The 127577-nt window shown below is 42.8% G+C and overlaps 1 protein-coding gene and 1 long non-coding RNA gene across 6 annotated transcripts; one reads left to right on the top strand and one right to left on the bottom strand.

Annotated features, from left to right (window-relative positions):
* Window positions 1–11523: 11523 nt before the first annotated feature.
* On the bottom strand, window positions 11524–26149 carry LOC129148622 (uncharacterized). 4 transcript variants are annotated; one of them, XR_008555619.1, is made up of 5 exons: window positions 25908–26149; window positions 17413–17565; window positions 14197–14254; window positions 13586–13801; window positions 11524–12541 (listed from the first exon to the last, which is right to left on the bottom strand). It is a non-coding gene; the product is annotated as an uncharacterized LOC129148622 (long non-coding RNA). The 4 variants fall into 4 exon arrangements; XR_008555620.1 differs by lacking the exon at window positions 14197–14254; XR_008555621.1 differs by lacking the exon at window positions 17413–17565.
* A 9-nt stretch (window positions 26150–26158) lies between these two features.
* Window positions 26159–72597, top strand: DIPK2A (divergent protein kinase domain 2A). 2 transcript variants are annotated; one of them, XM_054714123.1, is made up of 3 exons: window positions 26159–27118; window positions 66115–66418; window positions 69761–72597. In XM_054714123.1, the coding sequence occupies exons 1-3, from the start codon at window positions 26462–26464 to the stop codon at window positions 70090–70092; spliced, it is 1293 nt and encodes a 430-aa protein (XP_054570098.1). In that variant the 5' UTR covers window positions 26159–26461; the 3' UTR covers window positions 70093–72597. The 2 variants fall into 2 exon arrangements, with proteins under 2 accessions (XP_054570098.1, XP_054570099.1); XM_054714124.1 differs by lacking the exon at window positions 26159–27118 and adding an exon at window positions 65418–65468.
* The last annotated feature ends 54980 nt before the right edge of the window (window positions 72598–127577 follow it).

The following is a 127577-nucleotide window of genomic DNA, read 5'->3' as shown; positions in this document are numbered from 1 at the left end:
CGGGTTACAGTCCCCAATCGTGCAATTAGCAGTGGGGGCCCCTGGCCTTACTACCCGGGTGAGCCGGAGTGTCGGGTCAACTGTCTTCCACAGGGCTAATGTCTCACATCCCCACGAGGCACAAAAATAGTCCTCTTCACTTCCACACGGGGGTCCTTCTCGAGGACATATATAATGTTGGGTTCTCCAAAGTCCTCTCTCAAGGTCTAGCATCCCGCACCCGAAGGATTTTGCAGCAACATACCCGGTATTTCCTCTAGATAACCCCGTACCCCTTACTGTAGGAGGGCGATTCCATCCTTCTCCAAATATTTTACATAGGTCAGCCCCAATTGTGGGGGCTCCAGAGGTGGTCACCCTACTGATGGTTTTTCCATCTAGGGTACGGGTAACTTCCCACATATAAACCGGAGCTTCATGGGGGTTTCCAATTGCTTGGTATTCTCTGCACAGGTAAGGAGACATAAAAGAAGGGCACTTATGTGGGGTCCTGCGTTAGTCTGACCTTGAGGGGGTTCTCCGTGCGCCTTGCTGTCCATCTTTCAGCAGTCTCTTCAGCTTTCTTGACCTGAGTCCGAGGGATCCAACGCTTCTTTCCCCCAACCTTAACGGCAGTTGGGGTGCTCAGGATGACCTGGAATGGCCCTTCCCACCGTGGCTCAAGAGTACCTGGGTCGTGCCTCTTCACCCAGACTAGGTCGCCAGGAGCACACACAGGTGGCCTGTCCGGGTCCGGTGGGTGGGCTTCCTGATGTGCTGCCCTGACGATCCGCCTTGCAGCCGCTGTACTGCTCTGGAGTGCCTGCAAAGACTTGGGGAGATTTCTTTTAGATAGCACAGCTAGCTCTTTCTCCCTTAGCCGCAGGAGAAGAGGTGGCGGACGGCCAAACATGATTTCAAAAGGAGTCAGCCCTTTTACATATGGGGTGCAGAGAGCCCTGAGTAGAGCAAAGGGGAGACTTACCCAGTTTTCGCCAGTCTCTAATTTTAGTTTAGTTAGGGTTTCCTTAAGTGTCCGATTCATTCTCTCTACCTGCCCAGAACTCTGAGGTCTCTAAACACAATGTAGTTTCCATGTGACCTTAAGGGCCTTAACTAAAGATTGGGTTACCTTAGCGATGAACGCTGGGACATTGTTGGACCCCATGAATAAAAGTAGGCCAAACCGGGGAAGAATTTCAGAGAGGAGTTTCTTAACTACTACCTGTGCTGTTTCAGCCCTGGTCGGGTATGCCTCTGGCCAGCCGGAGAAAGTGTCCACAAATACTAGGAGATATCAGTATCCTCCCAATCCACTGGGAAATTCAGTAAAGTCGACTTCCCAGTGTTCACCAGGGCTTGAACCTCGAAACTGGGTTCCTGGCGGGGTGGTTATCGGAGGTCCTGGGTTCACTTGTGCGCAGATCTGGCATCTCCTGGCTATATCCCGGGCCATTTTATGCAACCCAGGGATATAGCGTTCTCTTCCTAAAAGCTCAGCTAACTTAGTTCCTCCTAGATGTGTGCTCCTGCGTGTTTGGGAGGTGATAGTTCGTCCAAGGGCTTCTGGGACTAATGATCTCCCATCTGGTAACTGTAGCCACCCGTTGGTGGTTTCCTTCGCCTGTAACCTCCTGGATGTATCCTCTTCCTCGGGGTTGTACCTGGGGTTGTTTTGTCAGCAAATTGGTTGCCTTTTGTCACAGGGGAATTGTCCTTTTGATGCCCTTTGCAGTGGATGACTGCAACTTCTTTAGGGCCCCAAATGGCTGAAAGAAGGTTTAGTATCTCTGGAGCATTTTTAATATCCTTCCCCCCTGAGGTAAGGAGGCCCCTCTCCTGATATAAGGCTCCATGTATATGCACTGTGGCAAAGACATATCTACTGTCCATGTAGATATTGATTCTTTTGTCCTTTCCCCACCGTAAGGCCTGGGTGAGGGCTATGAGTTCTGCCTTCTGTGCTGAAGTCCCATGTCCTAGGGATTGTGCCCATATGACTCTTTCTTGTGTAACTACAGCTGCCCCGGCATACCTGACACCGTCCTCCACAAAGCTGCTCCCGTCGGTGAACAAGGTCTCCTCAGGGTTGGAGATGAGCTGGTCTGTTAGGTCGGCCCTCAAGGAGGTTAGGGTAATCAGGGTCTCTTCACAGTCGTGGAGGGGAGTTTCAGCTCCCTCATCGGGGAGGAGAGTGGCGGGGTTTAAGGCTGTAGTCTTCAAGAAGCTTACCCTCGAAAGGTCTAGCAGGAGCACCTGGTACTGGGTAATATGAGCATTTGACAACCAGCGCTCAGGTGGGCTGTGCAGTAGGGTTTCTACTGCATGGGGCGCAACCACTTGTAAGTCTTGGCCAAAAGTCAGTTTAGAGGCTTCCTTAACCAGTATGGCTGTGGCTGCTATAGCCTTCAGACAGCCTGGCCATCCTGCAGCCACTGGGTCCAACCTCTTGGGCAAGTAGGCAACTGGCCTCTTCCAGGGCCCCAGAGTTTGTGTTAGTACCCCTTTGGCAACCCCCTGAGATTCTGCCACATAAAGCTGGCAGGGCTTGGTGAGGTCAGGCAGTGCCAGAGCTGGAGCACTCGCGAGGGCCTGCTTTAACCTTTGGAATGCCTTTTCCTCTACGTCCGTCCAGGAGAGGCCTGGGTTCTTACCCCCTGTAGCTGAATATAGGGGCTTGGCTATTTCAGCAAAACCCAGGATCCAAAGTCTGCAGTACCCTACAGCTCCCAGGAATTCCCGTACCTGCTGCTTCGTCTTTGGGGTGAGTATTGAGAGGATGGCCTGAACTCTACTATTTGAGAGGGTCCGCTTACCCTCTTCAATGTTGTATCCTAGGTACATTACCTTGGTTGAGCAGAGCTGGGCCTTCTTGGCCAATACACAGTACCCAAGTCGATCCAGCAGGTCCCGGGTTGCCTGTTGACACTTCTCCTGGTCCCCAGTAGCAAGTAGGAGGTCATCGACATACTGGAGTAGGGTGACACCTGCATGACTATGACGATACTCCTTTAAGTCCTGGTTCAGAGCCTCATCAAACAAGGTAGGGAAGTTCTTGAATCCCTGGGGAAGCCTTGTCCAGGTTAACTGTCCTGACTCCCCCTCTTCTGGATCTGTCCATTCAAAAGCAAAGATTGGCTGGCTCTGCGGCGCCAATGGGAGGGAGAAAAAGGCATCCTTTAAGTCTAAGACCGTATAATATCGGTGCTCAGGCCGGAGCAGGCTCAGGAGGGTGTACGGGTTGGGCACCGTTGGGTGGATAGTCTCTACTCTTTTATTAACTTCTCGTAAGTCCTGGACTGGCCTAAAGTCCTCTGTCCCAGGCTTCTGGACGGGGAGTAAAGGGGTGTTCCATGCAGACTGGCAGGGAATCAGGATCCCAGCCTCCCTTAATCTTAGGATGTGCTTTGTTATCCTTATTTTCACCTTCTGGCTCATAGGGTACCCTAATTGGGGTGGCTGTACTGGTTAGTTGGATCACTATAGGGGGTCTGTGAGCTGCTAATCTGGGTGGGTTTCCTTCCGCCCAGACCCCCGGTATTTCCTCTCGGAGCCTCCCGAGGTAAGGATCCTGCAGAGGGGCCTCCGAGGGTCCTTCATGCAGCCTGTATTCCTCCTCTAGGGAACAAGTGAGGAGGAGGATAGTTTTTTCCTGGTCTGTGGGTTCCTGAAGAAGCACCTGAGGCTCCCCTCCTTCAAAGGAAATTGTGGCCTAGAGTTTGCTGAGCAGATCCCTCCCTATGAGGCAATAGGGACATTCAGGCATAACGAGGAAGGAATGGGTAACAGTCTTTTTCCCAAGGCTAGCAATCTGGGCTTGTGTCCAGGGGTAAGACTTTACTCATCCTGTGGCCCCCTGAATGGGAGTTCTGTCCTTAGAAACTGGCCCGGCCTGGTGGCTCTGGTGTCTATTAGAAAATCTACTGGCTTGCCCCCCACATTTAGCATTACCCGGAGCTCCTGGGGGCCCACAGAGCCCTGACGCCTTCAGTCCACTTCTTCCACTAACACTGGGGCTGCCTCATTCCCTGGCCGCTCAGGACACTCCCGTTTCCAGTGCCTTTCTTTCTTACAGTAGGCATACTGGTTTTTCCCCACTGGGTCTTTTGGTTTTGTCCTTTCTTCTCCCATTCTTTTCTTCCCATCCCTCTTTGCTGTCCCTTCGCTTCATTCATGGCTAGAAGGACCTTTGCCATTCTGGTGTTTAGGTTAGCAATCTGATATTCTCTGTTGTTAAAGACCTTCAGGGCTACCTCGACCAGTTCTGAAAGTGACTTCCCCTCAAAGCCTTCTAACTTCTGTATTTTTTTTCTAATATCTGAGGCTGACTGGGACACAAACGCTACATTGATAGCTCGCCAATTCTCTGGGGCATCAGGGTCTATTGGAGTGTACACCCGATATGCCTCACAGAGCCTCTCGAGGAAGGCGGTGGGGCTCTCGTTTGGTCCCTGGACTGTTTCTGTTACCTTGGAAAGGTTGGTGGGCTTCCTAGCTGCCACTCGGATGCCCCTCAGGAGAGTCTGGCAATACCTGTCGAGAGCCTCCCTTCCCCGGTCAGTGTTGTGATCCCATTGCAGCCTTCCAGATGGAAAAATAGCCTCGATCCTCCCTGGGTCTGTGGTGGTTGGCCATCTGGCCAAAGGAATAACTTCCTCCCTTCCCCTCTTTCTCTTCTGAGGTGAAAAGGGTCTGAAGTAGCTGCTGGCTGTCGTCCCAGGTTGGCTGGTGGATGAAAAAGACCGACTCCAGGAGCGAAATCAGACCTTGGGGATTCTGGGAGAATGATGGGTTTTGGTTCTTCCAGTTGTATAGGTCACTGGTTGAAAATGGGACATAGATCATAAAAGGCTGACCATCAGGTCCTAAATCAGGGGGACTCGCCTGGCGTAGAGGGAACATGGGAGCAGGGCCACCGAGACCCGTCTCTCTCTCCCCTCTGCTGGTCAGGTCCGGTGGGCCATAAGGGGTCCCGGTCCGGGTGTGGGGCGGACTGAAAGGGTTGTTCGAGGACAGATTCTGAGTGGGAGACCAATTGTCTGGGCCCCCCAGGGGCCATGGACTTGGGTCCAGATTTTCTCTCACTCCAGGCCTCCCTGGAACCCGGGACAGAGACTGGAGTGTCCTCACCTGGGGCTTCCACCGGCAACGTGGCCGGAGTGTATCTCGCTGGGGCCTCCAAATGTTATGGGGCAACCCGCAAGAGACGACCACCAGAGACAGAGATCAAAATTTATGAGCCTTTATTAAGCTGGCCAGCGACTACAGTTGCAGCACTTCACCATGGTAAAGTCCGAACTGCAGTGCAGACCACAGGTGTTACAGCAAATTTATACTCAGAATCCACAAGAGGGAGTTAGGACAGTTACAATGACAACCCAAAGGTTACAAAAGTTATTTCAGCTGTTTCCAAGAAACTCAGGGCACAGGTGCAACACCTGGGCATGCTTGGCCAGAGCTTGAACCTCCACCTCCCTCTAAACTCCAACCAACCCATTGTTCAGTGACCTACTCTACCTCCCTCCTTCCCAAGGCATCCTGCCTCCAGGCAATGGAGAAGCTGTGCAATGTTTGCATCCCAGAACAGTATCTCAAACACAGGGAATCCCTATCATGAACCCATAGTTCTGGTCAGATACCCTAATTAGATTACATTGGATAATAAGACATTTATATAGCTAGTTCCTGTGATGTGGTCCTAATATATAAAAACCCTGGGTCCATCATGACCAGAGGCTCGACCAACTGGAAGTCAGTCCTGCAGTCAGCTCTGGGTTGCCATGGCGACTCAGCACCGACTGCTGCAGCTGCAGGCGCAGTGACCCAGCACTGACTGCTGAGGGGGCTGCGAATCAGGCCCGGAGAGAGACCTGAAGAGAGAAGCAGGGTCTGATCGGTAGCCTGTGTGGCAGCTGTTGAACAGTACTTGCCTCTCTCTTTCTCTCCGGGCTGGGCCAGCAACCACACCTCCATTTCTCTCCATGCCTCCACTGGAGATGCTGATCAGCCCCACCTTTCTGATCAGGCCCTGTTTATAGGCCCAGAGATGCTGACTGGCATAGAAACTGACCAATCAGAACCAAACCTGGGTGAAGCATGAGGAGCCAATTGCTGCCTAGGAGGTGGAGCTTTAGGCGCTGACTGGCATAGAAACCGACCAATCAGAACTAAATCTGGGTGAACTGTGAGTAGACAATAGCTGCTTAGAAGGCAGAGCTTTTGATGCTGACTGGCATAGAAACTGACCAATCAGAACCAAATATGGGTGAACTGTAAGGAGCCAATGACTGCCTAGGAGGTGGAGCTTTTGATGCTGACATAGAAACCGACCAATCAGAACCAAATTGGCCAGCAGAGGAGAGCAGTTGGGGGTGAGATCAGGCCTGCAGGGGAGGGCAGTTGGGGGCGAGATCAGGCAAGCAGGTTAGGGCAGTTAGGGGTGATCAGGCAGGAAGAGGCAGTTAGGGGCGATCAGGCTGGCAGGGAAGGGATGTTGGGGATGAGGTCAGGCCGGCAGGGGAGGGCAGTTGGTGGTGATCAGGCCAGCAGGGGAGAGCAATTGGGGGCAAAATCAGGCCAGCAGGGGAGAGCAGTTGGGGGAAAGATCAGGACAGGCAGGGAAGGGATGTTGGGGATGAGGTCAGGCCGGCAGGGGAGGGCAGTTGGGGGTGATCAGGCCAGCAGGGGAGAGGTGTTGGGGGCGAGATCAGGATAGCAGGGGAGAGCAGTTGGGGGTGAGATCAGGCCAGCAAGGGAGGGCAGTTAGGGGCAATCAGGCCAGCAGGCAGAGGTAGTTAGGGGAAATCAGGCAGGCAGGCAGAGAGAATAGGGGCAATCAGGCAGGCAGGCAGAGGGGTTAGGGGCAATCAGGCAGGCAGAGACAGTTAGGGGTGATCAGGCAGGCAGGCAGGTGAGCAGTTAGGAGCCATCAGTCCCAGATTGAGAGATCGGGCCTAAACCGGCAGTCGGATCCCCCAAGAGGTCCCCGATTGGAGAGAGTACAGGTTGGACTGAGGAAACCCCTCCCCATGCACAAATTTCATGCACTGGGCCACTAGTTTATAATAAGAAAACTTGGTCTTCATCCAAAAGTTCCTGGCTCTCAGCTCCCAGAACCTTTACAATTTTATGACCAATAAAAGCAATGGGAGCATCTTTAATATTTTGGTCTCTTGTTCTCAGTTCCTGAAATGGCTTCAGGGCCATAAAGGTGAAGTGGGTGTCCAGTCATATAACATGCCCCTTTCACCAAAACTGGGTTTATGTTAACAAGGAGACTTTTGGAAAGCACTTAAGGATGGGGGCATGTTGCCAGGGGAACCAAACTTGAATCAAGGGTCTAAACTTTCAGCCCTACTCCTTGATGAAGGGAGAGCAGAGGAGAATTGAGATGGGATGGAGGTATAATCAATCACCAATGCCCAATAATTTAATCGATCGTGCCTATGTAATGAAGCTTTTATAAAAAAACCCAAACAAAACAAAACAAAACAAAACAAAAAAAAAAACAAACAGATGGGGGTCAGAGGCTTCTGGGTTGTTGGAGAGAGGGGGAGAGCAGCATGCTCAGGGGCATCAGGAAAGCTCTAAACCCTTTTCTCATAGCTTGCCCTAAGCATCTCTTCTATCTGCCTGATCCTGAGTCATATCCTTTACAATTAGTGATCAAAGTAATCTAGTAAGTGAAATGTTTCTCTGAGATCTGTGAGCTGCTGTAGCAAATTAACCAAACCCAAGGAGGGTTCTGTGAGACAAAAAGATGATAATCTGGGATTCTGAATGGCTTCTGAAGGTGGTGGGGGTGCAGTCTTATAAGACCCACTCCTTAACCTGCTTGAGGAGGGGGTCATGGGAACCTGATATATAGTTGGTTGGCCAGAAGTACAGGACCCAGGGCTTGTGATTGTCCTCTGAAATAAAAGGCTTTGTTGTGGGACTGAGCCCTTAACATGTGCAATCTGATGCTATCTTTGGGTAGTGTCAGAATTGAGTTAAATTATAGAATACAAAGCTGGTGTCAGAGAATTCCTTGTGGGTGTAGGTTACCCTCTCCTGCACATGCACACCCCCCACATGTTGGAATCTTTAGTTTCCCCAAATGGTAATTATTGCTTATTTACCTACAGGGTTTACGAGCCCCTTTTTAAAGAAAAAACAAATCACTATAACTCAACCATACAGTTGTATACACTAAATATATATTATTATTTATTATAGTATATATTTTATATGTTATACCACACATATTATATACTAAGTACAAAACATGGGATGACCTTCCTGAGTTGTGGCTAATCTTTATAACTGGCACAGCCATTAGGCTGAAGAAAATGGCCACTCTTTCTACATAATAAAGAGATAATATGTAAATTGACCATCACTCCCAACACAGAAGATGGCCACCCCCATGTGGTCAAAGATGGCTGTCCCCATGTGGACACAAGATGGCCACCACAAGATGGCTGGCAGGGGAGGGCAGTTGGGGGTGACCAGGCCTGCAGGGGAGGGCAATTGGGGGTGACCAGGCCTGCAGGGGAGGGCAGTTATGGGTGACCAGGCCTGCAGGGGAGGGCAGTTGGGGGTGACTAGGCCTGCAGGGGAGGGCAGTTGGGGGTGACCAGGCTGGCAAGGGAGGGCAGTTAGGGGTGACCAAGCCAACAGGGGAGGGCAGTTGGGGGCGACCAGGCTGGCAAGGGAGGGCAGTTAGGGGTGACCAAGCCAACAGGGGAGGGCAGTTGGGGGAGACCAGGCCTGCAGGGGAGGGCAGTTGGGGCAACCAGGCTGACAAGGGAGGGCAGTTAGGGGTGACCAGGCCATCAGGGGAGGGTAGTTGGGGTCAACCAGGCCTGCAGGGGAGGACAGTTAGGGGCAACCAGGCCGGCAGGGGAGGGCAATTAGGGGCAACCAGGCTGGCAAGGAAGGGAAGTTAGGGGCGACCAGGCCGGCAGGGGAGGGCAATTAGGGTAACCAGGCTGGCAGGGGAGGGCAGGTAGGAACAATTGTGCCCACAGGGGAGCAATTAGGCATTGATCAGGCTGGCAGGGGAGTGGTTAGGGAATGATGAGGCTGGCAGGCAGAAGCGGTTAGGGGCAATCAGGCAGGCAAGCAGTTGGGAGCCAGTAGTCCTGGATTGTGAGAGGGATCCCAGATTGGAGGGGGTGCAAGATGGGCTGAGGGACACACACACCCCCATTCATGAATTCCGTGCTCCGGGCCTCTAAATTATATATATGTGTGGTGTCCATGAAAGGATTCTGTTAAAGATACCTTACTGAGAAAAAAGTGTGAGCTTTAATTACCCAGAAGAATGCTTTTCTTCCAAAAGTGGCAGCTGCAGTTCTCTGAGAACAGAGTAGCAGTGTGCTGCAGCTGCCATTATCCAGCAGAGATGGCAGGAACACCATGTGCACAAAACAGTAGATTTGTAGAGGTAGGAGACATAGGAATGTGAAGCTTAAGAAGAAAATAGGCTGTCAAAGGAGAAACAAAATTTGTCCTAGTGCACACAATTTATTCTCCTGAGAGAAGTGCTTTCAATGCAAAGATAATGTCGGAAGAAACAGGAATTTCTTCCTTGTTTATTTTCCTTTAATATTTGCTTATATCTCAATATTTATCACAAAATGTAATAAAGTTGATATGTACATATCTGTTTCTGCCCCTGGACTCTGAACCCACACCCTCAAATTTTATACTTGGGTAGAACTGAATAAGAGGCACTGTCAGTATGCATGCCAACCCATAAAGTAGCTAATAATGTTAATATACACAGGTGTAGAGATTTTTATTAACTTTTCATATTCTCTCATTGAAATGGTGTTAATTTTTTGTCTTGGTGTATATTATTTTGTCTGATGAAACAAATTGGAAAAACCCCAAAAGTTTTAAAAATTTACTAAGAGAAAAATGTGTCTCCTTGGATTAACATAGCCAAGGTGAAAAACTCTATATAACATTGCAATGTTACCTGAATTAATATAAATCATGGATTATAATGATGTAGTTACATTTAATTTGCATTAATCTGACCCCCATCTTAGTAAACAGTATTTCTTCAAATAATTTAAGACAAAAACCATGCTGTGACAGATGATGCGTCCCCTTCTTTACATCCGAATTTTGAGTAAATTCAGTTAGGTATGTCTTCAGAATATAGCCAGAATGCACCATTTCTCACCAGCTTCCCTGCTATCACCTGTCATTTCTAGCTTGATTATTATAATAATACTAGAGGCCCGTTGCATGATATTCGTGCAAGAATAGGTCTTCCTTCCCCTGGGTTCACTCCTGGCTGCCTGGGAGCCGCCAAGTGCCCCTCCTGGGCCCCCCTGGGAGCAGCCAAGTCCCCCTTCCCGGGCCGCCTGGGAGCTGCCAAGTCCTGTAGCTCCCTCTGCTCCCCCTCGCCCTCATAGCAGGTGCCCTGCCTCACCCGGCCACTCTGTGCCTGCATATGCAAATTAACCCACCTACTTTGTAGGGTTAATTTACATACTCCTGATGGGCTGTGGTTTTAGCGGAGGTACAGTCAATTACATGTTTGTCTATTATTAGGTAAGACTAGAGACCCGGTGCATGAAATTTGTGCACTAAAGGGGGGGGGGTGGTCTTTCATCCCATTCTGTGCTCTCTCGAAGTCTGGGAGCCCTAGGGGGATGTTGGGCCTAAGCCAGCAGTGGGACATCCTTAGTGCTGCTGCGGAGGCAGGAAAGGCTCCCACCACCATTGCTGCACTCACCAGCCCTGAGCCCGGCTTCTGGCTGAGCAGTGCTCCCCTCTGTGGGAGCGCACTGACCACCGGGGGCAGCTCCTGTGTTGAGTGTCTGCCCCCTGGTGGTCAGTGTGCATCATAGTGACTGGTCGTTCTGCTGTTTGGTCGATTTGCATATTAGCCTTTTATTATATAGGATTTAATTCTAAAGTGTCCATTCTTTTAACTGTTCATCCATTCACCCATCCAACAAGTACTAATAAATAACCACTGTCTTAAATCAAACACTCTTTTGAGTACTTACAAATACTGAGATTTGCCCTTCTGGCCTTTATTAAAAGTCTATCTCTTACCTATCCTGAATATTAACCTTTTGTATTCGGATGTTGAGTGTGACTCGACACGGTTAGCCTCGGTAGCAGCTCTTTTTATACTCTTTGACTGTATCAATAATTTGAAATATAATAAAAATCCAAATAAATAAGTTTGTGTGAAAATAAACTCGTTTTTTATTCTACTGCCACACTTTGTAAAATCTGGGGTATTTAAAAAATTAAATCCCGAGTAGAATAAAGGAATCAAGAAAAAAGCAAGCGAGTGCAAAGGGTTAATATGGTGCATCATTCTAGAACATAACTGCAAATGTACTAAACAGTCTATACTGAGAAAATTAATGACTAGGTAAGAAATTATTTTTCAAGTTGGGATTTTAATATTGTGCCTCTAAACCAAACTAAACTGGAGAACTTAATGTCATTAGGAATATTCTGATAGATCACTGTCAGTAAATGTTTTATAGCATATTACTCAGAAGGAATAAAAATAACTGAACCATATTGCTATATTAACATTTTTATTATTTCCAAATTAAGTGAACAAAATATTTTGCCCTTTACATTGCCGGGGTTCTTGTCCCAGCATTACGAAGGGTTCAGCAATCTGGAGAAAGGAGCTGCGCATAGATTCAATAAGGAGTCCAAAGACGAAAGGTAGTGTTGAAAGGCAATGGGAGTCAGAGGAGCTTCAGCTAAAGAAGCTCAAGACTACCCCTTGACTCAGAACCCAGTGCTTCTTATTAACACAATTTGTCCTAAGGCAAGGTGGAGATAATACACTTCAAAGGGTAGGGTTTCAAAGGGTAGGGTACAGAAGCATTGTCAGATTGGGGAATAACCTACAGCTGTTCAGGTGTTTGGCCAACAGGAGGCAATAACATGTAGACTGAGATGCCCTGAGCTGTCTGGCAGTTAACAATCCTATTCAGGTTTGGGGGAAGTGCCTTTGCAGCCGTTCCAACAGGTAAACTACATATGTGGCTCACCCTTGTTGAGCCCCACTAGCTTCAACCTTTTTACAAAACTCTTGCAATTATGACATGCTGAAACTGGCTTCCGGCATCTCACCCTTTTTGATTTTTTAAATTAAACAAGAATGTATGTTTTAAAATTTTTAAATTCAATGGAAAGGACAGAGTTCTATCAAGTCCCTTTAAATTGCTGTCAGGCATTAAAGGAATTAGCCTGTAGTCAGTTTCTTTCTGGGCCAACAGTTCTTTGAGTCCCAATTTCAATGTCCAACAGTTCCTCATGTGTACATGTCAGCAATGATATTTCAGTTCTGGATGGTAGACAAATGGTGGCAAAGCAGGTCTGACCCTCTCTGGTTTGGTCCTGGGCAACCTGCAGCGATGCACAGCTGCTGACTGCTAGCATGACAAGGCATCTTCATTATTTTCACTTCTGTACTGTTTCTCCTTTGTTCTTCGGGGCCACTGCTATTTCTGTGGCTGCAGCAGTCCTGTCAATTCCTCTCTGGTATCCATTGTTGCAGGAATCCACAGGGGCTTGGAGTTTTCTGGAAATATACAAAATATTCTTGACCAAAGGTTAATAAAGGAATCTTTTCTATAAATTAGACACGGAGCCTGTGGAGGGCAGGGCCTGGCGTATTCCCATTGGTCGCCACGGCGATCGGGAAGACGCCAGGCCCTGCGCACATGGAGCCCATGGAGGGCAGGGCCTGGAGTCTTCCCGTTGGTCGCTGATGCGAGAAGACTCCAGTGCCAGCAGAGCAGGGCATGGCGGCTTCCTGATCTCGGCAGCCGGGAAGCCGCCAGGCACTGCAAAGCCAGGCATGGCAGCTTCCTTAGTGCGGCAGTGGCAGGGAAGTCCCCAGACATGGCAGACAGAGCCCAGACAGCAGGGCTTGGGGGCTTCCTTAGTGGGCAGTGGTGGTGGGAACACCCCCAGGCCCTGAAGACAGAACCTGGACAACAGGGCATGGGAGCTTCCTTAGTGTGTCCGTGTCTGGGAAGCCCCCAGGCCCGGCAGACAGAGCACACTGCAGGACATTGGGGCTTCCTTCACATGGCACATGGCGGCAGCGGGCAGAGAGCGACAGCAGGACATGGGGGCTTCATCTCCATGGCTGCAGGGAAACCTCCAGGCTCCGCAGAGAGCAGAGAACCATGGGGAGTGGGCCTAAGCCATCAGTAGGATATCCTCTGAGAGCTCCTGGATTGTAGAGGTTGCAGGTTGGGCTGAGGGACCCCCGTGCATGAATTTCGTGCACCGGGCCTCTAGTTTTTAAATAAAGCTTTAAGTAGTCTTGTTTCGGGAGAGCTGATAGCTCTGCCCTCTCCAGCCACCTTTGAAACTCTCCGCACCAGAGGCAGTTTTGGCAGCGGGGTTTCATTTTTCTTATTACAGATTTTAGATTTTCAAAACAAATTAGGATTTTAATTTGAACAAGAAACTACATTAAAGATGACCACAACATTCTTTTTGTAGCCTGATTTTAAAAAGTACCTTTTGATATTCCAATTTCTTTATAATTTTGCCTTTGACCAAATTTTTCCCCATAATAATCTGACTTAAACACAAAGTATAACTCACGCACTTGCGGATCCACGGGGTTCTGAAGCTGACATGGGCTCTACACATAGTTAATCTTAACCACCATCACTGGTGTTGTTTCCGCTCAGACGAATCCTTCTTTCTCCAGAAGCACGCCATTAATGTTGGTGTTTCCAGGGTTCAAGCCCCAGTTCGGGCGGCCATTAATGTTGGTGTTCTTGTCCCAGCATTACGAAGGGTTCAGCAATCTGGAGAAAGGCTGATGCGCAGATTCAATAAGGAGTCCAAAGACGATAGTTTTGAAAGGCATTGGGGGTCAGAGGAGCTTCAGCTAAAGGAGCTAAAGACTACCCCTTGACTCAGAACCCAGTGCTTTTCATTAACACAATTTGTCCTAAGGCAAGGTGGAGATAATATACTTCAAAGGGTAGAGTTTCAAAGGGTAGGGTACAGAAGCATTGTCAGATTGGGGAATAACCTACAGCTATTCAGGTGTTTTGCCAACAGGAGGCAATAACGTGTAGAATGAGATGCCCTGAGCTGTCTGGCAGTTAACAATCCTATTCAGGTTTGGGGGAAGTGCCTTTGCAGCCGTTCCAACAGGTAAACTACATATGTAGCTCACCCTTGTTGAGCCCCCCAAACTTCACCAACCTTTTGACAAAACTCTTGCAATTATGACATGCTGAAATTGGCTTCTGACATTACATGTCTAAAAAAAAAAAGAGAAAAAGAATTGATGTTTGCCTCAACCGCTTGCAGCGATGATTCAGGATCTGGAGAAGGGGCCACACTCAAATGGATCTATTAAACAGAAATATAAATTTAGAAGGCATGGGAGAACCAGGAGGAGATCTACTCTCTAGTGGAGTGGATACCTGAATGTCCAGACCTATAGCATTTTATTTACTAGAATACACATTTGGCCTTTAGCAAAGCAGAGAGACATCATTGGTAAGGTTTGGTAAACAATAAAGGATTATCAGATTAGGGGATTGCCTTCAGACAGCAGTAGGATAATACAATGCTGATTCTCAGCCCTTGCTGAATATCAAAGTCCATCAGCCTTCTGACGGACTTCTCGCATTTATATGTTAACTACTTGTTGATCTTTGCTTCCAGCAAAATTAAATTCTGTCAAATTCTAGCAATAAAAATATCCATCCATGCCAACTAAAGAAAAGTGATGAAAAGCCCAATCTCATTAAGAAATACATTTAATAAAATATTACTTTTTATAATAACTGAAAATTGTGATATTTATATTTTGATCTGCTGAATTGGCTTAACTTTTAGAATATTATGACCACAAGATATGCAATAAACTTAAATACACACACTGCTGTATGAAAGAATGATAACCAATAAGGCTTTCATTCCTAAAACCATCTATACTAGTAATAGAGGAATATGTAAATTATCCGGGATGCCGTCACAGTAACAGTAATGACTGAATAGGAGACTGCGTGGAGCAACAAGGCTGGCAGGGGTGTTAGTGAGGAATGACCAAACGAATGAACAGCAGGCTGCGTGAGACGACAAGGTTGGCAGGGCGGTTAGTGAGGGACAACCAAACAACTGAACAGCAGGCTGCGTGGGGTGACCAGGCCGGCAGGGGGGCAGTTGGGGTGACCAGGCCAGCAGTGGGTGCAGTAAGAGGTGACCAGGCCAGTGGCGGGGGGCGGGGGGAGTGAGGGGCGATCAGGCCAGCAGGCAGAGGCGGTTATGGGTGATCAGGCTGAAAGGGGGCAGTTAGGGGTGATCAGGCAGGCAGGCAGGTGACCAGTTAGGAGCCAGCGGTCCCAGATTGTAAGAGGGATGTACGACTGCCAGTTTAGACCCGATCCCCAGGATAGGGCCTAAACTGGCAGTCGGACATCCCCGAGGGGTCCCGGATTGGAGAGGGTGCAGGCTGGGCTGAGTGGACACCCCCCCATGCACAGGGCCTCTAGTACTACATAAGAGTAGAATTCTGTAGGTCAGCGTTTCTCAATAGTGCAGCAATGTTGACATTTTCGGCTGGTTAATTATTGTTGTTTTGCAATATCCCTGGACTCTTAACAATACATGCCAGTAGTCCCCACCCCACACCCTTGTTAAGACCAAAATTACTCCACATATTGCCAAATATCAATCCAGAGGCAACAGTCCCTAACTGGGAACCACTGCTACAGGTGATAGAATAGCAATACAATGTGAAACTTTGACTATCAAAAAGCTAGTTCACTTTTTAAAAAATAGATGATGGGTATCTAAATACTATAATATTTAATTACATTCAACATTTAAGAGTGATAGATATTGTAAAATGACATTTTACGATGCACTGGAAACTACATTATTTGCCTTTATTTAAACTTATTGGGAAATAAATTTGGATGTTAGCTTATAATCTACTAGTCAATAGTCAAAAGTATTCTGTAGTTTATAGGATAGGTGGGTAATATATATTAACATTAACTTACTGACCTTTTTTGAAACCCTAATAAAGTACTTTAGAATAATCTTGCCAGAGGCTAAAACCAACAGTAATTAGCATATTATGCAAAGAGACCCAATGGAAGGCCAATGGACTTTGATATTCAGCAGGGCTGAAAATCAGCATGATATTGCCCTGCTGTGGGCTCAATGGCTGAAGGCAATTCCCTAACCTCATAATCCTTCTACCGTTTACCAAACTTTACCTTTCATATGCCTGTATGCATTCCTAAAGGGCAAATGTGTATTCAAGTGAATAAAAGCTGACAGGTCCAGGGTTTCAGTGAGTTTCTCCACTAGAGAGAGGTTTCTGCCTGGGCTCCCATGCCTTCTAAATTCATATTTCTTGTCTAGTTTTTCATTTGTGCATGGCCCCTTCTTCAGATCCTGAACCCTAGTCGTAAATGGATGCAGCATCTGGTGCCCGAATAGGCATCTGGGGAAAAAGATTCGCCTGAGTGAAAAAAACAAAAAAGGTGTAGTGAGGAAGTTCACCGGAAAGGTGGGAATGTTCACCGGAAAGGTGGGGGAGTTCACTGTGCACAAAGCCCGTACCAGCTTCGGAGGAGTGGACAAGGAACATCTTTTATTTCAGCCAGGTTATAATGGGGAAGAATTCGAGTAAAAGGCAAAAACATCATTGTAAATTTTTAGCTTGTATGCTCAAGGATAAAGGAGTTAAGGTGTCAAAATGTACTCTGTTAAATCAGGCTCAAGGAAAACGAGTGCCCTGGTCATCTTTAACTAGGTGGGCTCTTGTTCAAACTGCATTAATGCCCACTTCGTATTGAGGGTCAAAAGTCTGTAATACCTAAGGCCCCAGATCCTCCGCCTCTAGTGTGGAAAGGCTCAACAGCTAGAGAAAATGGGGCTAACCGTCCTTTTACAAAAGGACTCTTTAATGCTTTGTCTGAAAATTACCCTATTACACCAGACAGGCAGATTTTAGCTAAAACAACTATAGACGCCAGTCAATGCTATGAAGAGCAGAATAGGATAAGATCTGTGAACAACAGGCTGAACTCTAGGCCGCATTCTGGCTGTAAGTCCCAGGCAATGTAAAACATCTGAAAGATCCATGAGAAGAACTCTGATTTATTAAATCTTGTGTATGTGTTATGGGCGCTTGTCTGTTGATAGCTGTTTTATCTGTCTTTATTGTTTGGTTTAATTTGTTTATTGTTAGTCTATTAAGCATGCCTTTAATTTAATTTAATTTAATAGAAAAGAAACAGTAGATAGCCAGGCCATTACTAAATTTCCCCAGAGCAAACAAAATGTGGGGATGGAGAGAAAGAATATAAAATGATAGACGTGGCCGATAAAACAGGTTCTAGGAAAATTCCCTAGACAAAGGGAAGTAACTAAAAAAGGCCCCAGCCCAATACTTACTAGGTCTTTTGGTGATCCTATAAAATGGACGCTCATGCTCTTGGGAATGTTATTAAAAGTCTCATTTTTGCCATGATTTTTATTTCCAAGTCCAGTCATTTGAAATTTGAATATATGAGACATTTCTCACAATTTAGGGATGCGTCTGGATTTCTATACCCAAGAAGAGAAAAAGGTTAGCTTAAGAGAAGGCACACGCCGCCCAATTTTGGGTGGCCTCTTGGCCTAAGCCCCATCTCTTCACAGATGCTATAGAATAAAACCAAATGAAAGAGAATTACAGGCCAATATCCCTCAGAAACATAGATGCCAAAATCCTCAACAAAATTCTAGCAAATCGGCTCCAGCAGTACATCAGAAAGATCATACACCATGACCAAACAGGATGTATCCTAGGGATGCAAGGATGGTACAATATCTGCAAATCAATAAATGTGATACATCACATAAACAAATTGAGAGACAAATATCACATAGTCATATCAATTGATGCAGAAAAAGCATTTGACAAAATCCAACACCCTTTTTCGATAAAAACTCTCAACAAGGTGGGAATAGAAGGCTCATACCTCAACATCATAAAGGCGATATATGATAAACCCACAGCAAACATCATACTCAATGGACAAAAACTAAAACCATTTCCCCTAAGAACAGGAACAAGACAGGCATGCCCACTCTCACCACTCCTGTTTGACATAGTACTGGAAGTATTAGCTATTGCAATTAGACAAGAAGAAGAAATAAGAGGCATCCAAATTGGAAAAGAAGAAGTAAAGCTGTCCTTATTTGCAGATGACATGATATTGTACATAAAAAACCCGAAAGACTCTGTCAAAAAAACTAAGACTTAATAAATAAATTCACGCCAAAACCGGTTTGGCTCAGTAGATAGAGCGTCGGCCTGCGGACTGAAAGCTCCCAGGTTCGATTCTGGTCAAGGGCATGTACCTTGGTTGAGGGCACAACCCCAGTAGGGGCTGTGCAGGAGGCAGCTGATCGATGTTTCTCTCTCATCGATGTTTCTAACTCTCTATTTCTCTCCCTTCCTCTCTGTAAAAAATCAATAAAATATATTTTAAAAAAATTAATTCAGAAATGTAGCAGGATACAAAATTAACGCCAAGAAATCTATGGCATTTCTATACACCAATAGTGAACTTACAGAAAGAGAGACTAAAAAAGCAATCCCATTTACCATCACACCAAAAAAACTAAGATACCTAGGAATAAATTTCACTAAGGAGGTAAAAGACCTATATGGTAAAAACTACAGGATACTGAAAAAAGAGATAGAGGAAGACATAAACAGATGGAAGAACATACCATGTTCATGTATTGGTAGAGTCAACATCATCAAAATGTCCATACTACCCAAAGCAATCTATAGATTCAATGCAATCCCCATTAAAATACCAACGGCATATTTCACAGACCTAGAACGAACTCTCCAAAATTTCATCTGGAATAAAAAAAAAGACACCGAATAGCCACAGCAATCCTGAGAAAGAAGAACAAAGTAGGTGGGATCTCAATACCAGATTTCAAGCTGTATTACAAAGCCACTGTTCTCAAAACAGCCTGGTACTGGCACAAGAACAGACATATAGATCAATGGAATAGAATAGACAACCCAGAAATCGACCTAAACCACTATGCCCAATTAATATTTGACAAAGGAGGCGTGAACATACAATGGAATCAAGACAGTCTCTTCAATAAATGGTGTTGGGAAAATTGGACAGATACATGCAAAATAAATGAAACTAGACCACCAACTTACACCATACACAAAAATAAACTCAAAATGGATACAGGACTTAAATATAAGATGGGAAACCATAAAAATATTAGAGGAATCTACAGGCAGCAAAATCTCAGACATATGCCGAAGGAACTTCTTCACTGATACTGCTCCTAGGGCAATGAGAAAATAAACAAATGGGACTACATCAAAATAAAAACTTCTGCACAGCAAAAGAAACCATCAACAAAACAACAAGAAAGACCACTACGTGGGAGAACATATTTGCAAATGTTATCACTGATAAGGGTTTAATCTCCAACATCTACAGGGAACTCATACAACTCAACAAAAGGAAGATAAACAATCCAATCAAGATATGGGCAAGGGACCTAAATAGAAACTTTTTGAAAGAAGACAGAAGGAAGGCCAACAGACTGCACTCTCTGTTAGAGGAAAGGGCCAGTCTCCCTTCTCCCTGTAAAAGTAGAGGTGCCACAGCAGTAATCTTAGATGTTATCTTAAAAGAAGAATGTGACAGTTTTAAATTCAAGAGGCCCACTCCCTCTTCCCCCTGCCTTTTCACCAGTCTCATATTCCTATAAATAATATTCCAAAGTCTTTGGTAACTTAAAACTTTGGAATTTGCTGAATTAAATAATAAATATCTAGGTATTTTAAAATTACAAAATACTGAAATAGTAATCTGAGTTTGCCTCATATGAAATATTTAGAGGATAGAATTGAATCTATTAATTAAATATGTCTTCTATTTTACTTGAAATATATAGCTAAAAATGTAAAAATATTACTAATCTGAGAAATACTAAGTACTTAACTTGCCACCTAAATTTTTAGGCTTCTAAGAGTTTAAATTTCAAATTAAGGTGGAAGAAATTATATAGTTGTGATAACAAAATGTATAAAGTATAAAAATTCATTTTTGAGAAAAATAATTCTTGTATATTCTCTAGAAAAATTAGTAGTTCAAAATACATTGTAGTCCTTATGTGTAATATGTGTGGTAAAATTTCAACCTAGGATATAATATTTTATTGGCCCGATTATAAAGAAGGATTAATTCTATAGTCTGAACCAAATTTTTAATATAAAAACTGGTTTAAATTTAATTGATGTCTTTTAGAATAATTACAAAAGGTGTGTTGATAAATGTCCATCTAAGAAATTCTGGCTGTTTACTTTTAATTATCTTTGGAAAATTAAGGTTTAAATATTGTATAGTTTTAATAATAGAACCAGGATATACATTTTAAAGGAAAAAGAGGAAAAAGGTCTATACAAGTTCCTAAAGGTATATATAGAAAGAATAAATATTCAAGTAGAAATACTTAATAGAAGGTCTAAGGTATGGTTATGCATTTTTAAAGGACATAGAAAAAAGGTTTGAAGACTAATTTGAAAGTATGACATTTGTGAAGGTTATATATGTGATGAGATGGAAAAAAGTTTTGACAGAGAGAAATGAGTGCTAAAGTTAACTATTTGCAAGAGTTGTGAAAGGGTCATAAAGTCTCAGGAAAGTTTAAAAAAGGCTGGACCACTACCCTCATCTCCCCTGCCAAGGACAGAGTAAATGGTTAATGAGGAAAGGGAGGGCAGGACAAAGTTACTGAATACTTCTTAAGCAGAACCAGATTATCCAGCAGCAGAATTTTAAGACAGGAGCCCTCAGATAGCCTACTCTTCAGTTAGGCTGGGGGATGGGGTGGCATCTGTACTTCATAGGTCAAATGTATAAGTTTACTTACTTTACTTTGTCAATAGAGATGCATACTTTAATTACTTAATAAGTTAGCTTTTCACAACATAATCAAGGTCTCATATAAACTTATTTATATGAGAATCCAATATTTTATGAGCAATTGGTTCTAGTAAAATTTGCATACATATGCAAATTAGCACTAGCCAAAAAGAATGCTGTTTAGAAGTAAATTTAAGCTAACAAAAAGAGAAATTTTAATATCTCTTTCATTACTATTTACAAAGTAAACCAAAAGTTATTATTCAAGCATTAAATCTCACCATTAATGAGACACCATAAGTAAAAAGAGAGTTACTTTTACTTGAAATGTATGCAGTATTGTCCAGCATACCACTCTCCTACTGGTTTTTCTGAAAGGCAACCAAGTTGGTTGCTATTTAAAAGAAAGTAAAAGTTTTTAAGAGAAACTCTCTAAATATGGCTTAGAAATTGCTGTGGGAGGAAATGCAGAGGGAAACACCCTTCAAATATTTAGGAACTGTAATTAAAAGTCAATGTATTAGGCCTTAAAAAGTAGAAATATGAAAGGAAAGTACATTAATTAGTTAAGACTTTATCTAAAAATCTCTAAGAGAAAAATGGAAAATTTATTCAATATACTTAGAAATCCTAAGAAAGCTTTTATTAAGTGTATCCAAAGATCTACAGAATCATTTTCTAATTTTATGGCTTGCCTCACTTGAGCAGTGAGATGGAAAATACAGCATGAAATAGTAGTTTGCAACCATTTAAAAAATATAAATGCCAAGTGGTTTGGGACCATCTCGTAAATCCTATCTTCCCTAAACCAAGGACACTTAAAAGTAAGTAATTTGCATTTTGCCTCCCAAACAAAGCTTATGTCAATATACTCAAAGACTGATAGCAGAAATTCAGTTAGTGTCATTTACTATCCATACCCAAGGACAAATGAAGTTAGAAAATAAACCTTATTTCAGACTGATTTAAATTGGCAAATTGGACTAAGTGGATATTCAGAGAAACTTAGTTGTTATCTATGAAAAACACACACACACACACACAAATTACTACAGGTTTTATATTACACCCCTACTATTATACCAAAAAATACTAGGCAGGAACCTATTCCTGGAGCATTAACTGTTTCATCTAATGGTAAAGCTGCTTATCATGCAATGAATTCAGACCAAGTCATCCAGACCAGTCATACTTCTGTGCAAAGAATTAAATTAGAAACTATTAAGGCTGTATTGCAGGATTTCCAAGAGCCTCTTAATATTATTTCTGATTCTGCCTATGATCTGGCCTAGTAAATAGAATTGAGACTGCTCAATTAAAATGGCTCAGTGACCAAAGTCTATTTATACTATTTAAACAGCAAACTGTACAGCAAAGACAATTCCCCTTTTATATTACTCATATCAGGGCTCATACCACCCTGCCTGGTCCTTTAACAAAAGGAAATGCATACGCCAATCAATTAGTTACTTTATTAAAACAGGCCACAGAATCTCATCAGCATTTACATCAGCCTGCCAAAACATTATGCAGCAGGCAAAACAGATTATCAAGGAATGTCCCCCTTGCATGTTACATCTGCCTCAAAGACCTCTAAAATCCCAACTTGAAAAGCAAAAAGGGGGAATAGTGGAGAAATCTCCTGTAAGTAACTACATCAAGCCTTAATTACTTTAAATTGTTTCCCTTATAATGCTGATGGCAAGACACCTATGGAATCACACTGGTGTTAGAATAAGCCAAAGGAAAATGGTTTGTTTAAATGGAAAGATCCCGAGTCTGGTTTATGGAAGGGCCCAGACCCCTTGTTAACCTTTGGTCGACTTTTGGTATTTCCAGAAAACTCCAAGCCCGTGTGGATTTGTGCAAGGAACATTCAACTTTGATCCTAGAGAGGAACTGACCAGACTACTCGAGCCACAGATAGCAGTAGCCCCAAGCAACATGCTGAAGATAAGAAATGAAGAGGAGAAACAGTCCAGAGAGTACCTGGGGGATGGTGAAGAAACCTTGCCATGCTAGCAGTCACCAGGTGTGCAATGGTGCAGGTTGCCCTGGACAAAGCCAAAGAAGGTCGGACCTGCACTGTAATTGCCCACCATTTGTCCACCATCCAGAACTCGAATATCATTGCTGGGGACAGTGATTGGGAAGGGGACCCATAAAGAACTGATGGCCCAGAAAGGAGCCTACTACAAACTAGTTCCTTAAATGCCTGGCAGCATTTTAAAATGGACATAAAAGAACAAAATCCTTTTCATTGAATCTCCCTACATTTGCTTTTTAGCATAATCATTATTGTCTGTTTCATTCTTGTTCTTAAATGTTTAATTCTAGTCTGCAGATGCAGAATGAAAAGTCTTAAAAGGACTCAAGCCCTGCAGATGGCATACACCTTTCTACATTTATTAAGAAAACAAAAAGGGAGAAATGCAGGAGGCTACAACCAACAGTAATTAGCATATTATTCAAAAAGTCCCATTAGAAGGCCAATGGACTTTGATATTCAGCAGGGCTGAAAACAGCATAATATTGCCCTGCTGTGGGCTCAATGGCTGAAGGCAAGTCCCTATCCTGGTAATCCTTTTACTGTTTACCAAACTTTACCTGTGTGCATTTCTAAAGAGCAAATGTGTATTCAAGTGAATAAAAGCTGACAGGTCCAGGTTTTCAGTGAGCTTCTCCATTAGAGAGAGGTTTCCGCCTGCCCCCTTCCCCTGCCTTGGGAATGCATTAAGCTCCTGAAGATTATCTTTCTTGATAAGTTTAGAAAACCTAACTGAAAAGAATATCAGGGCTTTTACATAAATGTAAAATATTTAGATAAAAAAAGCAAATATTTTTCAAAACTCAGTATGTATAGGCTAGTAACCTTTTTTACTTCCATTTTTCAAATGATGCCTATACAATTGCAAGGATTTGGAAGTTGAGAATAGTTTAAGAACTCCAACGACTTTTTCCATACATAGAAACAGTGCCACCCTTAATCCTGGTACTAATCATCTAAATAGCCTCTCACTATGTCCCAATTATCTCAGCTTAATCAGTTTACTGGCAAGTACCGTATGCTAATGGACCAATCATTCTAACTATAAATATAAAAATGTATGTAGTGCTTTTATTGTTTTAAAGCATTTCTACATAAATTATCTCATATTAATTTAACACATCTATAGTACAGGTACAAAAGATGCTAAAGATAAGAAGTCTGCCGTTTAGTAATAAACTTGCCAACCTTTCAGCAGCAGCAGCCCTGACATTTCCAGACCAATCATATTAAACTGTATTCTTATAAAATTTCTCATTTGAGATTCTGCTCAGAACTTTACATTGTATGGAGTTTTGGGATGCTTGAAGGCAAGTTAAACCAAATTACTGCCAAATGTGGAAGTAAAATTTCTTCAGGTAGCAGCAAAATTTAAGTCATTTTGTAGGAGTCTTGAAGACTAAATCTCCCAATTTGTCTGTATTTAATGCAATAGCATTTATTGATTTTTTTTTTATTTTTTTTTTTTACAGAGAGGAAGGGAGAGGGATAGAGAGCTAGAAACATCCATGAGAGAGAAACATCAATCAGCTGCCTCCTGCACACCCCCTACTGGGGATGTGCCCGCAACCAAGGTACATGCCCTTGACCAGAATCGAACCTGGGACCTTTCAGTCCGCAGACCTATCCACTGAGCCAAACCGGTTTCGGCATCTGTATTTAATGCAATAGCATTTAAAAATCACTTCTATATTGAATATATTTAATTGTCCAAAGCTTTTTTTTCTAAGTTTGAGTTCTTATATCATGAAGGACAAAATATTAACTTCAACAGAACGTCTCATGACGATGGCTCATTTACAACAGCTGTAAAGTGAATTTGACAGTGCTTCTCATTAGACTCCTGTAGAGTAGGTCTATACGTGCCAATTACTAGGGTCTCCTAAAAATCACTGTTCAATCTCTAAAATTAACTCAGTTAAGACCTAGGCATTTAATACTGTATCAGGAACCACCTATCCTTCAGACTAACAACTCCTCATTCTAACGCTAAAATTGAGAGTCATTGTTATTCGCAGCCACTGCTAGAGTCCTAGTCCTCTAAAATTTATACCAAAACAAGGCGCTGTAGCTCATTCCCGAGTTATTTTTGCAGTGCTGGCGAGAACCAGAGCCAACCCGCCTGCGCAGAGCGCCAGGCTGCCCGGCCCCCGTTCCCATGGTTACCGCCACAGCAAGTCCCTGCCTGCGGGGACCACGTGGGGCGCTCTCCCGCCCGCTCCTCCGGGACCCGCGGGGCGGCTCCGGGCGGTCTCTGCGCCCGGTAGGAGCCTGCAGGAAAAGGCGTCAGGGCCAGCCTGGGAAAGCAGGTGGGGAGCCAGGCAAACCTGCCACCAGCTCACCCCGCTCCTCCAGGGCGTTTAGGGTGGGACTCAGGTGGACACCAGGCCAGGAGGTTCCCTGTTCCTCCCTGTCCCTTTAACACGGTGTCTTAAGGCTTTCAATTCCCGTGTTCACTCAGGAAAACTCCGGATGCCTTTGCCGAAAAAACACGCCGAAGACGCAATCCCCAACAAGTCCCCACAGCCCAGGCCTTCCCCGTCTTCTCCAGAGGCCAGTCCCCCCGCCAGAGGCGAACAGGCCCGGGAGGAAGAGAGCTCCCGCGAGGCGCGCCCCGCCCCGGCTCCAGGCCGCCCCCAACCATATAAGGGCGGGGCGGGGCACGACGCCCCACCCACCCGCCCCGCCCGCCCCGCGCCCCCAGAGACGGGAGGTGCAGTAGCTTTTCGCAGGTCAGGTCTCCGGTGCCCCGCACCCCTCCCCGTCGGAGGGCCGTCTCCATGGCGGTGGGAAGTGTCAGGCTCCGGTAATCCTCCCCAATCCGGAAAGGCGAACTATCACTAAAAGTCACCTCACCACCAAGCTCCCCAGCTCATCCCCCTCCCGGCTCGGGCTCGGGCTCCGCCCACGGAGACGCCGCTGCCACCCAGAGCCGTGCTTACGCCTTCCGGGCGGCGCGCGACGCGCTCGTGCACCCGTGCCCCGCCCCCGGCTCCCCGCGTCTCCGGAGAGCCAGCCGGGACCCCGGGCGAGCGGCGGGGCCTCCTTCACCCCGTCTTCCTACACGGTTGCTGCCTGCGGAGTGAGACACCAGCTTTTCTTCCCCTTCCGTGAGTCCCTCCTTCGGTCCCCCCCGGACCCGGCCGCGCTGCAGCTCACGCCCGGGGAGTGCTGTGCGCGTGCGCGTGCGTGCGTGCGGGCGCGTGGCACTGGGGCCCGCGCGTCCCCCCCGCCCCCCTTCCCGCCCCTCCAGAACTTGGCTGGCCGCAGAGAGGCGCCCGGAGTGGGGCGGGAGCTCGGCGTCAGGAGCGAGAGTCGTGGAGACGAGGGGCCGGGAGTCGCAGCCGCTGGAGCCGGCCCTTCCCCGCTCCCGCTCACACACCTCCTCGGCTCCCACCCCAGCCCGCCCCCCCTCCTCCTCCCGTTCGGGGTTTCGGCGCGGCGGGGGCGCCCCGGGGGTGCCCTCGCCCTCCGGTGCGGACGGGCGGCGGGCGGGATGTGGCGCCTGGTGCCCCCGAAGCTAGGTCGCCTGTCCCGCTCGCTGAAGCTGGCGGCTCTGGGCAGCTTGCTGGTGCTGATGGTGCTGCACTCGCCGTCGCTGCTCGCCTCCTGGCAGCGCAACGAACTGACCGACCGGCGCTTCCTGCAGCTCAATAAGTGCCCGGCGTGCTTCGGCACGAGCTGGTGCCGCCGCTTCCTCAACGGGCAGGTGGTGTTCGAGGCGTGGGGCCGCCTGCGCCTGCTGGACTTCCTCAACGTGAAGAACGTCTACTTCGCGCAGTATGGCGAGCCCCGCGAGGGCGGCCGCCGCCGCGTGGTGCTCAAGCGCCTGGGCTCGCAGCGCGAGCTGGCGCAGCTCGACCAGAGCATCTGCAAGCGGGCCACCGGCCGGCCCCGCTGCGACCTGCTGCAGGCCATGCCGCGCACCGAGTTCGCGCGCCTGAACGGCGACGTGCGGCTGCTGACGCCCGAGGCCGTGGAGGGTTGGTCCGACCTGGTGCACTGCCCCTCCCAGCGCCTGCTCGACCGCCTGGTGCGCCGCTATGCCGAGACCAAGGACTCGGGCAGCTTCCTGCTCCGCAACCTCAAGGACTCGGAGCGCATGCAGTTGCTGCTGACCCTGGCCTTCAACCCCGAGCCGCTGGTGCTACAGGTAGGCGCGGAGCCCGGGCCGGGCGGCGTGCGGGAGGGGGCTCCGCGGGAGCCGGAGAGCTGGCCCGCCCGGCCCTCCTTACCCAGTGTGCACCCCACCCTTGGGCCCGGCGTGGGAAGGGGGCGACGCGGGGGAACTTCGACTCTGCGGGATTGCGGAGGGCGCCCGGGGCGGGTGCGGAGTCCGCCCTCGTCTTCTGGACGCGGCGCTTCTCGGATGTGACTGCGGATCCTTCCACACCAGAGGGGGCGCTTCTGCTCTGCTCCAGAATGTCTCTCCTGCTAGTTTTCTTGGGCTCTCCTTTGCCTTTCTGATTTTATCCGCCGGCCTGGACTTCCGTGGCACAGTCCGTCCACGAGTCCTTGGACCTTTCTTAGTTCTTCTCAAGTGTTTTCTTTACCGCATCTGCTCTCCCCTTTGGTACCCTGCAAGGCTGACCGACCTGCGGCTCCAGAGTCTGTCCTTCTTTTATTCCTTCGCTCATTTACCTGGCAAATCCTTGGAAAAGCTGATTTGAGGACAAGTTGGGGAAGATAGGGACTGAAATGGGGACTGTGGTCAGGGGTGGGGTTAATCAAGAAGAGGAAAACATTAAGGCTTCCTTGGATATGGGGGCTGGGAGGGTTATGGCCAGGACGGTTGCATCCTGCTCCTGTGACCTTCCCTATTCTGGCATTTTGCTGCAGGAAAGGTGAAATGTTAGGCCCGGGCAAGTAAAAGGGGAAAGAGATTCTCACCTCTCTAATGGAGTTATTGGCTCTCCCTTGACCTTGGTAAAACAAATGTACCTTTTAGGGGAGTATGTTGAGTTCTTTGTACCGTGACAGCAAAAAAGAAAACAAAAAAAGAAAAGAAAAAACAAGGTTGTGTTTACCTTTGGAGCAGTCACTGAGCTGCTGCGCGTTCCCACCCAGGCGGAGAGCTGTACCCTTGGATAGTGGTTACACCTGTGCGGGTGTGGTCCCTCTGATAACCCAAGGAAAAACTACTTGCTCATTTTCCACACCAGTTTTGCTGTAGTATTTGAAATACAAGGGGAAAAAGAAACCATGATTTAAAAGTAATCACAAATAATTGTGATATAATTTATGTCCTGTTTGCACTGTTAGGAATGTCACTGATTGCTGGGGGTTTTCTATGGGGTTGCATAAATTAGGAATGTATCATATTCATTTATGTTGCTTTCTTTTCTCAAGATCCACTGCCCAGATTAGCTAAGAGAAACTAGTTTCCTTTGATTGGTTCAACCAGATAATTGTAACACAAAATAAATATTTTGCCTCAAACAAAACTTTAGTATGAGTCTTGGTAAATTTTAAGTTGTGATAGGATATAGTATGTAATGAATCAAATTCAAAGTATGGATTGTATGTTAAATACTGCTCTCTTTAACAGTGAAATGGCTAAACGTCCATTGAAGAGGTTGTTTTAAAACTAGTCATCCGTTAAAGTTTAAGTCTGTATTTGTGATATATACATTTGATTTGACACTTTTTGAAAATTTGAACTGCCTTTCTCTTTGAGAAATAGATGATTATGTTAGCAAGGTGATCCCTGAAAAAAGATTTAGCATTTGTAGTTTGCTGAGTATATTAGTCTCTTAATTCTCTGGGATTCCAAAATTTAGTAAGGAGCTACAGTAGTAGAATACACATTTTCTGCACTTAACAATAATGGCTGCCTATTAAAAGACTTGAGGCCCGGTGCCTGAAATTCATGCCCTGGGGGGGGGGTTGTCCCTGAGCCTGGCCTGCGCCCTCTTCGCAGTCGGGAGCCCTGCAATCAATTGCCCCCACAGAGGGAGGCCCCACCCACCTGCTGCTGCCAGATAGCCTGGGCCTCCCTCTTTGGGGCAATTGGGGAGCCCCCTCATTGATCCCCCCTCAGGCTTGTGGCCTGAGCCTCCCTCTGTGGGGCGATCATGGGGCCATGGCGAGGCCCCGACCAATCGCATCGCACCCGCCTTGGCTAGCCTGGTGCCAGTGGGTGTCATAGCGTGGTCATTCCGCTGTTCGGCCTCTCAGTCAATTTGCATATTATGCTTTTACTAGAGGCCTGGTGCACAAAAATCATGCACGGGGGGGGGGGGGGACCTGTCCCTCAGCCCAGCCTGCACCCTCTCCAATCTGGGACCCCTCAAGTGATGTCCCTCTCACAATCCAGGACCACTGGCTCCCAACCGCTTGCCTGCCTGCCTGATTGCCCCTAACTGCTTCTGCCTGCCAGCCTAATCACTCCCTAACAACTCCTCTGCCAGCCTGATCAATGCCTAACTGCTCCCCTGCCTGCCTGGTCACCCCTAACTGCCCTCCCCTGCTGGTCCGGTCACCCCTAACTGCCCTCCCCTCTGGCCTGGTCAACCCTAACTGCCCTCCCCTGCCAGCTTGGTCCCCCCCAACTGCCCTCCCTTGCAGGCCTGGTCCCCCCCAACTGCCCTCCCCTGCAGGCCCGGTTACCCCTAACTTCCCTCCCTTGCCAGCCTGGTCGCTCCTAACTGCCCTCTCCTGCAGGCCCAATTGCCCCTAACAGCCTTCCCCTGCCGGCCTGGTCACCCCTAACTGCCCTCTCCTGCCAGCCATCTTGTGTCCACATGAGGGCGGCCATCTTGTGTGTTGGAGTGATGGTCAATTTGCATATTACCTCTTTATTATATAGATTTATATAGGATCATTATAGAATTTTATCAGGTAATGATAACTATTGACATGTTAGAAACAGCTAATGTTAAAACTAATATTTTAAAAACATGTATCAGTTCTTTATAAACATGACATTTGAATATGAGAAACTTCAGCATTTGATAAGCAAGTAGAAAAAGAAGGCTTATTTTTAAATAAGTGATCTTCATAGAGCTGCTACTTTCTTTATAGAACCACTTTATCTTTGGTAAAAACTTGTGAGTTTAGAAGTGTGGACAATATTACTTGAGGTCTGATGATGGTATAAAACCACTAAAATGAAAGGAATCTTAAAATTCTGTGATCAACTACAAAGATAGTTACATACTAAGTCAAATCGTGATGTTCATTACTTTTTGTTATCTAGACAAATGTATACAATTTTAGTATTTATACCAGTTTATATAAACTTTTGTTAGTTTTGGAATACTAGTTGATAATAGTAGAAAAACTCACTAAAATTTGGTTCTTTATTTATATATGTTTTTTGGTTCATGTATTTTTTTTCTTTACCCGGAGGATTTTTTTTTTTTTTTTTAGAGAGAGAGTAGAAGGAGGGGGAGAGAGAGAGAAACATTGATGTGAGAGGGACATATGGATTGGTTGCCTCCCACACGCACCCCAATGGGGGCCAGGGACCCAGCCTGCATCTGAGGTATGTGCCCTTGACCAGAATCTAACCAGGGATCTTCAGTCCGCACGCTGACACTATCCATTGAGGGAGATTGATGTATTTTTAAAAATGTTTTTGTAAGGGTACAAGCATGTGTTTTACAGTTTAAGGAGGAACTCACTACTCCCCCCCAACCCCACCCCCAAGGAGAGAACTACTTACTGAATTTTTGGACATTTTGTGACGAACTAGATTTTTTCTATCTTATAATGCCTAAAAATTAATTTGGAGAAAAAGTCTTTTGAACTGGCATCATCTAAGTTATCTTAACAAAAGTTCCAGTGTGGTAAGCATGTTTCCAAAATAAACATTTAAAAACTTCCTTTATAAGGTACTAATGAAATAATTGGGGAAAAAATTATAAACATCAAGCAACTTTGTTTTCTACTCTGATACATTCTTTTCATCCTCACCCTTTTTAACTTCACCAAGAAATATATTTCAATTACAAGTATGCCATAATCCTATGAAAAAATTTGGGGAGAAGGACTTTGTTCGTGCAATAGCATTCTTGGAATATTCAAAAGTTGAGGTGTTGAAATATTTGGCAGAATGGCAACATGTTTTCTATTACTGTATTGGTAAATTTTCTATCAGTATTTGTTCTATTCTTGAAGTTATAGAAGTTGTGTATGAGAAAAAAATGTTGCCTGGATTTCCTGAAGTTCAGACTATATCTCTGACTTTTTCATCTGGAGATACTAAAGATGGTTCCTTAGAAATAAAGGAAGCTCTTGGTTGTTCAGGGAGGTGAAGGTGGAAATTTGTTTTACTGTTATATTTTGTAGAACTTTATTTGCCTTAAGTTTTCTGAATCATGATTTTAATAGGACTTCTTTGATTTTTACAGTATGTAACTATCATTTAAGCTTTGCATTTTAAGCTTTTATTTATTTTTTAAAATATATTTTTTATTGATTTCAGAGAGAGGAAGGGAGAGGGAGAGAGAGAGAAACATCAATGATGAGAGAGAATCACTGATTGGCGGCCTCCTGCATGTCCCCCACCAGGGATCGAGCCCACAACCCTGGCATGTGCCTTTGACCGGAATCCACTGAGCCAAACCAGTGAGGGCTAAGCTTTTTTTTAAATTCCTGTAAATGGCATGATACATTCAAAACACCTTATATAGTAGTGCCTGATTCATAGTAAGCACTCAATGTTAGACATTAAATAAGGTAAAGGTAACTCTATCTAGTGTAGTTGATCAGCTGTTTTGAAGCTTGTTTAGTATGGATCACCTTAAAAACAGTTATTATTCCTGCTATCAACCATGTTTTTATTTACTTTGATTTAGTACATTCCTACATTATAGGATGGATTTTAAAGACAACTTTGAGTGATTGTTGTTTTTACACTTAAAAATCATTTCTACAGGTGAAGAATATGTTTTTAAGGTCTAATGCCTAAACTAGTTTTTGAAGTAAACAAAATATTATGGCCGTTTAGCTAATTACAGGTTGATAAACTTTTTTTATGGGATTTATCTATAAAGTGAGACTGTTGGTTTAGATCTTTCTCCTTTTCAACCCCAACAACCTGGGACTTGACTAGAGAAAGTATTTTTTTTTACATCTTTTTTGAGCTTGACTTTAATTTGTGGGTTTAAGCTCTTCTAAAAGGGGGTTGGGAGGTTTGGGACTTGGCCAGAATGCATAAACAACCCTATTTCACATTTGTCTTTCTATCCCAAAATGTTTACACACATGAAATCATATTAAAACAAAACAAAACCAAAGACTGCCTTTACAGGAAAAAATATGGAGGTAAAGGTATCCAAGGTCTCGTGGGTCTGTATTGCATTTAGAAAGGATGTTCTAAACTTTGTCTCAGGAGTTTCTATTCAAGCAACAGCGTGGGGAGCCATCTAACACTCCAACTGGCTGCCGCTGCAGTAACTGCATTCCCAGATTTAGGCTTCAGAGATGGTTCTGACTAGATAGTTCTGAGTAGAGCACTTTTTATTTAATAAATTCATAAGCTTAAGTCTAGAGGGTTTTGGTTGTTTTTCATCGGAGGCTTTATTGACATTTTTGACACTTGAATGCCCTTCATGAAAGATCAAACAAAAATAATTCGGTATACCTCAGATCCAAGAAGAGGGAGACTTGTATTTTGGAAAGACCATAGAAATAGACAGTAACCCTTAGGAAAGCATCACTTCCAGGTAAGTGGACTAAAATAATTTGACATCCTGACACATTTTCTGGATTATTCCATATCTTTTTACAGTTATTAATTCTGAGTTTTTTTTTTTTCTGACTTTTTCTAGTCTTTGAACTCTTTTTATTTTTATGTGTCCACTGCATGGGTCAGCACATGTTCCTCAAGTGTGTTGGTGGGAAATAGAAAGCTTAATTTGGAGGGGATCTGCTTTCTGGACATAGGTTTTCAGTTTCTCAGGGTATGTTCAGACTGGTTTTTAATCTCTGTTGTATTGGCTTATGGTCTCTGGCCTACATCCTATATTGCTATCATTGCTGCTGACTCTTTTTTTTTTTAATCCTCACCCTAGGATATTTTCCCACTTATTTTTAGAGAGAGTGGAAGAGAAAGGAAAAGAGAGAGAGAAATATCAGTGTAAGAGAAACACATCGATTGGTTGCCTCCTGCATGAGCCCTGACCAGGGACCAGGCTGGGGAGAAGCCTACAACCGAGGTACATGCCCTTGACTGGAATCGAACCCTGGTCTGCAGGTGGATGCTCTATCTACTGAGCCAAACTGGCTAGGGCTGCTGCAAACTCTTTAGAATGCTGGCATTTTTTTCTCTTTTCACTCATTATTTGTATATTAAGCCAGGAGGGCCTTAAAATATAATCCCTGCATTTTTCCTACATATACAGTGAACTTTAGTATATGATTGTAAAATGTCTAAAGACTTTAATTACTAGTGTAAGATGAAGATAGTTACTCATCCTGGTCATAGACCCTGAATGGCTTTAAATTATATAATCAATTTGTATTTTATCCAATTTGTCATTTTAAAAAATAGATTCTTGATGGGAAGCTATCTGTGAAATAACTGGAAGCTCTTTGGAATTAGAGTCAGAAGAAATTAATTTTGTTCATTTGATAAATATTGTGTAAGGCATTTGGACTGAAAGGATCTTTCAAGGCAGCAAGAAGCTTACTGTGTAGGAGGTAACTATATAAATAATTACTGTCAATATAGCATAGTAACTCCTACAAAAAAATCATGCACTCCATTAGATAATTATTTAGGAGAGGCTATCTGGGTATATCTTCATACACATGGATGCTAGGGAAAATTTCATACAGGAATTGAGTTCTGAAGGATAAATGGAATTCTGCCCATAGATTGGGGGAGGAGGAGACAGAAGCAGTAATGGGGACAGTATTGAGATAGCATCACTAACCTTAAAGTTAGTGAGTGGCATTGAACAAGTTATTTAATGTTTAAGAGCCTGACTTTGTGTGTGTGTGTGAGAGGTTTTTTTTGTGTTTTGTTTTGTTTTTTTTGGGGGGGTGGGTCTTATTTATTTATTTTTAAATTTTTATTTTATTTTATTTTTTTAATTTCTTTATTGATTAAGGTATCACATATTTGTCCTCATCCCCCCATTCCCATCCTCATACACCCCTCCCCGTGCATGCGCCCTCCCCCCCGCCCCCTCCCTCCCGTTGTCCTTAACCACTGGTTAGGCTCATATGCATGCACACAAGTCTTTTGGTTGATCTCTTCCCTATATCCCCACCCTCCCCTACCCTCCCTCTGAGGCCCAACAGTCCGATCCATGCCTCCTTGTTTCTGGGTCTGTTCTTGTTCATCAGTCTATGTTGTTCATCATTTCCCCTAGATGAGTGAGATCATGTGCTATTAGAAATACACTTATAAGAACCGAAAATGAGACAAGCAATAATGGTTATGCTGAAAGGCAAATTAATCAGTCTGTAGTTCTGGGCCAACAGTTCTTTTGAGACCCAATTTCAATGTCAAACAGTTCCTTATGTGTACATGTCAGCACTGACATTTCAGTTCTGGATGGTGGACAAATGGTGGTAATGCAGGTCCAACCCTCTCTAGTTTGATCCTGGGCAACCTCCAGTAATGCACAGCTGCTGACTACTAGTATGGTAAGGCGATGTCAGCGTCTTCCATCTCTGGACTGCTTCTCTTCTATCTTCATGGCTGGAGTAGTCCTGTCAATTCCTCTCTGTTGCCGGAATCCACATGGTCTCGGAGTTGTTTTCTGAAAATATACAAACACATTCTCGACCAAAAGTTAATAAAGGAATCCTCTCTAATAATAGGCAAATATGCAAATTGACCATACCTCCGACACACCCACAAGCCACACCCAATCAGAGCGAGTATGCAAATTAACCCAAACCAAGATGGCTACAGCCACAGAGAGCAAGGTTTCCTAGGTAACAGAGGAAGCCAAGCTTTCTGCCTGCCCTAGCCAGGCCTAAGCCTCCACTCAAGCTACAAAGTTTCAATTATAGAAGGTAAACAAATTCAAACAAATGGCGGCAGAATGGAGCTTGAGAGTGCAGGCCAGGGTTGCCGCCGGCAACAGGGGAAGCAAAGCTTTCCGCACACCCTGGCCTGGCCCACCCGCTTAAGGCAACAAACTTTCAATTATAACCCCAACACAAATGGCTGCCAGCCGGCCTCGGAGGGAGCCCCAGACTTGGCTCTGCTCCAGGCTACAAAGTTTCAATTGTAGAAGGAAAATAAATTCCAGATACCAGGGCCTCTGCTTGGGTTGCCAGGGGGTGTGGCCGGCCTGAAAACCACCACAGGCCCCTCGCTCAGGCCGCCCCACACCCCAAGGGAACCCCCACCTGATCCGGGACACCCTTCAGGGCAAACCAGCTGGCCCCCACCCCTATACCAGGCCTCTGTCCTATCTAATAAAGGAGTAATATGCAGATTGATCATCACTGCAACACACAATGTAGCTGCCCCCATGTGGTCAAAGATTCTGCCCCTATGTGGACACAAGATGTCCACCACAAGATGGCCAGCAGGAGAGGGCAGTTGGGAGGCACCCGGCCTGCAAGGGAGGGCAGTTGAGAAGGACCAGGCTTGCAAGGGAGGGCAGTTGAGACGAACCAAGCCTGCAAGGGAGGGCAGTTGGAGGTGATCAACCCTGCAGTAGAGGGCAGTTAAGGGTGACCAGGCTGGCAGAGGAGGGAAGTTGGGGGCAAACAGGCTGGCAGCGGAGTGGTTAGGGGGTGATCAGGCTGGCAGGCAGAAGCGGTTAGGGGCAATCAGGAAGGCAGGCAGGCAAGCAGTTGGGAGCCAGCAGTCCTGGATTGTGAGAGGGATGTCCGACTGTCCGTTTAGGCCCGATCCCACTGGGATCGGGCCTAAACGAGCAGTCGGACATCCCTCAAGGGGTCCCATATTGGAGAGGGTACAGGCTGGGCTGAGGGACAACACCCCTCCGTGCACGAATTTCGTGCACTGGGCCTCTAGTATTTTCTATAAATTTTACTTGGGATTCTTTTTCATTTTTTGCCCAAATGATTTTCCTCTGGCTTGTTTTGACACCATGTGTGTTTTTCATGGGTGTTTTGCATTTAGCATTACAATTAATTTTCTAAAGTACAAATTTTCTAGATGTAATTTACTTACAGGATATTTTTCCTTACATGATATTCTTCTACAACCCTCCCCCCCCTTTTTTGATTTAAATATTAGGGGGCTTTTTAAAATTTCACAATGTAGTCTTGATAGCTTTTAAATTTTAATTTTTTGCATTATAATATGACTGCTTTAGGTTCATTACATGTTACACAATTTTATCATGGGAAGAACTACCAATAAAAATTTTAGTTAACACTTTAGGAACTGCTTTTTGTCCAGTACTATTAATTTTTCTAGAACATTCCCTTATTTCAATTAGCCAATTTAAATTAGCCTGAAAACTTGACTACTATTTTACTGTCAAATTTATTACTCTAACAACAACCTTATTTTACCCTGTAAATATTAGTGGAAAGGATTATTTGCCTTCTTGAGTAGGTCCTGAGCATTCCTAGTGGTAGGCTGGATTTAGATATCAAAAACCCACTTCCCCACACCATGGGTTCAAGACAACTCAAACAATTCTTGTTGCAGTGAGAGGGCAGCTGCTGTCGGCCAAGTCTGTGTCTGTTACCCGGGTCCCGATTTGAGCTGGGCATGGGAAGTTAAGCAGCCATGGGGGCAGGAGACTTCCTTCAGAAGGGGTGAGGGTTCAGGCCACTGCCAAGTTAGGGGGGTGAGGGTCTGTGCCCCACCTCTGTTGACCCCCAAGTTCTCTCCTGATGGCCCCACTGCGACTGTGCCTGTTTTAGGTTGTTCCTCCCCTGAGGAATCTTACCCGTCTCTGGCTAACCAGCCATTCTCCGGGGCCAAGCAGGGTGATGTGAGGTGAGGTTCTGTCTCCTTGGTAGCCTATGCCCCCATGGCCTCCACGCCCAGCAGCCTGCCTTGGGATCCCCTCGCCTGCTGGCAGGGCCCCAGCACTGATCACATTTCTTGTGGAACCCGGGTTTCTTCTCCCGGGAGGGCCCAGCTTGCCCCACTGGGTGAGACACAGATCCATAGTACCAGTCATCATGAGGCTTCAACCTCGACATGAACAGAAAGCTCAGGCAATAGCTGTGAGCAATTGGATTGTGAGAAGAGGGTCCCTCTTGGCCAAAAGGGCAAGAGGGACCAATATAGAATGCTCAGGTGCCTTCCCAGGAGGCCCTCTACACAATGGAAGGGATTAAATCTTTACATGTCCTTGTTAAATTGCTGCCAGACATTCAAAGAATTAGTTTGTAAGTTTGCTTAGGATATTGTGTATTATGCTGTTGTAATTCTAAAATATCAAGAGATGTGCTACCTTTGTCTCCAAGCACCAAAAAGATGATTTTTTTTTATTGATCCCCAAGGATGTGAGGTACTATTATATGTAATGGGGGTAATCCAAATCTGGGAAGAATTTTAATGACATTGTAGAATAATATCATGTAAGGATATTCTTTGCTCTATGCCATGGCAATTCCCTTTCAAACTGGCTGTCCAATTCTTTTTGTATAGACAAGGTCTTAATTACATTTTCTGCACCTCTCCAGTGGGCAAGTAGTGATAGTAGTGATACCCTTTCTTTGGTGTCCACACAAGCCAGAAACCTCTCTTTAATTGTACATCCAAAGAGGCATTGCTTTGATTTTGTGTCATGCAAAAGGGAGGCTGGGTAGAGACCCCTGTGTATTTATACTTTCTTGCCCCACCCATGATCCTCCTGGATAACCAAAGTGTTTGGTATTATTGGTGACTACATTAGTCAGGGGATCAGCCCATGTAAGGGGTCTTAACCATGAAGGGTCAGGAGCATAAGTCCAAAATACTTCCCCATTTTCCCCAGTTAATATTACCGTACATCTGATGATTGCTAGCATGGTTAGAAAGGTGTTCTCAGGCATTCTTGGGTTTCTGGTTACCTCACAATTCCTTCCCTGAGGTTTAACGTTCTGTTTGATGTTTCTCTGTCTCTGAATCTTTTTTTTCTTTTTTCTATCAGTTTATGTTGTTCACTATATTCCACAAATGAGTGAGATCATGTGATATTTATCTTTCTCTGCTTCGCTTATTTCACTAAGCATAATGTTCTCCATCTCCATCCATGTTGTTGCAAATGGTAAGAGCTCCTTCTTTTTTACCGCAGCGTAGTATTCCATTGTGTAGATGTACCACAGGTTTTTAATCCACTCATCTGCTGATGAGCACTTAGGCTGTTTCCAAATCTTAGCTATTGTAAATTGTGCTGCTATGAACATTGGAGTGCATATATCCTTTCTGATTGATGTTTCTAGTTTCTTGGGATATATTCCTAGAAGTGGGATCACTGGGTCAAATGGGAGTTCCATTTTTAGTTTTTTAAGGAAACTCCATACTGTTCTCCACAGTGGCTTCACCAGTCTGCATTCCCACCAGCAGTGCAAAAGAGTTCCTTTTTCTCCGCATCCTCGCCAGCACTTGTCATTTCTTGCCTTGTTGATAATAGCCATTCTGATAGGTCTGAGATGGTACCGCATTGTTGTTTTGATTTGCATCTCTCTGATGATTAGTGACTTTGAGCAGGTTTTCATATGTCTCTTGGCCTTCCTTCTATCTTCTTTCTAAATGTATCTATTTAGATCAGTTGCCCATTTTTTGATTGGGTTGTTTATCTTCTTTTTGTGAAGCTGCATGAGTTCCCTGTAAATGTTGGAGATTAAATCCTTATCGTTGATATCATTGGCAAATATGTTCTCCCATGCAGTGGGCTTCCTTGTTTTATTGATGGTTTCTGTTGCTGTGCAAAAGCTTTTTATTTTGATGTAGTACCATTTGTTTATTTTCTCTTTAGCTTCCATTTCCCTAGAAGCAGTATCAGTGAAGATGGTCTTATGACATATGTCAGAGATTTTTCTGCCTATAGATTCCTCTAGTATTTTTATGGTTCCCATCTTATGTTTAAGTCCTTGATCCATTTTGAGTTTATTTTTGTGTATGGTGTAAGTTGGTGGTCTAGTTTCATTTTTTTGCATGTGTCTGTCCAATTTTCCCAACACCATTTATTGAAGAGACTGTCTTGACTCCATTGTATGTTCATGCTTCCTTTGTCAAATACTAATTGAGCATAGCGATTTGGATCGATTTCTGGGTTCTCTATTCTATTCCATTGATCTATATGTCTGTTCTTGTGCCAATACCAGGCAGTTTTGAGAACAGTGGCTTTGTAATACAGCTTGATATCTGGTATTGAGATCCCTCCTACTTTGTTCTTCTTTCTCAGGATTACTGTAGCTATTCGGGATCTTTTTTTATTCCAGATGAATTTTTGAAAGTTCGTTCTACATCTGTGAAATATGCCGTTGGTATTTTAATGGGAAGTGCATTGAATCTATAGATTGCTTTGGGTAGTATGGACATTTTGATGATGTTGATTCTACCAATCCATGAACATGGTATATTCTTCCATCTGTTTATGTCTTCCTGTATCTCTTTTTTCAGTGTTGTGTAGTTTTCCGTGTATAGGTCTCTTACCTCTTTAGTTAAGTTTATTCCTACGTATCTTAATTTTTTTGGTGTGATGGTAAATGCGATTGCTTTTATAGTCTCTCTTTCTGTAAGTTCATTATTGGTGTATTGAAATGTCATAGATTTCTTGTCATTATTTTTGTATCCTGCTACTCTGCCGAATTCATTTATTAAGTCTAATAATTTTTCCATGGCGTCTTTAGGGTTTTCTATGTACAATATCATGTCATCTGCAAATAAGGACAGTTTTACTTCTTCTTTTCCAATTTGGATGCCTTTTATTTCTTCTTCTTGTCTAATTGCAATGGCTAATACTTCCAGTACTATGTCAAACAGGAGTGGTGAGAGTGGGCATCCCTGTCTTGTTCCTGTTCTTAGGGGAAATGGTTTTAGTTTTTGTCCATTGAGTATGATGTTGGCTGTGGGTTTGTCATATATGGCTTTTATTATGTTGAGGTATGATCCTTCTATTCCCAGCTTGCTGACAGGTTTTTTAAAGAAAGGGTTTTGGATTTTGTCAAATGCTTTTTCTACATCAATTGAGGACTATGTGGTTTTTATCTCTCAATTTGTTTATGTGATGTATCACGTTTATTCATTTGCGAATATTGTACCATCATTGCATCCCAGGGATAAATCCTACTTGGTGATGGTGTATGATCTTTCTGATGTACTGCTGGAGCCGATTTGATAGAATTTTGTTGAGGATTTTGGCTTCTATCTTCATGAGGGATGTTGGCCTGTAATTCTCTTTCATTGTGTTATCTTTATCTGGTTTTGGTATTAGGGTGATGCTGGCTTCATATAAGGAGCTTTGGAAGTGTTCCTTCCTCTTGAATTTTCTGAAATAGTCTGAGGAGGATAAGTTTTAGTTCTTCCTTGAATGTTTTGTAAAACTCTCCTGTGAAGCCGTCTGGCCCCGGGCTTTTGTTTGCTGGAAGCTTTTTGATGACTGCTTCAATTTCTTCCATAGTTATCAGCCTATTGAGATTTTTAGTATCTTCCTGAGTCAGTTTTGGGAGGTTGTATTTTTCTAGGAATGTGTCCATTTCCTCCAGGTTGTCTAGTTTGTTAGAATAGAGTTGTTCATAGTATTTTTAAATAATCTTTTGTATTTCTGTGGGGTCTTTTGTTATTTCACCTCTTTCATTTCTGATTTTATTTATTTGGGTCTTCTCTCTCTGCTTTTTGGTGAGCTTGGCTAGAGGTTCATCAATCTTGTTTATCCTTTCAAAGAACCAGCTCTTGGTTTTATTGATCTTTTGTATTGTTTTTTTGGTGTCTTTGTCATTCATTTCTGCTCTGACCTTTATTATTTCCTTCCTTCTGCTCGCTATGGGCTTTTCTTGTTGCTCTCTTTCTAATTCTTTGAGTTGTTGAGTTAGATGATTTATTACCATTTTTTCTTGTTTTTTGAGGTAGGCCTGTAGAGCTATACATTTTCCTGTCAGGACTGCTTTCATTGTGTCCCATAGTATTTGCATTGTTGTGTTTTTATTGTCATTAGTCTCCAGGATGTTTTTAATTTCTTCTTTGATGTCATTGTTAACCCAGTCATTGTTTAATAGCATGTTATTCAGTTTCCAAGTGTTTGAATTTTTTGGAATGTTTTTATTGTAGTTTATTTCTAATATTATGCCATTGTGGTCTGAGAAAATGCTTGATATGATTTCAATCTTTTTGAATTTGGGGAGACTTTGTTTGTGACCCAATATGTGGTCTATTTTTAAAAATGTCCCATGTGCACTTGAGACAACTTTCTATTCCGTGTCTATCGAGTGAAATGCTTGATGATGTCAATTAGGTCCAGCTGATCTAGTCAATCATTTAGAATTGCTGTTTCTTTGCTGATTTTTTTGTCTAGATGATTTATTCAGTGATGTCAGCAGTGTATTAAAGTCTCCTACTATGATTGTATTGTTGTCGATCTCTCCCTTGATATCTTCCAGGAGTTTTGTTATGTATTTAGGTTCTCCTGCATTGGGTGCATATATGTTTATCATGGTTATATCCTCTTGTTGTATCGATCCCTTTAATATTATGAAGCGGCCTTCCTTATCTCTTGTTATGGCCTTCACTTTGAGGTCTATTTTGTCAGAAATAAGTACTGCTACACCAGCTTTTCTTTCATTTCCATTTGCCTGAAAGATGTTTTTCCATCCCTTCACTTTCAATCTGTATGAGTCCTTTATTCTGAGATGGGTCTCTTGTAGACAACAAATATATGGGTCGTGTTTTTTATCCATTCAGCCATTCAATGTCTTTTGATTGGAGCATTTAGTCCGTTTACATTTAAAGTTATTATTGAAAGGTACTTGTTTGTAGCCATTTTTATTTTTTGAGACTATGTTCCTTGTTACCTTTTTCTCTCTTCTTTTTATACCAGTCCCTTTAGCATTTCTTGCATTGCTGGCTTGGTAGTGATAAACTCCCTTAGTATTTTTTTGTCTGTGAAGCTCCTTATTTTCCCTTCAATTTTGAATGATAACCTTGCTGGATAGAGTATTCTTGGATTCAGTCCCTTGGTTTGCATCACTTTGTAGATTTCCTTCCATTCTTATCTGGCCTGGTGTGTTTCTGTTGAGAAATCATTTGATAATCTAATGGGAGTTCCCTTGTATGTAACTTTCTGTCTCACTCTTGCAGCCTTTAAGATTCTCTCTTTGTCCTGAGTATTTGCCATTGTAGTTATAATGTGTCTTGGTGTGGGTCTTTTCGGTTTCATCCTGTTTGGGACTCTCTGAGCTTGTGTGACTTTTTTCTTTGCCACATCAGAGAAGTTTTCTGATAATATTTCTTCAAATCGTTCTTCTAACCCTTGTTTCTCTTCCTGTTGTTCTGGCACCCCTATTTTTCGTATGTTGTTTCGTTTCATGTTGTCCTATAGCTCCCTTAGGCTCTCCTCCTGTCTTTTAATTTTTTTCTCCAATTGCAATTCAGTTTGGCTGTGTTTTGCTTCCCTGTCTTCTAGTTCACTAATTCGGTCCTCCGCTTCTCCTAGTCTACTGTTGAAACTTTCCATGGTGTTTTTTATTGCAGCTATATCACTCTTCATTTCTTCTTGATTCTTACATAAGTTGTTGATTTTTTCATCCTTTTCTTCTTGACTCTTGCATAAGATGTTAATTTTTTCTTCCATTTGATTTATGAACTCTATGACCTTATTCTGAATTCTTTTTCTGACATATTGCATGCCACTTTCACTTAGCTGCTTTTCTGGCGTTTCCTCCTTTTCTTTCCTTTGGGGGTATCTTTGTCTACCCATTTTTGGTCTCACTGACTGATCTAGATGTCGAGCTGTGCAGGGGCTGCTCCTTGGGTGGCAGTGGCTTCTCTGGCTGCAGTTGCTCCTCAGGCAGTCACGGTAGCAGCTGCTTCTCAGTTGGCAGTGCTTCTTCTGGTGGGTGCTGTTCGCAGCAGTGGTGCCTCCTCTGGCTGGTGGGGGAGGCTGCTCGTATAGCTGCTGTTCCTTGAATGGGGGTGGGCTGATTATGAGGTTGCTGTGAAACTGGCTGCTCCCACAGCTGCTGGACAGAGGCAGGCCACATGAAGCTGCTGCTCTTAGGCCTGTGGCGGGTTGTTCACAGTTCTGCTGCTCCTTGGACAAGAGCAGGCTGCTCACGTGTCTGCTGTTCACGTAGTTGCAGTGCCCTGAGCTAAAGCGTTGGGCCGGTCAGAGGGGAACCTGCTTCCAAACTCACAGGAGCCTGCGCCCTGGGCAGCTGGAGCCTCGTTGACTGTGGGATCACAGCCTAGGTAGCGTGTCCCTGGCAGGGGTGGCTGTAGAGTCCCAGGTGTTATCTGAGGGCACTCTGGTTGGAGTTGAGGTTGGGAACCCGGTTACAGCAGCTCTCCCCTTCATAAAGGCTAGGCCCCTTAGGACAAGCTGGCCTTCCGGTACTGTTTGCAATGGTAGCAGAAGCTGTCTAGTTAGGCGAGCCTGATTAGCCTGCCCCTGAAGGTCCTGTGGGATCTAACTGTGCCTCACTCACTCACTCACACACAGATACCCCTCCTGACCACACGCTCCTCTTTTACTCCCTCACTCACTCTTGCTCTTTCCCTCACTGCCGCATTCTTCCTGCCTCTATAGTTGGGTCTGGGGTGTTGTTGACCCTTTCGTGGATGGAGTTTTCTCTCCAGGTGTCTGGTTATGTGGCTTGCTCTCAAGCCCCTTGGCCTGACCAGATAAAATTCACCTCAACAAGACACAACACCGAGGGAACTAAGCACAAATGAACTCATGACACCAATAACCCCAATATAAGTGACCACCTGAGAAAAGAGAGATAGGGCAGAGAAAAGAGAGTACAAATGCTATGGAGGAGAGTGAAAAATATATGGGATAAAAGACAAAGGAATAAGATGATTGGGGCAGAATCTGTAGAGGCTGAGCTTATATAGTGAAAATAAGATTTAGAATTGGATGAATATGGGGAGGACCTCAATTTAAATATATTTTTATTGATTTTTTACAGAGAGGAAGGGAGAGGGATAGAGAGTTAGAAACATTGGTGAGAGAGAAACATCAATCAGCTGCCTCCTGCACACCCCCTACTGGGGATGTGCCCGCAACCAAGGTACATGCCCTTATCCGGAATCGAACCTGGGACCTTTCAGTCCGCAGGCCAGTGCTCTATCCACTGAGCCAAACCGATTTCGGCAGGAGGACCTCAATTTAATATTGAGGAAGTAGAAAGGGAATAAGTGGATGAGACGAAAGCAAATGAGAAGAAAAAATAATAAATTTAAAAAAATGATTTCAAAAATAGTATAAAAAAATAAAAAATAGTGATGAAAAATAATGTGAACAGAAATAAAATTAAAAAAGCAACAAACCAAAACAGGAAAACAAAGAAGAAAAGAAGAAAGGAAAAGAAAGAAAAAAGGGATAATAAAAGTAAAAGTGAAAAAAGTGGGGTGTGTTCCTTTGGCTGGCTTATGATTCCATTTGTCTGTACTGTTCTGTTTGTCAGTTTCCGGTTGCTGGGGCTAGGCCCATCCTATGTCCTCAGGGGGTATTCAGATTCCTGGTATTACTCAAGGTGGATCTGGGTGTGGCTATGTTGGTTGCCTGGAGACTGGAGGGAGGGGCTATCTCTCAGGAGAAAATGGTGACCAGGGTTTAGGTGACTCAGCACTAGACCCGCCACCACCTCCCCTGGACCTCCGCCTACTCTTCCCAGATTCCACAAGCCCACACCTTCTCCCGCACCTCAGCCACGGGTAAATGTGTTGGTATCCAAAAGGTCCCATGAACCAGGTTCAGCGGGAGAAGGCACAGGCCCCCGCGTGAGGAGCGACCGCGTCCCCTCTTACCGGCACTGCACAATCCGGCTAGCCCTTCAGAGCTGCCTCAGCTCAGATCCAAAATCCAGACTCCAAGGTCCAAAATCCCCTACCTCCCGCAGTCCCTCGGTCCCCCTTCCCTCTCCCCACCCCCCTTTTTTTTTTACAGACTGACGCTTTTCCTGTCCTCAGGGAATCCGCCCGGCACCCTGTAGACTCCCCCTGACCCTCTGGCCACAGAGTCTCAGCACATTCTCCAGCCCAGAACCTTGATTTTACCTTTTTCAGGGACTTCTGCCCTTCCCGGGTGCAAACTATCTCACCAGCTGCGTCTCTTTGCCAAATTCGGGCTGAATTCCACTCGTTTCAGCTGCTCCCTCCACCCGCTCTGAGACAAGGCACAGGACAAGTCCCTATATTCCACCATCTTTTCTCGGCTCTGAGCCTGAGTTTTTTAATCAGTGAAGTGGAAATGGTAACATTTATCCAACAGAATAATTTTAAAGATTAAAGGAGATATGATTATTTAGATAACATACACAAAATATCTTTAATGATAACTTTTTTTGTGTGTGTTTTTTTAATAAATCTTTATTCAGTTGTTCCTCTTTTTTCCCCACATAGCACCCCTCCACCCAGTTCCCACCCCATCCTCTGCCCTTAACGCCCCCCACTGTCCTCATCCATAGGTATACAATTTTTGTCTAGTCTCTTCCCACACCCCCCACACCCCATTCCCCCCGAGAATTGTCAGTCCACTCTCTATGCCCCTGATTCTATTACATTCACCAGTTTATTCTGTTCATCAGATTTTTTATTCACTTGATTTTTAGATTCACTTGTTGATAGATATGTATTTGTTGTTCATAATTTTTATCTTTACTTTTTTCTTCTTCTTCCTCTTCTTAAAGAATACCTTTCAGCATTTCATATAATACTGGTTTGGTGGTGATGAACTCCTTTAGCTTTTTCTTATCTGTGAAGCTCTTTATCTGCCCTTCAATTCTGAATGATAGCTTTGCTGGGTAGTGTAATCTGGGTTGTAGGTTCTTGCTATTCATCACTTTAAATATTTCTTACCACTCCCGTCTGGCCTGCATAGTTTCTGTTGAGAAATCAGCTGACAATCGTATGAGTGCTCCCTTGTAGGTAATTAACTGTTTTTCTCTTGCTGCTTTTAATATCTCTCTTTGTCTTTTGCTCTTGGCATTTTAATTATGATGTGTCTTGGTGTGGTCCTCTTTGGATTCCTTTTGTTTGGGGTTCTTTGTGCTTCCTGGACTTGTAAGTCTATTTCTTTCACCAGGTAGGGGAAGTTTTCTGTCATGATTTCTTCAAATAGGTTTTCAATATCTTGCTCTCTCTCTTCTTCTGGCACCCCCATAATTCGGATGTTGGTACGCTTGAAGTTGTCCCAGAGGCTCCTTACACTATCTTCATATTTTTGGATTCTTTTTTCTTTTTGCATTTCCGGTTGGGTATTTCTGGCTTCTTTGTATTTCAATCTTTGACTTGATTCTTGCGATCCTCTAGTCTGCTATTGGATCTCTGTATATTATTCTTTATTTCAGTCAGTGTATGCTTAATTTCTAGTTGGTCCTTTTTCATATCCTCAAGGATCTCACTAAATTTATCGGCGGTTTCTAGAAAATTCTTGAAAAACCTTATAACCATGGTTTTGAACTCTATATCCAGTAGTTTGCTCTCCTCCATTTCTGTCATTTGTGACCTGTTTCTTTGTCTCTGCATTTTGGCTGCTTCCATGTGTTGATAGAGTGGCCTTGTGTGCTAGGTGTCCTAGAGGGCCCAGTGGCTCGGCCTCCCCAGTTACCTGAGGTGAACACTCTTGGTGTACCCCTTTGTGGGCTGTGTGCATAGTCTTGTTGTAGTTAAGCCTTGATTGTTGTTGGTATCACTGGGAGAATTGACCTCCAGGCCAATTGGCTGTGAGGATCAGCTGTGTCTACGATGGGAGAACTTCTGTGCTGGAGACACTCTTATGGGGCAAGACTTGCTTCAGTGGGGCTTTGGTGCTCACTGAGTCTGCCCCCTGAGTGTGTCTCTTATGGATCTGAGGAGTTGTAATCTGAATGGTCCCACTCTGACCATTGGGTACACTGGCTCTTGGATCTCCAAGGAGGTGCTAATTTAGCCTCTGCCTGAGGCCACCCAGCAGGAGCTACGGAGAGATCTGCAGATTCCTCTTCTTTGTTTGGGGTTTAGAGGTGCCCAGATGAGGCCCAGCTGTGAAGCAGTGCAGGCTGCTGTGGGGCCTTGGGCTTTCTTTTGGAAGTTCTGAGGCTCTCTGACCCAGCTGCAGTTCGTTAGGTAATTTTAGATTGCAAAAGGCCAGGCCATTCATATGCAAAACCCTCTGGGTACACCTTGGATGGGGCGGGGTCTTAGGGAATCAACAGAGCATAGCAAACAGCTATGGCTGATCCACAGCCCTGCCCTAAGAGGCCCCGGGTCTCAGTGTCCCACGGTAATCGCTGCAAGCACTTCTGAGAGAAAGCCACCCTCAAGTTCCGCCCGATGCCAGACAGTCCAGTTTCTCCCCATATGAGTCTGGATCCCCAGAGTCTTGCCCGGAACTGGAGTTCAGAGCAGTCGGGAGCTTGTGTCTCCCTCCTGATTGAAAAGCCCTTTCCATGCGCGCGCCTCCGTACCTCTGCACTTTACTTCAGCACCTCCTGTGAGTCTCTGTGTGCTTTTCTCTTTCCTTCTAGTTGTAGAACTTCCACTCAGCCAGCCTTCCTGTGGTTCTGGATGGTGTCTGTTTTGTCTTTTAATTGTAGTTTTGAAGTGGTTGTGCGAGGCAGCAAGTTCAGGTGTTTACCTATGCTGCCATCTTGGTTTCTCGATAGCGGTTTTTTTTTTTAAATATATTTTTACTGATTTCAGAAAGGAAGAGAGAGTTAGGGAAAGATAGAAACATCAGTTTTGAGATAGAATCATTGATCAGCTGCCTCCTGCACGCCTCCTACTGGTGATCAAGCCGGAAACCCTGGCATGTGTACTTGACTGGAATCAACGCTGAGACCCTTCAGTCCTCAGGCCAACACTCTATCTACTGAGCCAAACCAGCTAGGGCAATGATAAAGTATTTTTAGAAAATGTTATCCTATATAATAAAGAGGTAATATGCAAATTGACTGTTCCACGCTCACACAAGATGGCCACCCCCATGTGGTCAAAAGATGGCTGCCACAAGATGGCCGGCAGGGGAGGGCAGTTGTGGGTGATCAGGCCTGTAGGGGAGGGTAGTTAGGGGCAACCAGGCCAGCACGGGAAGGCAGTTGGGGGTGACTGGGCCAACAGGGGAGGGAAGTTGGGGGATGGGGCCGCCAGGGGAGGGCAGTTGGTAGCAACTAGGCCTGCAGGGGAGGGCAGTTGGGGGAGACCAGGCCTACAGGGGAGGGCAGTTGGGGGCAGCCAGGCCTGCAGGGGAGGGCAGTTAGGTTTAACTGGGCCAGCAGGGGAGGGCAATTGGGGGTGACCAGGCCTGCAGGGGAGGGCAGTTGCGGGGGGGACCAGGCCAGCAAAGGAGGGCTGTTGGGGGCAATCAGGTCGGAAGGGGAGGGTAGTTGGGGGAATCGGGCCAGCAGGGGAGCAGTTAGGCATCGATCAGGCTGGCAGGGAAGTGGTTAGGGGTGATCAAGCTGGCAGGCAGAAGCGGTCAGGGGAAATCAGGCAGGCAGGCAGGTGAGCGGTTGGAATCCAGCAGTTCTGGATTGTGAGAGGGAAGTCCGACTGCCGGTTTTAGGCCCGATCTGGCAGTCGAACATCCCTCGAGGGGTTCCAGGTTGGAGAGGGTGCAGGCTGGGCTGAGGGACACCCCCCCTCCCCAGTATACAAATTTTGTGCACTGGGCCTCTATAAATTAAATATATAGTTAATTTATAAATTACCTTACTCCGTTTTTAGATAACTATAGTAGTTGAAAAAGTCTTTCGTGCATTATGTTGACATCTATCTTAGAAATATATACATTTTACTCTTATAGCAAATGTTCAAATGTTACCCCTTTTACATGCACTCATATCATATGTACTTATGTGGCTGCTGCTTCAGGCTACAGTGTTTTTGGAATAGTAATTAAAGTGGTGGGGGCTTAAGGATTTTTCCCATATGAAGTACAATGAACAGAATGAATATTGTAGGAAATACGGTTTAGATAAGGGTTCAGTAGTACAAAGCAAATAGTTTCATTTTTATTCTTTAAATCATTATTATAGTCTAATAATTTACTTAGTAATCGATGACTCATTTTTAAAATGGAGGTTAAGTTGATTTATTTATAGGCATTCTTAAACTCTGGGATAGAGTCTTCTTTTTTTCTTTATTGATTAAGGTATTACATATGTGTCCTTATCCCCCCATTGCCCTCCCATCCCCCACCCCCCCACTGATGCCCTCACCCCCCTGGTGTCTGTGTCCATTGGTTAGGCTTATATGCATGCATACAAGTCCTTTGGTTGATCTCTCCCCCTTACCCCCAGCCTCCCTTACCTTCCCTCTGAGGTTTGACGGTCTGATCGATGCTTCTCTGTCTCTGGATCTCTTTTTGTTCATCAGTTTATGTTGTTCATTGTATTCCACAAATGAGTGAGATTATGTGATATTTATCTTTCTCTGATTGGCTTATTTTGCTTAGCAGTTCCATCCATGCAGTTGCAAATGGTAAGATTTCCTTCATTTTTATCGCAGCGTAGTATTCAGTTGTGTAGATGTACCACATTTTCTAATCCACTCATCTGCTAATGGGCACTTAGGCTGTTTCCAAATATTAGCTATGGTAAATTGTGCTACTATGAACATAGGGGTGCATATATCCTTTCTGATTGGTGTTTCTAGTTTCTTGGGATATATTCCTAGAAGTGGGATCACTGGGTCAAATGGGAGTTCCATTTTCAGTTTTTTGAGGAAACTCCATACTGTTCTCCACAGTGGCTGCACCAGTCTGCATTCCCACCAGCATTGCACTAGGTTTTTCTCTGTGTCCTCGCCAGCACTTATTTGTTGATTTCTTGATGATAGCCATTCTGACAGGTGTGAGATGGTACCGCATTGTTTTGATTTGCATCTCTCGGATGATTAGTGACTTTGAGCATATTTTCATATTTCTCTTGGCCTTCCTTATGTCCTCTTTCAAGAAGTATCTATTTAGGTCCATTGCCCATTTTTTGATTGGGCTGTTTATCTTTCTTTTGTTAAGTTGTATGAGTTCCCGGTAATCGTTGGAGATTAAACCCTTATTGGTGATATCATTAGTGAATATGTTCTCCCATGTAGTGGGCTTTCTTGTTGTTTTGTTGATGGTTTCTTGTGCTGTACAGAAGCTTTTTATTTTGATGTAGTCCCATTTTTATTTTCTCTTTAGTTTCCATTGCCCTAGGAGCAGTATCAGTGAAGAAATTGCTTCGGCATATGTCTGAGATTTTGCTGCCTGTGGATTCCTCTAATATTTTTATGGTTTCCCATCTTATGTTCAAGTCCTTTATCCATTTTGAGTTTATTTTTGTGTATGGTGTAAGTTGGTGGTCTAGTTATTTTGTTTGTTTGGGTTTTTTTTGCATGTATCTGTCCAATTTTCCCAGCACCATTTATTGAAGAGACTGTCTTGACTCCATTGTATGCTCTTGCCTCCTTTGTCAAATATTAATTGAGCATAGTGGTTTGGGTCAATATCTGGATTCTCTATTCTGTTCCATTGATCTATATGTCTGTTCTTGTGCCAATACCAGGCAGTTTTGAGAACAGTGGCTTTGTAATACAGCTTGAAGTCTGGTATTGAGATCCCTCCTACTTTGTTCTTCTTTCTCAGGATTGCTGCAGCTATTCGGGGTCTTTTTTTATTCCATATGAATTTTTGGAGAGTTTGTTCTAGGTCTGTGAAATATGCCGTTGGTATTTTAATAGGGAGTCATTGAATCTATGGATTGCTTTGGGTAGTATGGACATTTTAATGATGTTGATTCTACCAGTCCATGAACACGGTATGTTCTTCCATCTGTTTATGTTTTCCTCTATTTCATTTTTAGTGTCCTGTAGTTTTCCGAGTACAGGCTGAGATAGAATCTTACAAGATTTATTATCTGAGGTAGGTATGCTTTTTCAGGTTCTTCATATTTTGCCTTTCTAGTGCTCATTTGGACTTCTAACTATGAAGTAAAGAGATCTGACAAGAATTGTATGGCATTTCCCAAAAGTTTCAGGAACTGATCTATATACTTTTGGAATACAGTAAAGTTGAAAGGACTAGGCACCATTTGTGCAATCTTTGCTTTCTGGGGCATTAGGTGTGGACAGCAAACAAATTAAAAAAAAAAAGGTAAATTCACATTTACATCCTGTGGTGGAGAATTGAATTGGGGATAGGATACTTTAAATTGGATGGTCAGTACATTTTAGCTGAGTTGTGAATGATGAGAAAAAGCCAGAGGTGCTAAGTTCTGAGGGCAGTGGGGTTTTAGCCAAGAGCTATGGTAAATTAGAGGTCCCCAAGCAGGATCAAGCATGGGACTAGAGAAGCATGGTAGAATATAGGATCACAGAGGAGGTAGGCAAGGGTCATATCCTATATAACCTTCTAACCATGCTTAATGGGTTTAGGATTTTATTTTCAGAGCAATGGGAAACAATAGAGGCAGTTTTTATAGGGCCTGGTTTTTGGAGCTAGGTTTAAAGTGGTAAGAGAACTAGTTTGAGGGAGAGAGCTTGGTGGTTTGGATTAAGATGGTTGCAGTGGAGGTTATGAAAAATGATCAGACCGAGTATGTTTTGGAGAAATAGCTGACAGCTTATTAAAGGCTTAAGGTATGAGGGAAAGAGAAAAGTAAAGGATATCTCCTGTGTTTTTGGTCCAAGCTAGTACTGACTGGCGATTCCTCATTTTGATGAGGAAGCCCAGAGAAAGAATGGCTTTAGAATAGGGGAATCGCCGAGGCCGGTTTGGCTCAGTGAATAGAGCGTCGGCCTGCGGACTCAAGGGTCCCGGGTTCGATTCCGGTCAGGGGCATGTACCTCAGTTGCGGGCACATCCCCAGTGCGGGGTGTGCAGGAGGCAGCTGATCGATGTTTCTAACTCTCTATCCCTCTCTCTTCCTCTCTGTAAAAAATCAATAAAATATATAAAAAAAAAAAATAGAATAGGGGAATCGAGTTTTGTTTAGACCGCATTAAATTTAAGGCAACAATAGAAATACAAATCTAAATCCAGGCACAAGGTATTTAACAGAGAGATACTGATATTTTGCTGTTTTTCTGAAGGGCTGTGTTATTCACTTTCTGTTTTAAAGTAACCAGGGAAGTTAGTACTGTTCTACTTGGCAGACTGTTTAAAGAAATCAGATATTGATTAAATAAAGGAAGGTAGCATTCTTAGGTTATTAGGTCAGAAGAAGCTTATACCTTTTTTTCTTTCTTTGAGTTTTTGTTTTATTATGTACTAGAGTCCTGGTGCACAAAATTTGTGCACAGGGGGTGGGGAGGGTGTCCCTCAGCCCGGCCTGCACCCTCTCCAATCTGGGACCCCTCAGGGGATAACTGGCAGTCGGACATCCCTCTCACAATCCAGAACTGCTGGCTCCTAACCGCTCGCCTGCTTGATTGCCACTAACTGCTTCTGCCTGCTAGCCTGATCATCTCTAACTGCTCCCCTGCTGGCTTGATTGCCCCTAACCACCTCTGCCTCGGCCCTGCACCCGGGACCCAGGATTCCCTCCTCCAGCCGACCACAGGCACCCGGGATCTGGGCTTCCCTCCCTCTGGTCAGCTATAGGTGCCCAGGCCTGCTGCAGCCTCAGGGGATTGTGGACAGGTGGCTTCGCCTGTGCTGCAGCCGCAAGTGCTGGTGCCCGGGACCGCGGGGTGGGCGGCTTCTCCGTCTCCCAGGCCACAGCCAGCCGCAGGTACTGGTGCCCGGGACTGCGGGGTGGGCAGCTTCTTCATCTACCAGGCTGTAGCCAGCCGCAGGTGCTGACGCCTGGACCGCAGTCGGGCGGCTTCTCCGTCTCTCATGGGGGCGACTTCTCCGCTGTCTGCGGCCTGGGATCACGGGCAGGCAGCTTCTTCGTCTCCCGGGCTGCAGCCAGCCTCAGGCGCTGGGGCCCGGTTTCTCCGTCTCCCCGAGGATGTGGGGCGGGCGGTTTCTGTAGCTGGCTGCGGCCTGGGATCACAGGCAGGCAGCTTCTTCTCTGGGCCTCATCCAGCTTCAGGCGCTGGCCACCAACTTCTCTGACTCCCGCAGGCCCAGAGCGGCTGGTGGGCAGGGCCACCACCATCTTTTCAGATTAATTTGCATACTCATCCTGATTGGCTGGTTGGCATAGCAGAGGTACGATCAATTTGCATCTTTCTCTTGTATTAGTGTAGATGAGTATTTGAGATTGGTATTTGTAGGAGTATTTCAACTTAGAAATGTGGATCATAATTGCTAGTTGTGAGAGTAAGAAATGGTCAGTTGAGACTAGTAAATTTATGCATATTTAAAATTTGTAGCCATGTGATTTTTTTGTGGTGTGGGAGAGCATTTCTTGAGCTATTTATTTTAACTGATGATTTATTTCTATTACACGTAGTAGGTAGTTTTCTGGTTTTGAGATGTTTTAACATTAGTTTCCAATTTTAGATATAGCTGTTGGATATATATTCAGTATAATAACACAACCTTACTATTTTTAAGGCATTGCTTAATATTGTTTTTTGGAATCTAGGTGGGTGGAAAATGATATTCAGAGAATCATTTAATGAAATAAATGGGACATATTCTATGACTTGACAATCTTGACATTATTAATAAAGATTCTCCAGTTTTTGCCATGGATTTTAGCCACTATTTGGTAGCATAAATTAAAAAAACAAAGTTTTAGAAAAATTTTAGCAAGAATTAGGTGACCATTAAATTATCTCAGTAATTTTACTATATTCACTCTCCAGACAGTTCACAAAGCTGTGAACACATTAGTCTGTCACCACTACAGTTGACTAATCTCTATGAACAGCTGTTATAGCACGCATTACTACAAGGGAATTTTGTTCAAATTTGGGCTTTTAAAAATAATTTTGAAACTCAAGCTGAATAAGCATTTTCTTTGCTTTTGATAACATCGATACTAATAAAAGGGTAATATGCTAATTAGACCAGGAGACCTTTCAGATGTCCTTTCGGACAAAGCCATGGTGGCAGGGCCGAGGCAGAGGCGATTAGGAGCGAGCATGCCAGCAGGGGGAGGGGGCATTTGGGGGTGAGCAGGCCAGCAGGCAGAGTGATTAGGGGCAATCAGGCAGGTAGGCAGGTGAGTGGTTAGGAGCCAGCAGTCCTAGATTGCGAGAGAGATGTCCCAGATTGGAGAGGGTACAGGCCAGGCTGAGGGATCCCAGATTGGAGAGGGTGCAGGCCAGGCTGAATTTTGTGTACCGGGCCACTAGTTTACTTTATAAAAATGTTCTCAAGTTTAAATTTGTGAGTGCTTGGGAGAGCACAGAGAAATGCCAGTTCTGTAGAAAATCTATACCCATATCTTAGATTGTATGTTTTCATTATAGATAGATTTCTTTTTAAATCTGTTTCTTTTTGCTAGGAATTTTTTCTTTTTTAAAGAAACGCAGTTTGTAACACATTTCTTCATTAGGTGAACTGCAAAATTAGGCTCATTTTAATGGTATGTTAGGATGTAAATGACTATTAAATAGTTTATTTTTGTATGAAAGGAATTATGATCTTTTATATAATTTTTAAAATATTTTTATTGATTTTTAGAGAGAGGAAAGGAGATAAACATCGATCGGCTGCCTCCTGCATGTGCCCTGACTAGGAATCAAACTGGCAACCTTTTGGTGCATAGGATGATGCCCAACCAAGTGAGCCACACTGTCCAAGGCTAGACTTGACCGTATTTTAATCTATCAGTTACATGCTATTCAGTGTAAGTAAATAAATGAATAAAATCCAGAGGCACTGTTTTATATATTTTCACTCATACATTCCATGTCTCCTTCTTTATGACTATGTTCTGACAGAATAAAATGACCTGGTAGAGCAATGTCTATTAATCACAAGATGTGATATTGTAAAAATTTGATGTTAATTCTAGTATGTATTTTTTAAAAATATTTTTTTATTGATTTTGGAGAGGAAGGGAGAGGGAGAGAGAGAGAGAAACATCAGTGATGAGAGAGAATCATCGATTAGCTGCCTCTTGCATGCCCTCACTGGGGATTGAGTCCACAACCCAGGCAAATGCCCTGACCAGGAATCAAACTATGACTCATAGGTCGATGCTCAATTACTGAGCAACGCTGGCCGGGCAAAATATTTTTGAATGTAAAGGCTTTGATTAACATATATCTGGGTGTTTATGGTAGACGTTAGTTTGTGTTTTATTCTGTTAGGTCCCAACATGACCTGGTCCCTACCTCCTTCTCTATACTCTATTTCCTCACGGCATTTCCTCCTCATTAATTTAACTGTGCCTGTTTTGGCCATCCCGTCCTCCCCCCAACCCTCCCAGTTGTGAAAAGACAGTTTCTGGCTCTAACATTTGCCTGGCAAATTCTTGCTGCATCCTCAGTCTATTATACTGATCCTTTAGATCTCTGCTTAAGTAGCACTTCCTTTGACAGGTTGCCCTTTACCACACGACCTAAAATAGATCTCTACTCTTTCTTGATAGACTCTATTTTTCTGTAATTTGTAACAAATTCCATCACTTATCATTTATTTGTGTTTAATAACCACCCTCCCAACTCAGGCTAAAAAATGTTGAGAATAAGGACTATATTTTATTTACAACTGTTCATTGTGAAGTTAGGCTAGATCTAGGATTTTTTAATTCAAAATATTTTCATTCCAAACAACTTTCTCACTGCTTTTTACTCGAGCTGCTTATAGTAGTCAATGAAATGTGGGTTAACCCACAGTCCCTTATCAGCAATTCCAAATTTAAAACCCTGTAGAACAGGGGTCCTCAAACTTTTTAAACAGGGGGCCAGTTCACTGTCCCTCAGACCGTTGGAGGGCCGGACTATAGTTTAAAAAAAACTATGAACAAATACCTATGCACACTGCACATATTTTGAAGTAAAAAAACAAAACAGCAAAAACACCTGCATGTGGCCCGCGGGCCGTAGTTTGAGGATGCCTGCTATAGAAAATAGGTTTTGTCAAATTAAAAAAGCAAAAATAATAAATGTGAAAAACATGAGGTAACTTATGTGCTTTATTTCACTTAAGATGAACAAGCTTACATTATTTTTGCAGCGATAATAGATGTTTTTGTGAGGTTCTCTCCCAGACCACTAGAGGCATTGCTTAATATGAGATGCATCTGAAAACTTCTGAAACGGGAATCCTGGACTGAGGGGGTTGTATTTGCCTGACTTTGCTCTTGAGTTTAGGCGAATCACTTAAATGGTGCTGATAAGATTGAACTAGATTTACAACTCAGGTACCTTCTGACTCTAGAATTTGATTTCACATCCTTCTTATTGATCACATAAACATGATACTTGTTATGATAGATAGGTGATAGGTTACTTCAGAATTTAGATTTACTTTGTGTTGTTTACTTATTCAATGAAAAGCAAATTAAATGCTGTATTTATGTGTATATGTGTTGCCAAATTATAAATATTATATTTTTAGTACTTGTGGTTGCTCTTTGTATAGGCAGTCCTTGGGTTACATCGGAGATCTGTTCCTATGGCGCTACGTAACTCTATTTTCGCCGTAAGTTGGAACCCACCTACATAAGCACCTATGTCACTCACATGGAGCACGCACATGGCAGTAATAAAGTGAAACAGTAAAAAAAATTTAAAAGAAAGATAACAATTCCTGACCTTTACTTTGTGGTAAATAAGTAATAAAAAACATAAAACACTTATGTACATACGTCGAAATGACGGAACTTTTTTATTTTTATAAATACTGTAAATGGGAGATGGCGATGTAACCACGAAACAACGAAGTTGAGTCCAACGTAACCCGAGGACTGCCTGTGTTCTCAGAGCACTGAGCGAAAGTCTGGTAACTAATTTACATATCCCATTGTAAATTAGAAACTGCTAGAGGACAGTGAAGATGTATTTCTGATTTAATCGTTCTTGACTATATATGGAAGGAGTTCATTATTTAAAGATGCTTTCCAGATAGGTAATAACAAAGTAAGCACATCTGTTGATGAATATCTGGACGTTTTATTCATTAGATTGAATTAGGGAATACGAAAATGTTTTGGTAAGCAATTCTTTATAAAGAAGAATTAAATCTACGAAGAACATTTTATGCTTTCTTTTCTTTGATCCTTGTATTGACTGGTGAATATGTTGGTACAAGAGAAATCTGTTTACAGAGGAAGATACTAAGCTCTAAGAAGTTTGACTTGGCCAGGGTTACACACCTAGTGAGAGACAGAGGTGAAGGTGGACTTTGAAAGCTTGCCTATTGGTTTTTAAGTTCGTTATTTTGCTTATATACAATATTGTCCTTTAAATATAGAATTTTATATTATACATCATAAAGAATATAAAATTACCTAAATTTCCTTACCTTGATTATAGACATTTTATGTCACCTTCATTTTATTTGCTCTTAGAATGGAAGATGACCATAGTGGTTTTGTTTATTTGCTCCAGAAAGCTTGTTTTTAGGCTGCTGTTAATACTTTTAAAATACAGTAATATTATAACTGTTTCTTGCAGTTGTACAATCTTAAACTAATATTTAGTTTAAAAAAACTTCACAAGACAAACCAAGATGGCGGCATAGGTAAACACCTAAACCGCTGTCTTGCACAACAATTTCAAAACTATAATTAAAAGACAAAACGGACATCATCCAGAACCACAGGAAGGCTGGCTGAGTGGAAATTCTACAACTAGAAGGAAAGAGAAAAGCACACTGAGACTCAGAGGAGCTGAAGAAGGCAGAGGTACGGAGGCACACGTGCGTGGAGTGGGCTGGCAACTGAGTTACGCAGCTGGCTTTCTCAATCAGGAGGGAGACAAAAGCTCCCGACTGCTCTGAACTCCAGATCCAGGCAAGACTCTGGGGACTCAGACTCATTCGGGGAGAAACTGGACTGTCTGGCAGCGAGTGTAACTCGAGGGCGGCTTTCTCTCAGAGTTGTTTGCAGCGATTACCAAGGGACACTGAGACCCCGGGGGCCTCTTAGGGCAGGGCTGATGGGAAGACATTGCTGTCTGCTCCACCCTGAGACTCCACCCCATCCAAGCTGAGCACAGACGCTTTTACAAATCTTGTTTCATAAGGGTGTCTCCAGCACAGAAGTTCTCCCAGTCTAGACACAGCTGATCCTCACAGCCAGTTGGCCTGGAGGTCAATTTCTCCCAGTGATACCAACAACAATCAAGACTTAACTACAACAAGACTGTGCACACAGCCCACAAAGGGGTACACCAAGAGTGTCCACCTCAGGTAACTGGGGAGGCTGAGCCACTGGGCCCTGTAGGACATCTAGCACACAAAGCCACTCTATCAACTCAGGGAAGCAGCCAAAATGCAGAGACAAAGAAACAGATCACAAATGAAAGAAATGGAGGAAAGCAAACGACTCGATATAGAGTTCAAAACCACGATTATAAGGTTTTTCAAGAATTTTCTAGAAAAGGCCAATAAATTAAGCATACACTGACTGAAATAAAGAATAATATACAGAGATCCAACAGTAGACTAGAGGATTGCAAGAATCAAGTCTCAAAGATTTGAAATACAAAGAAGCAAAAATCACCAACCGGAAAAGCAAAAAGATAAAAGAATCCAAAAATATGAAGATAGTGTAAGGAGCCTCTGGGACAACTTCAAGCATACCAACATCAGAATTATGGGGGTGCCAGAAGAAGAGAGAGAGCAAGATACTGAAAACCTATTTGAAGAAATAATGACAGAAAACTTCCCCCACCTGGTGAAAGAAATAGACTTACAAGTCCAGAAAGCACAAAGAGGACCACACCAAGACACATCATAATTAAAATGCTAAGGGCAAAAGACAAAGAGAGAATATTAAAAGCAGCAAGAGAAAAAACAGTTAGTTACCTACAAGGGAGCACTCATACGATTGTCAGCTGATTTCTCAACAAAAACTATGCAGGCCAGAAGGAAGTGGCAAGAAATATTCAAAGTGATGAATAGCAAGAACCTACAACCAAGATTACTCTACCCAGCAAAGCTATCATTCAGAATTGAAGGTCAGATAAAGAGCTTCACAGATAAGAAAAAGCTAAAGGAGTTCATCACTGCCAAACCAGTATTATATGAAATGCTGAAAGGTAGCCTACCTAATAAAAGAGTAATATGCAAATTGACCCTAATTGCACTACACCCACAATTCACGCCCACCAACCAATCAGGAGCAAACATGCAAATAAACCCAACCAAGATGGCTACAGACACAGAGAGCAGGAGGGAGGCTTGGGTTTCCCTGGCAACAGAGGAAGCTAAGCTTTCCTCTGCCCTTACCGGCCTAAGCCTCCACTCAAGGCTACAAAGTTTGAATTATAGAAGGTAAACAAATCCAAACAGAAATGGCGGCAGCCACTGAGATGGAAAGATCAGGAGGCTTGGGTTTCCCCCGGCAATGGAGGAAGCAAAGCTTCTGCAGCCCTGGCTGGCCTAGGCCTCCGCTCCAGGCTACAAAGTTTCAATTGTAGAAGACACATAAATCCCAGATACCAGGGCCTCTGCTTGGGTCGCCAGGGGGCGTGGCTGGCCTGCAAACCACCACAGGCCCTTCACCCAGGCCGCCCCACACTCCATGGGAACCCCCACCCTGATCTGGGACACCCTTCAGGGCAAACCAGCTGACCCCACCCGTACACCAGGCCTCTATCCTATCTAATAAAAGAGTAATATGCAGATTGACCATCACTCCAACACACAATATGGCTGCCCCCATGTGGACACAGGATGGCCACAACAAGATGGCCAGCAGGGGAGGGCAGTTGGGAGGCACCAGGCCAGCAGGAGAGGGCAGTTGGAGGCGATCAACCCTTCAGGGCAGGGCAGTTTGGGGTGACCAGGCCAGCAGAGGAGGAAAGTTGGGGCCAAACAGGCTGGCAGGGGAGCAGTTAGGCATCAATCAGGCTGGCATGGGAGTGGTTAGGGGGTGATCAGGCTGGCAGGCAGAAGCAGTTAGGGGCAATCAGGAAGGCAGACAGGCGAGCAGTTTAGGTAGATCCCATCGGGATCTGGCCTAAATGGGCAGTCGGACATCCCTCGAGTGGTCCCAGATTGGAGAGGGTTCAAGCTGGGCTGAGGGACAACACCCCCAACTCCGTGCACGAATTTCATGCACCGGGCCTCTGGTTCTTTAAGAAGAGAAAGAAGAAAAAGTTAAAGATAAAAATTATGAACAACAAATACATATCTATCAACAAGTGGATCTAAAAATCAAGTGAATAAAAAAATCTGATGAACAGAATAAACTGGTGAATATAATAGAATCAGGGGCATAGAAAGGGAGTGGTCTGACAATTCTCGGGGGGGAAGGAGTGTGGGGGGTGCGGGAAGAGACTGAACAAAAATTGTACACCTATGGACGAGGACAGTGGTGGGGTAAGGGCAGAGGGTGGGGTGGGAACCGGTTGGAGGGAGCTATGGCGGGGGGGGGGGGGAAGAGGAACAACTGTAATAATCTGAACAATAAAGGTTTATTAAATAAAAAAAATAAAACAACTTTACATATTATACTTTATGACATACATTCAAAACTGATAAAAAAAAAAACAACCCTGAACAATTAATTAGAGTGCCTCTAATCTAATTATAATTTAAATCATTCTACCTTTAAACACTCCTTCCTGGCTGAAAAGTACTTGTATATATTTTTTCAATTGTAAACTCATAAAAATACATTTTATCTCAGATTACTTTAAACGATGTGACTGTTCAAGCCATTTTGAAAACCTGATTGTAAGATTTGGTTTAAAATTTTAAGTGTGGACTGCAGTAAACATTTTATACTATTACTGTATTTTATAATCTTATGGGAGTTTGGTAATCAGAAGAAAGAAGTTTTGTTTCTTATTGTTCAATATACTTAAGAAATCCAAGCCATAAAGTCTTAAAATTTTGCCTCAAACTGTTGGACCATGGTAATTTTGGTTCTAATGTCAGGATTGTTTTTTTGGTATTTTATTTACTCCTCACCTGAGGATATGTTTTATTGATTTTAGAGAGAGAGGAAGGGGGTAGGAGAGAGAAACATCAATTGGTTGCCTTCCATATGCACCCCGATTGCGGATGGAACTGGCAACCTAGGTGTACAGAGTGACACTCCAACCAGCTGAGTCACCCAACTGGCGCTAAGCCATGATCGTTTTAAATCCTATATAATAAAAGGCTAATATGCAAATAGACCAAGCGGCAGAACAACCAAACAACCGGTCGCTATGACGTGCACTAACCACCAGGGGGCATGCGCGGAATATGGTGGGTGTCAGCAGCAGGCAGCAGAGAGCGGAACATGGCAGGCGTCGGCTGTGATGGGATGGTGCAGCAGGTGAGCGGGGGCACCAGACCAAGGCGGGGCACCTGTCCCTGTCATGTGGGCGAGCCTCTGGTGGTTACTGAAAATTCTTGACTCCTGCACGTCGTGGTCCCACCTGGCACTCGTACCTGCTGCTGGCACCGGCCCCACTCACACCCACTGCCAGCGCTGGAGCTGCCACTGGCACCCGCTGCTGGCGCTCGCCCTGATCCCTCGGTGCCATAAGTGGGTGAGAGCGGCAGCTGCCGGCCCCGATCGCCCCTCATGGCTTCTCCACCTCCACCTGCTCCTGAGGTATGATTGGGGCCAGCAGCCGCCCCTCGCAACCGCTGCTGCCAACGGCCCCGCTTGCCCTTACCCCACCACTGTTGCCAGTGCCCGACGTTGCCCCAATCCCTTGCCGCTGTCAGCGGGTGCGAGCGGCAGCTGCCGGCCCCAGTCACCCCTCAGGGCTTCTACACCTCCCCCTTCTCCTGAGGCGCATCAGGCAGCAGACGCCGCTCGCACCCGCTGCTGGCGCCAGCCCCAATAGTTCTGTGCCATCAGCGGGTGCCAGCGGGGCCGGCGCCATCAGCACGTGGGGTCAGCGGCAGTGGGAGCAAGGCTGCTGGCAGACGGGACCGGGGCCGTGGTGGGAGGGCCCGGGTGGGGGCGTGGAGGATGGGCCAAGACCTGCCCCTGTGCCCACCGCAGCCTCATGGCCCACAGTTCCTTTCAAGGTGCACAAATTCGTGCACGGGGCCCTAGTATAATTATACTTACGTTGGCTTCTTTGAGCATTTTCTTTGCACTACATACAATGTTTTTAGTAGAATTCTGTTCTCATTAATGAAATCTGGTGATTTTGATTATACAATGAAAAATTCTTGTCATCTGAGCAAGTAGTGCAAATTCTTTATTAAAGTTCTTCTAAAAGATTTAGGTAGCAAACTATATGGAAGAATTGTAGTGCCCTTCTTAAAATGAGGAGTAACAGGATTTCAGTTAACATTATCAGAGATCACTATCTATATATATAAAAGGCTAATATGCATAGTGTCCCCGCGGGAGTTCGACTGGGAGACCGGGAGTTCTATCGCTCACTATGATGTGCACTGACCACCAGGGGGTGGAGCAGAATGAAGGACGGCCCCGGCCGGCAGCCAGAAGGCCCCGATGGGCCCTGATCGCCAGCCAGGCCTAGGGACCCTACTCATGCATGAATTTCATGCACTGGGCCTCTAATATGAATATAAAGTTGCTCAGTGTAACATTTATTCATACATGTTATCTTCTTCTATCTGGGACTTGGGTAATGAAGTGTATATTTAACTGTGTTTTGCCAGTTGGAAAGGCTCCAAAAACAAGGAGACATTTGTACATGTGCAGATGTTGGCAGGGTTCCCTTTTTCCTGTTGTCAAAGGCCATTTTGTTTTCACAAAGATAGGTTTGTAATCTGTTTTACAATATGGCTTGTGAATAATACACCAGAATTATATGGAGGAGTGCTTTGTTTTACTTTCTGCATGTTAAAACTATATAATATTATATATTTACTTACTTTTATTGATTTTATTTTTTATGCCAGTGACTTTATACATGAAAACTTCTGGAAAACAGTTAATCTTTTGTAAACATTTTGTCTAACTAAATTTTCAAGGTCGTGTAAATAATTAAGTTGGGAGGAAAAGTTGAAAATAACGTGGTTAGCAAACAGTTTTTGCACTTCACATTAGACAGGAGGCAATCTGTCACTTTTCACAATGCCCTAAAAAAAGAAAATCCTCAGGTATAAGATTAAAAATGTGTTTTCTCCTAATTACTAAAGAATCAGTAAATATTTTCTCTGAACAGAAATTAAATCAATTCAGCTACTATATTTAAAGATTCATACTGTCATATCTAAATTTTTAATTTATATAATTAGTGTTTTATCACAAAACTGAAGATGTTAAAATAAAAAAAGTTATATATAAAACTAGTTGTTTGCTGAGAGAATGGAAAAGAAACACAAATGAAACTAGGTAATTATTTGGATGCAGTTGAGTTTTTTAAATCTTTTTGTTTTAAAGTTGATAAAAATTTTAATGTAAAACTTAAGTTTTGTCAATTTTATAAAAGCTAGGGCAAAAATTAATATTACTTATTTTCTTAAGAAGTTCAAGAAGAAAAGCCTCATCTCCAGCTCTCTTAACACATGTGGATTGTTTAATGTTTATCAATAGAAATAGGCACATTTCTATTCTGCAGTGTTTTCTGTGCAGTACTGGTGTAAACATCATTTTCTCAGAATTTTTTTTTCCAATTTAAGAAAGGTGTTAGGCTGAAGGAATGGCTCTTAAAACATACCTTGCCCTAGCTGGTTTGGCTTAGTGGTTAGAGCATTGGCCTGCAGACTGAAGGGTCCCGGGTTTGAGTCCGGTCAAGGGCACATGCCCGGGTTGTAGGCTCAATCCCCAGTAGGGGCTGTGTAGGAGGCAGCCAATCAGTGATTCTCTTCTCATCATTGGTGTTTCTGTCTCTCTCTCCCTCTCCCTTCCTCTCTGAAATCAGTAAAAATATATTTAAAAAAAGAACAAACAAATAAAGCATACCTCCTCCGGTCATATGATTTTCCAAGAAGTTCTTTAAAATATTACTTCCCATCCTTTTGTTGGTGGGCATTTTAGCACTAGAAAGTACCTCAGATAAAGCCTATCATATTATTTAATTTGAAAATAATTGTTCATGGTCATGGAAGGTTTCTGTTTTAGGACTTTAATCCTCCCATTAGTTATAATAAAATCTGCTAGAAAACCTTGCTAAGATAGGAGAATAAATAATTTCAAAGTTGGCCTAAAGGTGAACAGGAAATATATTATTGTATAAGGGAAAGAAGAGTAACTTGGTACCAGAGGGACTTGGAATAGAGAAAGACACTTCCCAGAATCCTCTGAATTCCACCCCTAGAACCTGCACCACTTCTCAGTAACTAACACTTATTATATTCATAAATAGAGGCCCGATGCATGGATTCGTGTACCGGTGGGGTCCCTCGGCCTGGCCTGCACCCTCTCGTGATCTGGGACCCCACCGGTGCATGATCAGGCCAGGAGGACCGCAGGAGGGCGTGTCCGACCTGTCTCACCCAGTCCCCATCTGCCGTTCCGCAGCAGCAAGCTAACCTACCAGTAGGAGTGTCTGCCCCCTAGTGGTCAGTGCACATCATATCTACCAGTCGAATGGTCACTTAGGCTTTTATGTATATAGACTAGAGGCCCGGTGCATGAAATTTAAGTGCAGGTACGGTCCCTAGGCCTGGCCTGCGATCAGGGCCATCTTTCCCGGCTGCCCGCAGCCAGCCCCGCCCCCGCCACCACCCACCCCGGTTCCCTGTTCGCCATCTGGTGATTGGTACCAGGGGAAGGGACCAAGAGGTTAGCTGTTCTTGCCCGCTCACCGGCCCTGCCCCCACTGCCGTCGACCTCAGTGTGTGGGGCGGGGGCCTTGGCCTGGCGCCCCCTGTGTCCCCTGCCACCCACCCCCAGTTCCCTGTTTGTCATCAGGCGATCGGAGCTTACTGGCCAGGGAAAGGGACCGAGAAGTGTCAGTGCCCCTCATAATGACTGGTCCAGAGGTAGTTCTGGTCCTTCTGCTGTTAGGGTGAATTTGCATATTACCCTTTTATTATATAGGATAGATTATTTGTTTGGTATCTGTCTTCTCTTCTAACGTCTTTATTTTAGAGACTCTGTTCACTGTTATTGCCAGCCGGAGCACAGTGCCTAGTGCCTGGTGCGTGGTAAATACATGCTGACTAATAGGCCTGCAGTGCTGTCCATTCAAAAGAAAGGATTGGTTGATTGTCCTTACGTACATAAAAAAGATAAAGGAAACATAAAATACTTTTAAATTTGCTAATAAAGTAAGTGTCTTTTGTTTTGTTGTTTGGTCAATTTGGACTGAGATTTTAATAAGCAATACTTTTTTTTAGCTTTATAATGCAAAGCTATTAAAAAAATTTTTTTTCAGAACCATAGTATAAGTATTGTTGTATTGTACCCCGAATCTCACAAAGGATGCCTCAGAAAGTTGAATTATGGAGTCATTTATTAAAGGCCGGTGGCTACGAGGGGCAACATGCTCCAGATCTCGCAGCCCCGAAAAGCTCGCCACATCTGACTGATATTGGCAGAATATCACAAAGGTATCGATCACATCTTTGGGTTTGGAATGAGGAACCTGGTTTGCACAAAGCAGTTACAGAAGTGAAATTGAGCAAGTTAGTTATCTATAGAGATTAAGTATAGTTTTGGGTCTACGGATCACTGAATCAACAGAAACACATTATCTGGAGCCACTAAAGCAATTTAGAATAATTGTGCTGTCCAGATTCCGGGACCACTGAGTCAACCGAAACTCATTATCTGTAGCTACTGAGGCAATTTAGGGTAATTGAGCTGTCCTGGTTCCCAGAAGAATGTGCTTTGATAACCAGTGAGATCACAATCAATGGGATATTCAAACGACCATCAATGGAGTATTCAATCGATTGGGATAGCATACATAAGTTCAGAAAATCAAAATAACTTTTCTATTGTTTTAGCAAGCAAATAAGTACAGAAGCCAAACAGCAGGGTTAAAGTTAAAAACTGTAGTTTCTACCTGAGATGATTGCTACCATACTTCAGTATGAGTTAGAAAAGAAATGACATTTCTCTCTGCTGAACTATTGACTACAACAAGAAAATCCAAGCTCATGTCTAGTAGCAATCTCTACTAAGACGATCTGGGGATAGATTTAGGATAGCTTCATCAGAATCGCTTATAATATTAAGATAATTCTTTTGTAGAGTTTTCCATCTGATGAAGGTTGGCCATTTGCAAAGTATCTTGGAGCTTGTGGAAGAATGGTGGCTGTAAATTATGTTGGAGAAGAACTGTGGAGCTACTTTAATGCACCATGGGAAAAACGAGTTGACCTGGCTTGGCAATTAATGGAAATAGCAGAGCAGCTTACTAACAATGACTTTGAATTTGCACTCTACCTCCTGGACGTCAGCTTTGACAATTTTGCAGTTGGTCCTAGAGATGGGAAGGTAATCATTGTGGATGCTGAAAATGTTTTGGTTGCTGACAAAAGGTTAATTAGACAAAGTAAGTATATAACTTTTAGATTTGTTTTTGTATCTGTGTTTTCCTGTGTCAACATAATGTTTACATTTATATGAAGGAAGTCTTTCATCTTCTTCTTAGATGGCAACCTTACATCTTTCTTTGTTTCATTTGACCAGTATCAGTAAACAGATACTGATTTATTAACATGTCCTGAGTCACAGCTTCTCCATATTTAGTAAAATGTCCTGTTGGTTCAGTCAGATACGCGCTGAGTGTGCTGTACACGTGTCTTTTCCACACAGGCTGCTGTTTTCTGAGCGTTAGGAGTCTAATGCAAAATTAAGTTTTATATACTCACAGGCTCCCAGAAAGGCTGTGCTGCTCTTGGGAAGGCCTTACTTTCCCAAGATATTCTATGTTCCATTGTTTTGTGGGGTCCCTGCAGTGTTTTTCTTTTTTCTTTTCTTTTCATTAGCACTGTAAATCTCTAGCTTTGGTTTGACATTATTACACCTCACCCAAAACTTTACTCTCCATTTCTTTGTGAACTCTTCAAAGTGTAGGTGGGCAGAGTGTCTGAGATGTTTTTAAAATTAAATGCCATAGGAATTTTAAAACATTGGGGACAATACCTATAGTTCTATAACTAACCTACTTAGTAAAGAGAAATTGAAGGGTCGTTGCTTCATGGTGAGAGTCTTAATATTTTTAATCTCCTCCTCTCCCTTTATATGAGGATCTTCTCATGTACAGAGACCAACATTTGTGACACCTGGGGAATGCAGTGAATGTAACAGCAATCTATTAAGTTGACACTCCTGCATGATCCTAGCTTGATCCTGTTAAATACTATTTGGTTTTCCCAGTGCCTTGTTCTATTCGACACTCAGCAGACTAGTTTCTGGTTGTATCCTGACTGCCCTGTAGATCCACCCACAGGGGATGGACACCCTGCTGGAGGCTTCATTCCCACTTTCTTCTGCATGTGTGAATGCAGCAGCAGCTTGCACCATGCTTTTCTTTTTTAAAGTACGCAAGTCAAGGGTTTTTATTATATTCAGAGTTGTACAACTTGCCTTAATTTTTAAAGTATTCATTCCAATGTTTGTAAAAAAAATTTTTTTAATTGATTCTAGAGAGAGGAAGGGGGAGAGAGAGAGAAACATTGATGTGAGAAAGAAACATTGATTGGCTGCCTCCTATATGTGCCCCCACCAGGAATCGAACCCATCACCTTTCAATGTAAAGAATGACACTCCAACCAACTTAGCCACACCGGCCAGGGCTAAAATTAAAAAAAAAAAAATTTCTTGATGTAAACATTCCTGGGATACATGTTACAATTTTATACCAACTAATTCCTGACTTGGAATGAATACAACCCTACAGCTTCTCTATTCCTACCTTTCATACAAAGAGCATTACTCCTTTTCTATTCTTACCTTTCATACAAAGAGCATTACTCTTGTGCTTTTTCAGGCATGCCTACTTCTTTTCAAAAGGCTCTTGTAGGCTGTCTGAATAGCCACTTTGCAAATGGCCATATCTATTTATTTACCCTCTTTCCTGAGCTCTTTCTAGTGAATTGCCTGTATTTTTATCCTTCACAGGGAAATGGAGGTTTTGATGTGGCATCCTTTTACTAGTACCTTCTAAGCAGTAAAAACAATACAGACTCATCCCTCTTCAGACACAGTAAAAAACCTTCTTTGAGAATCTGCTGCATCAGCTATCTTCTTTAACTTCCTACCCTCCTTAAAATCCAGTTTCTCTTACCTTCCCATAAGCAAGTTTGTTGCTTTTCAGCTGTTTTTAAAATCTGCCTATTTCTGCTTCCTGAGTCTCCATTCATTCCTCAACCATTAAAATCTCTCTTAGAAATCAGCATTACCATTAGCGACCACCTAATGGGCCAATTCCTGAAGTCACTGATTAGTAAAAACTTCATGAAATTCTTTACTCCTTTGGTTTCCTTCTACTTACATAGTTCCTTTTTAAAAACATAAATCTGATCTTATCATTTCCTTGCTTAATACTTTTAATGATTTCCCATTGTTCTTCAAGTAAAATTCAAATTCCTCCCCAGGGCATGATCTGTATGACTTGACCTTATTCTGCTTCGTTTTTAATATCCCTCTGACCAGTGTTGCCCTTGATGCCTCAGCCACAGTGGCCTTTTGGTTTCTTGAATGAACCTTTCCACTTCTGGGTTTCCCAGACTCAGTTTTCTCTGCCCAAATGCCACATCTCTCTTCTATATGCTGCTAGGTACTTGTCCTTCAAGCCTTAGCTCTAAGAGAGACTTGACTGCTATATCTAACAGTAAAGAAGGTTGTTTTTTTCATAAGTCTTTCTACTGTTAAAAACTCCTGTTTCCTTCATAGCATTTCCTACAGTTTATGATAATGTTTACTTACTTGCTTAGTTTCTATTTCACATAATCGATTGTAAGCCAGTGAGGATAGGAGCCATGTATATGATGTTTTGTTTACCATTGGACACCCTGCTTGCCATAGAGCAGGGATTCAAATAATTACTTGCTGAATGAATGAGTTTCTTTCACTAACATCTCTACCTGAATATCTCATAACCACTTTATATTTACTCTCTCTATATAAAATATTAACACTGATGTATTAATAGTGTCTAGGTTTTCATCTAACTAGGACCTTAAACTTTACTCATACACTTACCTGTTAATTTTTGTCTAAAGTGTTTCTACAACCTGGCTTTTCTTTCTTCTTCTTTTTTTTTTTTCTGGACCTCCTTTAGTTGCTGTCATCATGTTACTCCCTCTAGTCTTCAGCCTAGAGATATCTTTCTGTAAAACAAATCATGGTCTTGACCACACAATGTAGAACTTATTTCTCTAGCCTCTGCTATAACTCCTTCCCAGGTACCTGTCTCACACTCTCAGGTGAGAACTTAACAGTTTCCTGAACTAGCTGGACCAGTCCCTTAGGTCCATGCCTTCGCACGTACTGTACCCTGGGCCTAGAATGCTGCTTTCTCTCTCTCTCTTTTTTTTCAAGGTTTGCTTATATTTTAAGGCCTAAATCAGATGTTCTCTCTACAGCCTTCTACAACCCCAGACAGAAGTAGTGCTTCCTCTGTATTCCTGTGCCATACTACTGTATGCCACTTTATATGATAGAAGGTTTCCCTGTAGACTGAACTCTTCAGTAGTACCTTGTTTGATCCTCTGGTTGGCACGGATGTGCTCCCAATAAATCTTTATGTAAGTTAATATACGTAAATGTTTAAAATTATAATACAATTTTAAGAACAAATACTATGTTAATTTGGGTATTGTCAAATTTTGGGAATCAATAAAAACTCTTAAAATGTATTTTCCTCTTTCTGCTTTTCCTCCTTTTACAGATAAACCTGAAAATTGGGATGTATGGTATGAAAGTAAATTTGATGATTGTGATAAGGAGGCTTGCTTATCATTTTCAAAAGAAATTCTTTGTGCTCGTGCTACTGTGGACCACAATTATTATGCTGTTTGTCAGAACCTCTTATCCAGACATGCCACCTGGCGTGGCACATCTGGAGGACTCCTTCACGATCCACCAAGTGAAATTGCCAAAGATGGCCGGCTAGAGGCCTTGCTGGATGAGTGCGCCAACCCAAAGAAACGCTACGGCAGATTCCAGGCTGCAAAAGAACTGCGTGAATATCTAGCACAACTGAGTAACAATGTGAGGTAGTCTATGGTGAACTTTACTTTCAGAGGATGACAAACGTGCACTGATAAATCTTATGGTGAACTTTTCTTTTCTCCATTTAAATAGCACTGGCTAATACTAAACCACCAAAAACTACCTGGAAAAAAGAAACTTGGAAGTAATACTTTCAGAGGATGACAAACGTGCACTGATACATCTCATGTTAACATTCATCAAAATAAGACATTACTTCAAAAACCATATAATTGTTTTGCAGATCTTTTTGTTCTTACACTTTGGAAACTTGAGCTATCCTTGACTACTTTGCCCCCTTGAATGCCTGAGTGCAGTAATCAATATGGTCAAGCTATTAGAAATGAATCTGATAGTTACATTGGCTTGTGTATCAAAGGGTACTTGGTATACTTTAGTTTGCATTAGTATCATGATTTTGTGAATCTCTTACATTTACTTTGAATGTCACGTTAGATTGGCCTGTTTTATAGGCTACTTTTTCCTTCCTAATTTTTTTCTATTTTTATGTTTTTCCTTCACTGTAGGTACTCATTTAAATCTGGACTAGTTTTAATTCAGTGCTATGCAGTACATGTTAACTGTTAGGGAGGATTTCTAAGTTTACTGTGTTTTTTCAGGAAGCTGAATATTTTATTATGTAAATACTTTTCTTCCCACTTTCTGTGTTTTCACCATTGCATGAGCTCATTTAAGGTTATTTAACAATTATATCACTCTGTGCCAGTAATTAGAAGTGTACACTAAACATGAAGTTGGCATATGTTGCTAAATGTCATTTTGTCCTTTAAAAAGCTTTAAGAAGAGTGTGTTAGTAGTTTTCACCTTGATGTTAATTTTGACAGGAAAATATAACCCCAATATTTTTTAAATACTAACTAGTCTAAGATAGTAATGCATATGCCAAAGAAATATTAGACCTATTCCCATGGTTTGAATTTAAAATTGGTCCTATTTATAATATGTTCTTTGTCATTATTAAATTCAAATATCCATGGTTATTTTTTTATCTTGAAAATTTAAGCTACTGCTTCCCAGCATAGGCTACTTAAAGATATTCTAACTTTTATTCATCGGTAGTTTTGCAAAAATTAACATGGTGTCACCATTTGAGTCTAATCAGGCCTCATGACTTTTTTTTAATGAATGGACTAATAATACTGTAGCCAGTCTGCCCAACATTGTCTTCATTACCCAATTGTTAAACATCAAAACATAAAAAATTAAGTATGTGGATAAAAATTAACAAATATATGAAATTTGTGGGCTCTCTTAAAAAGTTATAATTGATATATATTGACTATCACTAACTGATATGTTTTTGTTTGAAATCATTACTTTGTGTATGGCAAAGTTTGGTGTAGTGTGCAGTATTTAGTTTTAGTTCTAGTTCTAGACTGACCTTATTATTTATTAATCAGAAAGTGATTAAAATATGCACAACCAAAGCCAGGTTTTCCTTCTATTTTTCATGCATTTAGCAACTATTTATTGAGCCTCAGCTCTGTGCCAGGAATATTACTAGCTGCCACACACTGTCTGAACATGACATGGTTAAGTAACTTTACAATGATGATCAAATATTTTTATGTAGGTATTTTTAAGAAATTAATTAGGATGCTGCTGCTTTCATGTTATTTTATTATTGTGATGGAAATTCTACTTGTACCATCTATAACCGGGTTGCTATAAAAAGAGCAGGATGTTCTTAATAAAGGTAATTCCAGTTTAAAACTGGAAGAAGGGTAAGATTTCTTCATTGTAAAATAGATTGCAATGTGTTAACTTTTACACATCAGTACATTACATGTATCGACTAGCCTTCAAACATTCAGTGCTGGAAATTTTACTATGCTGACGTTTTGCAACTTAGGAAAACTTTTGAGGGGAATAGGTAAAATTACTTGTCAGACATTCAAGCCTTTCACTCAAAACTTCAAACAAAATAATACATTTTCAAAATGGAGCACCTTTTATATTTGATAAGTCTTCATTACCAATCTTAGAATGCCAGTCACAGAAAGGTTGTCTTTCTGTGGCTTAGCAAACATTTATCTTACTTTTGGGAAGTGATTGTGATTGCAGAATAGGAAGTGAGAAAACAGCTGCCTGCAATCATAGCTGCATGAGGGAGTTTTGTAAAACTGTCATTTCCTTGTAAAATTATGTGGAATTTTTTTCAGAAAGTTGAGAAGATAGTAAAAGAGGAATTTAACAGGGAAAATTATGTATGTGAAAAGCAATAAATTTTTGTTCACTTTGCTATCAAGATATTCACTATCAGATATTTATTATATAGCCGCAATTTATATTTTTAATCATTGCCCATTAATAGATGCAGTAAAATATTTTTGAATCAGACATTTGGGGTTTTTATGTGCATTAAAGTTGTCTTTTGTACTGTAAGTTACTGTTTGATTTGAATAATTTACCAGAACTGTCTCCCTGTGCCTTTACAATATAAAGTTGTTTCTGCAACTTTAATGCTCTTAATAAAGAATACTTTAAGAATCACACTTGTCAAACTATCTCTTAACTTCAAATACCCAAATTTTTCTTGAGTGGAAAGTGAGGTTGTATAGATGTTATTTTTCCCCCTTGCATGTATTTTGATATAATTTACAGAAACTATCTGTGTGGGTGTGGTTTTTCTGTAATCATGACATTTTTAACTTTTACCACTAAAATGGTATTAAACTATATCATAGAATTTTTCAAATGTATACAAAAGAATAATATAAGGAACAATAGTGTAACTATGGTTAATACTAACTCCAAAACATGTGGCCAAACTTGTTTCTGTACCTCAACTTACTTGACTCTAGCTTAGGTTAAGAAAATCTGAGATACTTGAGTTGGGTGTTTTATACATTAGGCAGTCTCTCCTCCAACAAAACCACAATGTATTTCACATCTAAAAAATTAACAGTAACACCTCAATATCACTAAAGCAGAAAAACTCAAATACCACTGGTGGTGGCTAAAAAGCAACTGCAAGTATTTGATGACGAATAAGCATGATAACAAAAAATGGATTGTAACAGTTTAAATATGTAAATTATTCATTCAAAATGATAATAGCAATAAGAAAACAAAATTAGTCATCTTTGGAAGGATATTGAGGAATTATTCTAAAAACTGGTATCTGGGAGAGAAAGAAGCATTTATATACCTTACCCCAAGTAATTAGATAGTTGAAGGGGAAAAAAAAATCTGTGGGATATGTAGAATTATTCTGGTTAATGAATGCAGAAGGAGTGTTGTTAAAATGTTGCTCTTTTGCAATTCTTAATTGACAAGAACTAAGCAATGATTATCAATAGCTACAAACATTATTAATTGAAAATGAGTGGATCAGGAGGTCAAGACCTGAATTTACTAGTCAATCTCAATGATGTGCTTTCCAGTACAACCCAGTGAAAAGAAGCACCCCGCACCACCTGTGAGGTTTCTTCCCAGAAAAACAACAAAAAAACCTGCATCTGTTCAAGCCCCCAGATCTATCTGATAATGAGAAACACCCAGCACAGAGGAACATGTTAGAGGCCTCCATGGGATGCAGTCCAGGGAGTCCAGAATGGGCAATTTTACAGGGTAAATAACTTGGTTTTGTTTAACAAATTGCAAGGAAAAGGGGGAGGGAGGCTTTGCATTAAAGGAGACTTGTGTAGCCCATAAAGTAAATGCAAAGGTTACCTTTCTAGCCTGATTAGAACAAATTAACTTTAAAACAAAGTGAAAACAATCTGAACCATAAGGTGAATGTCTTGGATAACCTTATAATACCGTATTTTCCAGCGTATAAGACGACCCCCAACTTTTCCAGTTAAAATATAGAGTTTGGGATATACCCACCCTATAAGATGACACCCAGCGTATAAGACGTCCCCCCAACTTTTGAGAAGATTTTCCTGGGTTAAAAAGTCGTCTTATACGCTGGAAAATATGGTACTTTAATTTTGCACTTGCTTTAGTATGTGGAAAAAACTTAAAAGAACCTATTGTATACTGTAGAATGTTATAGCTATAGTTTATTATACTAGTTAGCTATGTGTCTAAATTTTGTAATAGAACATTTTAGTTCTTTTTCTTTTGAAAAGTATTTGCCCACGATCACAAAAATAAGTAGTAGCAGACCTAGGGCTCAACATGGATTTTCCAATTGCCTACAATATTCTACTAGACTAGGATGCAGTGTTTAAGAACCAGAAGTAAATAGTTGAAGGCAAGATCATATAATTGTAAAAACTCATATGCATTTCCTCAATTATTAAGTTAGGGGAGTAAAGGATTTGTGAGGGCAAGAAAAGGAAGAGAAATCTCAGATGGGATACAGACAATGTGAAAAAGAAGTAAAGTTTAAGAGGGACATGGGGAGAAAAGGGTAGAAAACAAGAACAATAAAGGAAAATAAAGGGTGGTAAGAACTTTTCCCTTTGACCTCAAAACTTTAGATCTCTCATATATCTATATATTACTTAGATTATTCTTCTCATTATGAGTTTACTAATATATTCTGTTTCTAGGAAACTACCTCAGCCTTTTAGATTTTTTAATTATTCTACAAATATCCTTGAAACTGTAGGCAGTGCCTTATACTCTTAAGTTTTAAGAATACGTACTTGTAAGAAAGTTTACCTTGATAGATGACAGACTTTTAAAAATAAGCTCATGGCATTCATTCAGTCAAGTTTAGGGTTTTGTCAATTTTAGCTTTCCTTTTCTATGTATATCACAGATGTTTAGATGACTCAAATATTGAAAGAAGTCACTAGGCTGTGAGATGAAGATATGACTCACAGCTCTAGTCAGTTTGGCTCAGCGGATAGAGCCCGGGACCCTTTGGTCGATTCCAGTCAAGGTCACGTACCTTGTTTGCAAGCTCCTCACTGGCCTGGACCCTGGTCAGGGCTTCTGCAGGAGGCAACCAATCGATGTATTTCTCTCACATTAATGTTTCTCTCTCTGTCTTTCCCTCTCTCTCCCTAAAAATCAATGGGAAAATGTCCTCAGCTGAGGGTTAAAAGAAAAGATATGACTCACAGAAGTGATGCTCTCTTCCTCTCACTATCTCGCAAATCAATAGAAAGAAATTTTTTAAGAAAATTAGTTGATGAGCCTTGAGAGAATTAATGATACCCTCTTACCTTTCTGCCTAATTTAGACTAAAGAGTCAAATGCAGGAATCAAGAAGATGGAGAATAGCCCAACTGGCATAGCTAAGTGGTTGAATGTCGACCCATGAACCCTGAGGTCATTGTTAGATTCCCAGTCAGGGCACATGCCCAGGTTGTGGGCTCAATCCCCAGTGAGGGGCATGCAAGAGGTAGCTGATGAGTGATTCTCTCATCATTGATGTTTCTATCACTTCCTCTCCCTTCCTCTCTGAAGTCAATAAAATACACACACACACATATATACACTGAGTGGCCAGATTATTATGATCTCTGAACGCGCATATATATATATATATATTTTAGAGGTTTAGAGGCCCAGTGCATGAATTCGTGCATGGGTGGGGTCCAGCCAGCCTGGCCAGGGGGAGGGGACATGGGCGGTTGGCTGGTCTGGCTGCTGGTCGAACTGGTCAAGTGGACAATTTGCATATTAGCCTTTTATTATATAGGATATACTCTAAGTGGCCAGATTATTATGCGTTCAGAGATCATAATAATCTGGCCACTCAGTGTATATATCCTATATAATAAAAGGCTAATATGCAAATTGTCCCCTTGGGCTGTCGTACGACCGGGAGTTCGACCTGGAGACCGGGAGTTCGACGCTTGCTATGATGTGCGCTGACCACCAGGAGGCAGCACGGACCATGGAGGGTGTCAGCAAGGTAGCGCTGGCAGTGAGCAGCAGTGGAGGCCCTGCCGGCCCCGATGGGCCCCCAAGAGAGCAGGACCGCAGAGGGATGGTGGAGCAGGTGAGGGGAACTAGGGTGGGTGGCGGCAACCAACCTCCTGCAGCACCTGGGCAGGGGGCTGCAACTTCTCGCCAGCTACCTGGGGGTGGGGGAGATAGGGACGGAGGTACAGTGAGAATGTGGGGTGTCTGCCGAACTCGCTCTCACTCCCCCTGCTACCCTCCCCTGGGATGCCGGGGAAGCCCCCGCGTTCAGGTGCCGGATGCCCGCGATGAGCCCAGCCTGCACCCACGCAGCCTCTTCTGGATGAGCCGGGCCACAGCTGCTCGGAATATAGGAGCCAGTCGGGCTCCCCATGGGCTCGCGCAGGAGCCAGTCTGTGGGGCCAGCCTGGAGAGAGCACGCTGCCCACACAGCTTCTGGGTGGCACCGCTGGGTGGCCCAGAGACCCACGCTGCACCCCAGCCCACGGCATCCAGCTGCACTCACCGCATCTGCATGGGGACTCAGGCACTGTGACTCAGGTGGAGGGGGGCTCACGGTATCTCGTTTTGATTTGCATCTCATGGATGATTACTGACTTTGAGCATGTTTTCATATGTCTCTGGTCCTTCTGTATGTCCTCTTTCAAAAAGTGTCTATTTAGGTCCTTTGCCCATTTTTTTTGGTTGGATCATTTATCTTCCTTTTGTTAAGTTGTATGAGTTCTCTGTAAATTGTGGTGATTAAACCCTTATCGGAAATATCATTAGCAAATATGTTCTCCCATGCAGTGGGCTTTCTTGTTGTTTTGTTCATAGCTTCTTTTGCTGTGCAGAAGCTTTTTATTTTGATGTAGTCCCATTTGTTTATTTTCTCCCTAGTTTCCATTGCCCTAGGAGCTGTGTTGGTAAAGATATTGCTACAATATATGTCTGCTATTTTGCTGCCTATGGAGTCTTATAAGATTTTTATGGTTTCCCATTGTACATTTAAGTCCTTTAGCCATTTTGCATCTGTTTTTGTGTATGGTGTAAGTTGGTGGTCTAGTTTCATTTTTTTTGCATATATCTGACCAAATTTCCCAGCACCATTTATTGAAGAGACTGTCTTGACTCCATTGTATGCCTTTGTCTCCTTTGTCAAATATTAATTGAGCATAATGGCTTAGGTTGATTTCTGTGTTCTCTGTTCTGTTCCACTGGTCTATATGTCTGTTCTTGTGCCAGTACCAGGCAGTTTTGAGAACTGTGGCTTGGTAATATAGCTTGATATCTGGTATTGTGATCCCTCCAAATTTGTTCTTCTTTCTCAGGACTGCTGTGGCTATTCGGATTCTTTTTTTATTCCAGATGAATTTTTGGAGAGTGTGTTCTAGATCTTTGAAATGTGCCTTTGGCATTTTTTTTTTAAATCTAGAGAAAATTATTTTATTCATTGTTGTTACAAATTCAAATTTCACCTTATCAGTTGTTTTATCCACATTTTGGCAAGTATTTCTATGATTAAATGTCTCCTTTTTTTAAATTTCTTTATTGATTAAGGTATCACATATTTGTCCTCATCCCCCCATTCCCATCCCACACCCATCCACACGCATGCCCCCACCCCCCTGTTATCCTTAACCATTGGTTAGGCTCATATGCATGCACACAAGTCCTTTGGTTGATCTCTCCCCTTTACCCCCACCCTGCCCTCCCCTGCCTCTGAGGCCCAACAGTCTGATCCATGCCTCCTTGTTTCTGGGTCTATTCTTGTTCATCAGTCTATGTTGTTCATTATTTCCCCTAGATGAGTGAGATCATGTGCTATTAGAAATACACTTATAAGAACCGAAAATGTGAAAAGCAATAATGGTTATGCTGACAGGCAAATGAATCAGCCTGTAGTGAGTTTCTTTCTGGGCCAACAGTTCTTTTGAGACCCAATTTCAATGTCAAACAGTTCCTTATGTGTACATGTCAGCAATGACATTTCACTTCTGGATGGTGGACAAATGGTGGTAATGCAGGTCCGACCCTCTCTCGTTTGGTCCTGGGCAACCTGCAGTGACGCAAAAACTGCTAGTATGGCAAAGCGACGTCGGCATCTTCCATCTCTGGACTGCTTCTCTTCTGTGTTCATGGCTGGAGTAGTCCTGTTGATTCCTCTCTGATGCTGGAATCCACATGGTCTCGTAGTTGTTTTCTGAAAATATACAATCATATTCTCGACCAAAAGTTAATAAAGGAATATTTTCTATAAATTTGACATGGGATCCTATTTCATTTTTTGCCCAAATGATTTTCCTCTGGATTGTTTTGACACCTTGTGCATTTTTCATGGGTGTCTTGCTTTTAGCCTTACAATTAATTTTCTAAGGTATTAATTTTCTAGATGTAATTTACTTACAGGTTATTTTTCCTTACATGATATTCTTCTACTATCCCCCCTTTCTTGATTTAAATATTAGGAGGCTTTTGAAAATTTTATAATGTAGTCTTGATGGCTTTTCAATTTTAATTTTTTGCACTATAATATTACTGTTTTAGGTTCATTACATGGTGCACAATTTTATCATGAGATGAAGTACCAAATTGTCCAGTACAATTAATTTTTCTAGAATATTCGCTTGTTTCAACTAGCCAATTTAAATTTGCCTGAAAACTTGACTACTATTTTACTGTCAAATTTATTACTCTAACAACAATCTTATTTTACCCTTTAAATGTTAGTGGAAGGGATTATTTGCCTTCTTGAGAAGGTCCTGAGCATTCCTGGTGGTAGGCTGGATTTAGATATCATAAATCCACTTCTCCACACCATGGGTACAAGACAACTCAAACAAGTCTTGTTGCAGTGAGAGGGCAGCTGCTGTTGGCCAAGACTTTGTCAGTCACCTGGGTCCTGATTTGAGCTGGGCATGGGAAGCAAGAAGCAGCCATGGGGGCAGGAGACCTCCCTCAGAAGGGGCTAGGGTTCATGCCCCTGCAATGTTGGGGGGTGAGGATCTGTGCCCCACCTCTGTTGACCCCCAAGTTCTCTCCTGATGGCCCCACTGCGACTGTGCCTGTTTTAGGTTGTTCCTTCCCTGAGGAATCTTACCCGTCTCTGGCTAACCAGCCATCCTCCGGGGCCAAGCAGGGTGACGTGAGATTCAGTTCTGTCTCCTTGGTAGCCTATGCCCCCCTGGCCTCCAAGCCCAGTACCTGCCTTGGGATCCCCTCGCCTGCTGGCAGGGCCCCAGCACTGATCACATATCTTGTGGAACCAGGGTTTCTTCTCCAGGGAGGGCTCAGTTCGCCCCACTGGGCGAGAGACAGATCCATGGCACCAGTCATCACAAGACTTCAGCCTCGACATGAACAGAGAGCTCATGCAAGAGCTGTGAACAATTGAATTGTGAGAAGAGGGTCCCTCTTGGCCTAAAGGGTAAGAGGGACCAATATAGAATGCTCAGGTGCCTTCCCAGGAGGCCCTCTACACAATGAAAAGGATTAAATCCTTACATGTCCTTTTTAAATTGCTGCCAGACATTCAAAGAATCAGTTTGTAAGTTTGCTTGGGATAATTGTATATTATGCTGTTGTAATTCTAAAATATCAAGCGATGTGTTATGTTTGTCTCCAAGCACCAAACAGATGATTTTTAAAAAATTTTATTTATTTTTTTAATTTTTATTTTTTATTTATTTTTTTATCCCCAAGGGTACGAGGAACTATTATAAGTACTGGGGGTGATCCAAATATGGGGAAAATTTTAATGACAGTGTAGAATAATATCCTGTAAGGATACTCTTTGTTCTAGTCCATGGCAATTCCCTTTCAAACTGGCAGTCCAATTCTTTTTGTATAGACAAGGTCTTAATTACATTTTCTGCACCTCTACTGGGGGCAAGTAGTGATAGTAGTGACACCCTTTCTTTGGTGTCCACACAAGCCAGAAACCTCTCTTTAATTGTACACACAAAGGGGCATTGTTTTGATTTCATGTCATACAAAAGGGAAGCTGGGTGGAGACCCCTGTGTATTTATTCTTTCTTGCCCCACCCATGGACCTCCTGGATGATCAAGGTGTTTGGTATTATTGGTGACTACATTAGTCAGGGGATCAGCCCACATAAGGGGTCTTACCCATGAAGGGTCAGGAGCATAAGACCAAAATACTTACCCTCTTGTCCCAGGTAAAATTACCGTACATCTGATGATTGCTAGCGTGGCTAGAAAGGTGTTCTCAGGCATTCTTGGGTTTCTGGTTACCTCACAATTCCTTCCCTGAGGTTTGACGTTCTAATTGGTATTTCTCTGTTTCTGGATCTATTTTTTTCCCATTAGTTTATGTTCTTCATTATATTCCACAAATGAGTGAAATCATGTCATATTTATCTTTCTCTGCCAGGCTTATTTTGAATTATTTTGAATAATTTTTTTGGTGTGATAGTAAATGGGATTGCTTTTTTAGTCTCTCTTTCTGTAAGTTCATTATTGGTGTATAGAAATGCCATAGATTTCTTAGCATTAATTTTGTATCCTGCTACTCTGCCAAATTCATAATAACTAGCATAATGTTCTCCATCTCCATCCATATTGTTGCAAATGGTAAGAGCTCCTTCTTTTTTACCGCAGCGTAGTATTACATTGTGTAGATGTACCACAGGTTTTTAATCCACTCATCTGCTGATGGGCACTTAGGCTATTTCCAAATCTTAGCTATGGTGAATTGTGCTGCTATGAACATAGGGGTGCATATATCCTTTCTGATTGGTGTTTCTGGGGATATATTCCTAGAAGTGGGATCACTGGGTCAAATGGGAGTTCTATTTTTAGTTTTTTAAGGAAACTCCATACTGTTCTCCACAGTGGCTGCACCAGTCTGCATTCCCACCAGCAGTGCACGAGGGTTCTTTTTTCTACACATCCTTGCCAGCACATGTCGTTTGTTGACTTGGTGATAATGGCCATTCTGACAGGTGTGAGATGGTACCTCATTGTTGTTTTGATTTGCATCTCTCTAATGATTGGTGATTTAGAGCAGGTTTTCATATGTCTCTTGGCCTTCCTTCTGTCTTCTTTCGAAAAGTGTCTATTTAGATCAGTTGCCCATTTTTTGATTGGGTTGTTTATCTTCTTTTTGTTAAGCTGCATGAGTTCCCTGTAAATGTTGGAGATTAAACCCTTATCGTTGACATCATTGGCAAATATGTTCTCCCATGCAGTGGGCTTTCTTGTTGTTTTATTGATGGTTTTCGTTGCTGTGCAAAAGCTTTTTATTTTGATGTACTCCTACTTGTTTATTTTCTCTTTAGCTTCCATTGCCCTAGGAGGAGTATCAGCGAAGAAGTTCTTTTGGCATATGTCAGACATTTTTCTGCCTATAGATTCCTCTATTATTTTTATGGTTTCCTGTCTTACGTTTAAGTCCTTGATTCATTTTGAGTTTATTTTTGTGTATGGTGTAAGTTGGTGTTCTAGTTTCATTTTTTTGCATGTATCTGTCCAATTTTCCCAACACCATTTATTGAAGAGACTGTCTTGACTCCATTGTATGTTCATGCCTCCTTTGTCAAATATTAATTGAGCATAGTGGTTTGGATCGATTTCTGGGTTCTCTATTCTATTCCATTGATCTATATGTCTGTTCTTGTGCCAGTACCAGACAGTTTTGAGCATCGTGGCTTTGTAATATAGCTTGATATCTGGTATTGAGATCCCTCCTATTTTGTTCTTTTTTCTCATGATTGCTGTAGCTATTTGGAGTCTTTCTTTATCCCAGATGAATTTTTTGAAAGTTTGTTCTACATCTGTGAAGTATGCCCTTGTTATTTTAATGGAAAATGCATTGAAATTATAGATTGCTTTGGGTAGTATGGACATTTTGATGATGTTGATTCTACCAATCCATGAACATGGTATGTTCTTCCATCTGTTTATGTCTTCCTCTATCCCTTTTTTCAGTGTTGTGTAGTTTTCCGCATATAGGCCTTTTACCTCCTTAGTTAAGTTTATTCCTAGGTATCTTAATTTTTTTGGTGTGATAGTAAATGGGATTGGTTTTTTAGTCTCTCTTTCTGTAAGTTCATTATTGGTGTATAGAAATGCCATAGATTTCTTAGCATTAATTTTGTATCCTGCTACTCTGCCAAATTCATTTATTAAGTCTAATAATTTTGTGATGGAGTCTTTAGGGTTTTCTATGTACAGTATCATGTCATCTGCAAATAAGGACAGTTTTCCTTCTTCTTTTCCAATTTGGATGCCTTTTATTTCTTCTTTTTGTCTGATTGCAATGGCTAGTATTTCCAACACTATGTTGAACAGGAGTGGTGAGAGTGGGCATCCCTGTCTTGTTCCTGTTCTTAGGGAAAATGGTTTTAGTTTTTGCCCATTGAGTATGATGATGGCCTTGGGTTTGTCATATATGGCTTTTATTATGTTGAGGTATGATTCTTCTATTCCCATCTTGCTGAGAGTTTTTATCAAGAAAGGGTGTTGGATTTTGTCAAATGGTTTTTCTGCATCAATTGATATGACTATATCATTTTTATCTCTCAATTTGTTTATGTGATGTATCACGTTTATTGATTTGCGAATATTGTACCATCCTTGCATCCCAGGGATAAATCCTACTTTGTCGTGGTGTGTGATCTTTCTGGTGTACTGCTGCATTCAATTTGCTAGAATTTTGTTGAGGATTTTGGCATCTATGTTCATGAGGGATATTGGCCTGTAATTCTTTTTCATTGTCTTATCTTTATCTGGTTATGGTATTAGGGTGATGCTGGCTTCATAGAAGGAGCTTGGAAGTGAAACTTCTTGAATTTTCTGGAATAGTCTGAGGAGGATAAGTTTTAGCTCTTCCTTGAATGTTTTGTAAAACTCCCCTGTGACGCTGTCTGGCCCCAGGCTTTTTTTGCTGGAAGCTTTTTGCTGACTGCTTCAATTTCTTCCATAGTTATCAGCCTATTGAGATTTTTAGTCTCTTCCTGAGTAAGTTTTGGAAGGTTGTATTTTTCTAGGAATATGTCCATTTCCTCCAGGTTGTCTAGTTTGTTGGAATAGAGTTGTTCAGAGTATTTTTTGACAATCCTTTGTATTTCTGTGGGGTCTGTTGTTATTTCACCTCTTTCATTTCTGATTTTCTTTATTTGGTTCCTCTCTCTTTGCTTCTTGGTGAGCCTGGCTAGAAGTTCTTCAATCTTATTTATCCTATAAAAGAACCAGCTCTTGGTTTTGTTGATCTTGTTTATTGTTTTTTTGGTCTCTATGTCATTCATTTCTGCTCTGATCTTTATTATTTCCTTTCTTCTACTCACTGTGGGCTTTTCTTGTTGCTCCCTTTCTAATTCTTTGAGTTGTTGAGTTAGATGATCTATTACCATTTTTTCTTGTTTTTTGAGGTAAGCTTGTAGAGATATCCACTTCCCTTTCAGGACTGCTTTCATTGTGTCCCATAGGATTTGCAATGTTTTGTTTTTATTGTCATTAGTCTCCAGGATGTTTTTAATTTCTTCTTTGATCTCATTTATAACCCAATCATTGTTTGGTTTCATGCTGTTCAGTTTCCAAGTGTTTGAATTTTTTGGAATGTTTTTACTGTAGTTTATTTCTAATATTATGCCATTATGGTCTGAGAAAATACTTGATATGATTTCAATCTTTTTGAATTTGGGGAGACTTTGCTTGTTACCCAATATGTGGTCTATTTTTGAGAATGTCCCATGTGCACTTGAGAAGAACGTATATTCCATGGCTTTGGGGTGAAATACTCTGAAGATGTCAATTAGGTCCATCTGATCTAGTGTGTCATTTAGAATTGCTGTTTCTTTGCTGATTTTTTGTCCAGAGGATTTATCCATTGATGTCAGTGGTGTATTAAAGTCCCCTATTATGATTGTATTGATGTCGATCTCTCCTTTGATATCCTCCAGGAGATTTTTTATGTATTTGGGCACTCCTGCATTGGGTGCATATACGTTTACCAGAGTTATATCTTCTTGCTGGATTGCTCCCTTTAGTATTATGTAGTGGCCTTCCTTATCTCTTGTTATGGCCTTCATTTTGAGGTCTATTTTATCTGATATAAGTATAGTGACCCCAGCTTTTTTCTCATTTCCATTTGCCTGAAAAATGTTTTTCCATCCCTTCACTCTCAGTCTGTGTGAGTCTTTTGCTCTAAGGTGGGTCTCTTGTAGACAGCAAATATATGGGTCTAGTTTTCTTATCCATTCAGCTACCCTATGTCTTTTGATTGGTGCATTTAACCCATTTACATTTACTGTTATTATTGATAAGTACCTGTTTGTTGACATATTTTTCCTTAGTGTTTGTGTTTCTTCTTGCCTTTCTCTTTCTTCTTTTAACAGCAGCCCCTTTAGCATATCTTGCATTGCTGGCTTGGTAGTGATGAACTCTCTTAGGCCTTTATTGTCTGTGAAGCTCCTGATTCCACCTTCAATTTTGAATGATAGCCTTGATGGGTATAGTATTCTTAGATTCAGTCCCTTGTTTTGCATCACTTTGTATATTTCATTCCATTCCCTTCTGGCCTGGTGTGTTTCTGTTGAGAAATCAGTTGATATTCTGATAGGAGATCCCTTGTAGGTAACTTTCTGTCTCTCTCTGGCAGCCTTTAAGATTCTTGCTTTGTCGTTGGTATTTGTCAATTTAATTATGATGTGTCTTGTTGTTGATCTTTTGGGGTTCAACTTATTTGGGACTCTGTGTACTTCTTGGACTTGGATAGTTTTTTTCCTTGCCAATATCAGTGAAGTTTTCTGTTATTATTTATTCTAACAGGTTTTCTATTCCTTGCTTCTCTTCCTGTCCTTCTTTTATCCCTATTATTCGAAGGTTGTTTTGTTTTGTGTTGTCCCGAAGTTCCCTTAGGCTCTACTCTTGCTTTTTAAGTATTCTTTCCAGTTGTTGCTGTGTTTGTGTGTTTTTTCCTACCTTGTCTTCTAAGTCGCTGATGCAGTCCTCAGCCTCTTCTACTCTACTCTTTAAGCCTTCCATTGTGTTCTTTATTGCAGCTATGTCATTCTTCATCTCCTCTTCGTTTCTTTTCATGTTGGTGACATTTTCATTCAGCTCCTTATAGTTCTTATTGAGTTGTGTGTATTTGTCATCCATCCGTTTAAACATCCTTATAACAAATACTCTGAATTCTCTCTCTGTTAAGCTGCTAGCCTCAAGTTCATTTAACTCCTTTTCTGGAGATTCATCTTTTTCTTTCCTTTGGGGATTTCCTTTTTGTCTCCCCATATTTTCTTGAAATGTTTTAATTGTAGATCCAATTGTTTTGCTACCCAGGTTCTTTTGGTGATGGTGCTACTAGTGTAATCTCTCAGTTCTCCTGGGCTTGGTAATCTAGAGTAGTTCCCTACTTGAACTATTTGGGTTCTCTTGATGTAGGCCTGCGAGTTTGAGAGGCACAGCTGCGGTGTCTAGAGGTCAGCAGTTGTGGAGGGTAGTATCCCAATTTTTCCTGTCTTGCCCCCTAAATTGAAATTACGCTTGCCCAGTGGGGACTCACAGTGGCTCCAAGGAACCGTCTATTGGGGTGATGTGGCTCAGAGGGCCTGCACCCTGGAAAGGCAACAGCCCAGAATTCTGTAGTTGTGGGGTGGGCAGACTCAGCTTTTGCTGCTGTACCTGTGGTGGATAGGCGCTTACTCCCAGTGGTGGGTCACAGGAGCACCCACGGTAAGTTTGCCAGCTAGGCACACTGAAGCACTCTGGAGAGCACTGGCAGTGTAACTGCATAATTGAGGTGCCTAACTGCCAAAGGTTTTTCTTTTGGGCAATTCCTCTGGCCTCAGGGAGTATTCAGATCTATGGTGACAATCAGGGTGGAATCAGGGTGTGGCTATATTGGTTGCCTGGAGACTGGAGGGAGGGGCTATATCTCACGAGAAAATGGCGACCGGGGATCGGATATGAGTTAGCACCAGACACGCTTCCACTTCTCATGGACCTGTTCTCTGCCTACTCTTTCTAGATTCCACAACTCCACCCCTTCTCCTGAACCTCAGCTGTGGGTAAGTGAAAGGTCCTACGATCTAAATTAAGTGGAGAAAGATGCAGGCTCCGGCGCGAGGAGAGACTGTGTCTTTACCAGCTCCTCTCATGCCGACACTGCACGGTCAGACAGTTAGCTCTTCAGGGTTGCCTTTGAGCTCAGATCCCAAATCAGACTCCAAGGTCTAAAATGTACTACCTCCTGCAGTCCCGTGGACCCTTTTTCTCACAGTCAGACGCTTTGCCTGTCCTCAGGGACGTGGCTTGGCACTGTGTAGTTTTCCCCTGACCTTCTGGTCTTAGAGATCTGGCAGATTCTATTGCCCAGATCCTTATTTTACCTTTTTCCAGGAGATCTCTGCCCTTCCCAGCTGCAAACTGTCTCACCAGCCACGTCTCCTTCGCCAATTCGGGCTGGATTCCTCTCATTTCAGCTGCTCCCTCTATTTCCTCCTAGAGAAGGATCAGGACACATCTGCCTATTCTGCCCCATTTTGTTCTCCGCCTTTGTCATTTTAATGGGGATTGCATTGAATCTGTAGATTGCTTTGGGTAGTGTGGACATTTTAATGATGTTGTTTCTACTAATCCATGAACATGGTATGTTCTTTCATTTGTTTATGTCTTCCTCTATCTCTTTTTTCAATGTCCTATAGTTTTCTGAGTACAGGTCTTTTACCTCCTTAGTTAAGTTTATTCCTAGGTATCTTAATTCTTTTGGTGCAATGGTAAATGGGATTGTTTTTGTTGTTGTTGTTGTTGTTTCTCTTTTGTGAGTTCATTATTGGTATATAAAAAGGCCATAGATTTCTGGGTGTTAATTTTGTATCCTCCTACATTGTCAAATTCATTTATTTTGTCTAGTAGTTTTTTGATGGAGTCTTTAGGGTTTTCTATGTACAGTATCATGTCATCTGTAAATTACTGTTTTAATTCTTCTTTTCCAATTTGGATGCCTTTTTTTTTTTTATTCTTTTTGTCTGATTGCTATGGCTAGCACTTCCAGTACTATATTGAACAGGAGTGGAGCAAGTGGGCATCCCTATCTTGTTCCTATTATAAGGGGAAATGAATTTAATTTTTTTCCCATTGAGTATGATGTTGTCTGTAGGTTTGTGATTTACGGCCTTTATCATGTTGAGATCTGCTCTTTCTATTCCAGCTTCCCTGAGAGTTTTTAGCAAGTAAGGGTGTTGGATTTTGTCAAATACTTTTTCTGCATCAATTGATTGATTATGTGAATTTGTCTCTCAGTTTGTTTATGTGATGTATCACATTTATTGATTTGTGGATATTGTACCATCCTTGCATCCCAAGAATAAATCCCACTTGGTCATGGTGTATGATCTTTCTAAGTTAATGCTGAATCCGATTTGGTAGAATTTTGTTGAGGATTTTAGCATCTATGTTCATCAAGGATATTGGCCTGTAGTTCTCTTTTTTTATGGTATCTTTATCTGGTTTTGGGAATAGGATAATGCTGGCTTCATAGAAACAGTTTGGAAGTGTGCCTTAAACTTGAATTTTCTGGAAAACTCTGAAGAGGATAGGTTTTAGATCTTCTTTGAATGATTTGTAGAACTCCCCTGTAAAGCCATCTAGTGCCAGGCTTTTGTTTGCTGGAAGTTTTTGATGACTGCTTCAATTTCCTCCATAGTTGTAAGCCTATTGAGATTTTTAGATACTTCCTGATTGAATTTTGGAAGGTTGTATTTTTCTAGGAATATGTCCATTTCATCCAGGTTTTCCATTTTGTTGGAAAAGAGTTGTTCATAGTATTTTTTCATAATAGTTTGTATTTCTGTGGGATTGATTATTTCACCTCTTTTATTTATGATTTTGTTTATTTGGGTCCTCTGTTTTTGCTTCTTGGTGATCCTGGCTAAGAGGTTCATCAATCGTGTTTATCCTTTCAAAGAATCAGCTCTTGTTTTTTTTTGTTTTTGTTTTTTTGTCTCTATGTTGTTTATCTCCACTCTGATCTTTAATTTTTCCTTCCTTCTGCTTACACTAGGCTTTTCTTGTTGGTCTCTTTCTAATTCTTTGATAATTTATTACCATTTTTTCTTGTTTTTTGAGGTAGGCCTGTAGCGTTATGAACTTCCCTCTCAAAACTGATTTCACTGTGTCCCATAGACTTTTGGATTGTTGTGTTTCATTGTCATTTGTTGCTATGATGCTTTTTATTTCTTCTTTGATATCTTTGGTAAACCAGTCATTGTTTAATAGCATCCTATTTAGTCCTGTAGAGCTATAAACTTTCCTCTCAGGACTGCTTTCATTGTGTCCCATAGTATTTGCATTGTTTTGTTTTTATAGTCATTAGTCTCCAGGATGTTTTTAATTTCTTCCTTGATCTCATTGTTAACCCAATCATTGTTTATAGCAGGCGAGGGGATCCCAAGGCAGGTGCTGTGCATGGAGGCCACGGGGGCATAGGCTACCAAGGAGACAGAACTGAACCTCACATCACACTGCTTGGCCCTGGAGGATGGCTGATTAGCCAGAGACGGGTAAGATTCCTCAGGGAAGGAACAACCTAAGACAGGCACAGTCGCAGAGGGGCCATCAGGAGAGAACTTGGGGGTCAACAGAGGTGGGGCACAGACCCTCACCCCCCCCCAACTTTGCAGGGGCCTGAAACCTCACCCATTCTGAGGGAGGTGTCCTGCCCCCATGGCGACTTAGCTTCCCATGCCCAGTTCAAATCGGGACCCCGGTAACAGACAGAGACTTGGCCGACAGCAGCTGCCCTCTCACTGCAACAAGACTTGTTTGAGTTGTGTTGTACCCATGGTGTGGGGAAGTGGGTTTTTGATATCTAAATCCAGCCTAGCACCAGGAATGCTCAGGGCCTACTCAAGAAGGCAAATAATCCTTTCCACTAATATTTACTGGGTAAAATAAAATTGTTGTTAGAGTATTAAATTTGACAGTAAAATAGTAGTCAAGTTTTCAGGCTAATTTAAATTGGCTAATTGAAATAAGTGAATATTCTAGAAAAATTAATTGTACTGGACAAAAAGGTGTTCCTAAAGTGTTAACTAAAATTTTTATTGGTAGTTCATCTCATGGAAAAATTGCATAACATGTAATGAACCTAAAGCAGTCATATTGTAGTGCAAAAAAATAAAATTTAAAAGCTATCAAGGAGGGGGAAAAAATGGCGACGGAATAGAGTCGGGTTTGGAGTCTGTTCCTGGGGCGGAGAGTCGGAGCAGCAGAGGCTCGCAGAGGGAGTGTATGTGGGCAAGCCAAGGGACAGCTAAACTCCAGGAGAAGGCGGGGGAGTGCTGGGCAGTGTTCCTCTGACCGCGCAGCACCCACAGGGGCTGGGTCCCCTCCTGGAGCTGCGGGCTCGCCGGGCGCCTCGCCATCTTGCAAGGAAAGGAGGATTTTATTGGAAACCTGACTTTCTGCGACAACTGCAAACACTGCGCTGCTGGGAGCACCAGACCACCGGTCCCCTATCAGCGCAAACATTTGGATTCAAAGAAACTCTTCACTGCACCACGGAAAGGTCAGATTTTGTCTGAAATAAGCTGCGGTTTCTAATCCCCGCGGTGGGTGAGGGAAGCGCTGGGTGAGGGAAGTGCGGCAGCCGCAGGACCGGCAGGAGCCGGGAGGTCTGTGCCTAGAAAAATCAGCGGCAGTTGGAACTGCCGTGATCCGTGAATGAGGAGGGGGGTCTTCTGAGCTGCTAACAGAAGTGACCTCTTGAAAGCAACTCATTTTAATCTGACGAGGAGGGTCAGACTAAGAATTTTCAAAGGAGTGCAGGCTCCTTAGTCTGGGGCACAGACCCACGGTCCGCACACCTGGGCTCTTTCCGACTCTGATTGCTAAGCCCAATACAGAGGTAAACCCAGGTGGAAACCCTGAAAGACTGCAGGGGGAAGGTGTTTTTTCGGAACCTGGGGCCAGAGCTGCGTGTGACCATCAGAGAGGCAGCTCTGAGGCGCACATCTCTACAAACCGGTAGTGAGTGCCATAGAAGGGGAAAAAAAAAAAAAGGAAAAAAGAGCTAGAGAGGCCCGGAAGTCAATTCAGAAACACTGCCACCCAGGGGCTGAAACGCTAATTGTCTCTGGTGTAATCAAAAATAAATACGAGAAATTAAGATAGGGCTGGCTTAAAAAGCAGGACTGGCTTCCAACACTGAGGAGCCCTGGAATGAAGCTGAACTGAAATACCGCCCAGACTGGGAAAAAGGCATACCAAACAGAATAATAGAGGAAGTGAATGACAGCCGCTACTGCACATTTTAGTCTTCCTATTTTTTAATTTTCAATTCTTTTTTCAATTTTTTAAATTTTTTATTCTCATATTTTTTTATTTTCATTTTTTGCATCTTTTACTTAAGAAACTAATATTTTTTTCTTTTTCCTCACTTGATTTTCACCTTTTTAATTATTACATTTTTATTTTCAATCAGCACTATTATTACTATTATTTTACTTTTTTTTTTTTTTTTTTTAATGTCATTTGATTTTCTCTTTCTTTTATTTTTGGATTAGTGTCCTACATTCGATTTGCATCTTTCCCTTACAATCGCTTTACCCTATCTCAAAGCTAACATTATGCCATCACTCTCCTAACCTTTCCCCTTTTGCTCCCAGTTTATCTTAACCCTTTCTGGCTTTAGATTTTCCTTACTTTTTCAGTTTACTCTCTGCTAAAACTTCACCCTACTTATATATCTAATTCCCAACCCCCTGCTCCAAATCCATACAAACCTCTCTCTACGCTACTTTTAAAAAATTATTTTTCTCTCGGGCCTTTTGTTGTTGTTTGCTTGAATGTTGATTAGATTGAATTTTTATGCTTTTTTATGAGATTGTTTAGATTATTCTTTTTGTTGGTTTGGTTGGTTCTTTTGTTTGCTTTGTTTTTGTTTGTTTTTTACTTTTGTTTTCCCTTGCCTCACTTGATATTAGCTGCTGTTGCAGTTTGTATTAATCTCCAGGCTCGTGTTGCTGGAATTTGCTGGGAATAGTGGTTGTTCTAGTGGAGTTTACTCCCCATATATATAGTTTGTTCCCCTTTTCTCTCTTAGTATCATTCTTGTCTCTCTTACTTTTTTTTTCTTTTCTTTTTCTTTTCTGTTATTTCTTTTCTTTCTTTCTGCTCTTTTCCCAAGTTCAGACTCACACTCTTTGTTGTTGTTTTTTTTCTTCGTTGTTGTTCTTTCTTTTTACTCTCCCTCTTCCACTCCTATTCCCTAATTTGTCTTTCTCTGGTGGTTACCTCTATTGGAGGTTATTAATATCGTGAATACAATTCTGTTTAGTGCCTTGTCTGTTGAGCCTGGTTGTGTTGTATTTTATACCTTTAAATCAACGCCAGAGAGAGAAATCTATATAACCAGACATCCGGAGAAGAGAGACCATGGGGAGACAAAGAAACAGCCCCCACAGGAAAGAGAAGCAGGCATCACCAGAAAAGGAAGTAAACGATTTAGAGGCAAACAACCTATCAGAGAAAGAATTCAGAGAAATGGTCATAAAGTGGCTGAAAAGGATGGAAGACAAATTCGACAATATGAGTAAGAACCAAGAAGAAATGAAGAAGAACCAAGAAGAAATGAAAAGTGACATCGCTGCTGTAAAGAACTCAATAGAAAGCATCAAGAGTAGACTAGATGAAGCAGAGGACCGCATAAGTGAGCTAGAAGACAAGATGGAAAAAAATACCCAATTACAACAGCTTCTAGAAACAAAAATTAGAAAGATTGAGGAGAGCGTAAGGGAACTTCGGGACAATACAAAACAAAACAACATCAGGATAATAGGGGTGCCAGAAGGAAAGGAAACTGAGCAAGGAATAGAAAACCTGTTTGAAGAAATAATAACAGAAAACTTCCCTGATATAGGGAAGAAAAAACCCACACAAATCCAAGAAGCTCACAGAGTTCCAAGCAAAATGAACCCCAAAAGACCGACGCCAAGGCACATTATAGTTAAGTTGGCAAACACCAACGACAAAGTAAGAATCTTACAAGCGGCCAGAGAGAGACAGACAGTTACATACAAAGGAACCCCCATCAGACTAGCAACTGATTTCTCAACAGAAACTCATCAGGCCAGAAGGGAATGGAATGAAATATACCAAGTCATGCAAAGGAAGGGTCTAAATCCAAGAATACTGTACCCAGCAAGGCTATCAATCAAAATTGAAGGTGAAATCAGGAGCTTCAGAGACAAAAAAGGACTAAGGGAGTTTATCACCACCAAACCAGCAATGAAAGAAATGCTAAAGGGTCTGCTGTAAAAAAAAAGAAAGAAATAGGAAGCAAAGAAGGTACACAGGGGTATAGAATAAAAATGGCGTCAAATAAGTACCTATCAATAATAACTTTAAATGTAAATGGATTGAATGCCCCAATCAAAAGACACAGGGTAACAGACTGGATAAGAAAACAAAACCCAGATATCTGCTGTCTACAGGAAACCCACCTCAAAAAAAAGGATGCATACAGACTGAGACTAAAGGGATGGAAAAAGGTTTTCCAGGCAAATGGAAATGAAAAAAAAGCTGGGGTTGCAATACTTATATCTGACAAATTAGATCTCAAAGTGAAGGACATAACAAGAGATAATGAAGGCCACTTCATAATACTAAAGGGAGAAATCCAACAAGAAGAAATAACTCTGGTAAACATATATGCACCCAATACAGGAGCACCAAGATACATTAAAAAACTCCTGGAAGATATCAAAGGAGAGATTGACAGTAATACAATCATAGTAGGAGACTTCAATACCCCACTATCACCATTGGACAAATCCTCTAAACAAAAAATCAGCAAAGAAACATCAATCCTAAATGACTCACTAGAACAGATGGAATTAATCGACATCTTCAGAACATTTCACCCCAAAGCCACAGAATATACATTCTTCTCAAGTGCACATGGGTCATTTTCAAAGATAGACCATATGTTAGGACATAGGCAAAGTCTCTCCAAATTCAAGAAGATAGAAATCATATCAAGTATCTTCTCAGATCACAGTGGCATAAAACTGGAAATCAACTACAATAAAAACAACCCAAAGAAATCAAACACTTGGAGACTAAACAGCATGTTATTAAACCATGACTGGGTTACCAAAGATATCAAGGAAGAAATAAAAAACATCATGGCAACAAACGACAATGAAAACACAACAATCCAAAATCTATGGGACACAATGAAAGCAGTCCTGAGAGGGAAGTTCATAGCTCTACAAGCCTACTTCAAAAAACAAGAAACAATGGTAATAAATTACCTAACCCAACAACTCAAAGAGTTAGAGAGAGAGCAACAAGATAAGCCCAGTGTAAGCAGAAGGAAAGAAATAATAAAGATCAGAGCGGAGATGAACGAAATAGAGACCAAAGAAACAATACAAAAGATCAACAAAACCAAGAGCTGGTTCTTTGAAAGGATAAACAAGATTGATGGACCTCTAGCCAGGCTCACCAAGAAGCAAAGAGAGAGGACCCAAATAAACAAAATCAGAAATGAAAGAGGTGAAATAACAACAGACCCCGACGAAATACAAAGGATTGTTACAAAATACTACGAACAACTCTATTCCAACAAACTGGACAACCTAGAGGAAATCGACATATTCCTAGAAAAATACAACCTTCCAAAACTCAATCAGGAAGATTCTAAACAGCTCAACATGCCAGTAACTATGGAAGAAATTGAAGCAGTCATCAAAAAGCTTCCGGCAAACAAAAGCCCGGGGCCAGATGGCTTCACAGGAGAGTTTTATCAAACTTTCAAGGAAGAACTAAAACCTATCCTCCTCAGACTATTCCAAAAAATTCAAGAGGAAGGAACACTTCCAGGCTCTTTCTATGAAGCCAGCATCACCCTAATACCAAAACCAGATAAAGACAACTCAATGAAAGAGAATTACAGGCCAATATCCCTCATGAACATTGATGCCAAAATCCTCAACAAAATTCTAGCAAATCGGCTCCAGCAGTACATCAGAAAGATCATACACCATGACCAAGTAGGATTTATTCCAGGAATGCAAGGATGGTACAATATCCGCAAATCAATAAACGTGATACATCACATAAACAAATTGAGAGACAAAAATCACATAGTCATATCAATAGATGCAGAAAAAGCATTTGATAAAATCCAACACCCTTTCTTGATAAAAACTCTCAACAAGGTGGGAATAGAAGGCTCATACCTCAACATAATAAAAGCTATATATGATAAACCCACAGCAAACATCATACTCAATGGGCAAAAACTAAAACCATTTCCCCTAAGAACAGGAACAAGACAGGGATGCCCACTCTCACCACTCCTGTTTGACATAGTACTGGAAGTATTAGCTATCGCAATTAGGCAAGAAGAAGAAATAAGAGGCATCCAAATTGGAAAAGAAGAAGTGAAGCTGTCCTTATTTGCAGATGACATGATATTGTACATAAAAAACCCAAAAGATTCCATCAAAAAACTAATAGACTTAATAAATGAATTCGGCAATGTAGCGGGATACAAAATTAACGCCAAGAAATCTATGGCTTTTCTATACACCAATAATGAACTTACAGAAAGAGAGACTAAAAAAGCAATCCCATTTACCATCGCACCAAAAAAATTAAGATACCTAGGAATAAACTTAACTAAGGAGGTAAAAGACCTATACGCAGAAAACTACAGGACACTGAAAAAAGAGATAGAGGAAGACGTAAACAGATGGAAGAACATACCATGTTCCTGGATTGGTAGAATCAACATCATTAAAATGTCCATACTACCCAAAGCAATCTACAGATTCAATGCACTCCCCATCAAAATACCAACAGCATATTTCACAGACCTAGAAAGAACTCTCCAAAAATTCATCTGGAATAAAAAAAGACCCCGACTAGCCTCAGCAATCCTCAGAAAGAAGAATAAAGTAGGTGGGATCTCAATACCAGATTTCAAGCTGTATTACAAAGCCACTGTTCTCAAAACAGCCTGGTACTGGCACAAGAACAGACATATTGATCAATGGAACAGAATAGAGAACCCAGATATCGACCCAAACCACTATGCTCAATTAATATTTGACAAAGGAGGCATGAACATACAATGGAGTCAAGACAGTCTCTTCAATAAATGGTGTTGGGAAAACTGGACAGATACATGCAAAAAAATGAAACTAGATCACCAACTTACACCATACACAAAAATAAACTCAAAATGGATACAGGACTTAAACATAAGACGGGAAACCATAAAAATACTAGAGGAATCCACAGGCAACAAAATCTCAGACATATGCCACAAGAACTTCTTCACTGACACTGCCCCTAGGGCAATGGAAGCTAAAGAGAAAATTAACAAATGGGACTACATCAAAATAAAAAGCTTTTTTACAGCAAAAGAAACCATCAACAAAACAACAAGAAAGCCCACTGCATGGGAAAACATAATTGCAAATGCTATCACTGATAAAGGTTTAATCTCCAACATCTACAGGCAGCTTATGCAACTTAATAAGAGGAAGATAAATGATCCAATAAAAAAATGGGCAACAGACCTAAACAGAATATTTTCAAAAGAAGACAGAAGGAAGGCCAAGAGACACATGAAAACATGTTCAAAGTCACTTATTATCCGAGAGATGCAAATCAAAACAACAATGAGGTACCATCTCACACCTGTCAGAATGGCTATCATCAACAAATCAACAAACGACAAGTGTTGGCGAGGATGTGGAGAAAAAGGAACCCTCGTGCACTGCTGGTGGGAATGCAGACTGGTGCAGCCACTGTGGAGATCAGTATGGAGTGTCCTAAAAAAACTGAAAATGGAACTCCCATTTGACCCAGTAATCCCACTCCTGGGAATATATCCGAAGAAACTAGAAACACCAATCAGAAAGGATATATGCACCACTATGTTCATAGCAGCACAATTTACAATAGCTAAGATTTGGAAACAGCCTAGGTGCCCATCAGCAGATGACTGGATCGGAAAACTGTGGTACATCTACACAATGGAATACTATGCTGCCATAAAAAAGAAGGAATTCTCATCATTTGCAGCAACCTGGATGGAATTGGAGAACATTATGCTAAGTGAAATAAGCCAGTCAATGAAAGAAAAATACCACATGATCTCACTCATTTAGGGATAGTAAAGAACATTATAAAGTGGTGAACAAAAAGATAGATACAGAGACAGTAAAGCATCAAACAGACTTTCAAAGTACAGGGGGAAAGTTTGGGAAAGGTGGGGGATTTATGAAATCAAATGAAGGACTTGTATGCATGCATATAAGCATAAACAATGGACGCAAAACTCTGGGGGGGAGGGCATGTGTGGGTGTGGGGTGGGGGGGGGGTAATAGTAAGATATGTACACATATAATACCTCAATAAAAATATTAAAAAAAAAAAATAAAAAAAATAAACAAAGGAAAGAAAAAAAAAAAAATTTAAAAGCTATCAAGACTATATTATAAAATTTCCAAAAGCCTCCTAATATTTAATCAAAAAAAGGGGGATGGTAGAAGAATATCACAGTAAGGAAAAATATCCTGTAAGTAAATTACATCTAGAAAATTTTTACTTTAGAAAATTAACTTTCATTTGTAATGCTAACAGCAAGCCATCCCTGTAAAATATACAAGGTGTCATAACAAGCCAAAGGAAAATCGTTTGGGCAAAAAATGAAAAAGAATCATAAGTCAAATTTATACAAAAGATTCCTTTATTAACTTGTGGTCGAGAATATCTTTGTATACTTTCAGAAAACAACTCCAAGACCATGTGGATTCCGGCAACAGAGAGGAATTGACAGGACTACTCCAGCCATGAAGACAGAAGAGAAACAGTACAGAGATGGAAGACGCTGATGTCACCTTGCCATACTAGCAGTCAGCAGCTGTGTGTCACTGCAGGTTTCCCAGGACCAAACCAGAGAGGGTCAGACCTGCATTACCGCCATTTGTCCACCATCCAGAACTGAAATATCATTGCTGACATGTACACATAAGGAACTGTTTGACATTGAAATTGGGACTCAAAAGAACTGTTGGCCCAGAAAGAAACTCACTACAGACTGATTCATTTGCCTCTCAGCATAACCATTATTGCTTGTCTCATTTTCAGTTCTTATAAGTTTATTTCTTGTATCACATGATCTCACTCATCTAGGGGAAATGATAAACAACATAGACTGATGAACAAGAACAGACCTGGAGACAAGGAAGCATAGATCAGACTGTCAGACCTCAGAGGGAAGGTAGGGGAGGGTGGGGAGAGAGATCAACCAAAGGACTTGTGTGCATGCATATGAGCCTAACCAGTGGTCACGGACAACATGGGGGTGGGGGAATGTGTGGGCAGTGGTTTGGGATGTGAATGGGGGGATGAGGACAAATATGTGATACCTTAATCAATAAAGAAATTTTAAAAAATCAATAAAATATATACTTTTAAAAAATCCCCTACTATGACTGTATTGCTGTCAATCTCTCCCTTAATATCCTCCAGAAGTTTTTTATGTATTTGGGTGCTCCTGTATTGGTTGCATATATGTTTACCAGAGTTATATCTTCTTGTTGGATTGTGCCCTTTAGTATTATGAAGTGGCCTTCCTTATCTCTTGTCACTTTGAGGTCTAATTTGTCAGATATACTATAAGTATTGCTACCCCAGGTTTTTTTTTTTCATTTCTATTCTCCTGAAAAACCTTTTTCCATCCTTTTACCATCACTCTGTGTGAGTCCTTTGTTCTGAAGTGGGTTTCCTGTAGACAGCAAATACTAGATTTACCACTTAATAAGCAGATTTTTTTCAATAGATGGAGTTGCACATATTTTGATATATATGCAATTTGATAGGTATGCTATTTTAATGTATTGACAGCAAACTTAAAAACTTCATATGTCAAATTTGCTGAAGGTGTTAACATCATAGATATTTTTATGCTTTAAGTGTTGAATTTCTTGCCAAAAAATGAGCATTTGTGGGAACTTTTAATTCGTTACTTTATTTTGAAGAAAAGTGCTGCTGAAAGTTATTGTTTACTTCAGAAAGTTTATAGTGAACATGCTCCATCTCAAGATACTTGTGAACCCTGGTTTAAATGCTTTAAAAGTGATGATTTTGATGTGAAAGACAAAGAACATCCTGATCAACTGAAAAAGTTTGAAGATAAACCATTACAAGCATTATTGGTTGAAGATGTGTTTTAAACTTAATAATAACAACTTGCAGAATGATTAAACATTGCTCAGCAAACAATTTCCTATCATTTACAAGCAATGGGAAAGATTTAAAGGAAGGAAAATGGGTGCCACATCAACTGAATGAAAGGCAAATGGAAAACCGAAAGTCATCAGTAAAATGTTGCTTCTACAGCATGAAAGAAAGTCTTTTTGCATCTAATTGTGACTGGCAGTGAAAAGTGCATTTATTTTGAGAATCCCAAATGCTCAAAATCATGGCTTGATCAAGGTTAATCATCAACTGCAAGGCCAAATCGCTTCAGAAAGAAGACAATGCTTTGCATTTGGTGGGATCAGGAAAGTGTGGTTTATTATGAGCTTCTAAAACCAGGTGAAACGGTTAATACTGATCACTACCAACACAAATAATCAATGTGAACCACTCTTTGATCGTGAAACAACCAGAATGTGCTAGAAGACACGACAAAGTAATTTTTGCTTCATGATGATGCACCCTAACACACTCCAAAATCAGTTAAAGACACATTAAAAGATATTGTCTGGGAAGTATTAACCCACCCACTGTATTCACCAGATCTTGCTCTTTTGGATTACCATTTGTTCCGATCAATGGCACATGCACTTTCTGAGCAGCAATTCAAAACATATGAAGAAGTGAAAAATTGGGTCTCTGAATGTTTTGCCTCAAAACAAGAAAAGTTCTGTTGGGATGGTATCCAAAACCTACCTGAAAGATTGGAAAATGTGTAGCTAGCAATGGACATCACTTTCAATAAAGCACTTTTGATATTTCTCTTGAAATTATCATGTTTTCTTTGATTACAAAATCCACCATATTAACCAGTACACTTATTATATGGGTTATGTTTTCTTACCCATTCAGCTACCATATGTCTTTTAATTGCAGCATTTAATCCATTTACATTTAAAGTTATTATTGATATGTAATATTGATAGGTAAAGATATTATTGATAGGCGACTTGTTTGGTGCCATTTTTATTCTTTATGCCTGTATTCCTTCTTCCTTTCCTATTTCTTCTTTTTACAGCAGACTCTTTAGCATTTCTTGCATTGCTGGTTTGGTGGTAATAAACTCCCTTAGTTCTTTTTTGTCTGATAAGCTCCTGCTTTTACCCTCAATTTTGATTGATAGCCTTGCTGGGTACAGTATTCTTGGATTCAGACTCTTGCTTTGCATGACTTTGTATATTTCATTCCATTCCTTTCTAGCCTAATGTGTATATGTTGAGAATTCAGTTGCTAGTCTGATGGGGGATCCTTTGTAGGTAACTTTCTGTCCCTCTCTGGTAGCCTTTAAGATTCTTATTTTGTTGTTGGTGTCTGCCAATTTAATTATAATGTGTCTTGGTGTCTTTTTTGGGGGGTTCATCTTGTTTGGGACTCTGGGAGCTTCTTGGACATGTGTGAGTTTTTTCTTCCTGATATCAGGGAAATTTTCTGTCAATATTTCTTCAAACAGGTTTTCTATTCCTTGCTAAGTTTCCTCTCCTGGCACCCCTATGTGGCTGTTGTTTCATTTCGTTTTGTCTCAAAGTTTCCTTAGGCTCTCCTCCTGTTCTTTAAGTTGTGTTTTGTTTTTTTTTCCTAGATGCTGCTCTGCTTGGATATTTTTCCTACCTTGTCTTCTAGCTCAATGATTCGGTTCTCTGCTTCTTCTAGTCTACTGTTGATGCTTTCTATTGAGTTCTTTATTGCAGTGATGTCATTTTTCATTTCTTCTAGGTTCTTCTTCATTTCCTCTTGGTTCTTACACATATTGTCGAATTTGTCTTCCAACCTTTTCAGCATTCTTATGACCTTTGCTCTGAATTTTTTTCTGTGACATATTGCTTGCCTTTATTTCATTTACTTCCTTTTCTGGTGTTGCCTCCTTTTCTTTTGTATGCAGGCTGTTTCTTTGTCTCCCCATGATCACTCCTGTCAGCGTGTCTGGTTATGTAGGTCTCTCTCTCCTGTGTTGACTTAAAGGCACAAAATACAACACAAGAAGACACAACACACAGCGCATCAAACACAAATATATTCAATATATTATTAACCCCAAATAAAGGTGACCACTAGAAAAAAGAGAATCAGGGGATAGAAAAGTGTGCAAAAATTATATTGAGAAAAGGAAAAAGTGTAAGAGAGAAATGAAAGAGAAGGGAGAAAAATGGGATTATTATATAATCCCATTTTTGGAAATAAATAAAACTTGATTTTACTTTATTATTATTCTATTTTTATTTTTTATTATTATTACTACTATTATTTTACCTTTTTAAAAGTTTTATTTTTTCTTTTATTTTATTTTAGGATTAGTATATATATATATATGTATATATATATATATAAATATATATATGTATATATATATATATATATACATATATATATATATATATATATATATATATATATATATATAAATATATATCTGGAGAGAGAAAGAGAGAGAGGGAGGGAGAGAGAGAGAACTCCAATAAAACAACAACCAATTCAAAAAATGCAAAGAACAAATACCCAAACAAGAAACACCCAGATGAATCTGAGGAGACAGAGCTTATTTCCAGAAGGTAAGGCCTATGAATTGAATGAATGGGAAAATAGCCACAATTCAGTATAGAGGAGGTAGAAAGAGAATATAAGAAGAAAAGTAAAAAACAAAATACAAAAAAAGAAAAATATATATATTTATTTAAAATATATATAGAAAAGAAAAAAAATATATATATGTACATAAATTTCCCCTTTTTTTAATCTATCTATGTATTTGTTTACTATTGGAAAAAGAGAATAGAGAGTAAATAGGCCTGAGTTGGTGATTGAAGTTAATTAAGCTATTAATAGAAGAAGAGAACAAGCAAGGGAAGGAAAAACATAAGCAAAAAAATAAAAAAACAGACTTACCAACAATCAAACAAACAACAACAAGAAGAGAGAAAGAAAGAAAAAGGGGGGAAAAAGAAAGGAAGAAAAAAAATTTGGACAGTGAAGAAAGAGAAGAGAGAAGTGTGCATGGACTTAAAGCAGGGGAGAGGAAATTAGATATATGAGTAAGATCAATTTTAACAGGGAGTAAAAAGAAAGGATAGAGAAAAACTAAAGCAGGAACAGGGTAAGAGAAACAGGACAATAAAGGGGAAAAGCGAGGAAGAGAGTGTTGGCATAAAGGAAAAATTGAGATAGAGTAAAATAATGCTAAAATAAAAATAAAATGTAGAACACTAATCCTAAATTAAAATAAAATAAAATAAAGGAAAAAATAAAACTTTTAAAAAGGTAAAATAGTAGTAATAATAATAAAAAATAAAAATAGAATAATAATAAAGTAAAATCAAGTGAGAAAAAATTTGGTTTCTTAAGTAAAGGATAAAAAATGAAGTAGTGAAGGTCATTCACTTCCTCTACTGTTCTGCCTGGCACCTCTGTTTCCTGTCAGGTAGTCAGCACAGTATTGACGTTCCTTTAGATCCTCTGCTCCTCTGTGTCATCAGCCACAATACTGTTTTCAAGCAGGTGGGATCTCTCTGCTCCCTTTGTTTCTCAGCCTGCCTTTAGTTGTATTTACACAAGAGTCAATTTCTGATACAAGCCCTTGGTGGCAGTGTTTCTATATTGACATCTGGGGCTAAAAGGCCTCTCTACCCAGTGCTTAGATTTTTCTTTCCCTGCCGCACTTAATACTGGGTTGGAGAGATGGACTGCCCCAGAGCTGGTTTCCTGTTCATCTCTCCCCACTCTGATCCCCAGTTTCCACAAAAACAACTTTCCCCTGCAGTCTCAGTGAGCGTTTTTAATTGGAAGATCCTATGTACTTGACTTAGCAAGCAAAAGCAAGGAGTTAAACAGGAAAAAAGCCAAATGAAGTTCACCAATTCACATCTTTTTCCCTTGGCACTGTGCAGTCGGTATAGAAATTCAGGCTGCCTTTCTATGCCCAGCCCAGCTGTGGGCTAATATCTAGAGTCCCCTTCTGCCAGAAGCCCTGTGGACCCCCTTCCACATTCGAGGACTACACTGACCTCAACAGCCACGGATTTTGTGGGGTGCTGTCTTCCTCTGAGACTCTAGTCCCTGCTGCGCATGTTTCTCCCTCCAGCCTGGATCCCAGATCTCACCTTTCTCTAGGCAATACCTGACCTATCCATCCATGTATTGCCTCACCAGCTGTTGGAAGCTACCCATTGTCTTCGCTAGCAGAGAGGTGTGGACAAGGAGTCTGGAAGGCTGGTCAACCTTGAAGGCTCTGGCAAGGGTCAGAGCCAACCACCCACTGTCTAGTTGAGACAAAGGGAGCTGAAGCAACTTCCACCATTTAGTCTTGTGTAAATCCTTGCTGATGGGCTATCATTGGAATTGCCTGCCTAAGGGCTATGGGTGTTACCAAAACCGGAATAAAAGTGATAGCAAGGCCAGAGCAAAGTGGAGTCCTTCCTCTTGAGCTGGGCTCCCGCCTGGCCCCCAATTCCCAAATTAATATTCTCTTGTCTAGTCTCTTTCATTTGTGTGCAGCCTCCTCCAGAGCCTGAACCCTGAACCACGTAGGACGTGAAAGGGGTTCACTACAAACTGGAGCCCAAACGTGGGACACTACAAACTGGCACCTTCATCGTGGGACCTCTGGAGGGGATTATATTTTGCCTACAGCTAAGAAAGGAAGATTACACCAAAAAGGTGGGGAAGAATTCACCGTATAGGTGAGGGAAATTCACCGCACGCAAAGCCCACTATCAGCTGCAGAAGTCGAGATCTGTAAGTAGGATGGGAACGTCTTTTTCAGCCAGGCTAAAGGGACAGAATTAGGTTATAAAGTAAACTTTATTATAGACTTTTGGTTTGCATGATTAAGGAATGTGGTTTCTTGTTCAAATTAAAATCTTAATTTGTATTTGGAATCTAAAATCTGTAATAAGAAATGAAACCCGGCTGCCAAAACCGCCTCTGGTGCAGAGAAATTCAAAGGTGGCAGGAGAGGGCAGGGCTATTCGCTTTCCTGCAATGAGATTGAAGTATGGTAGCAATCATCTCAGGTAGAAACTGCACTTTTAACTTTAACTTTAACCCTGCTGTTTTGGGTTCTGTACTTATTTGCTTGCTAAAACAATAGAAAGGTTATTTTGATTTTCTGAACTTATGTATGCTATTCCAATCGATTGAATAGTCCATGGTTGGTAGTTTGAATATCCCATTGATTGTGATCTTACTGGTTATTGAAGCACATTCTTCAGTACCTGGGAACCAGGACAGCACAATTACTCCAAATTGCCTTAGTGGCTCCAGATAATGTGTTTCTGTTGATTCAGTAATCCGTAGACCCAAAACTATACTTAATCTTTATAGAAAACTAACTTGCTCAATTTCACTTCTGTAACTGCTTTGTGCAAACCAGGTTCCTCATTCCAAACCCAAAGATGTAATCAATACCTTTGTGATATTCTGCCTATATAAGCCAGATTTGGCGAGCATTTTGGGCCTGCGAGATTTGGAGCGCTGTTGCCTCTTGTAGCTGCTGGCCTTTAAATAAATGATTCCGTAATTCGGCTTCTTGATTGAGGCATCCTTTGTGAGATTCGGGGCACACTACAACAAGATTACTTAAAGTTTTGTTTAAAAATTATAGAAGAACTCGCTGGGAAATGCAAATTATGGCAAAGATAAGCTTAGGTGCTAGTAAATACATTGGAAAACGAAAAAGGAAAAAGTTTAAGATCTGTCTTTATCTATTGTTAACGAAAAAAAACCATTGAAACCTGTAAAGAATTTTGTGAGTTTATTTGAGCCAAATTGTCGACATATGCCGGGAAGCAGAACCTCAATGAATTGAGATAATGCTCCGGAGAATGCAGGGTTACATCTATATTTATACCTTGAAATCAAAGAAAAGGGACGTAGGTGAGTTACATGAAATCCATTGGTGACAGATTAGGGAGGTGGGACAAAGCAAAGCGGGGAAACCTCTGGGATTGGGTGAAAAGTGAAATGATGGACATGTGCTTCTCTTACAGAGATAGATACAGGATACTTTAACGTAATTAACAGTTGACAATTAACTTGATAACAATAACAATGAAGGAATGTCCCGGTGCCATTTGTTGTGCCCTGAGGGGTCCGGGGTAAAAAGGAAGTTACAAGTTACCCAGACATCTCACAGACATCTCACAGATATGTTATCTTAGAGGCAAAAAGGCAAATGGGCTCAGGAAAGAAGATCTAAGTTGATCTTTGTCAGGGAAGATATCGGACTAGGACATGACTGCCCACTATAACCTGTTTGTAGTTAAATATTTAATTTTCAAACCATCCTTTGATGGTTATTTCAGGTCTCTGAGTTTGCAAGACGGCCACGAAGGCCTCCCCTGAGCTTGTCAGGTTAGCGAGTGGCTCCTTTCTTTCACACTATTAAGCATGAAAAGATACCTGGCCAGATCTGTTACTGATGCTTCCCCAGAAGTAAGCAGGATGTGGGGGAAGGGAGACACGTGGCAATCCAATATGGAAGCCCACTCTCCCAGTATGCTGATTTAAAGTATCCTTTTCGCCATGAAAACTTTTTAAAAATTTAAAAATTTGTCTGGGATTTCTGTGCTTGTGGGGAGAGAAACTAGTTTGAAACAAATGCACACAACTGTCCAATTTTTGGACATATTAGATAGGGTTTTCAGCTGGAATCTCTTCAAAAGCTACAGAAATGAAAAACCCAGAACTGTTTTTGTTTTTATTTTCTGAGAAAAATGGCAGATTTGACCAAAAGGAAATAAATTCAACTAGTTCTAGCAGCTAGATTAGCATTTCCATAACAAAGAGTAGTTTTTAAAATGCTAATGAAACTCCATCAAAATTAACTTTAAGGCCTTCAAGAAAATCAGTAAATTGTCTGTTACAAAAATTTGCCCAAATAAATGCCTTAAAATAATTACAATTGGATTTGAATCTCAAAGAAACTGTTGAAATATAGACAAATAATGTATTAATTATAAAGATCAAGTATCCCAGGTAGAAACTGGCTACACCCTTTGTTAATGGAGGAAGAAGGCTAATCGCCCTTCCCTCAGGCAGACAGGTAAGCCAGTTTCTTGCCAGTAGTTTTCCTGCAGTGGCAAAAGCTTAAAGAAAAAAAAAAAAATGTGGCTCATTTGAAATCAGCTTCCTGCTGAAACTTCTCAGGATAAAGAATGTGGTAATTTACATTTGAATAGACCAAATCTGTTTTGCCATCTTTAAGAGAAGTAGGTTTGGCGGCTTAAAAATTTAAGTTTGCTTAATTATATAAGTAATAAAATTTATTAAATATCTAGATATTTTGAAATGAATAAATGCTAAAATATTAATATAAATTTGCCTCATGAAAAATCTAGAGAAAATTGAATCTATTAATTGATTATGTCTTTTATTTTTGAAATTTATTCTTAAAAATATAAAGTGTTATTAATCTAGAAATGCTAAATATTTGACTTGCCAACTCTAAAAGTTCAAGATTCAAATTGAATTTGGAGTAAATGTAGTTGTGGTAATTAAATGCCTAAAGTATAAGAATTTATTTTTGAGAAAATAAAATGTGTTTTCTCTGATAATTAGGAATTCAAAATACGTTGTTTGTTGGTCTAATTAAATAAGAAGGATTAATTCTGTGATCCCAACCAAATTTTGAATATAATAACTGAAAGGTTTGGGACACAGGAAACAAGACACAGAGTCCAGGCCATGGAAAGGGGGGGAGGTTTTAATCTTGCGCTCCCGGGTGAAACTCACTGGTCCCAGAGTGGGCCAGGGGAGTTCTCGCCAAAACGGGGGCTTAGGTACTTCCTTTATACAGCTGTTTAGTGAGGGGAGGGTGGAGGGCATGAGAGGTGTGGAATTCCTGCCTCGGGCAGGGGTCTGGGAAGGCTGGCAAGGGTCTGGGAAGGCGCCAGTTATCTTTGTCACCATCTACCTTTAGGATGCTTGCATGGCTGTGGTCTTTCCCCCCTGCCTCGACCTAACAATAACCAGTTTAAATTTAATTGATATCTTAAGATAATTATAAAAAGTATATAATCTTTAAATCATATACAGATATTTGTTTGATTGTTTATCCACGTTAAATTTCAAGGCTTTAACTGAGAGAGTATTTTTGGAAAACTCCAAGGGCCCGGAGTAATTCAAGAAATTTGTGCTCTCTTCTTAAAGAAGATATTTTAAATTTAACCAATCTAATATACTTGAAATTGCATGGAAAGCTTTATCAAATAAAAATTAATAACTGATAGATCCTCCCTTCCCCCAACTGATGGACAGAGTATGACGTAAACTCCACCTGTAGCCAAACATTCCTGAACACCTTATATGGACTGTACATTGAACCACCAATCAGCACCTGCCATATACCCTAAACCCCCAATTCCTAAATCCCTAGGCCCCTAACAATGTACCTTACATGAAACCACCAATCAGCGTGTGCTGAGTGCCCTAAGCCCCGTCCCCTCTTTTCCTCCTCTTAAAAGGCACTCTCACCCCGGCAAGCTCTCTCTCTCTCTTCCCTTTCCCCCTCTTTCAATAACTATATTTTACTTATAAATGTTATGAAAGTTTTGGCCTCTAAGGAGGACAAAACAAAATTTCTAAATAAAGCCAAATTTTTTACAGCAGAATTTTAAAACAATTTAAAATAATAACAAGCCCATAGCCACCTGCATTCTCAATTAGGCTAGAGGTGGGTCAACGTTTGCGCCTTGTGAATCAGACGTAAACATTTACTAAATTTACTTGCTTTGCTTTTTCATTAAAGATACCTACTTAAATCACTTAAAATAGTAGTCAACCTTATTGTAAAGTTACTTGTAATATAGCTAGTTATTTGACTGTACTACCCAGTGTTCAAGCAGCAGCCCTGTAGGTTGCTTGGTGTAAAGAAAGACAAAGATTTTTAAATCAAACTCTCTGTAGCCTAAAAATTATTCTGGAAAGAAATAGAGGTTTTCTTCAAACATCTGAAAAGCTATAATTAAAAGTCAATATATTGGGCTTCTTAAACTGAAGTAAATAATTTGTGTTTTTGCATCCTACACAAAGTTTGTGCAAAGTTACTTAAAGACTAATTTGCAAAAGTTTAATTATTGTCATTTACTGTCCATAACCTAGGACAAGTCAAGTTAAAAAATAAGCTTTATTTCAGATTAATTTAAATTGAGTAATTGAAATAAATGAATATTCAAGAAAACTTAATTGTACTGGACAAAAAACTGTTCCTGAAGTACTAACTAAAAATTTTATTGGTGGTTCATCTTATAGTAAAATTGCTGAACATGCAATGAATCCAAAGCAGTCATATTTCTGTGCATAAAATTAAAATTAAAAGTTAGTTATCAAGACTGTATTATAAAATTTTCAAAAGCCTCCTAATATTTAAATCAAAAAAGGGGGGGGGGATAGTAGAATAATATCCTGTAAGAATAATTCCTTCTAAGTAAATTGCATCAAGAATTTTTTTACTTTGAAAATTAATTTTCATTGGTAATGCTGATAGAAGACACCCATGAAAAATCACATGGTGTCAAAATAAGCCAAAGGAAAATCATTTTGGCAAAAAATAAAAAGGATCCCAAGTCTAATTTATAGAAAAGATTCCTTTACTAACCTTTGGTCGAGGATATGTGTGTATATTTCCAGAAAAGCCCATGTGGATTCGTGCAACAACAGATCCCAGAGAGGAACTGACAGGACTGCTCCAGCCATGAAGACAAGAGGAGAAACAGTCCAGAGATGGAAGATAGTGAAGACGCCTTGCCATGCTAGCAGTCAGCAGCTGTGCATCGCTGCAGGTTGCCCAGGACCAAACCAGAGAGGGTCGGACCTGCATTGCCACCATTTGTCCACCATCCGGAACTGAAATATCATTGCTGGCATGTACACATAAGGAACAGTTGGACATTGAAATTGGGACTCAAAAATATTGGACATTGAAATTGGGACTCAAAGAACTGTGGGCCCAGAAAGAAACTTACTACAGACTGATTCATTTGCCTCTCAGCATAATCACTATTGCTTGTCTCATTTTTGTTCTCATATGTTTATTTCTAGTCTGCAGATGTAAGATTTTTTAAGGAAAAGAAATGGGGGAGATGTTGGAAGCCACCCATTGTCTTCACTAGCAGAGAGGTGTGGACAAGGAGTCCGGAAGGCTGGTCAACCTTGAAGGCTCTGGCAAGGGTCAGAGCCAACCACCCACTGTCTAGTTGAGACAAAGGGAGCTGAAGCAACTTCCATCATTTAGTCTTGTGTAAATCCTTGCTGATGGGCTATCATTGGAATTGCCTGCCTAAGGGCTATGGGTGTTACCAAAACTGGAATAAAAGGGATAGCAAGGCCAGAGCAAAGCAAAGTCCTTTCTCTTGAGCTGGGCTCCTGCCTGGCCCTCATTTCCCAAATTAATATTCTCTTGTCTAGTCTCTTTCATTTGTGTGCGGCCTCCTCCAGAGCAAAAATCCTGAACCTGAACCCTGAACCCCACACGGAATGTGGGGGGGTACACTACAACCAGCTGTTTAATTTGCCATTTCTGAATGGGTGTTGTTTGATTCAGCTGTTCCTTCTATCTGCTCTGTGAGAAGGCACATGGGCCCTTCTGTGTATTCGGTGCCACTTTCTCTCCCCCAGGACAGACTTTCTAGGCCCCTGTGGTCAGGGAGGCTGGGGTCCCAGTGTTTGTGGATTCGCACCTGAGGCTGCTGGTCCCTGGGCATTGTGGTTGTAGTGTTCCGGGAGGTATTCAATGTCTCCCTGATTGAAGGTAAGGCTGGGCTTCCAATCACAGCCACTCTCCCCTTCAAGATGGCGTGATCTCTGTGGCAGAGACAGCCAATCCAGGGAGATTTCAGGAGCAGTAGAGGCTGCCCGGCCAAGGGAGCCCAGTCCACCAGTCCCCAACCATACTGTGTAATAGAGCTGTCCCTCTCTCACAAATAGAGACACTCTCCACACTCTCCCTTCATTCTCTCACTCACATACTATCTTGCAGCCTGCCATGCTGTCAACAGCCATCTTGGGTCTTCTATACTTGTTTTTTTAATCCTCACCAGAGGGTATGTTTTTATTGACTTGAGGGAGAGTAAGAGAAACATCGATCAGTTGCCTCCCACATGTGCTCCAACTAGGGATGGAACTCACAATCTTTTGATGTATGGGAAGATGCGCCAACCAACTGAGCTACCTGGCCAGGGTATATGCTACTGGTAGTGCAGTAGGTTTGTTTACACCAGTGTCACCACAAACATGTTAGGAATGTCTTGCACTACAATGTTACCATGGCTATGATGCTAAGACTGCTACAACATTGCTACATGGTAGGAATTTTTTAGCTCAGTTACAATCTTATAGGACCACTGTGATATATGTGTTCTGTTGTTGACCAAAACATTATAATACTAGAGGCCTGGTGCATGAAATTTGTGCATGGAGGGGGCTTCCCCTCACCCCAGCCTGCACCCTCTCCAATTCTGGGACCCCTCGGGGGATGTCTGACTGCCGGTTTGGCCTGATCCCTGTGGGCAGTAGAACATCCCTCTCACAATCTGGGACCACTGGCTCCTAACTGCTCATTTGCCTTCCTGCCTGATCATCCATTACTGCCCCCCCTGCCAGCCTGGTCACCCCCAACTGCCCCCACCTTCACCAGCCTGGTTGCCCCTAATTGCTCTTCCCCCCACCCCCCCGCCAGCCTGGTCACCCCTAACTGCCCCCCCTGCCAGCCTGGTCACCCCACACAGCCTGCTGTTCAGTCATTTGGTCATCCCTCACTAACCCCCCTGGCGGCCTAGTCGCCCCACACAGCCTGCTGCTCGGTAATTTGGTCGTGCCTCACTAACCCCCCTGCCTGTCTGATCACCCCACACAGCCTGTTTGGTCGTCCATTCAGTTGTTTTGGTTGTGATGGTCACTTAGGCTTTTATATATATAGATGGCACATGAGTGTTTATGTAATCTTTAAAGCAAGGTAGGTATGCTATTTCCATTTTACATATAGTAAATTATTGCCCTGCAGGTTAAGTGCTTTGCCCAGGGTTGCAGAGCTAGTAAACTGCAAATATTGGAGGGAATTCAGGGCTCTACTTCCAGATGCCTGTCTCCCTAGCCCTTCCCACTGTGCCACGCTGGCCCTACACATTCCACGAATACAGCTCTTTTTTTGGCCACCACTCTTTCTTGTCTATTGTCAGAGTGAGTCCCCTCTTCTCCTTGCTCTGCCTGGGATTGGCCATTTTTCTATTATAATCCTGGCGAAGGCTCTGCAACTCTTTCTGTGTGTCTGGTGTCCAGTTAGTGACTACAAAGCTTCATTCCCAAACTCTTAAACTTCCCATAATGCTGCTGGTATATGCTTGCTGTCTTCTAAAGTCCTGTGTCTCCTTCCTGTATACTTCAATGTCAGATTCCTGTCTGGATTCATAAGGCAGCCTCCTACTATCATAGGAAGGGGAAAAAAGCAGCTTATGAGGGTGCCTTTCTGAAGTATGCCTGCCAACATACCCTACCCATGCCCTCTCAGCAGACCCACTCTCTAGTTGCTATTTGTTTGTTTGTTTGAAGATTATAAGAGCCATATCAAGGGGTCTTTTGCCCTTGGGCTTGTAATTGCCACTAGAGGGGATCTCACATCTGTCACAGTTTCTCTTTTTCTAGTTACTCTGAGAGTTACATTTGCACAGAGCACTGTGCCATACCAATTTTGGGGTAAATGATTATGATAATAACATTCTATAAAACACAGCTTCCTCTTGCTCATTTCCTCCTCGAGACCTGCCATAATTTTCTGTTGTCTTAAATTTATTCCCAGTTCTTCCCTCAAGTCCATGAGAGACCAGACGCAACAAAGAGAGTACTAGATAGGAGCCTGGATTGAGCTTCAGGCTTCAGGGCACAGAGAAAGCATTTTAGGGGAATGCTAACTCCACACCCACACTGAAATACTGGGTGATACTCCAAAGAATTAGAAAACTTTGACATCACTTTAAGGGATCAACTTAAAGTAATGATGGTGCATTTATGCAGTGTAATACCTTCTGACACTTAAAATGCTAATACAAATATCTATTAACTCATGTGGAAGCAGGTGAATCCCGGTTTTATGGGGCCTGAAGTTTACACAATTTAGAGACTGTCTTTAATAAAAGAAAATATATTTTGAAGGGAGTTTATGCATATGTGGGGCTTTGTAGATTAAGCTTTATAAATACATTTTGCAAAGAAAGTAGGTTTCTGAACAGTGTGTAACACTTTGCTCTTATTTCAGAAAATCATAATAGGCTATGCAGAGGGTGTGTACTTTTGCTTTTTTCTCGATTCCTTTATTCTACTTGGGATTTAATTTTTTAAATACCCCAGATTTTACAAAGCGTGGCAGTAGAATAAAAAACTGAAGTTTCTTTTCATACTAACTTATTTATTTGGATATTTTTATATTTCAAATTATTGTTACATTCAAAGAGTAATTTTGAATTACTGCTACCGATGCTAACCGTGTGGAATCACACTCGACATCTGAGTGCAAAAGGTTAAAATACCAATGGCATATTTCACAGACCTAGAAAGAACTCTCCAAAAATTCATCTGGAATAAAAAAGACCCCGAATAGCACAGCAATCCTGAGAAAGAAGAATAAAGTAGGAGGGATCTCAATACCAGATTTCAAGCTGTATTACAAAGCCACTATTCTCAAAACTACCTGGTACTGGTACTGGCACAAGAACAGACATACAGACCAATGGAACAGAATAGAGAATCCAGATATCGACCCAAACCACTACACTCAATTAATATTTGACAAAGGAGGCATGAACATACAATGGAGTCAAGACAGTCTCTTCAATAAATGGTGTTGTGAAAATTAGACAGACACATGCAAAAAAATGAAACTAGATCACCAACTTACACCGTACACAAAAATAAACTCAGAATGGATACAGGACTTAAACATAAGACGGGAAACCATAAAAATACTAGAGGAATCCACAGGCAGCAAAATCTCAGACATATGCCGAAAGAACTTCACTGATACTGCTCCTAGGGCAATGGAAGCTAAAGAAAGAATAAACAAATGGGACTACATCAACATAAAAAGCTTTTTTTACAGCAAAAGAAACCATCAACAAAAGAACAAGAAAGCCCACTGTATGGGAGAACATATTTGCAAATGTTATCACTGATAAAGGTTTAATCTCCAACATCTACAGGCAGCTTATACAACTTAATAAAATGAAGATAAATGATCCAATAAAAAAGTGGGCAATGGACCTAAATAGAATCTTTTCAAAAGAAGACAGAAGGAAGGCCAAGAGACACAAGAAAACATGCTTAAAGTCACTAATTATCTGAGATATGCAAATCAAAATGACAATGTGGTACCGTCTCACACCTGTCAGAATGGCTATCATCAACAAATCAACTAATAACAAGTGCTGGCGAGGATGCGGAGAAAAAGGAACCCTCGTGCACTGCTGGTGGGAATGCAGACTGGTGCAGCCACTGTGGAGAACAGTTTGGAGTTTCCTCAAAAAACTGAAAATGGAACTCCCATTTGACCCAGTAATCCCAGTCCTAGGAATATATCCTAAGAAACTAGAAACACCAGTCAGAAAGTATATATGCACCCCTATGTTCATAGTAGCATAATTTACAATAGCTAAGATTTGGAAACAGCCTATGTGCCTGTCAGCAGATGGCTGGATCAGAAAACTGTGGTACATCTACACAATGGAATACTATGCTGCCATAAAAAAGAAGGAATTTTTACCATTTGCAGCAACCTGGATGGAATTGGAGAACATTATGCTGAGTGAAATAAGCCAGTCAATGAAAGAAAAATACCACATTATCTCACTCATTTAAGGATAATAAAGAACATTATAAACTGATGAACAAAAAGATAGATACAAAGACAGTAAAGCATCAAACAGAGTGTCAAATTACAGCGGGAAGGTTAGGGAGAGGTGGGGGAGATAAGAGATCAACCGAAGGAGTTGTATGCATTCATATAAGCATAATAATGAACGCAAAACACCGGGGGTGGGGTGAGGGCATGTATGGGAGTGGGGTGGCGGGGGAGTAATGGTAAGATATGTACACATATAATACTTAATAAAAAAAAAGAAAAAAAAACAATACCCTTCAGCATTTCATATAATACTGGTTTGGTGGTGATGAACTCCTCCTTTAGCTTTTTCTTATCTGTGAAGCTCTTTATCTGACCTTCAATTCTGAATGATAACTTTGTTGCGTAAAGTAGTCTTGGTTGTAGGTTCTTGCTATTCATCATTTTGAATATTTCTTGCCACTCCCTTCTGGCCTGCATAGTTTCTGTTGAGAAATCAGCTGACAGTCATATGGGTACTCCCTTGTAGGTAACTAACTGTTTTTCTATTGCTGCTTTTAATATTCTCTCTTTGTCTTTTTCCCTTAGCATTTTAATTATGATGTGTCTTGGTGTGGTCCTCTTTGGTTTCCTCTTGTTTGGAGTTATCTGCACTTCCTGGACTTGCAAGTCTATTTCTTTCACCAGGTGGGGGAAGTTTTCTGTCATGATTTCTTCAAATAGTTTTTCAATATCTTGCTCTCTCTCTTCTTCTGCCACCCCCGTAATTCAGATGTTGATATGCTTGAAGTTTTCCCAGAGGCTCCTTACACTATCTTCATATTTTTGGATTCTTTTTTCTTTTTGCTTTTCCAGTTGGGTGTTTTTTGCTTCTTCGTATTTCAAATCTCTGATTTGATTCTTGAGATTTTCTAGTCTACTGTTGGATCTCTGTATATTATTCTTTATTTCAGTCAGTGTATGCTTAATTTCTAGTTGGTCCTTTTTCATATCTTTGAGGGTCTCACTAAAATTTTTGGAGGTTTCTAGAAGATTCTTGAGTAACCTTATAACCGTGGTTTTGAACTCTATATCCAGCAGTTTGCTTTCCTCCATTTCTGTCATTTGTGACCTGTTTCTTTGTCTCTGCATTTTGGCTGCTTCCTTGTGTTGATAGAGTGGCCTTGTGTGCTAGGTGTCCTATAGGGCCCAGTGGCTCAGCCTTCTTAATTACCTGAGGTAGACACTCTTGGTGCACCCCTGTGTGGGCTGTGTGCACAGTCTTGTTGTATTTAAGCCTTGATTGCTGTTGGTATCACTGAAGGAATTGACCTCCAGGCCAATTGACTGTGAGGATCAGTTGTGTCTCCAATGGGAAAACTTCTGTTCTGGAAACACCCTTATGGGGCAGGACTTGCTTCAGTGGGGCTTTGGTGCTCACTGAGTCTGCCCCTTGTGTGTGTCTCTTTTGGATGTGAAGAGTTGTAATCTGGATGGTCTCACTCTGACCATTGGGTACACTGGCTCTTGGATCTCCAAGCAGGTGCAAAGTCAGCCACTGTCTGGGGCCACCCAGCAGGAGCTACGGAGAGATCTACTGATTCTTACTCTTTGTTTGGGTTTTGGAGGTGCCCAGATGAGGCCCAGCTGTGAAGCAATGCACGCTGCTGTCCAGCTTTGGGCCTCCTTTGGATGATCTAGGGTTCTCTGACACAGCTGCAGTATGTTAGGTTTTAGATTGCAAAAGGCTAGGCCATTCTTATGCAAAATCCTCTGCGCACAGCTCTGGTGGGGTTGTAAATTGGGTTGGGTGTGGTCTCAGGGAATCACCAGGGAGGAGCAAACAGCAATGGCTGACCATCAGCCCAGCCCTGAAGAGGTCCCTGGGTCTCTGTGTCCTGCAGCACCGTGCAGGAACAGTGTTCACTTCAAGCACCTCTGAGAGAAAGCTGCCCTCATGTTCCGGCCCGATGCCAGACAGTCCAGTTTCTCCCCATATGAGTCTGGGTCCCCAGAGTCTTGCCCAGAACTGGAGTTCAGAGCAGTCAGGAGCTTGTATCTCTATCCTGATTGAAAAAGACAACAGCATACTCAGTTGCCAGCCCTTTTCTGCATGTGCCTCCATACCTCCGCACTTCACTTTCGCACCTCCACACCTCCTCCCAGTCTCAGTGTGCTTTTCTCTTTCCTTCTAGTTGTATAAATTCCACTCAGCCAGCCTTCCCGTGGTTCTGGATGATGTCCGTTTTTTCTTTTAGTTGTAGTTTTGAAGTGGTTGTGCAAGGCAGCAAGTTCAGGTGTTTACCTATGCCGCTGTCTTGGTTCCTCCTCCACTGATATTTTTAAGAGAGAGTGAAAGGAATGGGGAGAAGATAGAGAGACACATCAATTGGTTGCCTCTGCACTCACCCCAACCAGGGCCGGGGATCAAGCCTGCATCCCAGACATGTGCCCTTGACCAAATTGAACCTGTATCCTTCAGTCCATGGGCTGACACTCTATCCATTGAGCCAAACCAGCTAGGACCCGGTTCCATTTTATGTTGTTCACTAGAGGTTTAGTGCATGAAATTCATGCACAGGTAAGATCCCTAGGCCTGGCTGGTGATCAGGGCTGATTGGGGCCTTCTGGCTGCCAGGCAGGGCCTTCCTTCCAGCTGCTGGCTGGAGCCTGCCTTCCCTGGCTGCTGGCTGCCATCTGCTGGCTGGGGCCTTCCTTCATTCCATGCCACCACCTGGTGGTCAGCACACATCATAGCAAGCAATTGAACTCCTGGTCTCCTGGTCAAATTCTGGAGGGGACACTTTGCATATTAGCCTTTTACATATACATAGATTATTAAAACATATTAGTGAGATCAAATGGTATTTGTTTCTCTGACTGGCTTATTTCATTTAGCACAATACTCTCCAGGTCCATCCATGCAGTTGCAATGGGTAAAAGTTCCTTCTTCTTCTTGTTTTTTTTTTTTTTTTTCCCATTATATTTTATTGGGGTGATTAGTCAACATGAACATATAGGTTTCATGTGTGGATTACTAAATGACAAAATCTCTATATAGCACCATATAGCTACCACCCAAAGTCAAATATCTTCTCCTGTTTCCTCATATTAGGATACCCTTCTGCCCCTAACCCCCTCCCTAGGGCAACCACCATGTTGATGTTTGTGTTCATAAGTTTCAGTTTTATATTCCACATATGAGTGAAATCATATAGTTCTTAGTTTTTTCTGTCTGACTTATTTTACTTTGCATAATCTTGTCAAGGCCCATCCATGTTGTTGTAAATGATGCAATTTCATCCTTTCTTATGGCTGTGTAGTGCTCCATTGTGAATACATACCACATATTCTTTATCCGGTCCTTTATCACAGGGCACTTTGGCTGTTTCCATGTCTTGGCCACTGTGACTAATGCTGCAATGAACATAGGGGTGCATATATCCTTGCATATAAATGATTTCGAGTTTTTTGGGTATACGCCCAGGAGTAGGGCTGTTGGGTCAGATGGTAGCTCTATTTTTAATTTTTTGAGGAATAGCCAGACTGCTTTCCATAGTGGTTATACCAGTCTACATTCCCACCAGCAGTGAATGAGGGTTCCTTTTTTCCATAATCTGTCCAACACTTGTTATTGCTTGTTTTGTTGATAATGGCCACTCTAACTGGTGTAAGGTGGTATATCATTGTAGTATTAATTTGCATTTCCCTAATTGCCAGTGAGGTTGAACATCTATATATATATATATATATATATATATATATATATATATATATATATATATATAAAGGCTAATATGCAAATTGTCCCCTTGGGAGTTCAACCAAGAGACCAGGAGTTCAATCATTCACTATGATGTGCGCTGACCACCATGGGGTGGCGTGGAACATGGTGGGCGTCGGTGACGCAGTGCTGGCAGCAGGTGGCAGTGGAGGCACTATCGTCCCCAATGGGCCCTGATGAGAGCTGGACTGCAGCGGGATGGTGGAGCAGGTGAGCGGGTGGTGCCAGGCAGGTCTGCGGGGCTGCAAGGCTGGGGGCACAAGCTGCGGCTGCTGGGGTGAGACGGGGCTGGACATGCCCTGAAGCCTTCCTGCTGTCTCTTATAGGCAGGCCAATGTCCCATGGTTCTTCCCTGGAAGGCCGGCCCCAATTGTACCTCTGCAGCCAAAAGAAGCCGGTGTTGTCGTCAGAATATGTCTGAAGACAAACTATTGGCACAACGTACCTCTGCAGCTGAAAGAAAGCGGTGTCATCAACAGAATAGGTCTGAAAAACTGTCATCAACAAATACTACCAATACTGGTAGGAACTGCCTTCACAGCAAAAATGAAGTAAATGAGGATGCAATTATTGAACATAGCTGTGGTTGAATGACTGTTACATGTCAATTTTGCCTGTCTCTAAATTTCTCCAATGAAAAACCATCTGATGGAAAATTTACTTGATGTTGGAGCCCAAATGATATAAATTTTCCAGAATACCCAGCATATTTTTAAAAATTAATGATAATCAAAGATTCCGACAGTAAATATTTCATGGAAAATATTTTTGTTATATCATGTTGTTATTGTTTATTTATTAATCAATTTATATATTTTTCATATACATTTTAATAATTTTCTTTTATCTCTGACACTTCTATTATAGAGAAGGGCAAATAGCAATATTAAAATATTTCTTCTAATTAATTTCCTTTCAATGTGCATGAATTCATGCACTGGGCCACTAGTCTTTTCATATATCTATTGGCTGTTTGTATGTCTTCTTGGGAGAGGTGTATTTTCAGGTCCTCTGTCCACTTTTTGATTGGATTGCTTATTTGATTTATTTGGTGGTGAGTTTTATGAGTTCTTTATGTGTTTTGGAAATTAAACCTTTGTCAGAGCTACTGTTTCCAAATATCATCTCTGTTATAATAATGTAACCCCTCTAATTATTGTGTGAAATGTTTGCTGTATGGAAACCCCCAATACTCTGTAACTTCCAAAATTAATGAACACCCCAATATCTTGATGTAAAAACTCTGTGCCCTTAAAGTGTAAACACCCTGCTCCCAGCATAAGGCACACCGTCTGGCCCACACTGATAAGGATACAACTTGTTTATGGCTGTCTATATAACCCCGGGACCAGCTTCAGTTGTGGTCTCCTGCCTGGTAAGAGGAGGACTCCATGTCGCTCTGAGAGACAAGCCCTTGATTGCTCTGCTGTGTGAGCCTGAACCAACTGCGGCCGCCAGCCTGTCTCTGTTTTCATCGTCTGTCCTTCAGTGTGCATCGCTGGTTGGCCTTTGCTGGAGCCTAGGACCCAGTAGGAATAGGTAAATAAACCCTGTGTGATTGCATATTAATTCTGTCTTGTGTGTCATGTGTTCTGGTTGAGCTTAGCTGTCTAGACATTGAAGTACCAGGAGATAGGTCATTATTGCTGACTCCTGGTCACCTGCGTTTGTCCCACTAAGTCTAGACAGATAATCAATTAATTGGGGGATAATTGGGACAATTGGCGTAGCCGAAAGGATTCCAAAACAAATTTCTCCGCAGCGCAGGCGGATAAGTATTTAAAATTGGCAAAAACACTCAGGTTTTGGTCGGAGTATTAAAGAAACGACCACCGAGTGTAAAGGGGATTAATCTGGCAACAACCAAAAGCAAACTAGTCTCTAAGGACACGAGTCAGTGATCGTCCACAGTGAAGGCATACCCAGGAGAGGCTGACTCCTGAAGACGAATGCCTGAGGGTCCTAGCAATTTCTCTGTCCAAGCAGACCCGAGTTGGCAGATTATACCAACCAACCTATTCCCAATCCGGAGACTCGACACCGGAGCATAACCGGGTCGCCTAGGTTCGGTCCAAAATCGAAACTCCCCTTCAAATTCAAGGAATTAAATTAAGGGAAACTGAAAGTAAAGGAAAATGAAACTTTTTGAAGAATAAATTTACAGTAGAGCCAAATTTATGAACAAAATTTTGAAGAAGCTAGCTAAAACTCTAATTTTCTAAAAAACTAACAACTCTCCATCTAGAAACCACATACTGCAATAGGAACACACCGCATACACAAGGATTCTGTCCGTTTGGTAGGTACAGACCAAGACTCTGTCTCACTCAACACCATGCAGAAAGTTAAAAACTTCTTTAACAAGCTTTTCAAAAGAAATGACCCTACTGAGCCTAACATACCATCAGAAAGCAAATGGAGGCTGGTAGAGGACGCCCTGAGGGCCAAATATAAAATCCAGACAGCCCCAGGCCTCATCCAAAACATAGTAGATCCTAACATTCTGATTCCAATAGTAGAAAGGGCGCCACCACAGCAGGTAGTAGGAATAGTACTGCAGACCATCCCTCACCTGCAGGAGGACACCGACCAGGGAAGATCACCGGCACAGAAGGTACTTGCAAAATGCTCCAGCAAGCCAGGAGTAGTAAAGAAGAAGGTAATAAAATCTGAAAATGAAGGGACTGAGGAAACAGTAGAATTCACCTCATTTTCAAGGCAGGAACTAGCAGAACTCAGAAAACTATTAATTAAAGGAGAATTAACGGACGTAGAGTGGCTTGTAAAAATATATGAACTTGGAGGCCACACGTCTATGTTAAGTGCAGATGAACTCACAGCAGTGATAGATGCAATAGAATTAGCCAAGTTAAAAACAGCTCTAAAGGAAACTGCAGAACAACACTCAAATACAGTAAGATCATTCTGGAGCTGGATAGGAGATGCATGGAGAAGAGCATTTCCATCAATGGACCTGTGTTCAGGACAGTTTTCAGAACACTGGGAATCTCTTACACAATTACAGACCCAATTAAGGAAACTGGTGATCCTAACTAGCCTCTATAAACCAGATTTGAGCTCACCATGGGAAAATTCAGATGTAGAAGGGATAGTCAAGGTACTAATAAGAAATGCTCCAGAGAAACCAAGATGGCGGCATAGGTTAAGCACCTAACCTGCAGCCGGGCACAACAATTTCAAAAATACAACTAGAGGTCAGAACGGACATCGTCCAGAACCACAGGAGAGCTGGCGGACTGAAATGCCCACAGCTGGGGGGAAGGAGAAGGCCACGGGGACAGTCGGGGAAGCCGTAAAAGCCTGAGGTATGGAGAAACGGGCGGAGACACGAGCACACGCGCCTGCGGGGAGGATGGAACCGGAGAGGAGGGGGCGGCTGATGACCTGGCCGGAGTTCACTGGCAGGAAGGAGATAAAGGCTCCGGAGTGCGCTGAGCACCGGCTCCGATTGCACTGAACCCCACTCCGGGCGAAACCCTGGGAAACTCACTCACTTTTGCAACTCCGCCGCCCCCGCAGGCCGCCCGGCCCGGGACGCTGGGGACGCCGCCGCAGCGGCGGCGCCCTGAGCCCGGCGGCCTCCCAGCACCCGTCCCCGCCGCGCAGCCCCCCGCGCGCCTGGTCCCGCGGGCCGCGCGCACCGCGCACCGGACGGAGGCCCGGGCGCCCTCTCCGTGCACCTCCCGGCGGCGCTAGACTTCAGTAGAGTTGACTGAATTCAAGGGATTAAAAAGTATAAATTGGGGGGACGCCGCGGTGGCGACGTCCGGAACTCGGTGATGGCGGTGCCTGGAGCTCGGCGGCCGCCCAGCGCCCGTCCCCACTGCGCAGCCCTCGCGCGCCTGGTTCCGCAGGACGCGCGCACCGCGCACCGGACGGAGGCCTGGGCGCCCTTTCCGTGCACCTCCCGGCGGTGCTAGACTTCAGTAGAGTTGACTGAAATGAAGGGATTAAGAAGTATAAATTGAGAAGTTTGAAAAAGATGGCGGCGGAGGTTAAAGGCTGTTCTGTTGCCTCGCACCCAGCGAAATCGGAGGGGATGAGGTGTGGAGGTGCGTGGGTCTGGCTGGTGGCGGGGGAAAGGGGCTTTTGTTCCAAACCTAAGGGAGATTAGCTCTCCATCACCCTGAAACCCATCTTCTGGCGAACCCCGGGAGACCCAGATGCCTGCGGGGAGAGGCGGGACTCTTGTGGAGGTGCGCCCAGCAATCAGTGTTTGCTGCGCTGGAGTGCGGAACGAGGGGACTTAGATACATGGAAGGCAGAAGGACCAGACTCACAGCCATCGAGGCTCGCCGCACCATGGCCTGTTGGCGCCCTGAGACCCCGCCCCGCCCTGGGACCCGCCCCGCATGTTTTGAAGACCTGCCCCGCAAGTCTTGCAGGCACACCTGCGCCCCAAGCAACGGCTTATGCATGTGGGTGGCCTGCCCTCTGGCAGCGGACCAGATGATCTGCTGTTCTAGTCGGACTGCTCCAGGGCCACTCAGACAGGAGGAAGAAACTACAGTTTTTGCTGTAATCCTTGCTGAGTGCCTAAGGCAGTAGCTGATCTACACCCCATTGGAGACCCAGAAACGAGGGCATCTAGTGGTCTGTGGGAGATGACACCAGATTTCAACCACGTGCATAAGGGACACATTCAACGGGAATATTCAGTGAGCGCCAAAGCTTTGCTGCACCAAGACCCGGCCCATAAACGTGTCTCCTGCACAGCAACTCTTCCTTTATAGACAAAGAGAGCCCCCCCAGTGACACCAACAACAATCAAGACTTAACTATACAAAGGAGGACCAAGATGGAGGCATAGGGCGGAAGCCTGATTGTTGCCTACCACAACAACTTTGAGACTACGACAAGAGAGCAGAGCAGACACCATCCAAGACCACCATAGGGCTGGCTGAGTAGATGCTCTACAACTAGAATAAAAGAGGGGTATGTGGGATGATGCTGATGCCGGTGACCCAAAGACCACACTTTAAGAACTACAGCTCAGGCGACACAAAAGAACTATGGCTCAGGCGATACAACAGCGGCCTGGAACGTGCTCGGCGCAGTTCCCCCGGCGGTCTCCGGCTGAGGGGATGGCTCCACTGGCAGCCAAGCACGGACAGACGAGCCCCTATGAGACATGGGGTGGGAGACTCCGCGCTTGCTGACCTCTGAGTCTGTCAAGAATCTCAACGCCCCGGAAGCGGCCAGGTGCACATGCTCGGCGACCGGCCACCTATGCAGACCCAAGGGCCGACGCAGCGACGCCAGACTGGCCCACCGCCATGCACCAGGTGCACCGGAACTTTGCCGAGCCGCCGCCCGACGAGTTCTGCAGCAGCCATACTGGAGCTCTGGAAGGATGGCCAGGGGAATTGCTGAGGGGGGATTGACCGGCAGGAATTGGGATCGGGAAGACGGGGCCCCGCTGAGACCCGGGTGCGGGCGGGGTTGCGCGCCTCTGGACTCGGGTGTGGTCACACGCCTCTGGGTATAAGTGAGGCCTCACGTCCCTGGGTCTAGGTGAGGCCACATGCCCCTGGGTCCAGGTGAGGCCGGACTCCGGGTCCGGGTGAGGCCAAGTGCCCCTGGACCCGGATGACGCTGGACCCCATGCCCGGGCGAGGCCAAGCGCCCCTGGGTCTGGGAGAGCCCACACACCCCTGGGTCCAGGCGAGACCATGTGTCCCTGGATCCGGGTGAGGCTGCGTGCACCTAGGCCCGGGTGAGCCCAAGTGGCCCTGGGTCTGGGAGAGGCCAAGCGTCCCTGGGTCCGGGTGAGACCATGTGTCCCTGGATCCGGGTGAGGCCTCGTGCACCTAGGCCCGGGTGAGGCCACGTGGCCCTGGATCTGGGAGAGGCCAAGCGTCCCTGGGTCCGGGCGAGACCATGCGTCCCTGGATCCGGATGAGGCCTCGTGCACCTAGGCCCGGGTGAGCCCAAGTGGCCCTGGGTCTGGGAGAGGCCAAGCGTCCCTGGGTCCGGGTGAGACCATGTGTCCCTGGATCCGGGTGATGCCTTGTGCACCTAGGCCCGGGTGAGCCCAAGTGGCCCTGGGTCTGGGAGAGGCCAAGCGTCCCTGGGTCCGGGTGAGACCATGTGTCCCTGGATCCGGGTGAGGCCTCGTGCACCTAGGCCCGGGTGAGCCCAAGTGGCCCTGGGTCTGGGAGAGGCCAAGCGTCCCTGGGTCCGGGTGAGACCATGCGTCCCTGGATCCGGATGAGGCCTAGTGCACCTAGGCCCGGGTGAGCCCAAGTGGCCCTGGGTCGGGGAGAGGCCAAGCGTCCCTGGGTCCGGGTAAGACCATGTGTCCCAGGATCCGGGTGAGGCCTCATGCACCTAGGCCCGGGTGAGCCCAAGTGGCCCTGGGTCGGGGAGAGGCCAAGCGTCCCTGGATCCGGGTGAGACCATGTGTCCCTGGATCCGGGTGAGGCCTCGTGCACCTAGGCCCGGGTGAGCCCAAGTGGCCCTGGGTCTGGGAGAGGCCAAGCATCCCTGGGTCCGGGTGAGACCATGTGTCCCAGGATCCGGGTGAGCCCTCGTGCACCTAGGCCCGGGTGAGCCCAAGTGGCCCTGGGTCTGGGAGAGGCCAAGCGTCCCTGGGTCCGGGTGAGACCATGTGTCCCTGGATCCGGGTGAGGCCTCGTGCACCTAGGCCCGGGTGAGCCCAAGTGGCCCTGGGTCTGGGAGAGGCCAAGCGTACCTTGGTCCGGGTGAGACCATGCGTCCCTGGACCCGGATGAGGCCTCGTGCACCTAGGCCCGGGTGAGCCCAAGAGGCCCTGGGTCTGGGAGAGGCCAAGCGTCCCCGGGTCCGGGTGAGACCATGTGTCCCTGGATCCGGATGAGGCCTCGTGCACCTAGGCCCGGGTGAGCCCAAGTGGCCCTGGGTCTGGGAGAGGCCAAGCGTCCCTGGGTCCGGGTGAGACCATGTGTCCCTGGATTCGGGTGAGGCCTCGTGCACCTAGGCCCGGGTGAGCCCAAGTGGCCCTGGGTCTGGGAGAGGCCAAGCGTCCCTGGGTCCGGGTGAGACCATGTGTCCCTGGATCCGGGTGAGGCCTCGTGCACCTAGGCCCCGGTGAGCCCAAGTGGCCCTGGGTCGGGGAGAGGCCAAGCGTCCCTGGGTCCGGGTGAGACCATGTGTTCCTGGATCCGGGTGAGGCCTCGTGCACCTAGGCCCGGGTGAGCCCAAGTGGCCCTGGGTCTGGGAGAGGCCAAGCGTCCCTGGGTCCGGGTGAGACCATGTGTCCCTGGATCCGGGTGAGGCCTCGTGCACCTAAGCCCGGGTGAGCCCAAGTGGCCCTGGGTCTGGGAGAGGCCAAGCATCCCTGGGTCCGGGTGAGACCATGTGTCCCAGGATCCGGGTGAGGCCTCGTGCACCTAGGCCCGGGTGAGCCCAAGTGGCCCTGGGTCTGGGAGAGGCCAAGCGTCCCTGGGTCCGGGTGAGACCATGCATCCCTGGATCCGGATGAGGCCTCGTGCACCTAGGCCCGGGTGAGCCCAAGAGGCCCTGGGTCTGGGAGAGGCCAAGCGTCCCTGGGTCCGGGTGAGACCATGTGTCCCTGGATCCGGATGAGGCCTCGTGCACCTAGGCCCGGGTGAGCCCAAGTGGCCCTGGGTCTGGGAGTGGCCAAACGTTCCTGGGTCTGGGTGTGACCATGTGTCCCTGGATCCGAGTGAGGCCTCGTGAACCTAGGCCCGGGTGAGGCCACGTGCCCCTGGGTCTGGGAGAGGCCAAGCGTCCCTGGGTCCGGGTGAGACCATGTGTCCCTGGATCCGGATGAGGCCTCGTGCACCTAGGCCCGGGTGAGCCCAAGTGGCCCTGGGTCTGGGAGAGGCCAAGCCTCCCTGGGTCCGGGAGAGACCATGTGTCCCTGGATCCAGGTGAGGCCTTGTGCAACTAAGCCCGGGTGAGGCCACGTGCCCCTGGGTCTGGGAGAGGCCAAGTGTCCTTGGGTACGGGTGAAGCCAGATCCTGGGTCCGGGTGAGGCCGTGCGCCCCTGGATCCATCCGGGTGAGGCTGGGTCCCAGGCCCGGGTGAGACCACGCGCCCCTTGGGTATGGGTGAGGCCACGTGCCCCTTAGTCCAGGTGACGCCGTGCCCCTGGGATCGGCCGAGACCAAACCAGAGGGAGTCAGACCTCCATTACCACCATTTGTCCACCATCCAGAGCTGAGGGGTCAGTGCTGACATGTACACATAAGGAACTACTGGACATCGAAATTGGGTCTCAAAAGAACTGTTGGTCCAGGGGGAAGCTCGCTACAGATTGATTCATTTGCCTGTCAGCATAAATATTATTGCTCGTCTCACATTCAGTTCTTATTAGTATATATCTAGTGACATTTGATCTCGTTCATCTAGAGGAAATGATGAACAACATAGACTGAGGAACAAGAACAGAACCAGAAGCAAGGAGGCATCGATCGGACTATCGGGCCTCAGAGGGAGGATACGGGAGGGTAGGGGGAAGGTGGGGGGAGGGTGAGAGTTCAACCAAAGGACCTGTATGCATGCATATAAGCCTATCCAACGGTTAAGTTCAACAGGGGATTGGGGCATGCGTGGGGAGAGGGGTGGGATGGGAATGGGGGGATGAGGACAAATATGTGACACCTTAATCAATAAAGAAATTAAAAAATAAAAAAATAAAAAAAAAAAGAAATGCTCCAGATGGCTACAAAATGCAGCTTCAAAACCTTATTGCAGGGTCCAACACTGCAGAGGATATTAAAAGGAAAATCCAAGGGGAGAGATCAACCAAAGGACTTGTGTGCATGCATATGAGCCTAACCAGTGGTTAAGGACAACAGGGGGTGGGGGTATGGGTGGGGAGGGGTGTGGGATGGGAATGGGGGATAAGGAAAATATGTGATACCTTAATCAATAAAGAAATTTTTAAAAAAATCCAACTGCACCAAGATCTATTAGCAGAAAAGAAATTCGCCTTCACGGTAAAGGAATCAAAGAAATATTCATTTCCCATGCAACAATATAGAGGACCTCTAAAGCCCTTAGAAATACCCCAAACCAATCAAAACAGGCAGAATGACCAATACAGACAAGGACAAGCTTATTATTGGAGGAGGAACAATCTGTTCTTCAAGGACAATAATAAATTCAGAAATAATAATAATAATAACCCATTTAGAAATAACCCATTTAGAGGTAATAACAACCCATTCAACAGAAACCCACCAACCCAACCACAAAATCAAAGAAACCCCTTCAGGACAGAGATTGGAGATAACAACCCATTTCAAAATAGTCAAAACCCCTTCAGACAGAATCAGGGAAACTGGAGAGGCCCCCGGCGAGCAGCAAGTTCGGCAAGAGGGGGGCCATACGGGACACCAATGCCAGAACATGACTTCTACACTACAGACCCTGAAGAAATCCCACCTAAAGTGCCTATTTTCAGTAACCCCCCCATTAGTTATAGACACATCATTGAACACAATAAATGGCAACAGACCATACATATCCCTCCAAATCTCCCTGGGAAGCGTCCATTACAATATAAAATCTTTTTAATAGATACTGGCTCGCAGGTCTCCCTGCTAAAAGAAACCCACCACTTACAAAAACATCTAAATGCATAACCAAAGAAAGGACCTACAGTACATATTGAAGGAGTCACAGGAAATGTGACCCCAGCCTACCCCACACGAGGAAAAATACTATCAAAGGCAAACAAATCCCAATCACATTCCTAGTCTCACCTCAGGTCCAAAACATATTAGGTATGGACATCCTACCAACATTATTTTGTCACATTTCCCACACACCCAGGCTACATAAAATCAAAACTTTCCTCACTGCACTACAAATACCTCCATTACCAGAACCAAATACAAATTCATTCACACCTCAATACCCTCTAAAAGGAGGACATGAGGATGTAACTAAAGCACTTAAAAAACTTTTGGAAGAAGATATAATAGAACCAGGCAGATCACACATTTATAATAGCCCAATCTGGCCTGTAAAAAAGCCTAACGGCACCTACAGGATCACAATTGACTATAGCAACCTGAATAAGGCCTCATCAAAAATAGATGGCTGCCTGCCTGATGCGCAAGAAGTAATCAGTATTATCCAGAGAGACAACCCTAGATTTATGGCAGCAATTGATCTCTCAGACATGTTCTTTGCAATACCTATAGCTGAAAAATCCAGACCCATCACCACATTTACATGGCAAGGCAAACAATACCAATTCAAAAGACTCCCACAAGGATACAAAAACTCTGCCACAATCGCACACAACCTACTTGCTAACAACATTGACCCCACAAAATACAAATCCACAATTATATAATACATAGATGACATTCTACTCTATAACAATGACAAAGAGATTCTATAATCTGATCTAGAGTCACTAGTAACACACCTAAGATCACTAGGCTGGACAATTAATCCTGACAAAATCCAGCCCCCAGACACCAAAACAACATTTTTAGGCATCCATTGGAGCTCTGAAGGTAGGAACATACCGAACAAAGTAATAGACAAATTACTAAACTTAAAAAGCCCAACCAACAAAAAAGAAGCACAGCAATTAATGGGACTTTTCATGTACTGGAGACAACTCATACCATACCTAGCAGACATTGCAAAACCCATATACAAAGTCACCAGGAAGGCAGTAGATTTCATATGGACCCAAGAATAGCAACAAGCATTTAAACAATTAAAGGACTATATATACCACTTTCAATCCCTACAAAGTATCAAACCAGGAGACAAAATAGTACTAGACATTAGTTTCATGGCAGAACATGGCAGCTGGGGACTATACAAAAGAGGAACAGAAGACAAAA

Source organism: Eptesicus fuscus, chromosome 3, assembly GCF_027574615.1.
Source record: "Eptesicus fuscus isolate TK198812 chromosome 3, DD_ASM_mEF_20220401, whole genome shotgun sequence".
NCBI classification, from domain to species: domain Eukaryota; kingdom Metazoa; phylum Chordata; class Mammalia; order Chiroptera; family Vespertilionidae; genus Eptesicus; species Eptesicus fuscus.
The sequence above is the reverse complement of the archived record's forward strand: the minus strand, read 5'-3'. Positions and strand labels throughout refer to the sequence as shown.

What these genes read in the sequence shown, in the direction of transcription:
- DIPK2A (XM_054714123.1), top strand. Translation starts at nt 26,462, where the DNA reads ATGTGGCGCCTGGTGCCCCCGAAGCTAGGTCGCCTGTCCCGCTCGCTG. An exon ending in CCGAGCCGCTGGTGCTACAG is followed by an intron (nt 27,119 to 66,114) that starts GTAGGCGCGGAG and finishes ATTCTTTTGTAG; the next exon opens with AGTTTTCCATCTGATGAAGG. An exon ending in CAAAAGGTTAATTAGACAAA is followed by an intron (nt 66,419 to 69,760) that starts GTAAGTATATAA and finishes CTCCTTTTACAG; the next exon opens with ATAAACCTGAAAATTGGGAT.